The following is a 123212-nucleotide window of genomic DNA, read 5'->3' as shown; positions in this document are numbered from 1 at the left end:
CTTTCTTTCTTTCTTTCTTTCTTTCTTTCTTTCTTTCTTTCTTTCTTCTTTCTTTCTTTCTTTCTTTCTTTCATTCAACAAATCTTTATGAGTACCTGCAGTCATAGACCATTCACTAGTCAGGGAGACAAACAAGTGAGCCAGTATTCACAGCCCATCAGGTAACTGCTACAGTAGAGGGGTACACAGGGTTTTGAAGAAGAGCAAAATATATCACCCAAAAATATGCCCCTTTGACATAAGGATTAATTTAGGCTGATTATTTTTTTAAGATTTTTATTTATTATTTGAAGAGAGACAGAGATAGTGAGAAAGGGGAGGAGAGGGAGAAGCAGGCTCCCCGAGGAGCAGGGAACCTGATGACAAGGGGCTCAATCGCAGGACCCTGGGATCATGACCCGAGCCGAAGACAGACACTTAACCGACTGAGCCACCCAGGCACCCCTAGGCTGATTATTTTTAAGAAACAACAGACACACTGAAAACCAAGTAGAAGATACCATTTTGTAAGAGGCATTTACATACTATTTTTTTTAAATATTTTTTCTTTCTTTCTTTCTTTCTTTCTTTCTTTCTTTCTTCTTTCTTTCTTTCTCTCTTTCTTCCTTATTTTAAAGAGAGAGAGAGCACACAGAGAAGAGAACAGAGAAGGAGGGAGAAAGTCTTAAGCAGACTCTGTGCTCAGTGGTGGAGCCCGATACAGGGCTCCATCTCAGGAGCCTGAGATCAGGGCCCTGAGATTAGGACCTAAGCCGAAACCAAGAGTCGGATACTTAATCTCCATTTTTGAGGGTGTTTCCTCTGTACCTGGAAGAGGAGGATGGCCAAATCTGTAGAGACCCTTATATCTGGATAAGTCAACTGACTTAGACCTGCAAAACAACCATACCTTTGTTGACTGTGCTTTGCCTGGTAATCTCCCATAACTGCCCCCCCTCCCCCATGCGGCCCTAACATCTCTTGTCTTCAGCTGGAGATGGAATTTAAGGTAGTGGCTTGGGCTATGTGGGGGAGTTACTCAGTTTTCCTGAGTATTTCCCATGTATACAGGAGGTATACATATGATTAATCTTTTATTACAGGGAGTGTCTCAGCCAAGAACCTTAGAAGGGTAGAGGGAAAATTATTTTTCCTCCCCTGCAGTCTTATGTGAATACAGAGGAGGAACACACTCAGCCTGGAGAGATCAGGATAAAGACTGCCAGAGGAGGTGATCCTTAAGTTGAGTCTTTAAGGACCTAAACAAGCAGGGATTGGAAAGGCAGGGCAGTCCAGATGGAGGAAACATATTTAAAGATATAATTGTGGGAGAAATAACAAACACTGGACACTGCAATGGGCACAGGCCTGAGGAGATAGAGAAGAGTTAGATTAGGAAGGATCTTATAACCATGCTAAGATGTTTGACTTTTACCTTGAAGACGATGAAGAGTCACTGAAGTGCGTTAAGCGGGGTCCTGGCAAATGAACAGAATCAGGTTTGTGATTTGTACAAAGGTTGAGGGGACTGACGGGAAGTGTTTAAAGTTGTTTTACAAAAACTTTTTTTTTCCGTCGGACAATGTGGCCTGATTGATTGTAGGAGGGCTACTTACATATGGGTGGATGGAACTGTGCATGAGAGAATGCACATTCCTTCCCCTTGTCCCCGGCACCAGGGCTGTTCCGGGGAATGATGGGCGTGGCCTGACAGTGGGCTGGCAGGACCCTTCCCACCTGAGGAAGGAGCTCATATACAGTGGCAGCCCCCAAGTCTTGTGATTGGACTGGGACCATGCTGTATCCCTGTGAACCACAGGTAGGAATTGAACAGTACAAGTGAGGCTTTTAGCCTTGGCTGTGATTGGGACAGGCTTGATGGCTCCCACGGGAAAGACAGAAAAGGGACCTAACGTGGAGAAAGAAAGGGAGCCAAGATGGGAGGAAACTAAGGAGAATGCCTGCAAATATTTGTTCCTAGAAGAATGGCAACTGCAAAAGAGCCACTTAACAAATGAATGGAATTATGTATGTTCTTACATTTTCCATAACAATTTCATTTTCCTTCTCCTTTAGATTCTAGTAAAGCTCATGGTGAAAATTCTAGACTGGCTTGGCCCCGGTAAAGGAAGTCCAGGAAGCTTTTTTTTTTTTTTTCCTTTTTCTGTCTTTCTCTCCCCATCCCCCACTTTTTTGTATAATCTACGTTAAAAGGGAAATGAATTACCCTGGGGAACCAAGAGAAACCAGAGTGAAAATCTGAGGTGACCTTCAAGGGGACAAAGTTTGAGTTGGGTTTACTTGGCCACCTGCCTCTGTCAACATGGAAGTTCTTCTTCCAGGGGTATGATCTGCTCCTGACTATTAAAGCTCCATATTTTAATAGGAGGCTGTTTCATGCCAAAACATGGACAGCAGCTGTACTTTTAAAAGAAATCCTAAATCCTCTAAAAGACATCCCATCCCTGGGATCCAGATTTTGTACATAGACACTATATTTAATGATATTTAAGCCTCTAATCCCCCTTCCACACTCACACAAACTGGTAATCAGGGCAGAAGTCACACTATTTCTTTGTTAAAGGTGTCTACACAACACGATTAAGTTCTGTTTGCTATCTTTCAGAACCGCACTTTAACCAGATTAAAACATTGTTAACTTCACCAACATGATTGTCAATTAAAATTATTAGAGTACTGACAAAGGAGCATTAATACCATCTATCAAATTATCAGTAATCAAATTTAGGTTCAATTATTCCACTTCTGATCACTGCTATATTGTTTCATCTCAGGGAAAAATATTAAGCCTTTGACAGGTTTTACTGATCCATCATTACCCTCTGATTCCATGGATCCATTTATGGGCCAACTTGTAAAATCTCAACATGAATTCTTAGCTGTGAATGCTTTTTCAAATTCTGTTCCTTGGTATATTGCCAGAATAGGAGATTAAAAAACAGCTATTTCAAATACTAATTTTAAGTAGGGTGAAATGGCTTTATTTTCGACCTTTTTAATACATCTCTGTCCTATGACTCAGTTATAAGGTGAATTTCATGAAAACCCTTTGGCCATTACAAAAAGGAATGCACACTATCTTTCCTATGTGAAGCCATTCATTCATTCATTCATAAATACTTGTTGCATATCTACTATGTGACAGACTTGATAAGTAATAGACACTAGAGATGTACCATTCAACCAGACAAGATTCTGTTCTTTTTTCCTTTTTTTTTCTTTTTAAAGATTTTAGTTATTTATTTGACAGAGAGAGAGAGGGAACCCCAGCAGGGGGAGTGGGAGAGGGAGAAGCAGGCTTCCCGCTGAGCAGGGAGCCCAGTGTGGGGCTCCATCCCAGGACCCCCGGATCATGACCCGAGCCGAAGGCAGACCCCCAGCGACTGAGCCACCCAGGCACCCCAAGATTCTGTTCTTATGGAGTTCACATTCTAGTGGGAATAGAGACAGATATATATGTCAGGTGGTGCTATGTGCTGAGAAATGAGTAGCTAGAGAGTGGGGGGGAGGCATGGTTTGCAGGTTGACATAGGATAGTCAGGAAAGGTGACATGAAGGAAAAGGGAGGCAGCATGTGGTTAGCTGAAAGCCCTCCAGACAGAGGGACAAGCAAAGGCTTCACTGGTAAGTGCTTGGTATGTTGGCAGGAGTCCAGTGTGGGGAACAGCCTGAGAAGAAGCGAGGTGGGTGCTGAGGCCAGCAGCAGGGTGCCAGATCATGAGGAATGTTTTCTTTAATTTGTGTTTATTGGGGTGGTAGAGCAAATAAGCTGAAAATACAGATGCGTAAATCAAAGAGAACAGATTTTGAGACAGACAAACAATATATTTCACATGAAAAAAAAGGAAAGGGTTTATAGGAATTCCTGTCTTAAATTAGGATTCATTTTTTTTACTGCAACTGTAATCTGATTTGATTGCAATGTTTTTCTAATCTTTCTCACCATAAACCCAAAAGAGAAAGGCTGAATTAAAATTCCAAAACAACAAATGAGAGGGGGGACAAAATAACTATGAGAAGAATGTCATTTGCTGGTACTGTGCACAAATGTTAACACTGAAAAAAATCAAGTAAGGGCTGAAAAATAGTACCAAATCCCAAAAATTCAGGCCAAGGGCTTACGCAACTGTCTTCTGTACTTAAAAACAATGCCACCGAAGTAATTTTTGTTTGTGCGTGTAGGTGTGGTTGCAAAGGGGATGGGGTTGGGTGGGGTGGAAGTCACAACCACATGGCTCTGATAAAAAAATATATCCTGTGCTTTGTGATTGCTAGATTCTGTGATGTATCTTTCCTGATTTTAATAGTTGTAAGTAGGCCCATCCGCTTCCCTTTGAGCTAGCAGTCCATGTCAATGCTTCATTGTTGTATATTATGTTGCTTTTTCTTAACCACTTCCTCAAGTGGGAGGGTACAAAATAGATCCCTAAAGAGATCTCCCAGCCATCGCAGGCAGCTACGGTAATTGGCCTAAATTGTTCTGTTAATGATTTGATCCATCAGTTTTCTGGACCACTTGCTAGCACTGGGTTTTTATGGTGGAGACATACTGAAGATCTCCTAAGCAAATGTCATCTTGTGGGGGAGAATGACCACATTTCATCCTCAAGGACATCACACGGCTAGCTCAAAGTAGCAAACATGGAATCTGCAAATAATGAACATATGAGTTACTTTGAGAACCAAAAGCAGGTGAACATTTTCTTTACGTATCACTGAGACAAACTAAGGAAACTCCTTCCCTCCTTTTTCCACCATGAGCTCCATGGGGGGAAGCTGGGCAGAGACCTTAGCTGTTTCGCCCAAGACTGATTATGAGCTAACATATGTAAAGCCCTTAAAATCTGTGTTTGGCATATAGGCTCTGAATAAATTAGTTCTCGTTATTCTCAGCACCTAGCATACAGTTGTTGCTTAATGTACGTTGGCTATAGGAATGAATAAAGAACCTACTTCTGTTACGTTCCTATTATCCCGCCATTGGAAAACAAGGATTATGGTCACACAGCTGAGGATCACAATTGCTGTGGCACAAACCCACTACCTGGTACACATTAATGATCAGACTGTCGAAGGGGAAGGGTTGTAGGGGATGGAGAAGAGAGGCAACTCTTGCTGAGTTCCCTCAAAGCCCTAGGACACTACAGTCCAGTTCTCTAAGGAATCAAATCCACAGGCCCGCTCTTCCTGCCCTGAAGAGGGGCCTCTTCCTAAACTTCCAGCCCCAGGAATTCCCCTCATCCCAGCTTCAGGGGGCGGGAACAACCGGAATTTTTGTCAGGTCCGCCGCGCCCCGCCCCTGCCCCACAGCCCCGCCCAGCCTGGCGTCCACCACCCCCTCTCCCAAGGAGCTCCCCTCCCCCAGGAGCTCCCCCAGCTGCAGCCCGCGCCTCGCCGTTCCCTCCCCTCCCCTCCCCTCCCTCTCCTTCCATCTCCGCCGACCTACTCCCTCCCGGGCCCAGGCCGTCCGCGCGCGCCGCGCTGTGGGGGGGAGAGAAAGCGGCAACCCGGCGGCTGCTGCGCGGCGGCGGCGGTCTCCCGGGGCACGCGGCCCCGCGCGGAGGGGGCGGGGCCTGGCGGGAGGGGGCGGGGCGGGCAGCCGCTCGGGCCGCACCGGGACTGACGGGCAAGCCGGCCCGGCCCCCGCCAGCTCGCCCGCCCCCTCCAGGGCTGCCCGACGAGTTCGTACCCCCTCGGCCTGGTGCATCCTGACGGAGGGGGAGTGGCCGGCTCCGGGCCGGCCGGCGTCCAGGGTGAGGCTGCCGGGGAGGGGTTGGGGGCGCCCGTGGGGCCGAGCATCCCTATCCCCGGCCCGCTGGCCCCTGCCCCCCGCCTGCCCCCCGCCTCACGCCTGGCCGCCCCGCCCCGCCTTGACCCCCGGCGGCCTCCGGAGCCCGACGCGGTAAGTGCGCCTTCCTGCTCCGCGTCGGGGAGGGGGCCGCGGCGGGCCGGCCGCGCGACGAGGCCCGCTCCCCGCCCCCACGCGACCCTCCCGCGGGGCCTCGGCGGCCGGGGTCCCGCGGGGCCCTCCGGGGCACCTCCGAGCCGAGGGGTGGGTCGGGCGGGGACCTGCCCCAGCCGCGGCCGGGGCTCGAACCCCGGTCCGGCCTCCGGGCCGCGCGCTCCGACTTGGGCAAAGTTGGGCACGCGGTGTGCGGCCGGCCGGCTGAGGCGTGGACTGCGTGGCTTCCTCCCCGCACTCTTTCACTGATAAAACCAACTGGAAACTATTTCGGATTTTTTTTTCCATTGTTGTCCTCAGGCTATCGCAATCTCAGTTTTTCTGTTAAGTAATTGCCTCATCCCGAAGAGTGGAGAATCAGAAAGGGACTTTATACCACTAAAAACTGGCGTGCCTGCCTGTAACTCCTGTGGGCATTTCAGTGCATACTCAGGGATCCAAAGCTGATGAAAAAAGTTTGTGATAGCAGAGTAAAGCATTACTGCCATCTTTACTATCCCATTTGATTTTTACAAATATTTTGGAATAGTTGATACTTTCACAAAATTCAAAAGGTACAAAAGGGATATACAAAGTTTCTCCCCGCCCAGCCGACCAATATTACCAGTTTCTTTTTTTTTTTTTTCAATATTACCAGGTTCTAATTGATCCTTTCAGAGAGAGTGCATATGCAAATGCCCTCGCTTCATTCTTTAAAAAGTGAAACTGGTGTATATTAAGTGCCTGGCAGTTACTGGTACCCAATAAATGGTAATTCTTCTATTGAGAACACAGTTTAATAAGTCGTTTTGGTTATCAGACCGCTAAAAGAACAATAATGACTTTTTTTCTGGTTTTAAGCATTTGCGGATTTGACTGTATTGTGAATGTGTATGTTCTGTTGGTGTCATAACTATGAATACTTTTACACTAAGGTGAATACAGGGATATTTTTGGGTAATGGGGCAGGTAGGGAAAAATCAGTATGAAACTAGTAAGAAGATGGGACTTAATGTATATAACATAGAGTTCCAAGAATGATTTGAAGCCAGTTTGTGTCCATATAGTACAAAGGATAAAACAAAACTAAATGAGAAAATTGAGGCAGAGCCGGAAAAAAGGAAACAAAGTCAAGGGAAAAGATAACAAGTGCATACATAGTATAAGATCCTGTACTAAAAGTGAGTCACAGTTTTGGCTCTGGGCTTCACAGCAGCCAGAAAAAAAGGAGGGGGGGCGATAAAGTAAGTTTCAGTGTGTTTCTACTTATAAGATAAAAACCAGTTCTGCCTAAGGAGGGTATTTTCTGGTGATGAAGCCTGAGAAGAGCAGTCTCTCATGGGCACTAATAAAAGGGGAGATTAGATTGAATGATGAAGTTGGCAACATCTTTAAAAAAATCCCTACAGGGGCGCCTGGATGGCTCAGTCAGTTAAGTGTCTGCCTTCACCTCAGGTCATGATCCCAGGGTCCCTGCTCAGCGGGAAGCCTGCTTCTCTCTCTCCTACTCCCCCTGCTTGTGCTCCCTCTCTTGAGCTCTCTCTGTATCAAATAAATAAATAAAATCTTTAAAAAAAATCCCTACAGAAAATAATGAATTTTAGACAGTGTTCTTCAACATAGGGCAGTAATAAAACTCTAAAGATGTTTTCTGAAGGCTTAACTTGATCTATTCATAACATTTAGAATTACCTAGAAGAGTATTTCCCAAACTGTGTTCTAAGAAATGAGTAATCAATAGTTTATTTCTTGAAATAAGAGTCTGAACTCATATAATTTTGAAATAGCTGGGTTAGACAAATTTCAATAGTTTTTTACTCAATTTCTTGGCTGATGTGAAAGATGACTCTTTTAAAGGAGGTTATTTGGTGACCTTTTACAAATTTATTTGACCATTGAGAACCACTGAACCTATAGAAATGGATGGACAGGCAGTCCTTCATGAAGTTTGATAAAAAATTGGGAGAGCAAAGAGTTTGAGGTTAGCCAATTTGGTAAGAACCAAAGTGAAGAGAATCTAAAAGTCAGAATTTTAAATAGACTGTATGTCAAAGGAAAAGGCTACCTTTCCCCTAAATTCTTAATTCCTCATTGTTCTGCAAGTTGCCTGTTTGACCAAGAGATCTCTAGGATTTCTTCCTGTTCTGTGCTTCAGGGCACTCAGGGTCCTGAATTAGACCACGTTCAGGCAAGTAGAATTGCTTCAATAATGACTTTAATTATTCCTGAATGTAAATATGTGATTAACATAGGTTTTTTTAAATCACAACATTATTGATACTATTAATTTAGTATCAAATCCTGGAATTCTGTAGCTGTAAGAGACCTTAGAAAGCATGGTACATCTGGGATTGTGCTACTAACATGTAAGGTTGTTCCCAGCAAATTTATGAACCTCCCTGAATCTTTTTCCTTGTTTGTAAAATTAGAATGATAACAGCACACAGTTCATTCAATGGATGTTGAGGGGCTAAGAGGTATTGTAGTAGCAAAACAGCTTTATGGGAACAAATAAAATAATGGATCAAGAATCCTTTACTGTCTAAATTTTTTTTCACTCCTGAGTTCAGATGGCAAGAGTTTGAAAGGCAAGGAATAGCACCTCATCCAAATGTATTTGACCCCTGAGTTTCAGATAGCAGGTAGTGGGGAGTTGAGAGAATGAGGGATTGGTCCAAAAATGGATCTGACTCCATTTAGTTCCTGTGTTTGGATTTTGAGAGTCTGGATGATGAGGTACACTTCTATAAGAAAGTATTCTTATATAAATAATGCAGTGCTATACAAAAAGTTACTATTCTGAAGACAAATTGAAGGCCAGAGCTGTTCGTTGTTTTTACTCCATATATGAGAGAAGTGCTTGTTGAATATGTCAGGTAGGGTAAATTATGCTGTTGTAACAAAAGACCCTCACATCTCAGTGGTTTAGAAAAAGGGTTGTATCTTAGTCACAGGACCATGTCCAAGTAGGGTCAACAGGAGAATTCTGTTCCAGGTAGTCGTTTGGAACACCAGTTTATCGGAGGCTCCATCTCAACACATGCTTCCACAATTGTTAGGGTGGCGGGGGGGAGGAGGTGATGAATTGCACCTTGGCTCTTAAAGGCTTCTACTTGGAAGTGACACGTGTAACTTCCGCTAACATTTTAATGGCCAAAGAAATCATATGGCTACACCCAACTTCAAGGAAGTTGAGAGATGCAATTCTGTCATGTGCCCAAAAGGAGAAGAACTGGAATAGTCTGCACTAAGCAGGCTTTATAGTCTCATGAATTAACAAAATATCTGAATAAATGAAATCCAAATTATGCTTTTAGTATTTAGAGCACAGAATGCAGCATTTTTTGGTGTATGTATGTCTGTTTAATCATAGAATTATGCTAATGAGAATTGCAAAGAGTATTTTTTATTAATTGGAAATGAAATGCTTTTGAAGACTCCATAATTAGACATACTATTTTGACCAAGTGGATTTCATTCTTTTCTAATTATATGTTCATTCAATAAACATTTATTCTTTTCATTCTATAAACATTTAAATGTGTTAAATGTGGTGTGTATAAGGCACTATGTTAGATCCTGTGAGAATAAAAAGATGAATGGGAAGTTTACAACCCCAAATAAAATAGTTGAGTTCTCCTCTTTAAAACAACATTAACAGAATCTTTCACTATGATAGAATCTGATCATGTATACACTTTGCTCCAACCACTGTTTTTGGGTTAGGGATTTTTTTGGTGACAAATTAAACTAGCTTAAGCAAAAAGAGTGTGTTGTTAGAAGAAGGATATAGCTTTATGTCACAGAGTCCAAGAGCAGGGAATACAGCTCAGTCTCAGAGGCAACTGACATCCATAACAGAAAATTAGGAGCCAGAGAGGTACCTGGGTGGCTCAGTCGGTTAAGCGTCTGCCTTCAGCTCAGGTCATGATCCCAGGGTCCTGGGTCTCCCTTTCCCCTCTGCCTCCCCCTGTGCTGTCTCTCACTTTTTCTCTCTCTCAAATAAATAAATAAAATCTTAAAAAAAAAAAAAAAGGAGCTGGAACTGCTTTCCTTCACATCTCTATGATATCTTGCTAGTGCCTCTCTGGGAGACACTCCATTCCTCTTTTTCTCTGTTGACAGATTCTCTATATTTTGCTTTTAAATGGGCGTTTTAACCTAAGAATTCACACACTTAAAGGAAACCTACTAGAGCCTTTAGCAAGTCCAGTGCCACATCTTGGTTAGTTCTTCAGTTAACCACACTCAGAGTTTGGAAATAATGGAGTTGCCCCTAAAGTATAACAAGGTAGGGTATTCGGCAACTTTGTAATAGAGAAGGAGGCAGTTCTAATAGTTTGGGATTAAAAAAAGCTGTGATGCCATTGAAAGTTCTACGACACAGTTAACATCAGCTTGCACATTCTATTGGGGCACGCTGGTTAGGGTAATGGGGTGAGAAGGTAGAGTTGGAGCACTTGTAGCAACACTGTCCCTTACCTGAACCACTGGTAAATGCCATCCCCTTTGTAATCCTTTCCTCCATCCCTCCTCCCTCCCCCAAGGTACAGATTACTGAATTGTCTAACTTTTACAAGTCACCTGCTTTTAATGCTGATGCGCAGGGCTCCCTGGCTTCCCCCCACGGCTGATGCGGAAAAGGGGGAGCATTCGATATACTGCCTTGCTCTGCTCTTTTCTACAATTGGTCTAGACACTCTGTCTAAACATTTTACACTTTAACGTGCTATTGCCACATCTCTCCTCCAACTTCAACCTATTTTTTTATTCTCAGTAAATTTCCATTCTTTTTCGGCAAGTGTGTACACTTAGCTTCTCTTAGGAAATTTCCTTGCATCCTTTACCTAGCCAATATCTCCTTTCTCTCTGGTTGCAAATACCCATAGCTTCATCTCAGCAGATGGCTGAAGGGATGGACTAAAGGGAGGTAGTATATGTTACCTGGAAGACGGGCTCCCCAGAAAAGGAGTAACAATAGAGAGAGGTGAGTAAAAGCTGTGTATGTGATTTGTCAAGGATATATATTAATCTAAAAGAGCAGACAGGGAGGAGTTTGGGTACAAATTATAGAACACCTGGAACGTCATTCTAAGGCGTTCTTTTACTCTTCTTGCTATGCAAATGGACGGGTCTTTCTAGGTTCAACTAAACCGAAAACTACGATAGGCTTGTTTACTTAGAAGGCTATCAGGCAGGAACCACAGCTTGCCAACAAGGCAGCATCAAATGTTCCTCATCAGTGGTTGTGATCCTCACAGCAGTCCATGTAAGCAGTTCCTGTAGCCATCTGGGAGTCCTTGCTCCAAGTGAAAGCTCCGCTGAAGGAGAGAAAGCTCACACAAGATGGATGCAGGAGCTGTCTTGGTTTAAAAAATCTCGTGTCTCACAAGAGACAATATGCCATACAACTCCATAGACTTAGCATCCAGGGACCCCATAAGGGATATGACAATTACGAGAGCCATCACACTCAGGGAAGTCAAAGCTATGGCTTCCTATGAGATATTTAGAGTTTATTTGTAGTTCCTCTGAGTCCAGCTGCGAATTTACTAATCATTTTTACTATAAGCAATGTTGCCTAGTAACATAGTTGGCATACCTACTTTTATCAGATCGCCAGGGAACAGGGCTAAGAGAGTTAACTGAAGGTTAAATGCAGAAGGGAAAGAGATTTAACTCCACTCACACTTGTATTATCTGTAGTGTCTTCCATAGCCCTTTTCATTTGGGAAGTATTCAATAATATTCATTTTGCTTCCTTTGATGTAGTGTGTTTTAACTCTTTATGAGAGGAAAATGTGACATAGGAAGAGAGGTTGAGAGCAAAGTAAGGCTGGAAAGATAGCAAGAACGCCTAGATTATTAGAAACACTGGTTTCCATACTAAAGATCTTGGCTTTTATTGAGCTTGTAGGTGATTGAAAACAAAAAGTTTTAAGTAAAAGTAATATGGTCATGAATTGGACTTTGGGAGGTTACTTTGTCTATAATGTGGAGAGTGGATGAGAGGAGATTTAGACTGAGGCTGGTTGGTTCACTTTTACTTAATATTTGCCTCTGTTTGGGGAGATATTTCTCTGATAAGCAGAAAGAAGGAATACCCAATTCTCCTGCTCCACAGGAGTTTAGAATTGCTGGACAGATTTGGCATGGTGCTTTGGAGGGGCCTGACCAATTTGTCCTAAATTTGTCACGTTGCCCCTTCCACCCTGGGGATGGGGAATTGGGGAGGACTTCTCTGACCTGCCTCCTAACAACATTGAATTAACACTAAGAAATAATTCTAGCCTCCACTGGTCTCCACTGATTGCTATTTGACTCACTGACATAACTCATTTTACTTTTTGCTGGAGTCGAATTATAGGATGAATTGGTGGCTTTTTTTTTTTTTTAAGGTCTAGGTAGGGAATTTCTTTATAATGGTTAACTTGTATTGATTAACTGTTTCTAATTGCAAGCAGCTGAGAAACAGTGGTTCACATTTTTCTCTGTTGTTTACATTGCCCTTTACTACCCTTAACTTACCCTGCTTTCGCTGTTCCAGCTAATACACAATTTATACAATCTGACTGGTTCTGCAGCAGAATCAACTTGATCTGTGATTGGCTGATTATGTGTATCGAGAACCCAGCTAATTTTGCTTGATTATATTCGTATCCAGAGAGTACTGACTGATTCCTTTATTCCCCTCCATCACCATAAAGCTACATAGAAGATAGAAATACTGGATTTGGTTCAGGTCAGTAAAAGACAAACTGATGGTTATCCAGATTATTACTTTTTATGGCACATAAGACGGTTGGGTGTCACAGCACATGCCAACCATAAAGGATCAAGCAGGACTTTGTGGTTTGCCATTATCTTTATGGTATTAACAGTCTTGATCCTTGCGCCACAGCAAATACATACCAAAAGTCACAAAATCTAAGAATGGGTGGCAAGGAAATCTATCTATCTATCTATCTATCTTTCTTCCTTCCTTCCTTCCTTCCTTTTTTTTTTTTTTTTTTACTTGTCATCAAGTTAAAGGGCTTTTTAAAAAAAATGTTTTATTTATTTATTTGAGAGAGAGAGGTAGCAAGAGAAAGCACAAGCAGGGAGGAGAGGGAGAAGCAGGCTCCCTGCGACCAGGGAGCCCAATGCGGGGCTCAATCCCAGACCCTGGGATCATGACCCGAGCCAAAGGCAGACGCTTAATAGACTGAGCCACACAGGCACACCAAGTTAAAGGGCTTTTTTAGAAAGTAAATCTTTTGTTATAATTATGCTGTGGTCTTCATAGTATCAACTGTGATAACTTTTATAGATGAGTTCAGGGATAAAAAGTCCATATATTAATTTAACTGATTTTTAAAATGTTGCTTGCTTTACTTCCAGATATTAGTACCACTAAGCAGTTGAGGGATGAAAACGTACTTTTGATATATATTAATGTGGCTCAGCACTTTGCCCTATAAGAATTAGTGACAGAAATTGGGAAGGAGTCAAGTGGGGAGAAATCTGGGAGGCTCTTGTACTTCAGGAGTAAAGGCCACTTTGGCATTTAATTGCAATTATGATGAACTTAGTATTTTGTTATTTTAGGAGTGATGTGTTCTTTAAGGACTGTCTTTTGTTTTTTGTTTTTCTCTTTTAGTGCCTTATTTGCTTTTATTTTGGTCAGATCTTATTGGTAAAGAATTTAAGTCTGCTTTGCTACTCCTTGATATCTAATCTTGTACAAATCAACTGTACTCTGAATCTGCTTCCCAATTCGGACAATGGGGGTAAATGCATACTGTACCTTCTCACAAGGTAGTTACGAGTTCCAAATGAGAATATTTTACAAGCAAGAAGCGATGTGTTACAGTTGAACATACATGGTCTTTAGAGTCAGTCCTGGCTTCACATTGAACCCTGCTACTCAGCAGGTACCTGTAACCTCACTTGACTTCAGTGTCCTCATATGTAAGGGGAGAGAGGAATGACCCCTGCTTGCCAGAGTGTGTGAGACAACTAAAGACCCATTCAATGTAGAGACTTCATGTATTATCATGCACATTTATGCACTTAGGAAATAGTAGCTGCTATTAGTATTCAAATCCTTATAATTTGCAGGTGCTATTTACTTAATCCCATTTAACTGAAAAGAAAACTGAAGACCTAAGAGGTGATTTGCCCAAATCATACAGCTAGCTGGTGAGTGGCTTAGTTATTGACTCAAGCCTTCTGCTATATCACTTAGGCTACCACTGATAAGTAATAATGTGGGAAAATAATAGCAGAAGCACCCTCAAATGGCTTCCTCTAAATTGATTCATAGTTTTAACCTAATGCATTCTTTTCTCTCTGTAAATTGTACTTACTGATCCCCAGGGCCAACTAAATACTCATGGCTAAATAGGATGCCCTATGGTGGGGCACAACTCTGTGCTTACCTAATGAGCTGGGTACTCACCAAAAGTTGTTTGTGTTTATTTACAAACCCGTTTTTAACAGGTATGCTTCTTCTAATAATTATGAAACATTTTAGGCATGTTAATGAGTATAAAGAAAAGAAAAGTCATTCTTTGAAAATTAAGTTGATTGCTCTGGGACATCTCAATATAGAAGAGTTCTTAACAAATTTGCTCAAATTTGATGAAGGCTGGATAACTGTAAAAGACTGGGTGGGGGTGGGTTTAGGGTGTGTGTGTGTGTGTGTGTGTGTGTGTGTGTGTGTGTGTTGGAGATCATCAAAGTCTAAAGCAGTGCCTGTTCATGGGCCAGCTAACTGGTTTTACACTATTAGTAGTTCTCAAGGAAGTGGGGCTGGATCCAGGACTATTAGTAGTTCTCAAGGAAGTGGGGCTGGATCCAGGACCCCGGGATCATGACCTGAGCCGAAGGCAGATGCTTAACCAACTGAGCCACCCAGGCACCCACCTTGAAGAGTTTTCTAACTGGCTTCCCTACTGATGGTCTCTTCCCTCACAAATCTATTATTCACTGTTGCCAATTTTTTAAAATATGTAGATATATAGTTTATTTGTCAAGAGTAAATGCCAAATTTTTTTGAAGCATACATCTAAATTGACTCAAGAACCTCATCCTCTCCCAGATAAAGGACACACTTCCTCCTTGATAATTCAGTAATAGTTTCATCCAAAACCTCTTCTGTTAGATTTTAAGATCTTTCAAATCAAGGTCTGTGTCATTCATTTATTCTTTGATTTAAATGTAATAAATATTTGAATGCCATGCACTATATGAGTTGTTCGGGATATAATGGTCCCTGCCCTGATCGATTTTATTGTCTGTTTTCTCACCTTTAAGTTCTTTTTGCATACAGCACAACAATGTGTTGAATTTACATAAACAGGATTTTTCTTCACATTTATAACATTTGCTTTTTATGTAGTTGGAGAGAGGTACAGAATATCTGATGTATTCCTGAAATTAAAGTTTAATTTTCACATCTTTTCTAACCTGTGTAAATAATTAACTGTTTTCTGCCATCATTTTTAAATGTTAGTGGAATTTAAGTGTTAGTGGAATTATATTAGTTTTCTAATGTTTAAGCCAAATTCTGATAAAAGACCCATTTTTACTAAGTTTTAAAAGTACCCCGGAACATCAAACTTTAAAGGATTCTTTGAAATCACGTGTTGTATCTCCTTCTTATAGTTGAAGGAAAACTTAATTCCTGAAGTGTTTTATGCGATCTATAGTACACATTTAAAACTACAAGAGTAGATTCATTATAATTGATTACTCCATAAAACAAATAATGTTGTCTTAAAAATGCTATGTGAAGAGAGGTTTGTAAAATAACGATTACCCATATAACCCGGTTCCTCAGTAGCTTTGATTTTTATTGTTGCGTGAAGCTGTTCTTTTAAAAGTCGCACTTTTTAAAGTTGAAGTGAGCTTGTCTGCAGTCTGTCTTCATAACATTTCACTGTTGCTGTTACAGTACTGAACAGAGTCATCTTATAAATTTACAAACTAACATTTGAGCAGATTTGCAGCAGAAATTGCATGTGGACTCCTTAATTACATTTTGAAAAATGTATTCAGAATTGGAATTTTCCTATTTTAAATAGTTTGAGCTGTATCTCAAGTTTAAGTAAAGCCAACTTATTAAAATAAAAGAGGTACAAAATATAATTTCATAATAGGTTTGAAGAAAATGTCAGTCTGAAAAGACATCGGCTATTTAGCCATTAGATTTCAAAGTGACAAAAATTTTATGCCTAAAGAATGAAATAGAAAAAGGAAATTCGTAGAGTAACATACTGTGATTGTCCTCTTAAGTTGAAAAAATACTGAAAATGGTTTGTCCCCAGAAGTAAATGTTTTCTAATATTTTTTAAAGTAGAATATTTATTTTACAATTTCAAAAATGTCTATTTTTTATTATTGCTCTTATAATTGTTAGATATATTCATTCATTAGAGAAATATTTATTGAGCACCTGTTGTCTGCCAGGTACCATGCTAAGTACTAAGGTTACAGTGATTAACGAAAGTCTACTGAAGCTTACTTTGTACTAAGGATAAAGACAATAAATAAGGGAATAAACACCTAGTATGCCAGGCAATGATAAGTGCTATGAAAAGAACTTAAAGAGTTGGGGGATAGAGAACAGGGGGGATCTAATTTATATGGAGTAGTCCATGCAGACCTTTTTAATAATTTAACAATATAATGACTTTTAATATATATTGATCTTGTAAAAATAATTACCGTAAGGAGTACCTCTCATCAGAGCTGGATAAATTTTTGAGCAAAACAATTTTATATTTGCCAGAGAGAGACACAACAATAAAAAATAAATTATTTTATATTTATATTAAAGTTGATGAGACAGAAGAAAAACTGTTATTTAAATATATGCTGAGGGGCGCCTGAGTAGCTCAGTCAGTTAAGCAACCGACTCTTGATTTCTGTTCAGGTCATGATCTCAGGGTCCTGGAATCCGCGATGGGCTCTGTGCTCAGTGTGGGTCTGCTTGTCCCTCTCCCTCTGCTCCTCCCCACGCTCTCTCTCTCATAAATAAAATCTTTTAAAAAAATAAATGCTGAATTCCATGCCATGAAAGTATTAATTCTTAAGCCTACTACATATTTTTCATAAAGTATGGCCCAAGAATTGAGTTAAAGCTGGGGAATAATTTCTGTAAAGCTCTTTCTAACATGGGGTCTATAACAAGCTACTGTATCAATAGATAATTTTTGAACTTTTCTTGTCAGAATGAAGATTTTTCTCTAAAGTACCCGTGCTTAGACAAGCTTAACCTTAGGCAAAACTATTAAATAGAGATCTAGCTGTAAGTGATTTTGAGAAAATTCTATCTTTGAAGACTAATTTCTAACTTCACTTGCCTAAATTCTCTCCATTTGTCAGCATTTCCCTTATTCAATTTGACACTTAAAATCTTTGTAGCTATATTAGTCTTTTATTTTTTAACTCTTATTTAAATATTCTATTTTATTATAACTTATTTTATCCTCTAAGTTCTAATTTGTTTTTTCTTTGATTATATTTGCTAGAAGGTAAGAGAATACACTGGCAAATTTTCTAAGAGCTGGATCTTTATTAATTCTGTCATTTTATTTCTTAATTCTTTAGTTTCTCCTCTGATCTTTATTATTTCATGACTCTTTTTAGAGGGCTGATTTGATTTTCATCTTGAGTAGACTCCTTAATGTATGCCTTTCCTTTTAAAAAATCAATGCAGTTAGAAAGTTATAAATCTTACAACAGAAGAAGCCTCCCTCCTATGACTGTCTGAGCCATCCACGGCACTCAGGTGCCATTCCTTCCCTTTTATCAAAGTCTTCACTGTTTTTTGCTTCAGTGCTTCTCCCTATAGTCATCAATCTCCTCTTCTGCAGGATCGTTCTCATCATTCTAATATGTTCCATGTTTTAAAAAATCAACAAATAAGCAAGTAAGCAAATCTGTTGCCTTGATCCCTCACCTCTTCCAGCTATAATCCCATTCTGCAGCCTCACTGTTCAGATTTCCTGACCAAGTTGTCTATACATGTCCTCTCCTATTCCTCTCATACTCCATTAACTCTTAAACCCACCACAGTCTGGCTTTGTCACCTTCCCTTTACTGAAACAGCTCCTATCTGATTTGGCAGAATCTTTTTGTTGACAATTCCAGGGGACATTTTTCTTTGCATGGGGTACCCAACCTCCTATTTGACGTGTGGCCATGACTTTGGCCATGAAACACCTTTATCCTCTGACTTGCCTGACACCAGACCCTGAGGATTTTCCTCTACTTCATTGGTTATTCCTTACCAGTCTCCTCTGGTGGCTTTTCCACCATTAGACTTCTTTTAGAGTTTTTTGGAGCTTGGATCTGAGTTCTAGGAACATTTATTCAACTTTCTGACACCTCCACTTAGATGTCTCAAAGATACCTGTAACTTAACATAATGAGAAATGAACACCAATTCAAAAAAATGTAACTAATGAGGAAGTGTGATAAAATGACTGGGTACAAGATAAATGTATTCAATACTGTCATTATAATAGAAATAACCATGTGAGGGGCACCTGGGTGGCTCACTCGTTAAGTGTCTGCCTTCGGCTCAGGTCATGATCCCAGGGCCCTGGGATGGAGCCCCGCATCGGGCTCCCTGCTCAGTGGGAAGCCCGCTTCTCCCTCTTCCACTCCCCCTGCTTGTGTTCCCTCCTGCTGTGTCTCTCTCTGGCAAATAAATAAAATCTTAAAAAAAAAGAACCATGAGGAAATGAAACTAGAGAAGAATTACTGCATTTACTACAGTGACAAAAAAAGAAAGTAAAAGAACATGATAAAAAAAATTTACTAAGAAAAACATAGAACCTATAGTCAAAAGATTTTAAAATCTTATTCCTGAGCATGAGATCTGAACAAACTAAATAACATATATGCTTAGATGTGAAGCCTTAATATCATAAAATGCCAATAAACTCAATTAATATGCAGATTTAATGCAATTCCAATTAGAATCTCAGTGGGGTCAGGGCTTTTTGTTGAGAGGATTGGGTAATATTACTTTAAAGTATATACAAGGGTAAATATCTAAAATTAGCTTTAAAAATGATTTTATTTTATTTTTTTAAGGTTTATTTATTTATTTTAGGTGGGGAGGGGCAGAGGGAGAGAAAAAATTCCCAAGCCGACTCCCTGCTGAGCGCAGAGCAGACTCAGGACTCATCAATCCCACGACCCTGAGATCATGACCTGAGCCAAAATCAAGAATCAGATGCTTAACTGACTGAGTCACCCAGATTCCCTAGCTTTAAAAATTCTTTTAAAAGGACATATATGGAGGGATGCCTGGGTGGCTCAGTCAGTTTAGCATCTGCTTTCAGCTCAGGTCACGATCCCAAGGTCCTGGGATTGAGTCCCTCATTGAGCGCCTTGCTCAGTGGGGAGCCTGCTTCTCCCTCTACCCCTCCCCCCTGCTTGTTTTCTCTCTCTCTCTCCCAAATGAATAAAATCTTTTTTTAAAAAAGGGTATATGTGGAAGTAGGAACCTTAGCAAACATTATATCTAATAGACTAAATAAAACACTGTACTATTGGCATAAAAATAGACAAATAGAACAGAAGTAGCACCCCGAAATTTCTCTATATATGAGATGCTAATTACTACCAAAAGTAATACCTCAATTCAGTGGAAAAAGGGTGGTTTACATTAAAACTATATTGATAATAGAGGGCTCATATTAGAAATAAGAAGGGCTCCAACAAATCAAAAAGATAGAGATAATAGGAAAAAAAAAAAGAGAACTAAGCAAAGACCCTTTCACAAAGAGGATATCCAAATGCCCAGTAAACATGAAAAGTTACCCAATGACGTTAATAACCAGAGAAATGTAAAGTAAAATCAAATGGGTTCCACTCTGCATCTATCAGCATGACTAAAATGAAAGACTGACAATACCAGTGTTGGCTGCGTGTGGATTAACTGGAGTTCTCATATGGTTGTAGGAGTATAAATCAGTAATAACAGTCAAAATTGAACATATGCATACCTTATAATCTAGCAGTTTTGCTTCTGTCTATATATATATGCAATAGGAATGCATATACATGTGCATCCTATAACACAGACAAGAATATTCATAGCAGCATTACTTGGCAAATGTCTAAAACTAGAAACAACTAAAATGTCTGAGCAATAGAATGTATTTTGATGGTTGTATATTTATACAATGGAATACTATATAGCCATAAAAACCAGCTATCAGCTGCTACAGACAACAACACAGATGAGTTTCAAAACACTGGTGAGATAAGAATCCTTTATGTCAAATTGAATGAAGACGATGACGAGATCCTTATGAGTTACCACAGGGGCATCTCCCCATGGCATGGGTCCGTACCATGCACTGCAAGATGTTTGTCATTTCTGGCCTCTGTCCACTCAGTGCCTGTGGCACTCTCTAGTCATCCAACAACTACAAATTCACCCCCCACCCCCTGTGACTTCCAGAAGCCTTTTTGGGGTGCAGGAGTGGAGGCTCTACCCACGTTGAGAATCACAAGGCTAGAGGAATTGGAGGAGCCTCTCTCTCGGCAGTAATGCCTATGCTAACCTCGAAGGATGAGTAAGATCTTAAAACCAGAGACTTTGGGACACAAGCAACATATAAAAGAGGGAGCAACATAATGTAGACTCTATCTCACCTGATGAAGCAGTGTGTCCTTGTTGGATAATAGAAATAAAGTTGGATAGATAGAAATAAAGTTGGATAGATAGAGCGGAGTTAGAATTGTTGATATGAAGGAGTGTGACAGAGGTGAGCAGACAGGGAAAGTGTCATTTTACTCTTGAATGCATCCTGCATACTACTGCCAAATTAATTTTCTAAAACATTGCCCAGTTCAACGGTCCACTTAATATTGCCTGTGAGTCTTGACACCTTTGCTTTATGCTTAATGCATTTTATCTCATCATATTCATTCCAGTTTATGTCTTATTACTCCTTAAAATTAATTAGGTATGTCTGGCTGGCTGATCAAACTGCTATTTTTACCCCCTCTTTCTTTGTCAATATGCTCACTTCATGCTTTTATTAATGTCTTTCTTCCTTTATAAAATATCCTCATTCTTTCTATACAACTTACTATTCCCAGAGATCTTCTCCCTAATGAAATTGGCACATACCACTCCACACCATCCCGATATCTATTTCCTCTTTCTTAGAGTATTTATGGTTTGTTCTGCCATATTGACCACAACATTGTAGATGGCTTTTCATGCCTCTCGTTCTTATTTCTCTGAATAATTTTTATTCTGAAGAGCTGTGTAAAGTTAAGATCTATGCCTCCCAATATTTTTATAAGCCTCCAATGGAGCCTTGTTTTGGTCAGTTGATAATAGGCAGTCTTTCAAGTGAAATAGCATTAGATATTGAGCACCCTGAAAACTTAAATTCTGCATGTGTAGATCACAGTATATTAATATTGCAGCATTATATTGTGTCTTATATTTAAATTGCCAAGTACTTTTTGTTTCAGTAACTCGATTTAATTCTTTTTGAAGGTAGGAACCAAGATGTTATGTAACTGTGTCCCCCACAATGCCTAGCAGGGTGTCTTGCTCACAGTAAATACTCAGTATTTTAAATTTTGATTGATTTTTTAAATTTGCTTTATCAATTTGCCTTAACTGTAACCATGCTCAGACCATTGTTTTGTTTTGCTAACAACAGAGGGCACCATTAGGATACTTGTACACCCAAGAAATAATCCTGTCCCACTCCTTGGTAGCTTTCTTGAGCCACACTTTCCTCCTCCTAAACGATGTCATACAAATTCGGAAATTATACTAAATCAAAGCAGCCCAATCCTAACTATAGAGCTATATTGGCTTCCAGTTATTTCTTTGAAAAAAGAGTAAGTACTGTCATATTTTGATCCTTTGTAGTTTTCAGACTTTTTCTTTCTCTGTCTTCCTAATCTTTGCCCAAATGAAATCTTACCCCAGATCTTACTGTATTAATTAAATACATTCCTTTCCCCGAAGGAAGAAGATAGACATGGAAAGCAACAAACTGGAGCCCCACCTTTGTCTCCCTTCCCCTCCTCCTGCCCTCTAAAGAGCACAGCTTGAAAGTCACTATAACTCATCTAATTAAAACACGCTTTTTAAAAAACGATTATTTTGTGATATCTCATTTGGGAATTTAGTATAAAACTAGAAACATTTTCGTTTTACAGTGATTTTTATGTACAAAGGAAAATGTTCTGGAATAAATTCCTTGTTTCAGCAATGAAAGAGTTAATACACTAAGCAGCAGAGACTGAGATATTGCAAGGGATAGTGCTTTCTGTTTCTGTCATTTGTGGTTTAAGAAAAGAGGGTGGTGTTCTGCATTTGAAAGGACTTTAATGAATGCTGTCAGTGTTTGTGAGAGCTAATGGTCAGTATGGGAAAAGAGAGGGGGGAAGTGGTCTAGCTGCTTCAGGATAGGTGGATGAGAGTTTGCTCTGATTGAACGGAATGTTCCACCGTGTTTCATCGCTATTCATTCTCCTTTGTTCTTTATAATCTGCTATATTGGTATAAAAGTTAATGTAGGTATATATGTGAACGTGATTTATTTCCTTTCAATCTGTTTATTGTGTACAGCAGGGCATAGACTTCTCTTGTCTTGGTTGGATGCACAAATCTGTGTGCAGTGCTTTTTGCCCGTTGCCTAGACGATCACTTGGTTTCTCTGAGGATGTCTGGTTCTCGTAAAGAGTTTGATGTGAAGCAGATTTTGAAAATCAGATGGAGGTGGTTTAGCCATCAAGCATCATCTAACTCTACAGTTGACAGCCAGCAGGGAGAATTTTGGAATCGAGGACAGACTGGAGCAAACGGTGGGAGAAAGTTTTTAAATCCATGTAGCCTACAATTGCCTTTGGCTTCAATTGGTTACCGAAGGTCCAGCCAACTGGATTTTCAGAATTCACCTTCTTGGCCAATGGCATCCACCTCTGAAGTCCCTGCATTTGAGTTTACAGCAGAAGATTGTGGCGGTGCACATTGGCTGGATAGACCAGAAGTGGATGATGGCACTAGTGAAGAAGAAAATGAATCTGATTCCAGTTCATGCAGGTTGATTATTTTCTTACTGTTAGAAACGGGGTGTGGGGGTATATTCTCTATAGTGTTAATGATTTAGTAGTATTATTTATCTATGATATATACCTCTACATACATACACATACATAACATCTGGGTATGCATATATGGTACTTTTGCTAGGGTTTGCTGAAATGTTCTCAATTTTGATTCTGTAAAATTATGAAGACTACAAGTTGCATTCATTTTGAAATACCTTATGTTCCATATATAGATATGGCTCTGCCTTGAAAATAATATATAGTAGCAATTTTATGCATCATGGCCTTGCAGTTTGCTTCATTCATTTACCTTCTATAGTCATAGCAAAACTATAGAAGACCTGACATTTTACTTTGCAACAGATTATGGAGTCATTTTCAAATCTTAATGAAAATGAAGAGTTTTACAAGGAGATGTACATTGTAGTTGTCAGTAATTTTTTTTACACCATTGTAGTTACAATAATATTTTTCTTATGGTTATTTCTCTTTGTCCTGTCTATGTTGCTGCCCTCCAGACTAATACAGGAAATACAGTAGCATGTCTCTTTCTGAGATGACAGCTACTAATTCCTGTTACCTTCACTTCACTGAAAATTGGGCTATTTAGGGAAGTGAAGGACATTCCTTCAGGAGAGTATCAGGGAACACAGAGGGGCTAGATGTGGTCAGCTGCTAAAAGCAGGGAGAGAAGAAGGGAGAGTGAGTTTGAGGAGAGAACATAAAAAAAAAAATTGGTTGATGTCTCAATGACTTTATCCATCTTCCCCCTTGGAACCTGGCTTTATCTTTGAAATGAATTTTATCAATCAGTTTAAACTACTATAGCATATTATGTAACAAGTCACAGCATAAAACTCATCTTTCTGGTTCATCTTCATGCAGAAATATTTCTCAGTATTTAAAGGCTGTTGTTTGTCTAATTTGACTACTGGATTCTTTTTTAAAAATTTCTCTGCAGGTTTTGATAAGACTTGTAATTTGTTTGTTGGTTCTTAATTATAGGCATCATAAGAGATGGAGACAAAATGAATTCATAGATTCAAGTATTTCTTACTTGGGGATATTTATTGCTTTCTCCTTTTCTAACCTTCAGAACATGGAATTCTGAATTGTGGTGTTGGAATAATAAATATAGACCAGTCATCTATAATCATTTGTATAATGAAGAGAGGGGCGTATCTTTACATAGGTAACTAGTGTATTTAATTTAAAAATTTTTAAATTAGTCTGTGACTTGGCATTAAGTGAATAAGAACTCCAAATAATTTTAATATGGAGATCAGTTGAGTTAGTATGGTTTCATTGCTTTGCATTTTCTTTGGAAACTTGTTGCCATAAAGAGAATAATAATGTATACAGTAAAAGGCTCAGGGTTTATCATTTTTATGGAAACCCAAAAAGTAATCATCTTCCCATTTGAAAATCAATGCAATGTATCAAGACTATTATAACAAAACCAGAAAAACAAAACATTCATTCATTTATCACCATAAGTTATAAATATCTTAACATGTATCTACTACCTGGAGAGATTATACATATATGAGTATAAAATTTATATGCAATGTCTAAAGTTGTAAAGGTTATAGACACATTGGTTGCTATAATTTACTTCCTTACAACAAAGGTAATATGCATAACTAATGATTATTGAAATCAAGTTAATGTATTCTTTAGTATCCATATTGAAATATCATCTTAGTGGGATATTCATTATGAAAGAAAAAGACTGCCTTTTTTTTTTTAAGTGAGAGATGGCTGTATGCGTACTTCAAGAATATAAAATTGACACTTATAGGAGACATAAAAGTAAGAATGGTATTTTTTTTTAAAATCTGATTGTAGTTGTTTTTAAAATGCTAATCAAGAAGCTTGAGAAATTAAATAATAAGATGGGAGTAAATAGTTTACATCTGCAGTGATCAAACTATTCCTAAAATATTATTTCAAAAATAAAATGTGCTTTTAAAAAGTCCCTGATTTTTAGATATAAAAACACGTCAAAGCAACTTAATATTCTCAAAGGTTTGACATTTCTATCCTAATATCTTACTGCAAAAAACAACCATTCTAGATTTAGAAATGTCATTTTTGTGTATAGTACTACTCCTCTGTTTTTTCCCAGATTAAATATATCTGATTCTCACATCTTCCTTCAGTCCTTCAGCTCTGAGTCTTTGATCTTTGTCATAAGGATACATTTATTTGCCTCTAGCTTTTTGATTAAGTGAGCAGTCTCTTTAGGTGGTGGCCCTTCTACAAATCAAAAGCTGTCACTGTTAATGTCAAAAGAAGCTACACTGACATTCATCAAATTTTTGTATATAACTTGGGCACAAGTGTTTTTCTTTTTCTTACATAATATTTACAAAAAATAAAACATAGTGAACATTTGAGTATGTTATGAATTGATATCTTAAAATATTAAAGACATAACGGTAATATACATGATATATGGAGAATTTCTTATTTAAGCATTCATAGTAATTACGTAGGTAGATCTCAGAACTTAGACTGAAATTTTGAATTATTAGAAAAAAGGGAAAACAGCTGAGTGGTTTTACCTACACAAAATCCTAGCACCCACAGTGGGTCTGCACAATTTCAGACAGAAGTTAAAGACATCATATGTTGCTTGTATGTTTGATTAGTTGCATTCCAACTAGGAGACATGTCAGCTTCAGCCCTTAGACTTCCGCTAATTTCCCCTGCCACACGTCTAAGTGATTTAAAAGATTTCATCTTTTGGGGGCACTTGGGTGGCTCAGTCGGTTGAGCATCCAACTCTTGATTTCGGCTCAGGTCATGATCTCAGGGTTGTGAGATTGAACCCCACATCAAGTTCTATGCTGAGCATGAAGTCTGCTTGGGATTCTCTCCTCCCTCTGCCCCTCTCAGCTCATTTCTCTCTAAATAAATAAAATCTTTAGAAGTTTTCATATTTTAATTTTGATCTTAGGTCTGTAGCCTAGCCAACGTTTTCTCCATGGCAGTTGTCTAAGTCATTACTTCAGTATTGAAGTGCAACCCTTATTCTTTACACTGTGAGGAATTTTAGACCCTAAGTGAGGGTTGCCAGTGTGCAGTAGGTTCCTAAGACCTTAATTCAGGATGAATTCTTAGGAAGGCTAGGAGAGTTTCCATTGTGACCCACCATGTGACCATAGTACAAACTCAGTTTACACTTCACTTGATTTGCCAGCCTTGAAATTATGTAATTTTTAACATATTGAGGGAAATTTCATTATTTCAAGCTTTGTTTGTAAAGTTTAATATTTTAGATGTCAGATTTGTGTGTCACATTTTTAGTCAATATGTGTAAAATATTGCTGTACTTTACAAATATTCAGAAATAATAATAGCTAATACCAGCTGGGTGCTTAGTACCGGTGGAGCACTGTTTTAAGCATTTTAGTATGAATTCCTTTAGTCTTCACAACAAATTTCTGAGATAGCCACTGTTCTCATTCTAATTTTATAGATGAGTCAATGAGGAACAGAAAGGCTAAGTAACTTGCTCAAGGTTAGTAAGTGAAATAAAACTGCATTTTAAAAAATAAACTTTATATTTTTACAACTGTTTTAAGTTTATAGGAAAATTGAAGAATAGTATAGTGAATTCCTTTATACCCCACACCCAGTTTCTCTTATTTTTAATATATTAGAATGGTACATGTGTTACTATTAATAAACCAATATTGGTACATTATTATTAACTGAGGTCCATACTTTATTCAGATTTTCTGAATTTCTGCCTAATGACCTTTTTCTGTTGTAGGATCCCATCCAGAGCACCATGTTACATTTAGTTATCATGTCTCCTTAGGCTCCTCTGGGCTGGGACAGTTTCTCAGACTTCCCTTGTTTCTGATGACCTTGGCAGTTCAGGGAGTGGGGTCAGATGTTTTGCAGAATGTCTTACTCAGCTGAGATTTATCTGATGTTTTTCTCATGATTAGACTGGGGTTATGAGTTTTGGGGAGGAACACCACAAAGGTAAAGTGCATTTTCATCACATCATATCAAGGATCCGTTCTATCAGCCTGAATTATCGCTGTTGATATTGACTTGATCACTTGGAAGTAGCCGCATTTTGACCCCAAACAATTAAGATGTAGATTTCATGCTCACACGCCAGTCTGTGTGTGACTATTTCAGCTCTCTCTGACTTTCATCACCAAGTTCAACTTGGATTAACATAATAGTTAATGATTCGTTCTCACCACTTTCACCTTCTCTCCTCAGCTAATTTTCTTAGCCTGGTTCTTGAAAATGCCAAGCCTGGCTGGCTTACAGGTATAGTCTCTTAATAGGGCCACAACTCTTTACCCACAGTCCTCTATCTGACTCGTGATGGTTGGTTGCATGTCCCCTGTTTCAACTGCAGATATACGCACTATTCTTTGACTCCTCTTGGAGGCACGGAGGTCTTCCTCCTCTCCCAACAAGGCGTTATCTTCACCTTTTCTCAAGCGCTACCTCCTTTTTCTTGCCCCTCATTATGTTGTCTCTGCATCTCCTTGTTCGAACCAGTGTATTAATTCTGGTACAGTTTGAAATTAAATCCTCAGCATTTCCACGAATTCTGCTTCCAGAGATGGCAAAGAAGTTCAACTCTACCATACTTATATCTGGGAAGGATATATTGCATGTCCTCCTTTACACATATATGCCCAAGTCACGGCATAAATTCCTTTGACAAAAGCTATGGAACCTCTTCCCACAAGACACTCTGTGCGTGCACATGCAGGTGTGCACGTGTGAGTGTTAAGTATTTTATATACCTTTCTAAGGCATCTGTGTCTGCTGTATCATTCTGCCTTCTTAGCTTTAAGCAACTGAAATTGACGGGCTGATTTAAACAGAATAGGAGTTTATTGGAATCCTATTAGTTCTCAGAACTGCTGGGAAAGCTGAAGAATCAGCCTAGGACAAAGGATAGGCACTTCAGTTGCACAACTGGCCTTTATAACTCCAGATTTTAAAGGCAGAAGAACGTGCCTTTATGCCACTTACTGCTTGTATTTCATTTTTTCCATTTAGAACTAGATAGTGAGGTTTTATATTTTTAATATTAGGTATATTAGGCATGAAAACAATCACACACACCCCACATACACACCCATGTGCACACAGCCATATAATTTGGTCATTTACCTTTAGGGAGCCTATTAGTAGGGAACAGGCTAAGATGATATAATAAGAAATTCAGAAAGACAGTGGCTCAAATAAAATAGAAGTTTATTTCTCTATCTCCCAACCGATGGGCAGGTAGCTCAGGGCAGATAGGTGGCTCTGCTTCACGGGTTCCCTCAATGACCCAGATTTCTTCCATACTGTTTCTCCATCCTGTAGGGTATTATCCTTTTTTTATGTTCAAAGCTAGCTTACTCAACTCCCCCTCTGCATTCTAGCCCATGGGAGGGACCAGCAAAAGGGAGGACATTAAGCCAATAACACAAGTTGCATGTATCAGTTCTGCTTACGTTCTGTTGTTGAAAACCGAGTCATATGGCCACAACTAGTTGCAAGGGAGACTCAGAACTGTCCTCTTTATCTGGGTAGCCATGTGTCTAGCAAAACTCATTACTGTGGTGGAAGGAAAGAATGATTTAGGAGTCATAATCAACAGGTGCAAGAGGTGAAGACAGCTGAACAGAATTCTTCAGATCGAATTTTTTAATTAGTTTTTTTCCATATTATGTAATATTTTTACCATAGAGACATTGGAAAATAGAGATAAATAAAAACAGAAAAATAAAGAATCACTAATTACCCTGCCACCCCAAAATAACAACCATTAACAATTTGGGGGAGTGTCCTTCCAGTATATTTTCTATACATGTATAATAAAAATATGTATTTTTAGAGTGAAAATCTGGACCTTTCTGTAAATACTATTTTGTAAACCACTTTTTTGCCCTAATATAAATATTAAAATTAGGACTCGTCGCAAAAGACAGAAGCCCAACTCAAAATGACTTAAGCAAAAACTAGAAATTTTTTGGTTCGTGTAAGTAAATAAAACATCCAAGGATAGAACTTAGCTTTATTCGTGGCTGAATCCAGATACTCCAATAACACCAGAAATCGATTATTCTCCCTGTCTAGATTCTGTTTTCCTCTGTGATGGCATTTCCCGGGCAGGCTCTCAGTGTGGTAGCAAAAGCCACTAGCAGCTATAGATTAACTTTTTATCAGCTTAGCAACCTCAATGGAAAGAGAGTGACTCTTTCAAGAGTGCCAACCAACATCTTGGAACTGGCTCTGATTGGCCTTGTTTGAATCATGGGTTCACTCAAACCAATCATAATTGCCAGGAGGTATGATAACTTTTACTAGCCAGGTCCCAGGCCCTTGTTCATTTTTGTCCAGGGGAAGATTCATCTCTGCCCACGCCATGTGGACTGAGGTGGGGAATGTGTGGTTTCCCAAAGGGTAGAAATGGATCTGTTCCCATAAGAAAGAGTACCAGATAAGAAAGAGTACCAGAGAGGCAAAACCAATGTTCCACTAAAACAGTTTTCCATGTCATTAACTGTTCTCCTGTCTTTTTAGCTGGCTGCATCATCCTCCCATGTGCAGATACACCTTGTGTTAAACCAATGTTCTTTTTCTTTTTGGAATTCAGATTGTTTCCAGTATTTTCCTGTTAGAAACAACCTGCAATAAACCCTCCATGTAGTGCGGTCTATATACCACAGATGATTGTTTCCTTTGGATAAAATCCCAAGGATGTGCGCATTTTTAGGGTGCTTGATTTGTATTCTCAAAGTCATTTCAGGAACATTACTATTATTTTAATTCTCAGCAGCATTGTATGAAAGTGTCTGCTGGCCCTTCCCCTCCATACTGGTTATTATGTAAGAAAATTTGATTCTTACATTTAATTCTCTTCGCTGTAGATATTCTGGCCATGGTACCAGGAAAAACGCCTTTCTTTTTTTTTTTTTTTTTTAAGATTTTATTTATTTATTTGACAGAGACACAGCTAGAGAGGGAACCCCAGCAGGGGGAGTGGGAGAGGGAGAAGCAGGCTTCCCGCTGAGCAGGGAGCCTGATGCGGGGCTCCATCCCAGGGCCCTGGGATCATGACCTGAGCCGAAGGCAGACACTTAACGACTAAGGCACCCAGGTTCCCCGGAAAAATGCCTTTAAATTCCCAAATCAAAAATCTTGGTCTCGAGAAGGGAAGAGGTGAAGGTATTCTTTTTCCTTTCTTGTCATTTCTCCTCATATACCTGACTTGTCCTCCCCTTAGAGGAGACACCCCGAATCCTCTTCTCCCTCACCCACTGAATTCCAAGATGCATTTCAGATCTCACCTGCTACTTGTTGCCTTTCCAAACACCAGCTCATATTGCTCTTCCCCTTCTCTGTATTCCAATAGCAATTACTCTCCAATTGGGAATGTACAAAATGATCAGCTGGAGAGATGGTAAAAATAGAGCTTCTATTTCCATTTTGTCTTATGCTTTTTTATTGAAATGTAGTTGGCATGCAATATTAGTTTCAGGTATACAACTGTGATCATTTATATACATTATGAAGTGATCACCACGATAAATCTAGCTACCATCTATCACCGTGCAAAGTTGTTACAAGGGGCGCCTGGGTGACTTAGCCGTTAAGCGTCTGCCTTCAGTTCAGGTCATGATCCCAGGGTCCTGGGATCGAGCCCCACATCGGGCTCCCTGCTCGGCGGGAAGCCTGCTTCTCCCTCTCCCACTCCCCCTGCTTGTATTTCTTCTCTCGCTGTGTCTCTCTCTGTCAAAAAAAAAAAAAAGTTGTTATGACATTATTGACTATATTCCTTTATCTTATCCTTTAAAGCTCTATTTTTTCTGTGTTTTAGAATATAAATAATAATTGTACAATGGTATCTGTATATCTTTTATAAATTAGTAAATATCCATGTATTTGGGCACATGCTTAAAAGGGTACTGGAAAGGATATGCATAAAAAAGATTTAGAGACTGCTAGCCCATACCAAGCAATTTACATTCTTATTTTACATTTGTGGTTTTGAATATTTGTAGAGGATGCCAAAAGATTCATGATACAGTAATTTTCACTTTTGCAAAAGCATGAATTCTGAATGCCAGAAGCTATGAGGCAGATAGCTGGGAGTAAATCACTTATCGAGGGAGCCAGCCAAACAGACCAATTAGAGTTTCAATGCAGCTTTGTTTTCTCCTCAAATCTACATACAGTGTAATTCTTATGAAGTGATTTTTAAAACTTATTTTGAAAAATCACTCCATGAAGAAAGACCAATGTAAATTCTGATGACGAAAGTGAAGAAATCTAAGTAGTTTTTACTAAAAGGTATGGTCCTGGAACGTATTTTGTACTTGCATATGCGTGTGTGCACATGTGTGAAATCTGAGGAATTGCAAGGGCTAGGCAGTGTTGCTATTTAATTTTTTTTTTCCAGTTCATGAAACTTGACTCTTCAAATTCCTTCACTAAAGAATCCTCTCTTTCTTTGCATCCCCCCAGTTTCTAAAACTGGTGCAATACTGCATATTAGGAGTTACTCTGTAAATATTTGATGACTTGATTCTGTTTGATACTTGCCTCTTTTCTATGATTAGGTGTTTTTCTGACTTACAAGTTCATTGCCTACTGCCAAGCAAGGTACTAGGCTAAAAATTAAATGTTTCTTCATAGCCCGGAAATATTCAGCAATGCATAGTTCTCTATAGTGAACATCTATTATGAATGGTTTTAATGATTTACCATCCTAGTAACATATAAATAAAATGAAGCAGAGATGTTAGATATATTTCCTCTGTTATCATGTATAAGAGCGAGTAGAATCTCAGAGAAATATATATTAAATGCTCCGTAAATGGCCTATTCCCAAATATCCGTATTATGAGTTTTGATGTCTACCAGGTTTACTAAAGAGCATTTTAATTAGGAAATATGAGATTTGGTTATAAAATTGATAATGCTGGGGATCGTTTTTTTAAAAGACAACCAACCAAACAACATTATATAAAGACAAGAGACAGGCCTTTCCATTTGCCATTTAAAACATAGATTCCAGTAACAGTAGCTTACCTTATTGTGTACTTATTCTGTGCTAGGGCTATGCATTCATCATTTCACTTAATGAACCCCCCATGAGGGATCCTTTAAAGAAAGTACTATGTATTACTTATTCCTGTTTTGCTATTGAAAAAGTTAGTAGAACTTTCTGCATTGACAGAAATGTCCTATATCTGCACTATTCATTTTGGCAGTCATTATCCCCCTGAAGTTATCAACTACTTGAAATATGACTATTCTAACTAAAGAACTAAATTTTTAATTTAATTGTAATTAAATTAAAATAGCACCATGAGGCTAGTGGCTATTGTATTGGACAGCACAGCTCTAGAATTTTCCTAAAATGGTCTTGATCACTACACCATACCTCTCCAGTTCAACTCTCCAAACCAAAGTACATAATAAGAAACGAAGTAATTAGGAAATATTAGCATTGTAAATTGCACGGAGTCATAGTATTAAAAGCAGTCTGATTAGCCAGGGATAGAGATGTGATCTCTGTCCCATGGAAACCTAAAAGATTCTTGCTCTCTTATACCCAGCAAAGAGGCAGCCACACAGCAGTAGACATTTGTCTAAAATTCTTAATTCTGTTATCTTTTCTTTCTGTGAAATTACCCTCATTCATATTGTAGCATCATTCTCCTTTTATACCCTTAGTCCTTGAGCTCACTGATGCCCTAAGAGTAAAGGTAGGCAAGAATTCCCAGTTCTCTGTGAGTGGTTTGCCAGCACTCTGAATGCTTCCTGATCTGGCTTTGTAACTGGCTGCCTATGTGTCTTTGGTTGATTACTTTGTCCATTTTGGGCCTCAGATTTTCTCATCTCAAAATAAGGGAATTGAATTAAACGTGTAGGTTCCTCCTAGATGTAAAGATTCCGTATATAATTTTTCTAATGGCCAAGATCCTATAACTGTATGGAGATGCAGTAGTTTTCTTAGTAAATTTCTGTATTATTAAAATTATATATGCAAACCTCCAAATTTCTTAAAAACAAAACAAGATATGTTAGAAAGCTGTGCAGCTCTTCAAGTCTTTCGAATAGCTCTGTTTCTCCCTCTTTCATGCTCCTTTTGTGAATGGGTGGCTTCACTTTTCCATAGGATACAAATCAGAAGCCTGCATTCCTTATGATCCTTCATTTGTAGCAGTGGATGAAAGTGATTTCTATACCCAGAAATCTCAGTAAATTAATTGTCACATTGAAATAATATGTTTATTTAACATGTGATGGCAGTGGAAGCCTTGAAAGCAAATTACAAAGTTTGAAATGTATTTTAGAAACATAAGTTATTGTTTGTTAATATGCATACGTATAAATGATTTTGATGTTTTACCTTTATGCTCATTTTAAAAATAACAAATATTCCATTAAGTTCAACTAGTTCATTTAAAGGCAAAGAAATTCAGTTGACACGTTTGAAGTAAAGTATCTATTGTGTAAAGCAATGTTTTGAACCTGTAAGTTTATCACATGATCTGTATAATTTATCTGTCTCTCCCTGAAGTGCACACCACTGCTTTTCAACCTGTAACACGTGTTCGAATCACCTGTAGGGCTTTCAAAGAGTTTCAAAGTATTTGAATTAAATATTAGACCTAGTGAATCAGTCTTAGGGAATGAGGCTCTGAACGCAGATGCTGAAAGGCTCCCTGGGTTATTCTTATTCATTCCAGAAGTTAAAGAACCAAACACCCTGAAAGTTCTTGACAAGAAAAGAGATGGCCTATTTATTAATTGGGCTTATATACCAACATCAAAACTAGCCTTATAATCATATTATAAATTTCTGTTGTTCTTTCAGAAGTTAACATTGATTAGCATTTATGTTTGGATGATGGCAATTCATCACTGAAAAACATTCAACTAACTCACTGTCTTGCCATTACTAAGAATTTAATGTAAAAAATGTGATACAGGGGTGTCTGGGTGGCTTAGTCAGTTAAAGGTCAGCCGTCCGTTGAGGTCATGATCCCAGGGTCCTGGGATCAAGCCCTGCATAGGGCTCCCTGCTCAGCAGGGAGCCTGCTTCTTTCTCTCCCCCCCCCACTCATGCTGTCTCTCTCAAATAAATAAAATCTTTTTAAAAATGTGATACAATATATAGGAACCCTAAGAAAGAAGTACTTGATTTCTTTACTTAATCTTGTTCTTAAAAGAATTTGTGGTTTATGAAAATTAAATGTTCTAATTTTCTTTCATTCTTAGATCAGTAAAACTCTTATAATCATTTGTTAGTATTTTAACAATATAAAACTTCATTTTATTGAAAAATGTTTTAGGGCGCCTGGGTGGCTCAGTCGTTAAGCGTCTGCCTTCGGCTCAGGTCATGATCCCAGGGTCCTGGGATCGAGTCCCACATCGGGCTCCCTGCTCGGCAGGAAGCCTGCTTCTCGCTCTCCCACTCCCCCTGCTTGTGTTCCTGCTCTCGCTATCTCTCTCTCTGTCAAATAAATAAATAAATAAATAAATAAATCTTTAAAAAAAAAAAAATGTTTTAAATCTTCAAATTGTTATTCACCAAAGTTACCATCATCTGTTATTGCTCATGTTATGTTTTCTCCTAGATTTTAAAATAATTTTTAATTTCGTTCATTTATATAAGCAACATATAATTACACATTACTCAATATATTTTTATAATTATCTTAAATGTAAATTTGAGTATATTTTCCTGGATTTTCCAAGTCATTACACCAATAATATTCATAGTGTATGACACATGCATTCTAGATAATATATATTTTGCTTCTATTATTATTATTATTGACAGTTATCCTCCAGGAACATTTTTTAAGACCCATATTTGTATGCGTTAAAAATGCATTGGGCTGGGAGAATTTAGGTAGAGACACTGCTGAGAAAGAAAGCGTGGGGCTCCTGGGTGGCTCAGTCGGTTAAGCGTCTGCCTTCGGCTCAAGTCATAATCCTGGGGTTCTGGGATCGAGCCCCACATAGGGCTCCCTGCTCCGTGGGAAGCCTGCTTCTCCTTCTCCCACTCCCCCGCTTGTGTTCCCTCTCTTCGCTGTGTCTCTCTCTGTCAAATAAATAAATAAAATCCTAAAAAAAAAAAAAGCTTGTAATTAAAAAAAAAAAAAGCATGAGAAAGGAACACCTGCTCTTAGCCACGTTAGCCTGGAGGTGACGTAGTTCATTTCCATTATAAGACCTCACCTGTCTTTGAGAGAGTCTGGGAAATGCTGCCTAGGTATATTCTCCAAAGAAAAAGAGAAAGGGTTTTAAAGGTGAGCACATAGTGATCTCTGTGACAGGCCTGTCTCTGTCATGAACAAACTGTAGGACTCTTGGCAAGGCACCTAATCTCCTAGGCTTTAGTTCTCTTGACTCTAAAGATCCAGTGACTTTTTCTTTTTTGGGAAGGTTATTAGATGTTTATATTAAGAATATTGTCTTAAGATACAGTGAGGATTGAATCAATAAAGTATTTGTCAGAATCATAATCCCTAAAAGTAAATGTGACAAGAATGGAGAACTAAGTTATGGCATTGTTGGTAGTTAATTGCACAGCCAATGGATGTTGATTACAAGTGATCCTGGGGGGTGCAGGGAGGGGTGGACTTAGGACTTAGTTCCGAGTAGTAACCTTTTCATTTTTTCACCATTTCCATCAGTAAATCATAAGAAAACAAAGAACTCATACTTTTCAAATTCTAATTTGGAAATTGCAAATAATTTCTGGATACCTAGGTTAGGTCATCACATTTCTTTTATCTGTAATATAAGTTATAGGTCATCTGGGCTTTTGAAGACTGACTAGAGAATCAAATGAATAATTTATAACATTGTTTTTATGACCGTGTACAGTTGACCCTTGAACAATGCGGGAATTAGGGATACCAGACCCCACGCTCAAAAATCCACATATAACTTTTGACTCCCCCAAACTTAACTAGTAATAGCCTGCTCTTGACTGCAAACCTTACAAATAACATAAACAGTCAATTAACACATTTTGTATGTTATATGTATTATATACTATATTCTTACAAAAAAGTAAGGTAGAATAAAGAAAATGTTATAAAGACTAATATGAGGAAGAAAAAATACATTTTTAATACTGCATTATGTTTATTGTAAAACATCTGCATATTAAGGGGACCCCCAAATTCAAGCGCATGTTGGTCAAAGGTCAACTGTGTTTAATATTCCAAATAGTTATCCTGTAAATGAACTGTGGACTGTAACCCATTTTTAAGTAAAGGATGGCTTGGATTTTTGTCTCTAAAATAGTTTAATTGCCTTCCTGCTTTCAAAGAATGATCTCATATACCCTTAAATATAATGTTAAGAGATATACTATCATTATGAATATAGCTTGGCTCTTTTTCAAGAGAGAAATTATGTTGACTGGCAAAAAGATCTCAAAAACAGACACTGCAAACAATATATATAGTTATTAACTACCAGATGTCACATTCACTCACAGTATTTACAAGACGTATGATTTGAGCCATCATTGAATTTAAAAGACAAAAATGATGAATGACTACACGTTACTATTGACTGGTAGCAGTGATGACTTCTATTACATTTAAAGGTTTTTAAAGGACTTCATAGAAAAGATCTTTTCAATGTGATAGTAATATTTCAAAAGGCGTGTTCTCTTTCTTGTCAGGACTTCCAACAGTAGTGAGACGTTATCATCCTGCCATACTATGGAGCCATGTTCATCAGATGAATTTTTCCAAGCCCTTAATCATGCTGAGCAAACATTTAAAAAGATGGAAAACTATTTAAGACACAAACAGTTATGTGATGTAATTCTAGTTGCTGGTGATCGCAGAATTCCGGCTCATAGGTAATTGTTTTCTAAATCTCTGTATGTGAGAAGTATTTCCTTACTAATCTGTTATGTATGTTGAGATAATTTGTTCCAACTAACTATTCCATATGCTTTTGGGAGGGGCTATCTTTCATGGGATTTCTGCAAAGAAAACAGTGCATGTGAAATTATTATACATTAAATGACCCCAAAAGGGTCACTTTCCCTCGGCAGAAACACAAAAACAAAACACATTAGCCTCAGATCAGTCAGTATTGTTTGGCAAAGATTTCAGCTACTACGAGCAGCTTTTCTCCTAAATTCTACCTATTAAATAAGTAAACTCGACAGTAATTAGAGCTGTGAGTATTTAGAAGCAAAAAAGCTAGTGGAATGAAATGGCAAAAACTGAAGAGTCTTAAAATAGTGACATCTATCCCAACTTCTATTTGCTGACCTCCAAAAAATAGGAAAAGCAGTGATGTTAGGGAACAAAAACTTTTAACACAAATGAAGTACTATTTTTTGAAATGAGAAAAGAGAGATGTTTAATAAAGAACAATTCATTATGTTTCCTTTGATAATTCTGTGTTCAGTTGTTCTGTGTTAATCACTATTATGACCCCAAAAGGTTTTTTTTTTGTTTTGTTTTGTTTTTTTAATGCTTTTAAAAACTAATTAACACTCCGTCCCAAAGGTTTTCTTAAACGTTCCAAAGTGGAAGTGAAATCATTGGGAAAAATGGGCTTGGTCTTAGTTTCCAATGATTCAATGGGCATACATTTATTGAGATGCTACTAGATACTGTGACAAAAAGTCCGTGTTATGAGCATGGGTTTACTGGAAAAGATACCTCAACCTGCATGTCACAGAGACATCTGAAATTCTGTTTTTCCAACACAGAGCTTATTACCTTCTCTTCCATTTATGTGTAAACTCACCGTCTCCCTCAGTGCCAGAAACTGCCAACTGGTCTCCCTGCTTTCACTCTTTCCCCCTACATTCTATTTGCTGCACAGCTACCCGAGTGATCCTTTAAAATAGAACTAAGATCCAGTCACTCCTGTGATCTAACTTTTCAGTGACTCCTGTCACAAGTTATGAAAGCCCACTGGGCCGTGTGATGGCCATTGCCATCTGATGTTCTGTCCTTGATCCCTCTGCTTGAGCCACTCAGCCCACGTGGTCCTTGTATGTGCCAGACATGCTGCTCCTGCCTTTGGGTTTTTGCATTGGCTAAAACCTGCTAAACCTGCTAAAACCATTCCTTCTGCCCAAATGCTGTTCCCAGATACCTGTATGACTAATTCCTGCACCTCCTTCAAGTCTGTGCCCAATCGCCACTTTCCAGTCAGACCACTTATTTAAACCCCCTGTCTATTCCTCATTTGCCCTTATCCTACTTTTTCCCCTTAGCACTTCCCTTTCTTAATGTACTCTAGAATTTATTTGTGCTGTTAATTATTCATCTCCCTCCCCTCTAGAATGTAAGACTCCCTTAGAGAAGGGATCTTTTGTCTCTTATTTATACTGATGATAGCTCAAGTACCTAGAACAGTGCCCTGTCCTTACTAGGGTGAATGTCTTTAATGAGTAAATGAATAAATGGGCAATTCTCAGAAGAAACCTGAATGGCCAATAACCATTTAAAAAGATCTTCAGTCTCGCTAGCAATCAGGGAAATGAAAATTAAAACAACAATGAGATGCCATTTAACACCTTGCAGATGGCGAAAAATTTTAACATCTGACAATGTTGTGGGAAAATGTTCTCTCTCACACAGTGCTGGTGGGGGGTCTAAATTGGCACAGCACTTCGGAGAGCAGCCTGGCAAACCTAGGACACGGCAGTGTGCTCCCGAGGAGGGCGGAGAATGGAAGTAGAGAGGAACACAGAGAGAGCTTCAACGATTATCGGTTTCTATTTCTTAAAATAAATAAATAAATAAAGTGAATCTATATAAATGTGCTGACATGGAAAGATCTCCAAGACGTCAAATAAAAAAAAAAATGCACATTTCAAAATATATATTTATAACCTATTTTTTTTCATATCTGGCCATCAAAAATCTGGTCAGAGATGTACCTAATATATAATACTGTACTATTGTAAAAATAGTTTTGTGGTGTTATAACAAAAATATTATCATTTGGTAATAAAATGTGAACATTATAATAATAAATCACAAAAGTTAAGAACAACCTGCTAAAACCATTCTCAAATTTCTCCCATATATCTACTACTACTACAATTAAATTAAAAGAAAAAAACACTTAGGTTATTTCCAAAAGTGATAAACAGAAAGTAACCTTTATATTTTTTTTTCCTTTTTTTATATAGTCAGTTTAATGCTGTGGGCTTTAGCTTTTTGTCTGGATGTTATAAAGTGATATTTGAATAATGAATGGGTAAATCATTTACCTCAGCAGAAAATTTTCAGTAATGGTAATTTATTATTCCAAGGAAAGAACTAGAGCATAAAGCAATTTGTCAAACTTAAAATGCATTTCCCGGTACCACGCACTTTTTGTGGGTAACAAATTAAAAAAAAAAAGGGAGAGAGAGAGAGGAGAGAGAGAAGCAGCGTTTGTTAATGAACATCAACCTTAAGGCGGTCACTGATTTTTTTTTTTTTTTCCTCTGATATGTTCTCAGGTTGGTGCTCTCCTCGGTCTCAGACTATTTTGCTGCCATGTTTACTAATGATGTCAGGGAAGCAAGACAAGAAGAAATAAAAATGGAAGGTGTTGAACCGAATTCACTATGGTCCTTGATTCAGTACGCATATACAGGTAATAAATCTGAAAATGTAAATCTAAAACCTCTTAAAATTATGGTGCATTATGAGATTTCAGATTTCTGCTTTTAGGAAAGCCTGCCACAGCTAACCGTGAATTCTGCTATTGGAATCACCACCGCTGGTGATACCTTTATAAAAGGTTGAAATCTTTATATTAGAATCTTTAAAATGGTGGTCATAATTAAGCCTATGATTGGTATTTTTAAATGTTAATATAATAATTAGATGAATTATATAATGTTTTTAAGTTATTGCATTTAAAATTTGAGCGTTGTATTTAATAGATATGCTACTTAATTAAAGCATCATTTAAAAATTCTGAAAAGAAGCCATTCGTTTTTTATTTTAATAAAAGTCACAAAGAGCTAATAAGGTTTTTTCATAGTTAGTACTTTTTTTCTCTTTGGACTGTCTAAAACCATCCAGAATTCATATACAGAGCTCTTGTTTAGAATTATTACTGTTAACACTGTTTTATAAGTTAAAGTTAATATAGTTCTATGGTTAATGGAATTTCTTTTTATCATTAAGGCCGCCTTGAATTAAAAGAAGATAATATTGAGTGCCTGCTGTCTACAGCTTGCCTCCTTCAGCTTTCACAGGTTGTGGAAGCTTGCTGTAAGTTTTTAATGAAACAGCTTCACCCATCCAACTGCCTTGGAATCCGTTCTTTTGCTGATGCCCAGGGTTGTACAGATTTGCATAAAGTGGCTCACAATTATACCATGGTATGTATTTTCTGAGAAGCAGAAAGGCATATGCTCTTTACCTCATTCCTTCTTGTTGCAGGTTTATCTCCATGGTGCTGTTTTCCCCTGGCTCTGCCACACGTCCTGAGGTTCAGGTTCACCGTCTACTGCATGATATTTTCATTGAGTTATAAGGGGAAAACACCAAGTAATATTTCTCCTGGATCTATGAGTCAAGCCTGAAGTTATTACAGTCACTAAGAAGCAGAGCAGTGGCCTAGGACTGTTCTAGTCAAGATTTTCAGATCTGCTGCTTTTTAAAGCAGGATTTCCCCGGTGTTTTTCTTTGTAGCACTTGGATGAATTTTCACGGATGGAAATTGGTGACCGTGAGTGGGGGATATTGGTGCAGTACAGATGATAGGATGAAAGGGAGGCTTTTTATTAAAGGTAAATCTGATTATATGTAAGAAGCGTTTTTAGCTGTGTAGAAAGATCTTATGAATTGTAGCAAATTATGTGCTCAAAATAAATCGCAGAGGAGGTTCTCATTCAGACATCAGAGGATAATGGATACAGACTGATCTAGGACAGCAAGAAAAGAAGGGCATGTTGAAGGCATTTTGTTAGGACCTGGCCCCCCCACCCCCCAGTCTTCATAGTACAGGCATTTGGGGAAGGGAGGATATTTGGATTTTTAAGGAATGACCATCTTGTCACACTGTGGCAGTTAGGTCTTCACAGCTGGGCAGAGATTGAAGACTGTTACTTTGTATCCTGCAGTTACGGCACTACAGCTCCTAAGAGAAGAAAGAATGTGAACATTCACACACGCTTATGCTAGTTATCCGTATTACTGAGTTTATCAACATGAAGAAGATGTTTTTGTCTACCTTCTCCTCCATCCTTCCACTGAGTTGGTTTGTCTGTGAAGGGATTGACAAATACTTTAGAAATCTTTCACTACAGAAATAGAGATTTTAGAACAATGATAAGAACAGGGGTTTACAGCTATTGGGAGGAATAATTCTACCTACTTCATAAGCTCGGTATGAGGATTAAATGAGTTAATAGGAGTGTAGCACTGAAAATAGTGATTGACACATAGTATACCCAGTCAATAAATGATATCCTCATCATCGTCACCATCATTGTACCATCATTGCTCTATTCAACACATTAGGGATTGATGTGAGTGAACAAAAGCACTCAGACAAAAGTGCAGCCCTTATGATTTGTATTCGCCCCTGTGGTATCATCACTTCTCAGGAATGTTTCTTGTTTATCAGTTAATTAGTCACAGAGATTGTGTGACAAGGCAGTACTATACAGAACTGGCATCTTCTAAATTAAGTCCCATGGAAGATTTTTCCCCACCTCCATCTTTATCTTTCCCTTGCAGATTTCTCATTTTAACCTTAAACCTCAGGTTCAAATAATTTTGGGAGTAAGATGACTATAAATAAAATAAAACAGGTTTCTTTTCTTCATAATCAGTTCATCATTTAAGTAATATCTCTTTCCTAGGAAGGAGTTTGATTCACATGAAAACACTTGTATGCATTTAAGTCACTCCTGTTGTTTATAGTAGAGGCACAGTGGCTGCTAAGACATAATGGCTTAGACATAAATTAAACTTAAATTGGCTCTTTTTTTTAATTAAAGTTGGCGTGCAGTGTTATTTTAGTTTCAGGTGTACAACATAGTGACTCAACAATTCTATACATTATGCAGTGCTTACCATGAGAATTGTAGTTACTTTGTGTCACCATACAGAGTTACTACAATATTATTGATTCAGCTCAATGTTTTTAAAGCTATTTTCACAGCCAATTAGTTGGGTCATTTTTTGGGTTTTTTTTTTTCTCAAGGCTATTATTTGACATTATTCAGTTTCAACAGCGAGGTGAAATTTAATTCTAATAACAATAAGTCATTTAGAGGCAGATTGTCTGATTTCAGTTGTTGCTATGGGAACTCAATGAAAATGTATAGCAAAATTCAGTCTTCAATTTAAATAAATCCCTCAGTAATTTCATTTGCTTGGAAACTAATTCCAAATGGGGAAAGGGCATAATGCTAGCAAGTATTTGGTAGCATGATAGCTTTTTATATCACAAAATAGATTTTTTTTTAAGTTTTTATTTTAATGCCAGTTAGTTAACATACAGTGTTATATTAGTTTCAGGTGTACAATATAGTGATTCAACAATTCCATATGTTACCCGGTGCTCATCACAACAACACAAAATAGATTTAAAATCCGAAGTAAGCATAATGCCACATAGTCAATTCAGTTGTCACAATCAGTAAATGGTGCACGTACTTGGAATGTTCACTCATCCTCTATGAATACAGGTAGGAAAGGATGAGGAGTTCCTTCTTGTAATCTGGAAACTTGTTCTCACTCTGACACTCACTGTGACCTGGCATGAGTCCTTTAACCTCTACCAAAAAGTCTGACTAACGCTGGGTGTATCATTACAAATATTTAATGGCATTATGGATTTGTGAAATAAATATAAGCATTTAATTTTAAATTTTTGAATTTTGTTTCTCGACCTAGAAAAAACACTGAATTCTGCTAAAATACCCACTGTAAAACCAAATACTTTTGAAAAGCACTTTGTGTTTAACCTTGTGTTCAGTAGTCTTTCCATAAGTTGTTGAGAGACTCAATTTTCACTTAAAATGAATTGTACTAGAATGGAATGGGCATGGTTCTGAAATAGAAAATCAATCAATCAATAATAATAATACATATAATCGTCCTTTTCTACTTGATGAGTTAATACCATTGCATTGATAATGCCATTAATACCATTTGAAAGTAAAGCAGTAGTTATTATGTCAGTATGGTGTAAATGTTGATTGTCCTATACACTACCTTTGAGCAATTAGAAATGGGTATTATTTTGATTTCTTAGAATCTTACCTAACATTATGTAATAAATGTATTTCCATGTATCAATGTGATCTTTGTTTTTGAAATTTTTAATGCCTGCTTAATAGCCCATTGAGTTACAACCCCCTATAGCTGGACCTTTAGGCTAATTCCCATTTTGTACTATTATAAATAATAATATAGAGAAGCATCGTTAGAGAAGCATCAGCTTTTTTTTTTTCCTCTTGTGAATTATTTATTAAGGATTAAACTGCTAGTAGGATAACTGGGTTGAGAGCTTCAACATTTTTATAGCTCTTGCAATGTGTTACCAGATCGTTTTATAGTGTCGGTATACAATTGAGTAGAACAGTTTGCTTGAAGCCAACATCGAGGTTTTATTAAAATATATTTCTGAAAATGATAATCAGTCATTTAAAATAGATACATTTGGGCATCTTTAGCACATCATGATGAATTGAAGCAATTGAATTTAGTTAATTATTCATGTATGGTTTCCTGTTAAGAATTTCTAAGGAAGGAATGTCAACCCAAGATATATTTTAGATCAGTACCTAATTTGGGTTACTGCAAGCTATAGGGAACATATAATTCTCATTTTAATGTAGAAGATAGTTGCTGGTAATCCTTATCTCTAGCTCTAATTTAAATGGCCCTACCTATTTCACTTAAACCGTGTATGCTGAGACAGCCACAACACAGTAGGAAGTATAAGAAAAACATTAAGGGACAATATGCACAGCATTTGCATTTATATTATAGCTGAGTAAACAGTGAATGCATTAAGACTTGTAACCTTGCAAACCAGATAGTAAATTTCCCATCTCTCTGGACTGTTTAGCATAATACCCTACTAAAGATCATTATCTCACAGCTGAAGTCATTTCTGTCTCCCATTTCAAATAAGGAGCCTGATTCTAGTATGTGGCTGCAACTGAATTATCTTCAGTCCAAGGTCCTGGAGTCCCAGTGCACTCATTCTATGTCAGTGCTTTTGCTTTGGCTCTTTTTCTTTGAGACCAAAAGAACTTCATACATGTATCAGATTCGAAGTTGTTTTTTTTTTTCTTTTTTTTAATTACGTTATGTTAATCACCATACATTACATCGTTAGTTTTTGATGTAGTGTTCCATGAGTCATTGTTTGCGTATAACACCCAGTGCTCCATGCAGTACGTGCCCTCTTTAATACCCATCACCAGGCTAACCCATTCAAAGTTTTAAAACAGACCTAAAATCCTGGGTGGTCTTATGAATTACATTAAAACACTCTTGAAGGCCAATCAGAGCCAGGATAGCCATAAGGATGTAGTCTTCCCAGAAGTCTGAGAAGACTTCCGTGGTACAGAACGGTCTTGGGAAATCCAGCCAGCCTGACTGACAGCCATTTCTGGGTAAGAGAAATAATTTCACGGCTCACCCGGGTATCTGGCTGCACTGTTAAGCCAAAGTCTTCAGCAACCACAAATGTAACCTAACTTGGATGTTAGACTATCCTGCATCTCAGAGTCTAATTCATTTTTTCTACCCTCTAACTCTCGAAAGACTTGCCAGAACTATTCCCTAACTTGAGTAAAGCAAAACCTAAAAATCCCAGGTCCATTTTTAAAGTGTACCAAATGGTGGAGGCACCTGAGTAGCTCAGTTAAGCAGCCAGTTCTCAATTTCAGCTCAGGTTATGATCTCAGGGTCCTGGTATCGAGCCCCACATCAGGCTCTGTGCTCATCGGGGAGTCCGCTTGAGGATTTCTCTCTCTCTCTCCCTCTGCCCCTCGCCCCACCCCCACTCACATGTTCTCTCTCTCTCAAATAAACAAATCTCTTAAAAAAAATAAAATAAAATGTACAAAATGGTAAAATTTAATTCTGATATGGAGACTTACAGCGGCACAACATAATGGCAATTTAAATGTTATTTTATACTGTGTTTCTTTCCTAATAAACAGTAATGCTATGGTAAGGAAGGTCTCAAGTATAAACTGTGTTTTGGCATCTAATTCAAATGTGTTTATTTTCTCTTAAACTGATGCACAGAAGGAACAATATTGTTGATGTGCTGCTTTTTCCCCTCTAGGAACATTTCATGGAAGTAATTCGAAACCAGGAATTTGTATTATTACCAGCCAGTGAAATCGCAAAGCTTTTGGCAAGTGATGACATGAACATTCCTAACGAGGAGACAATACTGAATGCACTTCTTACTTGGGTCCGTCATGATCTAGAACAGAGACGGAAAGATCTCAGTAAACTTTTGGCTTATATTAGGCTACCTCTTCTTGCACCACAGGTAAACTGTTTTTGATTATTTAAAATCCGTATCCTAATTTCTTTTTTTTTTTTAAGATTTTATTTATTTATTTGAGAGAGAGAGAGTGAGAGAGAGCATGAGAGGGGAGAGGGTCAGAGGGAGAAGCAGACTCCCTGCCGAGCAGGGAGCCCGATGCAGGACTTGATCCAGGGACTCCAGGATCATGACCTGAGCCGAAGGCAGTCGCTTAACCAACTGAGCCACCCAGGCGCCCCCGTATCCTAATTTCAACAACATTTGGGTATTGATTTTTATGCTAATCATGTTAAAATTACGTGAATATAGATTTTTTTCCTTTGGCTCTTCTATCCGACAAGGTTATTTTACATATTTGATGAAATGTGTAGGTGAAAAGATACTTAGCTAAAAAAAATTTCTGCTTGTGTTTTCAACCCAGAAGTTCTCACTACCTAAATTGCATTAATTAAATAACATTGTTGCTTCGGGGTTAATAATTTTATTTGACTCAGTTTACAAACCTATTCTAGCTATTGAAGAATTAGTAAAGCTGCGGATGAAAGTAGCAGTGAATACCAGGAGCCAGAAATTTAGATTAATTCATTTGCTTTGTGTTTATTAAGTATCCACTAAATGCTGGATTCTGGTGATACATAAACTGAGGCATGGTAAGAGTTCCTGCTCTGACATCTTAAAACTCTGTGTCTTGGCATATACACACACCCCAGTCTTTTAATCTGTCAGGTGGAGATGACATCCTCTTTGACTATCTCACAGGATTATTATAAAGATGAGAAAAGTGCTCTGTAACATCAAATGTGCTACAAATAATCATGGTAGAATTATCAGCATTCTTTTAGAATTGAGAGCTGTCTAGTTAGTGTATTCAAGGCAATCAGTCGGAACACATTGGCACGCGTAGTTTCCCCCTTGTACAGTTCTAACTGGGAGGTACAGCAGTCCCTCCTTATCTGCCGTTTTGCCTTCCCCGGTGTCAGTTACCCGCGGTCAGCTGTGGTCAGGAAGCACATGGTCCTCCTGATCTCTTGTCGGAAGGGCAGCAATATCCTTCCACACCTCACAGGGCCTGCGTCACTCACCTCACTTCATCTCATCATGTAGGCGTCTTATTATCTCATCATCACAAGAGGAAGGAAAGCGCGAGAAAGACCACATTCACATAACTTTTATTACAGTTTAATTGTCCTATGTTATTAGTTGCTGTTCTCTTACTGTGCCTAACTTTTAAATATAAACTTGATCATAGGTGTGTATGTATAGAAAAAAAACATAATATATGTAGGGTTCGGTACTATTTGCGGTTTCAGGCATCCACTGAGGGTCTTGGAACATAAAGGAGACTTAATGTACAATAATTTCCTCTGCTGCTTAGCTGGAAGGCTTGAATAGAGAAAGAGGCCTTGAAAGTGAAGAAAGAATGAGCTGTGACTGCTCGAGGGCAGATGTTTGTTGTTCAAGTGCCATAAATTTTATCTTATTTGTATTTATCTTGAGCATTTTGTATTATTTCCAGTGGTTGTTAGCAGAAGCTATTGTTCGCTCTCAACCTTATAGAGACAAGAAGTAGTGCTGATGCTTTATAAGAAAGACGTCCTCTTCAGAGGTAGCATGTTATGTGAATTCATAGACATGAAACTGCACGAATTGATGCCAATTCAGGAAAAATAACGTTGTAAAACGTTTCCCTTGAAATCAGATTTAAAGAAGAAAGTTACATTTTACTGGTACTTAGCAGAAGTTATTTTTCTTATCCTTTTCTAGGTTAAAGAAAATAAAATGTGAAAAATCCTAGTAGACTTTGAAAAGAATCTGTGCGATTAAGTAACCTGACGATTGACTTCAGTCCTGCAGTTTCAAATATTTATGATACTATGTTTGCATGATTCCGAGAGACGTTTAACACTTCTGTTATCCAGGGTACTGCTGATAATCATAACCATAAGATCTTAGAGTTGAAAGGCAATCATTTAGCCTGACACCTATTGTACAAATGAAGTAACAGACCAAAAAAGGAAAACCATATGCTCAAGATTATAAAACGATTGCATAAATTTCTGTCCTTCTGCAGTGTAGTTTTATTTGCCTTTGCTACTTGGCTAACATCATAGAGCTAATAAGAGACAGAGGGAGAACTTGAACCCAAGTTAAGTTCTGTGCCTTTTTCACTGAACCAGTCAGCCCCCTGAACATACTATGTGTAAAACTGCTGGGTCAGGGGAGATATATCACGTGGAGGAAGAAATAGATTAAAAAATAAATATGTAAAAAAATAAATAAATAAAATAAATTTGTGACTACAATATAATGAGAGGAAGGCAATGACAGGTATATGAACATGGCATTATGAAAGTAACTGGAGTAGCCTGCCCGGGCTGATGGTGGGGAATCTGGGAGAACTTTCTCAAGTGTCACTCGGTCTACATCCTGAGTAGTTACCCCGCAGAGGGGGCATGATAGCCCAGGAGAGATAGGGGATTATACCTAGTTATGGTGTCATGAGCAAATGTGTCATGCTCTGGAATTTGAAGAGAGCTCACATGGCTCGAGTGCAGACATAAAAGGGCAGTATGGAGAGACAAAGAATCTCTAGTGATGCCAGGGAGTTTGCATTTTATCCCCAAAGCAGTGAGGAAGCACTAAAGAATTTTAAGCAGGGAATGGCATAATTATCATTTTATTTAGGAAGATCCTCTAACTGCATTGTGGAGATTGGATTGGAGCGATCAAAGTAGAAATCCATTAGGAAGACTATGGGACTCAGACAAGTGAATTAGGTGCTCTCGGGCAGAGCAGGTAGAGAAATTACCAGGCTCAAGAGCTATTTAGGAAGTAGAACTGATACAACTTAATGACCGATTGAAAGGTGCGGGGTACCAAAGAAAGAGGGATCCAGGGCGCCTGGGTGGCTCAGTTGTTAAGCGTCTGACTTCAGCTCAGGTCATGATCCCAGGGTCCTGGGATCGAGTCCCACATCGGGCTCCCTGCTCGGCAGGAAGCCTGCTTCTCCCTCTCCCACTCCCCCTGCTTGTGTTCCTGCTCTCGCTGTCTCTCTCTCTGTCAAATAAATAAAATCTTTAAAAAAAAAAAAAAAAGAAAGAGGGATCCAGAATGATTCTGATTTGTGCAATGAGATTAAGAAAGGCGCTGTCCATTAAGGCAAAGAATACAGGAGGAAGAGCTGATTTCAAGGTGGGAAGAAAATGGAAGAATCACGTTCCCAGAGCTTCTTGGTATCTTTAGTCCTCTTGGAGCCTAGGAAGAAGTTTTGAAAATTTCTTATTTAGGTTGTCGTAGCCAAAAGGAAGAGAATGACTTGGCCAAGGAGAACACAAGGGCACTAGGGGTGGAACCCTCAGAAATAGTAGTATATGGTGGTAGTTCCTAAACCTGCCTAAATAACTCAAGTGCTATTAAAAAGAGATTCCATGTTAAGGAGGAGGAAATTTTAACAGCATCGGCTATTACAGAGGAGACAGTTAAGGACAGAAGATCCACTGGATTAGCCCATTGATTCTCAAAGTGTGGCCCCCAGCTCTAGGATCAGCACCGCCTGGGAAGTTGTTTAAAATGCAAATTATTGGCCCCATTCTACAGCTCCAGCGTCTGAGACTCTGGTGGTGGGGCCCAGCAGATTGTGCTTTCATTTGCCTGCAAGTGGGTTTGAGGCACACTCAAGTTTGGGAACCAGATCTTAGCAGATGAGTAGTGGTGACTGATGGAAACCGCATTGCCCTGTATGATTCAAACGAGTTACTTCATCTCTCTGAGCCATGTTTGTTTTCCTGCAAGGATAATACCATGTTGCACTATTGTGATGCTTAGAGATACCAGTAGGGGTGTTTTTTTTGCTTTCCTTGTTAAAAGTGAAAGGCAAGTTTGCAAAATGATAGTTATCAAGTGATGAAGTTTGGAAGTAGACTCTAAAATCATCAAGAAAACGTTGGGTTGTATTCTGTACGTTTTACTGTAAAAGGTAGGACAGTATGACAATTATTTAAATTGTCCAAAGAGTATCAGATAATAACAAATGACTAATATTAAATGGCCATCAGGTCCAGTTACCTAAAGAATGTACTTTTGTAAAGAGGTGAAGGGGATTAAGAATACACTTATTATGATGAGCACTGAGTAATCTATAGAGTTGTCAGATCACTATATTGTACACCTGAAACTAACATAACACTGTATGTTAACAATACTGGAATTAAAATAAATAAAATTTTTAAAAACAATAAATAAAATTTTTAAAAAGCATCCACTTTTGTGAAATAGTTCCTTCCTCAGGAACTTTTACCCTACTCTGTTAATATGAAACAGTATTCGGTCTAGCTAGAAGGGATGAAATTTACATATGCAGTAATTTTATTATAGTGTATATTGTAGTGTAGATCCTTAAAATGACCTAAGAAATAATATATGTAATTATAATCCTCTACCAACTGATCATTTAGTGTGGTTGGTTGTGGTGACTTTTTTTTAACTCTGAATAATCCAGAGGATACATGTTTGCGGTTTTTTGTTTTACCTTTGAATGCATTATAAGCTTTTCTGTATGATCAAATTTTAAACAATGTGAATAGGAATACTAGGACAGATGTACATTATTTAAAATATTTTGACACCTAAATTCTTAAAGGTCCCAATGGTTAGTTGTGTTATAAGTATCTTGGTCTTCACTCTTCTGTTCTCAATTTTCATTACTGTTTTCTACTGAAAGTCAAAAATATAAAATGAGCCAGTATTTACCTTTACCATTCTTTGAGTTTACGTGTTTTTGATACCAAAACATTTTTAAAGCCTATAGAATTCAGAAATCATTCACATTCTACTTTTTACTTTAGTATTGGAGGGGGCAGTTTTAGAGAAATAGTCATATGGAGATCAAGTATGTGAGTGAAGATAAAAATGTACACATTGAAAATGTTTCGTCTTTTTTCTAAATGCCTTCATTTAAGTAATTTGTCATTATCTAATGGCAGAGAAGGCACATAGTGTTCATCTAAAATGCAGAGTATTCAAGAGTCTGTAATTTTTAGTTCTCTTTCATTGCCTTCTGAATGATTTTTCAAGTGATTTCTGCTACTTCCCATTTGATTAATCTGATACACGGATTAATGGCTTTATATTCCCTTCTATTACTCTCATCTCTCAACTTAAATATGATTAATCTCATTTATTCATAACATATAGAGACTCTTAGCATGTTTAAGAATATTTTTTACTTCAGGACACCTGGGTGGCTCAGTCAGTTAAGCGTCTGCCTTTGGCTCAGGTCATGATCCCAGGGTCCTGGGATTGAGTCCCATATGGGGCTCCCTGCTCAACTTGGTGGGGGGGAGTCTGCTTCTCCCTCTGCTCCTCCTCCCACTTGTTCTCTCAATCTCTCTCTCTCTCTCAAATAAATAAATAAAATCTTTAAAAAAAGAATATATTTTACTTCAAATTGCAGTAACTATTAAGTCTCCCAAGACTTTACTTCCTACAATTTTTCACATTTATTTCTATTTACAAAGGACTAAAGTAATTATATATAACAGAAGTAATATAAACATTAAGATCAATCTGAATGAGCCAGCTCGGTGCATATTCGGTAATAGTATCTGTAGCAAGTATAACTATATCTTGTGTGCTAGAAAAAATACAGAATAATTAATACCATAATTTATACTCTGGCATAGGCCCTAAGACTTATGTCTTAATTTGGCTTTTTTGCTGTTAGCATGCTGTTCTCAGTTTCCAAATGCCACAGACTTTTTTTTATAGTGACTTTTGTTAGAAACTCTTCCATTATCAAAATATGAACATATTCTCAACATTATTCCTCATTTGCATTTCCAAAGTAAAACTGCATTCCCCACCCATTCAAATGGCTAAAATAAAAGGAGGTAGTAACGGGGCACCTGGGTAGCTCATTTGTTAAGCATCTGCCTTTCGGCTCAGGTCATGATCCCAGGGTCCTGGGATCGAGCCCCACATCGGGCTCCCTGCTCAGCGGGAAGCCTGCTTCTCCCTCTCCCACTCTCCCTGCTTGTGTTCCCTCTCTCTCTGTGTCTCTCTCTGTCAAATAAATAAATAAATAAAATCTTTAAAAAAAAAAAAAAAGGAGGTAGTAACAATTGTTAGGGAGAATGTGGAGGAACAGGAACCTCATATATTGCTGGTGGTAACACAAAATGATGCAGCTACTTGGAAAACAGTTTGGCAGTTTCTTAAAAAGTTAACATGTATTTACCATATGACCCAGCAATTCTATTTCTAGGTATCTACCCAAGAGAAATGAAAACATTTATTGGCATAAAGACCTGCATGCAAATGTTCTTAGCAGCTTTATTTGTAACAGCCAAAAACTGGAAATAATCTGTATCCATCAACTGTGAACAGATAGACAAAATGTGGTACATCCATAAATGGAATATTATTTAGCAATAAAAAGAAATGAAGTAGTAAGGAACCCTCATGCACTGTTTGTGGGAATATAAATTGGCATAGCCACTGTGGAAAACAGTATGGAGGTTCTTCAAAACATTAAAAATAGAAATACCATATGATCTAATAATTCCACTGCTGGATATTTACCCAAAGAAAACAACACTTATTCAAAAAGATACATACACCCCTGTGTTTATTGCAGCATTACTTACAATAGCTAAGATAAGGACGCAACCCGTGTGTCCATCAATAGATGAGTGGATAAAGAATATGTGGTATACACACACACACACACACAGAAATATTATTCAGCCATAAAAATGGATGAGATCTAGAGGGGAGGGGGGTGGGGGTTGGGTTAGCCCAGCGATGGGTATTAAAGAGGGCACATTCTCCATGGAGCACTGGGTGTTGTACGAAAACAATGAATCATGGAACACTACATCAAAAACTAATGTTGTAATGTATGGTGATTAACATAACATAATAATAATTAAAAAAATAATGGATGAGATCTTGTCATCTGTGCCAACATGGATAGGCCTAGAAGGTATTATGTGCTAAGTGAAAGAAGTCAGACAGAGAAAGACAAATACCATTGATTTAACTCTTATGTGGAATCTAAAAACAAACCAAGCAAGAAACAGAGCCATAAATACAGAGAACAAACTGATGGTTGCTAGAGCAGTGGGGGTGGGGAATTGGCAAAATGGATGAAGAGGAGGGAGAGAGACAGGCTTCCAGTATGGAATAAATAAGTCATGGGTATAAAAGCTATAACAGGGAATATAGTGAATGGTATTGTAATAGTGTTGTACAGTGATAGATGGTGTGCATACACTTGAGGTGAGCCTAGCATAATATACAGTTGTTGAATCACTATGTTGTGCACCTGAAACTAATGTAACCTTGTGTGCCAACTACAATAAAAAACTGCTTTGGGCGCCTGGGTGGCTCAGTCGGTTAAGCGTCTGCCTTCAACTCGGGTCGTGATCCCAGGGTCCTGGGATCGAGTCCCGCGTCGGGCTCGCTGCTGAGTGGGGAGTCTGCTTCTCCCTCTGCCTGCTGCTCGCTCTCTCTGACAAGTAAATAAATGAAATCTTTGAAAAAAAAAATAGAATACCTGCATTTAAAAAAAAAAAAACATTAAAAAATGTTTTAATAAAAGAAATGATGTACTGATACATGCATAGATGAACCTCAAAAACACACTAAAGGAAAAGAGCAAGACACAAGAGACCACATATTATATGACTTTATATCAAACATCAAAAAAAAAAAAACGCAAATCTATAGAGACAGATAAGCACATGGGACAGGAGATGGGAACACAGATTAAACAGCAAACTGCACGTGAGATCTAGGTGGGGTGATGAAAATGTTCCAAAGCTGTTTATGGTAATGGTTGCACAACTTGGCAAATTTGCTAAAAACCACTGAATTGTATACTTCAAATGGTGAATTATATGATATGTAAAATATACCTTATATTATCAAATATGATCCTGCAGTATATCAAAAGAATGATACACTATGACTGGGAATATTTTTTCCAGGAATGTAAGAATGATTATCAGGAAATCTGTCAAGATAATTATTATATCAGTAACTTAAAAGAGAAAAAGCCATATGATCATATCACTAGATGTATAAAAGGCGTTTGGAAAAAATGTAGGAACCATTCTTAGTTTTAAAACTCTGAAGTAAAATAGGGAGAAAAGAAAAGAGCCCAAATACAATAAAGATGGATTACTAATTGCTATAGCAACTTTCATCCTAGTCAAACACTAAAACCATATCAATTCAAACCAGAAATGGGTACTCTGTATCACCCTGATTATTTAACCATTGCTTTGAATGTTTTAGCAGTTCTAATAATAAAATAAAAAATAAAATAAAAATGAAGTAATTGGCATACACATTAGAAAGAGATGTCAACTATATCCCTCTTTTGTGGTGATTATGATTGTATGCCTAATAACTATAGTTTTATAAAGGAATGTGGTAAAATAGTAGATTATAGGTATACAATAATCAAAAGATTTTTCTCTCCAAAATATGGGCAAAATGAAAATTTAAAAATCCATTCCCAATAGCAATAAAAATAATAAAATGTGTAATATGTATATTAAATATGTTTATTTAATAAAAGAAAGGCATATAACCTATATGAAGAAAGGTATATAAATGGAAAGGCTTCCTGAAAAGAAAGACGTAATATCATAAAAATATAAATTCCGAAATTAATAAATAATTTAATGCAGTTCATATTAGCATTCCAACAGGATCAAGTTGGTGAAAGGGAATTAGATAAATTTATCTTTAGCTTATATGGAAAGCAAAGCCTCAAAAATAGCCAAGAAGACTATGAAAATGAACAGTCAGGATAGATTTCTATAAAAAAATCAGAATATGCTGGGATGCCTGGCTGGCTCAGATGGTTAAGCATCTGCCTTCAGCTCAGGTCATGATCCCAGGATCCTGGGATCCAGTCCCACATCGGGCTCCCTGTCAGAGGGGAGCCTGCTTCTCCCTCTGCCGGCTGCACCCCCTGCTTGTACACGTGCACTCGCTCACTCTCTGACAAATAAATAAAATCTTTTTAAAAATCAGAATATGCTATCAAGACACTAAAAAATGTGGTATTAGAATAGGAATAGACAAAAAGGTCAATGGAAAAGAATAGTCAGAAAACAGGTCTTCTGTATCCTGAGATGTATTTATAAGAATACGATATATAACCAAAGTTCAATTCACTTGGAAATGGAGGAGATTGTTTAATAAATGGTGCTGGTACAGAATTGGCCATCTACCTTGAAGGAAATTAAAATATTCCTCAGCTCATACTCTATTTATAAATTAATTTCACATGGATCAATAACCTGAATAAAAGAAATACAGCAAAAAGAGGTAGGGAGGTGGATGGAGAAACAAGCACAAAAGGAAAAGAAATTCTTTTTTTTTTTTGTATTTTTTATTTAACATAATATATTATTAGTTTCGGAGTTCAGTGATTCATCAGTCTTATATAATACCCAGTGCTCATTACATCATGTGCCCTCCTTAATGTCCATCACCCAGTTACCCCATCCCCCCACTCCACTCCCCTCCAGCAACCTTCAGTTTGTTTCCTATGATTAAGAGTCTCTTATGGTTTGTCCCCCTCTCTGATTTTGTCTTGTTTTATTTTTCCCTCCCTTCCCCTATGATTCTCTGTCTTGTTTCTTATATTCTACATATGAGCGAGATCATATGATAATTGTCTTTCTCTGATGACTTATTTCACTTAGCATAATACCCTCTAGTTCCATCCACATCGTGGCAAATGGCAAGATTTCTTTTTTTTTTTGATGACTGAGTAATATTCCATTGTATGTATATGCCATATCTTCTTTATCCATTCATCTGTTGATGGACATCTGGGCTCTTTCCATAGTTTGGCTATTGTGGACATTGCTGCTATAAACATTGGGGTGCAGGTGCTCCTTTGGGTCACTACATTTGTATCTTTGGGGTAAATACCTAGTAGTGCAATAGCTGGGTCATAGGGTAGCTCTATTTTCAACTTTTTGAGGAACCTCCATACAGTTTTCCAGACTGGCTGCACCAGCTTGCATTCCCACCAACAGTGTAGGAGGGTTCCCCTTTCTCTGCATCTTCGCCAACATCTGTTATTTCCTGACTTGTTAATTTTAGCCATTCTGACCAGTGTGAGGTGGTATCTTATTGTGGTTTTGATTTGTACTTCCCTCTGATACCAAGTGGTGTTGAGCATTTTTTCATGTGTTTGTTGGCCATTTGTATGTCTTCTGTGGAGAAATGTCTGTTCATGTCTTCTGCCCATTTCTTGATTGGATTATTTGTTCTTTGGGTGTTGAGTTTGATAAGTTCTTTATAGATTTTGGATACTAGCCCTTTATCTGGTAAGACAAGAAAATAACTTTTTAAAAGGCAGGATGAAACCATATCTATACTTTTGCATAAAATTATATAAATTTTAAAAATCGGATTCAGTGAAGCACAAGGGATTTAAATTCTTTCAGGATAATCATCATTTAGAGTTCTTTGCCCCTTAAGAAACTGGTAAGTTTTTGCTGTTGTTGTTTTTTTATTTTTTAGAGGTGGGGAGGGGCAGGCGGAAAGGGGGAGAGAGAATCTCAAGCAGACTCCCCGCCCAGCACAGAGCCCATCTCAAAGCTTGATCTCATGACTCTGTTGTGATCATGACCTGAGCCAAAATCAAGAGTCAGATGCTTAACCACTGAGTCACCCAGGCACCCCTGCTGTTGTTCTTTGAGCTCTGTTTAGATAGGTCAGGTAAATGCAGTCTAATTAGTCAACTTTTATTTATAATTACTCTTTTTCAATTAAAATCATTTCTAATTTAAAAAGTAAAAATGACTTATTGTAGAAAATCTAGACGATATAGAAAAGCAGTAAAAAAGATCATTCAAGAAGCACCATTTCTCTACTCCCCAGAGATAAGCACTATTTCAGGTTTCAGAGTATACCACTGATCCTCTTCAGTTTATATTTTTCAATGAAATTTAAAATGTAAATCTTGTAAATATTGCATATTTTAGTTAAAAATAGGTGTCCAGACTTGGATTTTTTTTTTTAAATGAGACGCTTTCCATTTGTAAACTATGTCTTCTTTTAATTACTATTTTCTTGCTCATTCAGCATACATACTCACTATTCTTTTCTAGTTCCTGGCAGACATGGAAAATAATGCACTTTTTCGGGATGATATAGAATGTCAGAAACTTATTATGGAAGCAATGAAGTACCATTTATTACCAGAGAGACGACCCATGTTACAAAGCCCTCGGACAAAACCTAGAAAGTCAACGGTTGGAACATTATTTGCAGTTGGAGGAATGGATTCAACAAAAGGTATTAAATAATCTTTTGGCGGGGGGGGGGGAAACAGGGCAGAGGGAGGGAAGGAATTTTAATTAGTAACACACATGGCCAAAAAGCTCTTTAGAGAAATGGCTGGTTCCAGGACTGGAAAAATACCAGGTAGTCGCAGAACATCTTATAGTGCCAGAAAGTAAGGAAGTGCTCAAAGAATAATGGAGACAGTTCAAGGGACAGAAGAGGCCGTTTGTAGGCACCACCACTGTCCAAATCTGGGATAATTTCAACACCAAAATAAATAATGATAAAAGATTATCATTTATTAAATCAATAAGTATTCATGAGTCCACACTGATACAAATAAAGACAGGGCAGTGCATCAGCTTGAATTTCTTCTGCTGTAAGGGACATAATAGGAACAAACAATAAGATCCAAAATAAAGTCTGTAGATTAGATAACAGCACTGTATAAATGTTAACTTCCAGATTTTGAAGATTGTTTTGTGGTTTCGTAACAGGGTTTCTTGTTTTGAGAAAGATACACTGAAGTATTTAGGATACAAGGGCATCATTTCTACAACTTAATCTTAAACAGTTCGGAGGGGAGAAAAGTATACATACCACATACATCGAAAGCAAATGTAAAACATCCACATTTGGAAAATCTGGGCCAAGGGTCTCTGGGAATTCTTTGTATTGTTCTTGCAACAGTTGTTACTACTAACAACAATAATAGTAATAAAACACCATCTATAGTTCCTCCTCAGTGCCAGGTAGTGTGCTAGAAGCTTTCTGTGTTATCTCTCAGTATACATTGATCTCCCTTCTCTCTGAATTACTAGTACTAATAGCCTTCCATCCCTGACAGCACCTCTCTGACTTGGGACTACATCTCTGAGCTCAACTCATTCTACTTCTCCCCTCACTCTTTCTGTTACAGCCCCAGTGGCCTCCTTGTTCATGTAACAAGCCAAACATTATCCCACATCGGGGATATTACATTAGCTGTCCCCTCTCACTGGAATGTTCTGTGCCCTGATGTTGGAATGGCTAGCAGAAATTATTCACTCAGATCCCCAAACATCAGTTTAACCAAAAAAGATTCCCATTGGCCAGTTATCACCTGTCTATCGCTTTCTAATCTTGTGCGTACCTCTTTGTATCTCATTCCTCTGCTTATGTTTCTTCATAGCACCTGATCTATCTACTTCTTTCCTCCCCCCAGGTAGGCTCTGGAAAGCAAGAAACTTGCTTTTTTCAACAATAAATCCCACAGAGCCTAGAAGAGTGCCTTGCACGTAGACAGCATCAATAAATATTTGCCATATGAATGAAGGTTGTCCTTTGCCATCTCTTGAATTATTTGTAGGACTGAAGCCCTCAATGCATTATTCACATCTAAAGATTTCTTTTCCATGTGATGTCCTTAATGGATATAAAAATAGGAGCGCTAATCAAGAGAGTTTTATTGTAATTTAACTCTTAGCTTCATGGTGACAAAGATGTAGATATTATCCCATATAACATAATATGGTGCTAAGTATGTATTTATAGATACTTAAGTTCCAAATATAGGCTTGATCACTGAATGGTACAGAAATATGTAAAGTTAAATAGCTGATGAGAGTCATAGTATAAATATTTGAAATTTCTGGAGAGCCACAGTCCAGGTAATCATTCTGCAAATACTTACTAAGTATTTACTATATGCCTGGAACTGGTGCTCAGCTTTGTAGTCCTTACTAGCACTTCTCCCTCTCCTTCTTTCCTTCTCTTTTTTAAGGCTTTGTTATTTCTGTGTTGCTTGTACTCTTGTGTTGCTTTCATTCTCGTATTTTCAACTTGTGTGAAAGATCTATTTGTCGTTCAGCTTTCATCTCAAACTATGTGTGTTCAGGTCTTCTCTGACCATGTCTCTCAGACTTGAGGACTTGGAACTGAAATTCAGCATTTTTCAGTAGCATGAATGGACACCAGCCCTGGCCCATTTAAGCAGATAAGGAAGGCCGTGGAGAAATAGGCAGGAACTATAACCACTGCACCTTCTTTCTAATGCCTGCCTTGGATTTTATTTTTTTTTTTAAGGTTTTATTTATTTATTCATGAGAGACAGAGAGAGAGGGGGGCAGAGGGAGAAGCAGGCTCCCCAAGGAGCAGGGAGCCCGATGCGGGGCTCGATCCCAGGACCCCAGGATCATGACCTGAGCCGAAGGCAGACACTTAACCATCTGAGCCACCCAGGCACCCCCTGCCTTGGACTTTAAATCCTAGGTTCAAGTATCTATTTTACTAGCTTTAGGGCAATCCTGGGCCCTAAACTTCCAAGGACAGTGAGGATGAATATGTCTTCGGCTTTATGGGAGATGGGGCTCCTGCCTCTCATCAAAGCTCTTTCGTACAGTGGAAAATTCTCCATGCATAAGAAGGGGTACCCAAAGTAAATAATACATTTCTCTCTCTTTCCTTCTTTGTTTCTTTGTTTCTTTCTTTCTTTCTTTCAAATCTTACAGTTTGACAATCACCAAGTCTTCTTTCAAATGAGTCTTATTCTTCTAAATTTCCATTGCTACTTTCCAGTTCCTGGTAGCCTCCTATGAGCCTACATCTTTTGATCATGTTCATTTAGTGCGAAGAGCATTCCTTGTGTTGTTACTATGGGCCAGGCATTACGTTAAGTGCTTCACCTATCATTTTTAATCCCATGTTCATAATAACTCTAAGAGCTGAATGTTGTTATTGCCCTAGGATGCCTGTACTTAGAAGAGTTACCTGTCTTTCCCAGGAATACCCAGCTAATTAGTGATGGAATCAGGATTCAAAGCAGGCACTGACTCTGGAGACTACACCCTCTGCCTTATTACCTCTTCTGTTAACATGCACTACTCTGCTCAAAAACTACAACAGTCTTCATTTCTTACCACATAAGATGTCAATTCCTCTTTCTAGTTTCCAAGACTTTCTGTAATCTGACCATTATTACTTGACCAACTTTATTTCTGAGTCTTTCCTAGATGCCAATTGTTCTCACCTTCTGTCTGATTCAAGCTATCTTCCCTGGCCTTAACTTACTTTGTACCCAAAGTCTTTATAATGAGGAGCAATTTGCATTAATTGGATGGCAGTCTGATCATTGGGTTCTTGGTCCCTTCATATATCTTAGTATAGGGCCCAACAAATAAGCTGGAAATGTTTCTAAATAGCCACTAAGAAAAAGTTAGGATATATTTCTGCTTACTTTTTTAAAGGTTAATTTTTTAGTATAAGTCAGGGAACTTCTAAGCTTTTATATAGAATTTTGTAATTATTAGGAATTTGTTATTTGAGGATATTTGGGTTTTTTTTTTAAGAATTATGTTTGGTGGGATGCCTGGGTAGCTCAGGTAGTTAAGCGTCTGTCTTCGGCTCAGGTCATGATGCCAGGGTCCTGGGATCAAGTCCCTCATTGGGCTCCTTGCTCAACGGAGACCCTGCTTCTCCCTCTGCCTGCCGCTCCCCTGCTTGTGCATACTTTTCCATAACATGTTTCCATCTTAACTAATTACATCTACAAAAACCTCATTTTCAAAATAGTTTATATTCTGAGGTTCTGGGTAAACATGGATTTGGCGGGGGCATTGTTGCCTTGATAACAATATTACCTCCTTTGAAGTTAAATATTATAGGGGCGCCTGGGTGGCTCAGTCAGTTAAGTGTCTGACTCTTGATTTCGGCTCAGGTCATGATCTCAGGGTTGTGGGATCGAGCTCCGACTGGGGCTCAACTGGGAGTCTACTTGGGATTCTCTCTCTCCCTCTGCCCCTCCCAAATAAATAAATAAATAAATAAATCTTTTTAAAAATTAAAATTATTATATAAAGTACCCCATAAAAATATCCATTTTTTTTGCAAAAATGTCATAAAAGATTATGCTTTGACTTATTAAGCAATATCATTGTGTTGCAGTTATTTATACTGTGTCTGTTGTTTATTTAAATTATCTTTCTAGTAATAATGTATTTGCGTTGTCATACACATATTCAATGGTTATGAATAAAATCTGAAAAGTGAGTGTTAAAAAGAAAAAGAATTGGGGCACCTGGGTGGCTCAGTTGGTTAAGCGACTGCCTTTGGCTCAGGTCATGATCCTGGAGTCCCGGGATCGAGTCCCGCATTGGGCTCCCTGCTCGGCAGGGAGTCTGCTTCTCCCTCTGACCCTGCCCCTCTCATGCTCTCTCTCTATCTCATTCTCTCTCTCAAATAAATAAAAAAATCTTTAAAAAAAAAAAAAAGAATTATGTTTGGTGTTTGCAAAGGAAATTTTAGTCACCAATTCCTGGAACTATGATACTGCTTAGTGAACTGGAAGTAAAATAACATTGAATGAAAAAAAAGTTCCTTAAACTCATTAGTGAGGAAAAATGATTAGCATTGCCTTTTTATTTGACAGAATGAAGACATTTTTAAAGATTAAATTTAGAGTGATGAATAAAGTATACTATTACATGAAATAGTATGAATAAAATCTCATTATACCTAAAAATTATAAAGATTATTCAAGCTCAAAAAATATTTTTGAACAGCTACTACATACAAGGGACTCTATTTGTTGATGTGAAGAACACAGAGATGGTGGGGCACCTGGCTGGCTTGGTGGGTGGAAAGTGTGACTCTTGATCTCGGAGTTGTGAGTTCAAGCCCCATGTTGGGTGTAGAGATTACTTAAAAATAAAATCTTAAAAAAACAAGAATACAGAGATGGAAAAAGACTCGGACTTTATCCCAAATAACTTAAGAATTTTGTAGGGTAAATTAAAAAAATAAAAACTGGTAACATATGAGATAATGTATTTTATATATATATATATAACAAAACTTTCTGAATTTTAGATTATCAATAGTATTAGTGCTCTGATGAACTAATTATAACAAATACTTTAGAATAAATATTTGTCCTGATTTTAATTCTATAAAGATAGCTCTGATTGCATGTTGTGTTAGAAGCTTAGAAAGAGAGAAATAAAATAGATTCTAATTGAAATCTTCATAAATGGAGGTTGGGTTATTTTAGAGGGGTGGGGCTTTTAAATTTTTTTCTCACTTCATAAAACAAAAGAATTCCTGGAATCTTTTAATTCTTTTTTTTTTTTTTAAGATTTTCTTTATTTATTTGAGAGAGAGAGTGGAAGGGAGAGGGAGAGTGAATCTGAAGTAGACTCCGTGATGAGTGCAGAGCCCAGTGCGGGGCTAGACCCCATGACTGTGAGATCATGACCTGACCTGAAACCAACAGTCAGGCGCTTAACTGACTGAGCCACCCAGGTGCCCCTGGAATCTTCTAATTCTTAAAAAAATATAGACAGGACCAGACAGTTACTCCCAGACTCCCCACACTCATAGTTTCCCAACTTCATGATCTGCCCTCACGCTCTTGTCCTTCTAGGTTGCAATAGAATGTGTATCCCCTCCCTGCTCCTAGGAAGGCCAGCCCCACACCTGTGTTCTGACACTGCCCTTTCCTGCCTCCTCAGGAACCTCGCTGTTCAGTAGGACCCCTTCAGCTTCTTTCCTCACAACTCGATCCTTCCCATTAGCATGTGAGCAAACTCGAGTTTATCCAGTTGAAAAGCAAAACAAAACAAAACCTCTCTCAACCCACCTAGTAACTCCTATCTCTCTCCTCCCTTTTATAGCTGAACTTCTCATATAGTCATCTGTGCTCATTATCTCTTATCCCCTCACCTCCCCATCATGTCATAACCACTCAGACAAGGGACTCTCTATAAAGTTACTAATGACCTCCATGAAGATAAATCCAGTAATACTTTGTGGTCTTCATCTTACTTGGTCCTCTTGGTAGCATTTGATACTGTTAGTAGTTTTACCTGCTACAAAATTTTCTTTAAGTTTTTATTTAAAAAAAAATTTTTTTCTCTATACAGTTAATTTTTTTTAAGATTTTATTTACTTATTTGAGAGACAGAGAGATAGCAAGAGAGTGCACAAGTGGGGTGTAGGGGAACGGAGAGGGAGAAGCAGGCTCCCCGCTGAGCAGGGACCTCTGATGCGGGCTAATCCCAGGACCCCGGGATCATGACCTAAGTTTTTATTTTAATCACCCTGTGCTCATCATGACAAGTGACTCCTTAATCCCCATCACCTATTTCACCCATCCCCCACCCACCTTCCCTCTGGTTACCATCAGTTTGTTCTCTATTGTTACGAATCTGTTTCTTGGTTTTCCTCTCTTTTCTTTTCCCTCATTATGTTCATTTGTTTTGTTTTTATTAAATTCCACATATGAGTGAAATCATATGGTATTTGTCTTTCTCTGACTGACTTATTTCACTTAGCATAATACTCTTTAGCTCCATCCATGTCATTGCAATGGCAAGATTTCATTCTTTTTTATGGCTGAGTAATATTTCATTATATATATATACCACAACTTCTTTATCCATTCATCAATCCATGGACATTCAGGTTGCTTCCATATCTTGGCTAAAATAAATAATGCTGCTATAAACATAGGTGTGCATGTATCCCTTTGACTTAGTGCTTTTTTTTTTTAAAGTAGGCTTCACGCCCAGCATGGAGCCCAACAGGGGGCTTGAACTCATGACCTTGAGATCAAGACCTGAGCTGAGATCAAGAATCGGTCACTTAACTAACTGAGCCACCCAGGCACCCCTGAATTAGTGCTTTTGGATTCTTTGGGTAAATACTCATTACTGCAATTGTTGGATCATAAGGTAGTTGTTTTTAACCTTTTGCAGAACCTTCATGCTGTTTTCCAGAGTGGCCGCACAAGTTTGTATTCCCACCAAGAGTGCAAGAGGGTTCTCCTTTCTCCACATCCTCGCCAACACCTGTTGTTTCTTCTGTTGTTGTTTTTAGCCATTCTGACAGGTGTGAGGAGATACCTCATTGTAGTTTTGATTTGCATTTCCCTGATATGTGATGATGAGCATCTTGTCATGTGTCAATTGGCCATCTGTAAGTCTTCTTTGGAGAAATGTCTGTTAATGTTTTCTGTCTGTTTTTTAATTGGATTATTTGGGTTTTGGGTGTTGAGTTATATAAGTTCTTTGTATATTTTGGATACTCACCCTTTATCAGCTATGTCATTTACAAATATCTTCTCCCACTCTGCAGGTTGCCTTTTAGTTTTGTTAATTGTTTCCTTTGCTGTGCAGAAGATTTCTATTTTGATGTAGTCCCAATAGTTTATTTTTGTTTTTGTTTCCCTTGCCTCAGGGAAACTATCTAGAAAAAAGTTGCTATGGCCAATGTCAGAGAAATTACCACCTGTGCTCTCTTCTAGGATTTTTATGGTTTCAGGTCTCACATTTTGGTCTTTCATCCATTTTGAATTTATTTTTGTATATGATAAAAGAAAGTAGTCCAGTTTCATTCTCTTGCATTTTGCTGTCCAGTTTTCCCCACACCATTTGTTAAAGAGACTGCCTATTTCCCATTGGATAGTCTTACCTGCTTTGTCAAAGATTAATTGACCGTGTAATTGTGGGGTTATTTCTGGATTTTCTAGTATGTTCTACTGATATATGTGTCTCTTTTTGTGCCAATACCATACTGTTTTGATCACTACAGCTTTATAATATAACTTGAAGTCTGGAATTGTGATGGCTCCAGCTTTGCTTTTCTTTTTCAAGGTTGCTTTGGCTATTTGGAGTCTTTTGTGGTTCCATACAAATTTTAGGATTGTTTGTTCTAGTTCTGTGAAAAATGCTGTTGGTATTTTGAGAGGAATTGCATTAAATATATAGATTGCTGGGGTGCCTGGCTGGCTCAGTCAGTAGAGCATGTGACTCTTGATCATGGGGTTGTGAGTTCAAGCCCTACATTGGGCATAGAGCTTACTTAAAAATAGCTAGCTAGATAGGAGCACCTTAATGGCTCAGTCAGTTAAGTGTCCGACTCTTGCTCTGAGCTCAGGTCTTGATCTCAGGGTCATGAGTTCAAGCCCCATGTTGGGCTCCATGCTGGATATGAAGCCTACTTAAAAAAACAAATAGATAGATAGACAGATAGATTGACAGATAGATATGTAGCTTGCTTTGGGTAGTGTGGACATTTTACAATATTTGGTCTTCCAATCCATAAGCATGGAATGTCTTTCCATTTCTTTGTGTCATCTTCAATTTCTTTCAGCAGTGTTTTATAGTTTTCAGAGTACAGGTCTTTCACCTCTTAGGTTAGGATTATTCCTAGGTATTCTTAATATTTTTGGTGTAATTATAAATAGGATTGTTTTCTTAATTTCTCTTTCTCTGCTTCATTATTGGTGTCTAGAAATGCAATAGATTTCTATAGATTGATTTTATATCATGTTACTGCATATGTTTATCACTTCTAACAATTTTATAGTGCAGTCTTTTGGGTTTTCTATATATAGTATCATGTCATCTGCAAATAGTGGAACTTTTGCTTCTTCTTTACCAATTTGGATGCCTTTTATTTCTTTCTGTTGTCTGATTGTTGTGGCTAGGACTTCCAGTTTTATGTTGAATAAAAGTGGTGAGAGTGGACATCCTTGTTTTGTTCCTGACCTTAGGGCAAAGGCTTTCAGTTTTTCCCCATTGAGGATGATGTTAGCTATGGCCTTTATTGTGTTGAGGTATGTTCCCTCTAAACCTACTTTGTTGAGGGTTTTTAACATGAATGAATATTGTACTCTGTCATATGCTTTTTCTACGTCTATTGAAATGATCATGGGGCACCTGGGTGGCTCAGTCAGTTAAGTGTCTGACTCTTGATTTTGGCTCAGGTCATGGTCTCAGGGTCGTGAGATTGACCCTACATCAGGCTCCACCCTGGGCATGGAGCCTGCTTGAGATTCTCTCTCTCCCTCTCTCTCCTCCACCCCCTGCTCACTCACGCTCACTCTCTCTCTCTCTCTAAAAAAAAAAGAAAGAAAGAAAAGAAATGATCATGTGGTTCTTATCCTTTGTCTTATTGATGCAATGTATCATGTTGGTTGATTTGTGAATATTGAACCACCCTTAGAACCCAGGAATAGATCCCACTTGATCATGGCGAATGATTTTTTTTTTTTTTTAATGTATTGTTGTATTCAATTTGCTAGTATTTTGTTGAGAATTTTTGCATCTTTGTTCATCAGGGATATTGACCTGTAGTTCTTTTTTTTTTTTTTTTTTTTTGTGGTGCTGGCTTTGTCTGGTTTTGGTATCAGAAGAATGCTGGCCTCATAGAATAAATTTGGAAGTTTTTCTTTTTCTATTTTTTTGAATAGTTTGAGAAAAATAGGTATTAACTCTTCTTTTTTTTTTTTTTAAGATTTTATTTATTTGACAGAGACACAGTGAGAAAGGGAACCCAAGCAGGGGGAGTGGGAGAGAGAAGCAGGCCTCCCGCTGAGCAGGGAGCCCGATGCAGGGCTCCATCCCAGAACTCTGGGATCACGACCTGAGCTGAAGGCAGATGGTTAACGACTGGGCCACCCAGACGCCCCGGTATTAACTCTCCTTTAAATGTTTGGTAGAATTCTCCTTTGAAGCCATCTGGTCCAGGACTTTTGTTTGTTAGGAGTTTTTTGATTGCTGATTCAGTTTCTTTGCTAGTTATCAGTCTGTTCAAATTTTGTATTTCTTCCTGTTTCAGTTTTGGTAGTTTATATGTTTCTAGGAATTTATCCATTTCTTCTAGGTTGTCCAATTTGTTGGTATATAGTTTTTCATAATATTCTCTTATAATTGCTTATATTTCTGTGGTGTTGGTTGCTACTTCTACATTCTCATTTGTGATTTTACTTATTTGTGTCCTCTCTCTTTTCTTTTGGATAAGTCTAGCTAGAGACTTACCAATTTTATTGTTTGTTTTTTTGTTTTTTCAAAGAATGATCTCCTGGTTTTATTGATCTGTTCTATTGTTTTTGGGGTTTTTGTTTTGTTTTGTTTTTAGTTTCTATATCATTTATTTCTGCTCTAGTCTTTATTATTTCCTTCCTTCTGCTGATTTTAGGTTTTCTTTGTTGTTCTTTTTCTAGCTTCTTTAGGTGTAAGCTTAGGTGTTTTGAGATTTTTCTTGTAGGCTTATATTGCTATAAACTACCCTCTTAGAATCACTTTTGTTGTGTCCCAAAGGTTTTAAAACATTGTGTTTTCATTTTCTTTTGTTTCCATGTATTTTTAAATTTCTTCTTTTATTTCCTCGTTGACCCATTCATTGTTTAGTTAGCATGTTATTTAACCTCCATGTATTTGTGGTATTTCCAGATTTTTTTTTTGTGGTTGACTTCTAGTTTCAAAGTATTGTGGTCAGAAAAGATTCATGGTATGACTTCAGTCTTTTTAAATTTTTTGAGACTTGTTTTGTGGCCTAACATGTGATCTATTCTGGAGAATGTTCCATGTGCACTTGAAAAAAATGTATATTCTATTGTTTTAGGATGAAATGTTCTGAATATAACTGTTAAATCCATCTAGTCCAGTATGTCATCCAAAGCCATTGTTTCCTTGTTCATTTTCTGTTTAGGTGATCTGTCCATTGATATAAGTGGGGTATTAAAGTCCCCTACTATTATTGTGTTATCACTTAGGTCCTTTATGTTTGTTATTGTTTTATGTATTTGGGTGCTCCCATGTTGCGTGCATAAATGTTTACAATTGTTATTTTTTTTGTTGGATTGTCCCCTTTATTATTATATAATGTCCTTCTTTGTCTCTTCTTACAATCTTTGTTTTAAAGTCTGTTTTTTCTGATATAAGTATTGCTACTCCAGCTTTATTTGGCATGCATTTGCATGATAAATGTTTTTCCATCCCTCACTTTCAATCTGCAGGTGTCTTTAGGTCAAAAATGAGTTTCTTGTAAGTAGCATACAGCTGGGTCTTGTTTTTTTATCCATTCTGTCACACTATGTCTTTTGATTGTCTTTTGATTTAGTCCATTTACATTCAAAGTAATTACTGACAGATATGTATTTATTGACATTTTATTACTCGTTTTGTGGTTGTTTCTGGAGATTTTCTCTGATCCCTTCTTGTCTTTCTCTCTTTCATGGTTTACTGGTTTTCTTTAGTGATATTTGGATTGTTTTCTCTTTATTTCTTGCATATTTATTAGTGTTTTTTGATTTGTGGTTACCATGAGGTTTGTATATAACCTCTTCTGGATATAGCAGTCTATATTAAGTTGATGGTTATTTAAGTTTGGACCCATTCATTTCTTTTCTCCTCCACACATTTTAGGTATATGGTGTCATATTTTACATCCTTTTATTTTGTGAGTTCCTTGACTGACTTTTTACAGAAATATTCTTTTTACTGCTTTTGTGTTTCCTACCTTCATACTGTCTTTTTGATCATTCCTTTCTACCAAATAGTCCCCTTTAATATTTCTCACAGGGCTGGGTTTAGTGGTCATGAACTCCTTTAGTTTTTGTTTGTCTAGGAAACTCTTTATCTCTCCTTCTATTCTGTATGATAGCCTTGCTGGATAGATATTGTTGGTTGCAGATTTTTCCCATTCGGCACTTTGAATATGTCATGCCACTCCTTTCTGGCATGGTAAGTTTCGGCTGAAAAATCTGCTGCTGCTAGCCTTATGGGGTTTCCTTGTATGTAACCGCCTTCTTTTGTCTTGCTGCTTTTAATATTTTTTTCTTTATCACTATATGTTGCCATTTTATTTTTTTTTAAGATTTTATTTATTTATTTGACAGAGAGAGAGAGTGCGCACAAACAGGGAGAGCAGCAGGAAGAGGGAGAGGGAAAAGCAGGCTCCCCTTAGAGCAGGGAGCCCAATGCAGGGCTAGGTCCCACGACCCTGGGATCATGACCTGAGCTGAAAGCAGATGCCCAACCGACTAAGCCACCCAGGCGCCCCTATTTTGCCATTTTAATTACAATATGTTTTGGGGTGGATCTGCTTTTGTTGATTTTGTTGCGGGGGTTCTCTGTGTTTCTGGATCTGGATATCTGTTTCCTTCCCTAGATTAGGGAGGTTTTCAGCTATTATTTCTTCAAATAAATTCTCTGTCACCTTTCTGTCTCTTCTTCTGGGACTCCTATAATACAAATGTTAATTATGTTTGATGGAGTCACTGAGTTCCCTAAGTTTATTCTCAGTCTCACTGATGTCCTCCACTCCTTTCTCAAGTCCAGTGAGTATCCTTCTGATCACTGCTTTAAATTCTCCATCAGGCATGTCACTTATATCTGTTTTGCTTAGATCTCCAGCTGTGGCCTCGTCCTGTTCTTTCTTTTGGGTCAAATTCCTCTGTCTTCTCATTTTGTCTAAGTCTCTATGTTTTGTCTAAGTCACCCTGTTTTTCTGTGTTTAGAAAGTCAGCTATATCTCCGTTCTTGAGGGTAATGGCTCTATGAAGAAGAGGTCTTATAGTGCCCTGCAGTGTAGTGTCCCCTGTTCCCTCGGGCCTGGTGCTTTAAGGAGTATCTCCAGCGTGTGCTGTGTGTGCTCTGCTATTGTGGCCTGGCCACTTTATGCTTCAGACCAGTTGTCTGCAGAGGCTCTCTTTGCTTGTTGTGGGCAGTGTTTGGTCCCTGGCCTGAACGTGGTGCATTTTAACTAGGTGTGCTGTGGTCCGCTTGTGAAATGAGACCTGTCACCACTGCCACTGGAACTGAGTCCTCACAAAACTCCTCAGTTGGCAGACATGGTGTTGGCAGGGTTTTGGGCTGGTCTTCTGGGGAAGGGGCCTGCTGTGCTGGGACTAAGACAAGTGTGACTGTGAAGGGCAGTTCCACTGGAGTTTGGGGGAACAGGGCTTGGTGTAAGCAAGGTAGGTGGTGAGTGTTAGCACTGCACTGGTTCCTGCAGTTAGCCCTGTGCTTATGCTGAGAAGCAGGAGGAGGGAAATGGCACCTGTCAGTTCTTTTGTTCCCAGAGGGGTCTCCATGAATGCTGCCTCCCTGAGACATGCTCTGTTGGCAACTAACCTCCCCACTGCCTGCCCCAGGTGCTCTTCAGATCAATGTTTCCATGCTGTATGTCCACAGTCTTCTTCAGGAGCAGCCCCAATGTCCTCCAAGCTCTCCAAAGCCAAGCATGCTGACTTTTAAATCTCCAAACTTTAAGCCCCACTGGTTGTAAGAACTCATAAAATGCAGGCCCTCTCACTTGCCAAGCCAATTGCTAAGGGGATTCATTTTCCTCATGCACTCCCCTGTGTGCTAGTTTGTCTCCTACCCTTCTCTGAGACCATGGCTCCCTCCTCACCACATTGGCCATGATCTGTTTCTCTCCCAAGCCATGTCTCCATACTTCCGATCATCTTCTGTGTGGCCTCTTCCCTACCTTTAGTTGTGGAGTTTGTTCTGCCAGTCTTCAGATTCATTCCTGGGGTATTTAGGATTTGATAGTTATCTAGTTGTGTTCATGGGACTCTGCCACCATTTGCCTTCAAAACTACCTGCTAATTTTTTTTTACTTTGGCTTCATGACACTAATCTACCCTGCTTTTCCTCCCACTACAGGCTGTTACAAATAAACCTTTCTCACTTGACCTTTTAATATAGAGCCTTGTGTATGCCCTAGAGAATAGTAGGAGATGATGTCAGAGATAGAAGCAGGGGCCTGATCATGCAGGAGCTCACAGAAATATAATAAAAGGGTTATTGTCAATACTAATAAAATTATACTTTTATATGTATAAATTCATAAAATACTCAAACATGGTAAAGTTTTTATTTACATAACTTCTGTATATTACTATTAAGGAGCAACAAGCATTGAAAAGTATGATCTTCGTACAAATATGTGGACTCCTGTAGCAAATATGAATGGGAGGAGGCTACAGTTTGGTGTTGCAGTGTTAGATGACAAACTGTATGTGGTTGGAGGAAGAGATGGACTGAAGACTTTGAACACTGTAGAATGCTACAATCCCAAAACAAAAACCTGGAGTGTGATGCCTCCTATGTCCACCCACAGGCATGGCCTTGGTGAGTATAACTATGCAGGTTCATTCATGATATCATACATTAGGCTTCCACAGCATTTTTACAATCTACCAGGCAGAAGAAGACCACTGTGGCAGCGGCTGAGTCAGCAACAATCAGTCACCAAGCATTCCTTCACATGCTCCTTAACTGAGAAGCAGAATCAGGGCAAACAAGCATATACATAAGTGTAACAGCAACCAGCACAAGTAAAAACAAGTAATTTAAAGATTTTATTGTAGCATGATGGAGTGATAAGCCACCTTTTTAAATATGTATTCTGTGTTGACAATCACAGAATACAGTTTAACCTGATTGAAATGCTTATTTAAAAAATCTTCATCTATAACCCCTGGTTTTTAAGCAGAAGTGAATAAAAACCCAGAGAAATCTTGGGGTGGCACAGAGAATATAATGATAGCGACTTTTCATTCTTTCACTCAATAATTCACTGAACTGACGTTGATTAGCATGTACTATGTGCTGTGTTCTTTGCTCAGTAGGTATACAAAGATGAAGAAGACACTGTCTTTACTCTGAAGGAACTGATGGCTTACTCTGAGTATGGTAGAGGATAATTTAGGGTCTTGTGTCACATGACCTATTTTTTTTGATAGGAGAAAGAATAGGTGAAATAGAATTATTTGATGAGAGTAAAGCAGATGGAAATAAAATTAGATGGGGTTATCACCCAGCTTTTGCTGCATAACAAATACTCCAAAAGTCAGAGGTTTAAAACAACCGTATATTTAGCTCATGGATCTGTGGGTCCGCTGAGCCATTCTTCTGGTCCAGGCTGCCTTGGATGATTTCTGCTGGGTTTTCTCATGGATCTCCGGTGGGATGGCAGGTCAGCTAGGTGATCTCAGATAGCCTCAATCACATGTGTAGTAGTAGGCAGGTTGTTGGCCTGGGCAACAGAGACAAGTGGGCCACGTGCCTCTAATCATTCACCAGGCTAGCCAGGCTTTGTCACGTGGTGGCAGTCAGAGTTTCAAAAGCAGCAAGAGAAGGCAAGCCACAGTGCACAAAGACTTTTCAAGCTTCTGCCTGCCTCATGTTTGCTAATGTTGCACTGGCCAAAACAAGTCACGTGGGCAAGCCCAGATTCAAAAAGTAGAGAAAAAGACTATTCTTATTTATGTATATATGTATGTATGTATGTATTTATATTTATATTTATTTGAGTCTAGTTGATACACAATGTTACATTGGTTTCATGTGTACAACTGAGTGATTTGACAAGTTTATACATTACGCTGTGTTCACCACAAGTATAGCTGCCATCTGTCCCATTATACATCCCTACGTCATTATCACTGACTATATTTCTTAAGCCTCTTCTTCCCATGACCTACCCATTCCGTAACTGGAAGCCTGTTATCTCCCTGCCCATCCATTTTGCCCAGCTCTCCATCACCCTCCCCTCTGGCAACCATCAGTTTATTCTCTGTATCTTTAGTTCTGATTCTGTTCTTTATTTGTTTATTCATTTTTTATTTTATTTTTCAAAAGATTTTATTTCTATTTATTTGAGGTAGAGAGAAAATGAGAGAGCACAAGTGGGGGGCAGAAGGAGAAGCAGGCTCCCCACCGAGCAGGGAGCCCAACTCAGGACTCGATCCCAGGACCCTGGGATCATGACCTGAGCCGAAGGCAGACGCTTGCCCACCTGAGCCACCCAGGTGCCCCTGATTAATCATTTTTTAGATGCCATCTATGAATGAAATCATATGGCATTTGTCTTTCTTAGTCTGCCTTATTTTATTTAGCATAATACCCTCTAGGTCCACTCATATGTCTCAAATGGTATGATCTCAACATTTTTATAACATAGTATTCCAGTGTGTGTGTGTGTGTGTGTGTGTGTGTGTGTGAAAGATACTGCATCTTTCTTATCCGTTCATCTGTTGATGGACACTACTCTTGGCGGAAGGAGCTGCAGAGTCACATTGAAAATAGGCATGCATTCAGCGATAAGAAGAATTTGTGGCCATATTGTCAATGTATCACAGTTTGGAAAAGGTTTAAATTAGTTGCAATAAAGAATTTGATAGATTGGGGTGCCTGGGTGGCTCAGTCATTGAGCATCTGCCATCGGCTCAGGTCATGATCTCAGGGTCCTGGGATCAAGCCCCTCATTGAGCTCCCTGCTCTTTGGGAAGCCTGCTTCTCCCTATGCCACTCCCCCTGCTTGTGTTCCCTCTCTCGCCATCTCTCTCTCTCTCTGTCAAAAAATAAATAAAATCTTTAAAAAAAAAAGAATTTGATAGATCGTCGTGAAAGATGAATTGAAAGATGGATGAGTAGCAATGAAGTCATAGTTCAGTTTAGATAGCATAACTTTGTACTACATTGGATTTATTAATGCTGAGCACCAGAGTAGAGGCCACCAAAAAAAAGCCAATAGCCAGTAATGAAAATTATCTAGGCATGAAGATTGGTCTGATAGTGGGTACAGCAAAAAAGATCACAGAAAAAAGTGATTCTACTATTTGCAATTAGATTTCAGTTCAAGGTGATCTTAAGTTTCAAGTTTGGTAAGGAAGTAAAACCAGAGGGCTAGGGGTAAGGTACTGAGAGGGGAGCTTAAAATTAACTATATGAGATTTAACAAAACTATAAAATATTAATCTTGAGTCCATAAGATCAACTTATTACGTAAGCACAGAATGGGAACGTATCTTAAAAGCAGCATGAATGAGGGGCATCTGGGTGGCTCAGTTGGTTAAGCAACTGCCTTCGGCTCAGGTCATAATCCTGGAGTCCCAGGATCAAGTCCCACATCAGGCTCCCTGCTCAGCAGGGAGCCTGCTTCTCCCTCTGACCCTCCCCCCTCTCATGTTCTCTCTCATTCTCTCTCTCATAAATAAAATCTTTTTAAAAAAAAAAAAAAAAGCAGCATGAATGAGACTTAAAAACTTGGGTTGACCATAAAATCCAGGGTCAATAGTATGATTCACCTGCATACTTTCCCCCACCGTGGAGAAAAGAAATTTAATTTTAACTTAAGGTAAATTCTTATGGTATAGAGAATAAGAATGCCCATGATCTTGCTGTGTTTTGTGCAGATTAGATTGTGCATAGAATACTGACATTAATTCTAGGTACCATACAAAATGCTTTATTGAAGCAAGTTCAAAGGAGAATGATCATATAATTCAAATGTCTTTTTTTTTAAGACTTTTTATTTATTTATTTGAGAAAGAGAATGAGAGAGAGAGAGAGAGCACGAGAGGGTGGAGGGTCAGAGGGAGAAGCAGACTCCCCTCCAAGCAGGGAGCCTGATGGGGGACTCAATCCTGGGACTCCAGGATCATGACCTGAGCCGAAGGCAGTCGCTTAACCAACTGAGCCACCCAGGTGCCCAGTTCAAATGTCTTCTTCAAGTTGTTTTTCTTTTTCCAAATCTTTCTGTCATTCTTGTTCTTACTTATTTACCGTATAATAAATCAATGTTATAAATTTGAACTTACAAAAGAAACTCTTTACATAGGAAACACTCCTTTTATCTCTTACATGTGAGAATTAAATAAAGATTTCATTTTGAAGAAGTGGTTCTGCTGCTAAAATTCATTTTCAAAGATATTGTTTAAGGAGTTGAACTAGATGGACCCATTAATTTTTCTTCCAGCTCTTTAATTAATTACATGCACATACATACACACATATAATTGGATATATTTTTATATATTTGGAACTATACATATGTGTGTATGTGTGTGTATCTTCTCTCAGATATCTCCATGTCTGGCTTCTTAACTTCATCCACATTTTTGTTCAAATGTCACTTTGTCCAAGAGGTCTTCCCTGACCCTCCCTATCCTTCTACTCAGTTCCATTTTTCTTATTAGCACTCATCAATACCTGAAATATATTTTGCCTGTTTCCTGACTAAAATACTAGGTCCATGATGGCAGGGCCCTTATCTGTTATCTTCTATTAAACGTTTGGCACTTAATAAAAACTAAATGTTTGTTGAATAAGGGAACTTGGTTCCGTGGTAATGAATCACACCAATAGATTGTGGTATCAAGTCTTAACTAGAATAAAATCTCATGAATTTGAACTAATAGGGGGAAAGGAATAAATACGATTTTACAAATATATCTTAAATCTGAATTATTGAAAAATCTTTTAAATACGGCAATGTATACATATTGTATAGTTTTAAATAACTTTCCACTGTTGGATCTCAAGATACTGCCTCTAAAGCTTAGTAGACCAGAGCCATAGAGCTACTTTCCCCCTCACCCACCCACCGACCAACCAAGAAGAGCTAGAAAGAAACCAGGTATCTTTACCATAGATGTTTCCTTAATTAAATTTGCATGTTTAAGGTTCATCGTACTTCCCAAAGCAATCTACCGATTCAGTGCAATGCCTATCAAAATTTCAGTGACATTTTTCAAAGAAAAAGAACAAATAATCCTAAAATTTGTATGAGGCCACAAAAAAACCAAAATCAAATCAAAACAAAAAAGAATAGCAAAGCAAACTGGAAAAAGAAGGACAAAGCTGGAGGCATCACACTCCCTGATTTCAAACTATGCTACAAAGTGATAATAACTAACACATTATGGTATTTGGCTTAAAAACAGACACATTGATTGGTGGAACAAAATAGAGAGTCTAGAAATAAACCCATGCATATGTGGTCAACTAAGTTACAACAAAGGAGCCAAGGATATACAATGGGGAAAGGACAGTCTTCAATAAATGGTACTGGGAAAACTGCATAGTCACAGGCAAAAGAATGAAAGTGGACCATTATCTTACAGCAAACACAAAAATAAACTCAAAATGGGTTAAAGACTTGAACATAAGACCTGGAACCATCAAACTCAGGTGAAAACATAGGTAGTGAATTGTATATTTAGATTTCAGTTGAAATGTGATCTTTAAGACCTAGCAGCAAATCTGGAGTCATTGCTTCTTTCCTGTCTCCTTGCAGGTGTGGCTGTATTGGAAGGTCCCATGTATGCAGTAGGAGGACATGATGGCTGGAGCTATCTGAATACAGTGGAGAGATGGGACCCTCAGGCTCGCCAGTGGAATTTTGTTGCCACTATGTCCACCCCCAGGAGCACAGTAGGTGTGGCAGTACTAAGTGGAAAGTAAGGAAATATTTAAAATTCTGTTCCAAACACAATAAGCCAAATTTACTGAGCTGTATCGTCTAACTTAAAAATATACATTAAAAAATACACAAAGTCACAGAAGAGAAAAACTTTAAGAGTGATGCAAACTTTTAAAATAGTCTCTTTTTATTGTAGTTCTAAATATAAATAACTCACCGTGTTGGGTTTTCATTCTATTGTGCAGATATTATAAATTTCAAGTTATTTTGAATGAAGAAGTTTTATATAAATACAGTAAAAATCTGGTGGTTTATATAGCTTTCAAAGTATATAGTATTTTAAATGTACTATAGGCCCTCTCTGTGTTTTCCTAAATAATTCCTTCCATCTCTTCTATTGACTTATCTTTACTTTTACTTCTTTCTTATCTTGGTCAACTGCTGAAAACTGAAATGGATTTAGAAAGGTGCTCTCTTGGCTCTTGTCTACTCTAACTGGAGTTAACAGATTTGGACAGAACCATCACCAATAGCTCTTGGTAACTCAGAGACTAAATACATATCACAGGCCTTTCTTCCATAAAATGAAGCCCTATATGTTATTAAATAAAAGTTGTGTGTTGCATACCTTTACTCACTTAAAATGCTTTATCATCAGGGCACCTGGCTGGTTCAGATGGTTGGGTGTCTGCCTTCGGCTCAGATCATGATCCCAGGGTCCCAGGATCCAGCCCTGCGTCGGGCTCCTGGCTCAGCGGGGAGTCTGCTTCTCCCTCTGCCCCTCACCCTGCTTGTGCTCTCTCTCTCTCTTAAATGAATAAATAAAATCTTAAAAAAAAAAATGCTTTATCATCATTTCCAGAAAGGGGAAGGAATCAAAGTTAAAAGAGACTTAAAATTATTTGTAGAATTGTATTGATTGGTAAAAGAAAGTGAGAAAATATTAGTCAGATTTTTATACTTCATGACGTAAGGTCTTGGTTCCTCGGGACCTATTAGTTATGTCCTACATTTTGTTGGTTTTTAGCACTATTACAAGTGGTAAGATAGAGAAATAGAAACCCACTTTTTAAAGTGTATCTGGGGGCGCCTGGGTGGCTCAGTCGTTAAGCGTCTGCCTTCGGCTCAGGTCATGGTCCCGGGGTCCTGGGATCGAGCCCCGCGTCGGGCTCCCTGCTCTGCGGGGAGCCTGCTTCTCCCTCTCCTGCTCCCCCTGCTTGTGCTCCTGCTCTCGCTATGTCTCTCTCTGTCAAATAAATAAATAAAATCTTTAAAAATAAAATAAAAAAAGTGCATCTGATTTCCAAACCCTTCCCTTCATTTGTTTTAGCTAAAGAAAGAACTTCAAAATTTATCACTACGTATCTTCCCTCATTCTTTGGTAGCAGTCAGCCACCAAAGAATCTAGTAAATGAGAAAAAAGAGAGAAAACTAACAGTATCTTTTCAGTTTTAACCCTTCAGTTAAAATTTCTGGGATTAGTTCATTGATCTAATTCTTGTTCACTGACGTATTTCCTAGCCTAGAAATAAATATTTCTAACAGCACAAAAGCATAGCTGCCTTCTCTAAAGTCTAATTTCTAGACCTACAATAGCTTTAACTTCTAAGCATGGAAATATCTTACTTTCTCACCTTCTCTTGCTCTCTTACGAGAAATAAATATTTCAGTCTTTAGCCCATCTGAGGTACAATTTATTGAATACTGACACTGAGGCAATCAAAGAATCATATCAGAAGCTGAAGATCACTCATCTATTAATGATTAAGACATTTGATTTTGAAAGTACAGTATATCTACTTTGTGATTTTAACTGTTCTGTTGGAATATCTCCCAAGCTGGTTGTTTTGCCCCTAATCTTAACTCTCTTTCGTCCTTCATTTTAGAGACTTACCTAATGTCCTACCTAAAATACAAATAGGACCATGTCACTTTTCTGCTTAAAAGTTTTCAGTAGCTTACGTGACTAAGCCTCTTTTATGGTCTTGAATCCATGTGTGTCTGTGCGCACACACGTATGCACGCACATGTGTACATGTTTTTTAAATTATGGATGTTTTCTTTTTTTTTTAAAGATTTTATTTATTTATTTGAGTCAGAGAGAATGAGAGACAGAGAGCATGAGAGGGGAGAGGGTCAGAGGGAGAAGCAGACCCCCTGCCGAGCAGGGAGCCGGATGCGGGACTCGATCCCGGGACCCCAGGATCATGACCTGAGCCGAAGGCAGTCGCTTAACCGACAGAGCCACCCAGGCGCCCCCCAGTGTACTCTTTAAAAAAAAAAAAAAATTATTTATTTGAGAGGGAGAGAAAGAGCATGAGCAGGGGGAGAGGTAGACGGAGAGGGAAAGGCAGACTTCCCCGCCGAGCAGGGAGCCCGATATGGGACTCGATCCAGGGACTCCAGGATCATGACCTGAGCCGAAGGCAGTCGCTTAACCAACTGAGCCACCCAGGCGCCCAAATTATGGATGTTTTCTAATTGTTGATGTCTTCTGATATTCTGTGATCCATATTCAAACAATTATTCTACCAAGTATTAGTTAAAAATGAGAACAGTTAATATTAAGAACAATAAGACAAGAAAGTAGTTTTTGACAGATAAAAACTTTTAACAAAGTTTCAAATAAATTTCAAATTCAATTAATTCTATTAATATAAAGTTTAGAACAAGATATTGCACCACCCATATGTTGCTAAGATATGGTCATCTTCTCACTAAAGGACCAGTTTGAGTGGTATAGTGTACTTCACATTATGAATTAAAATGAACGAATGTCTTTAAAATATATGTATTTACCCAAATATAAATACTTAGAGTTTTAATTGGCAGATATTTGGTATAGTTCAAATATTCTTTCCTGAGGTAAGAAAAATAGTTAAATGTTAACTAAGGTATCTGTAAATTCAAAATGTGGGGACTTTTATATAAGCAATGACCTGAATTTATTACTCTTGAAAAAACTATTAGAAAAATATAATATTTTATATATATTTTAAGGTCAGAGTAAAAGACTTTTAAAATTAATGCCATATATTGATTGGTAATGAATTAAAATTTATCTACTAGGCAACATTTAGGACATTAACATACCATATTCATTTTAGATAACTTACAGCATCCTTCTCTGCAGTAATTTAAATTAATGAAGGATCACTGTTCGTATGTAATAAATATTAATTTACATACCATTGTTTCAAGCAATCCTTTTATTCTCCTGTTTCACTACTACAAGAACATCCCAGGTGACTGCTCACAGTACAGCTGCTCATTACTCTAACTGCGTCCTGGTTCTGCTTTTGACCCTGTATAAGCCTCTTAATCTCCATGAGCCTATTTCTTCACCCATGAAACAGGAATATAAATGGTTTCTCATAGCATCATTGAGATGATTAAATTAATACAGGTAAAATGTCTAGCCTGTGGTAGGTGCAGAAAAGGTTAGTTTCTTTCCTTTATAACCTAGTCCTATCTTAGCTATTTAAGAAAGAAGTCATGGTATATTTATATACCACATTTTTTCTATTCTAAGACACATTTTATGCCTCTAAGATTGTGATGCGTCTTATAATCAGTGGTGACTTGTCAGAAATAGTTATCATTGCTTCCATGTAAGTTTGTTCTTTTTTATGTATATACAGAGTGATATCTGGTATATATATATATATTATACGTATATGTACATATACATATGTCATATAATTGGTAGCATATCTTCTTTCTTGATGGCACATAAATTGACAGTGTGTCTTATAATCTATGGCACCTTAAATTCAATGAAATACCATAAGAATAATCTCTTTGTCTTAATCATAATGATGGCGCTCTTTTTTATTTATTATTCTATTTGTTCTTATAGGCTTTATGCAGTTGGTGGTCGTGATGGAAGTTCTTGCCTCAAATCAGTAGAATGTTTTGATCCTCATACTAATAAATGGACACTCTGTGCACAAATGTCAAAAAGGAGAGGGGGAGTAGGAGTAACTACCTGGAATGGATTGCTGTACGCAATTGGAGGACATGATGCTCCTGCGTCCAACTTGACTTCCAGACTCTCAGACTGCGTGGAGAGGTAATTTCCTGTGAAGGAAAACTTGTCTGACCCTTCCAGACAAATTAATGACTCCTTTTTGAACATCTACCACATGCAAGGCGGTTCCTTCACAGCTTTGTAAACATTGGGTTGTCTGCTCCGGCCATCTCCTGGTCTTTCTCCTAACAGCTTACTCAGATTCTTCTCTCATCATATTACTGCCTACTTAAAATTTACCTTAGAATTAATTATATAATTTATTAATTGAGTTATATGACAAACATTTATTGTGTACATATTTTATACTGGATACTGTACCTGACAAGAAAAGGAAAGGAGCTTGACAAATTTCAGAGAGAAGGAATGGGGCTGGAGGCTAAGTAAGAGGTGAAAAGGAGAGGAACATTTCTAACACATTTTGATATAATGAGATACTATGAAATAATAAAATAAAATAAAAAACTAGTATGGCTTAAAAGGTTATACAAGTCATCCAAACTGGCCTCATGAAACTCAAGTATGGGGCCAGGTAAAGAGCCTAACATCAGTGGACGATTTGGACAATAGTTCAGGCTCCCATCTGTTATCTTTAGTCTGGTTCAAGGAATGGAGAGAATTGAATGTATTTAGGAGGTAGAGTCAATGGGAGCATGTACGAACACTCCAAAGCAGAAAGAGATATGGTTCATTCAGAAAACTGAAAGGTGGCCACTGTGTCTGGGGAACAGAGAATGAGGGAGACAGTGACAGGAAAGGAGGCGGACTAGGGTGGAGATGGGGGCAGAACACGTGGAGTCTTAAGGATTCTGGATTTTAAAGAGCAATGGGAAGTTGATAAGTGTGTGGGTGTGTGTGTGTGTGTGCATGCTCATGTTTTATTTAATGATACATGATTGGAAGAAAGATAAAAAGTGAAATGCAGGTTTGATGACAATGAGTGCTTTCTATTTAATAATAAGGAGGGTCGGCTTGTTGTCTTTTGAGAAAGCAGGAAAGATATACTTACATTTCACCTGTCTTAGGGAGACTGCGCTTGCTGCATGTTATACTCCAGGAAAGGAATATGGAACTCTTTGTACACTTTACCCCATAAGTTACAGGCTCACCGCAGTACTGCACCCAATGAAAAATTGTTCATTTTTGTGCAAGACATATTAGAAGCAATAGATGTATTAGAGCATGATGTATCTGCTCTTAGATAGACAACTTTGGGCTGTTCTAGTTAATATATTTCATGAAAGGAACAAGAAGGTTCAAAAGTGGATAGCTTTAATGATTACATCTGTAAGCCATCTTACATAGAGTTTCGTGTATTGATTTCCTCAGATTTTCAGTAGGCAATCGAAAATCTTAAAGCAGTTTTCAGTATTTACTTTAGCTCTTTTTTAAGTGTTATGGATTTACTAAATGAATCCATAATATTGTAAGTAAAAGCTTTTCAGGAAAATACTGATATTTTTTCTAAAATATGTTCAGATGGACTTTAGATAGAAGTAATAAGATAAAGGGTAGGCTTAAAGAACTAAACTATTTTTATTTTCTTGAAAGAAAAAAATGTTAATGTTTTACATGGAAAGAAAAAGTAAATCGAATTAAAAAAAAAAAAACATGTTCTGAAATAGGCATCTCAAGCCCTGAGAATAAAAAGTGAAGTATTTAAAAGATCAAATACAGGGCGCCTGGGTGGCTCAGTCGTTAAGCATCTGCCTTCGGCTCAGGTCATGATCCCAGGGTCCTGGGATCGAGTCCCACATCGGGCTCCCTGCTTGGCAAGAAGCCTGCTTCTCCCTCTCCCATTCCCCCTGCTTGTGTTCCTGCTCTCGCTGTCTCTCTCTCTGTCAAATAAATAAATAAAATCTTTAAAAAAAAATAAAAATAAAAATAAAAGATCAAATACAAACCAAACTGTTAATAGTGGTTACCACTTGACTCTGGAATTAAAGTTGGAAGGAAATGAGGCTAGTTATTGCATTTTTTATATATTTTTGTAATCTTTGAATTTTTGTTACAAGAATATATTCTTTGCTAATAGGAAAAAATTGTAATAAATGAACCAACTCATCTTTAAGATGACATTTATCAAATGCTTACTGTGCATTTTCATTTAATCCTCAATGCTGCGTGGTGAGCAGTATTTTCACCAATAAAGAAACTAAGATGTAAAGATTTTAAGTAACTTTACAATACCACAGAGCCAGTGATTGGAAGGATAAGGACTCAAGATTCTTCAGCCCAAATCCAAAGTCCATTCTCTAACCACTTTGCTATACTGCCTCTCCCAGGTGTTTCTGGATATGTAGGTATTCTTTTATTGAGGTATAATTGGCATATAACATTACATTAGTCTCAGGTGTATAACATAATGATTTGACATTTGTATATATTGAGAAATGATCACAATAATTCTAGTTAACATCCATCACCATATATAGTTACAATTTTTTTCTTGTGATGAGAACTTTTAAGATCTACTCTTTTAGCAACTTTCAAATATACAGTACAGTATTATTAACTGTATCACCATGTTATACATTACATCCCCATAACTCATGTATTTTATAACTAGAAATTTGTCTCTTTTGACCCCCTTCCCCCATTTCACCCACCCCCTCCATGTCCCACCTCTGGCAACCACCAATCTATGAGCTTAGTTTTTTGTTTTTGTTTTAGAATCCACATATAGTGAGATCATAGGTATTCGTTTTCTCTGGCTTATTTCACTTAGCATAATGCCCTCAAGGTCCATCCATGTTGTTGAAATGGCAAGGTTTCATTCTTTTTCATGGCCGAATAATATTCCAGTGTGTGCATGCATGCATGCGTATGTGTATGTATTCTATATGTACCACACTTTCTTTATCCATTCAGCCATTGATGAACACTTAGGTTGTTTAGATGTCTTGGCTACTATTGTTTTTTGTTTTTTTTTTTTAAGATTTTATTTATTTATTTGACAGAGACACAGCGAGAGAGGGAACACAAGCAGGGGGAGTGGGAGAGGGAGAAGCAGGCCTCCCACCGAGCAGGGAGCCCGATGCGGGGCTCGATCCCAGGACCCTGGGATCATGACCTGAGCCAAAGGCAGTCGCTTAACCAACTGAGCCACCCAGGCGCCCCTTGGCTACTGTTAATAATGCTGCAGTGAACATGGGAGGGTACATATATCTTTTCAAATTAGTGTTTTCATTTTCTTTGGGTAAATACCCAGAAGTAGAATTACTGGATCATATGGTAGTTCTATTTTTAATTTTTTCAGGAATCTCCATACTGTTTTCTATAGCAGTTGCACTAATTCACATTCCCACCAACAGTGCACAAGGGTTCCCTTTTCTCCACATCCTCCCCAACACTTGTTATTATCTTTTTGGTAACAGGCATTGTAGTTTTGATTTACATTTCCCTGATGATTTGTGATGTTAAGCACCTTTTCATGTACCTACTGGCCATCTATATGTCTTCTTTAGAAAAATGTCTATTGAGACCTTCTGCCCATTTTTAAGTGGTTTATTTGGGGTTTTTTTGTTTTTTGGGGTTTTTTTTGGTTATTGAGTTGTACAATTCTTTATATCTTCTAGATATAAAGATACATTATCAGATACATGATTTGGAAACATTTTTTCCCATTCCATAGGTTGCCTTTTCATTTTGTTGATGGTTTCCTTCACTATGCAGAAGGTTTTTAGTTTGATGTGGTCCTATTTGTTTACTTTTACTTTTGTTGCCTTTGCTTTTTGGTGTCAGATCCAAAAAATAATTGCCAAGACCAGCGTCAAGGAGCTTACCCCCTATGTTTTCTTCTAGGAGTTTTATGGTATCAGGTCTGACATGCGAGTCTTTCATCCATAAACTATTTTTACTTAAAAATATTGTGAAAACAATGTCAGCTCCAGTTCTAAAATTTTCTTTCAGATATGATCCCAAAACAGACACGTGGACTGCAGTGGCATCTATGAGCATTAGCAGAGATGCAGTGGGGGTCTGTTTACTTGGTGATAAATTATATGCTGTTGGAGGGTATGATGGACAGACTTATCTTAATACAGTGGAGGCTTATGATCCGCAGACAAATGAGTGGACCCAGGTATGGCATTTCATTTTTCATTATTACACTTCTCTCTTTTTATTAAAACAATTCATTTGGTAAAAATGATCTTCTCACTTTTGTCCAATATCAAAATATATAGCATAAGCATGATAAAGTCATCTCTTGATTAAATATATGAAAACAAGAAGGAATGTTTAATTTTATGACCTAACTAAAATCCAAAATTATCTTTAAAGTGTAAGTTAATACTCAGAGAAATTATTAATAGTTTTGATCTGCCACCATTTGATTACTGGGAATTGATGAGATCCTAGTATTGATAAAGCAGATAGGACCACAAGAGAGCTATGGCAAAGGGAGGGGAGATTGTGGAAAATAAGAAACAAAGATAGAAATCAGAAAAATGTGAACCACTTAGGCAGATGTGAGCAATAATTTTTAAATACTCAAGCCACTGATATTTGGGAGCAGATGAAATGTCTGGGATTCACCTAATAAAGATGGCAACCTTAAATTACATTAACAAGTAAGAAACTTGACCCGGCAAGCTTATTAACAGAAGGAATTCCAGCCATGTCTATTTCTGGAGGGCCTAGCACTTCTAAGAATGATCTTTTGAGGTCTTTGTTTCCATCATTACCGAGAACAGAATTAGGAATTTTGTGCCCCAATTCAGTATCTGGTACCTGAAAGACACTCAGATGTTTAATTGAGCCAAGGTTTTCCTACATACAAGGAGCAGTGGTAAGTACTGTCAAGAAAACAAACTTAAAAGAATCTGCACTGCCATACAACTTAACTACTTAAGTACGTATGATCTGCGTGTGTAAGGGGAGAACCCACGATGTAGAACAGTTAGTAGCAAGTGTCGCATGGTGTAGGCATTGAGTGGTGTAGGAAATCAAAGAGAAAAAATAAAATGGTTGTTGAGAGTGCTTTAGTGAGAAGTTGGACTTAAGCTTTGAATTGATCCAATTCAAAAGGTAGAAAGAAATGGGAAATTGTGTGAGAAAACACGAAAGAAATGTCAGTGAAGAAGAAATACGCCAGATATATTGAGAAAGTGTGGCTGGTTATAAGGATCCAAGCTTAGTAGGAGTAGGACTTCTTTTTTTTTCTGCCCTTTTAAATTTAAATTAAATTCATTAACATACAATGTATTATTTGTTTCAGGGGTACAGGTCTGTGATTCACCAGTCTTATATAATACCCAGTGCTCATTACAACACATACCATCCCCAGTGTCCATCACCCAGTTACCCCATCCCTCCACCCCCCTCCACTCCAGCAATCCTCAGTTTGTTTCCTATGATTAGGAGTCTCTTATGGTTTGTCTCCCTCTCTGGTTTTGTCTTATTTCATTTTTTCCTCTCTTCCCCTATGATCCTCTGCCTTGTTTCTTAAATTCCACATATCAGTGAGATCATATAATAATTGTCTTTCTCTGATTGACTTATTTCACTTAGCATAATACCCTCTAGTTCCATCCATGTCAATGCAAATGGCAAGATTTCATTTTTTGATGTCTGCATAATATTCCGTTGTGTGTGTGTGTGTGTATATATATATATATACCACATCTTCTTTATCCATTCATCTGTCGATGGACATCTGGGCTCTTTCCATAGTTTGACTATTGTGGACATTCTTATTAGAGAGCAAGGTTGGGGTCAGGATGGAAGTCAGTGAAGGCCATGGTTCAAGAGTTTGGTAGTGGGAAGCCAGTGGAGACTTTTAACCAGGAGAGTGATACAGTAATAGAAAGTTCATGTGGCAGTTGGGGACAGGATAAGTTGGGTTAAGGGCAGGAGAAGCAAAGGCTGGATAAAAATAAAACATTTAGAAGATTGCTTCACTTGTAAGGCTTGAGGTGTCAACTCTAGAGAAGGATTCAAGAGATATTACCAAGTCCTGTCTATTCTTTCTTTCTACTGGGTTGGATTAAAAGTTCAACTTCTGAAGAAAACAGCAAATTAATGACTGGAGAGTGTCTTAGATAAGATAACGGAATAGAGCAGTTAGAGAGAGGAAGCAGGGTTTCAACAGGATAAGGAAGAATGAAGGTAATTTGTCATTTGTGAAGTTATAAGAACCTATGAGAATGTGATAGAAGCAGAAACCACCACACAGTGTAAAAAGTAAAGAGAAAAATAAGTAAATGCAGGACCTAGAGGGGCATACAACTTTCAAATAATGATGATGATAGGAAGTTAACATTTATCAAACACATTTTATGTACTAGACTCTATTGGAGGAGGAATCTGAGACACAGAGAGGTTAAATACTTGACCCAAGTCACACAGTAAATCAATGGTAGAGTTAGAATTTGAGCCAAAGGTCTTTTTCACAGCAGAGGTGAAAACTAGAGAGTAGAGATTCCAGATACTAGAAAGAGCAGCATTAAAGGACGCTTCTGAAAGAAGGGCAGGAAACAGAATTGAGAGCAAAGACTGGTCCTCCTCAGACTGGAGGAAAGACCTCTTCCAAGACTGGAGAAGAAGATGAAAATATGACTGTAGAAAGGGACAGGAGTTTTTAAATGAAGAGGCTAGAAAAAGGGACTTAGTGTGTGACCTTGATCTTGTTTCTTAAGTTTAAATGGGGTCACTGGGTGAAGGAAAGAAGAGACCATTTGAGAGCGCAGATCAGCGCTACAGAATTTTATCAGAAATTATGTGATTGGGGTGCCTGGGTAGCTCAGTGGGTTAAGCATCCAACTCTTGATTTGAGCTCAGGTCATAATCTCAGGGTCGGGAGATGAGCCCCATGTCACACTCCGTGCTCAGGAGGAAGTCTGCTTGAGATTTTCTCTCTTCCTGTCCCTCTGCCTCCCCTTCTCTAAAATAAATAAATAAATACATAAAAATTTTAAAAAAGAAATTATGTGATTATCCACCATCAGCCTCCTGCCATGGCAATGTGAATGATAACCAAGGAGCCCAAGAAGAGATGTAAAAATCTCTTTTTCTAAGATGTGTTGATTTACGCTCTTAGGCTAGTTATAAGGAAATCTTTTGGCCGGTATTTGAGACTTGTTATTACAGGTAATTAATGCTTTATGCTGAATTACTCTCTTATCAAAATTAATAATCAGTGACCACATAGCTATTGTTTGCACATCACCTCTATTACTATTTTTAAGCACCTAAATTTGGACTTATAACTGTAGAATCTGAAAAATAAATTTTCCATTCAGTGTTCCAACAAATGGACAAGAGGACATTTGTCTAGGGAACGAAATGAGATTATAAAATACAAAACAAATTTTCTCAGTGCTTTGTATTAGTCACCCCTTCCCTGAATACTGTTGTTTTAATTCTTAGGTCTTACTGTGGACAAAGTAATCTTTCTTTAAAAACTATCCTTGTCCACACTTAGTTTCACTATGAATGGCCTGGTGTCTAGGGAGGGAGGGAGGGAGGGAAGAAGGAAGGAAGGGAGGGAGGGAGGGAGGAAGGAAGGAGGGAAGGAAGGAAGGGAGGGAGGGAGGGAGGGAGGGTAAGTGAAAGATTTAGGAATTACTCCTTATCCATAAACTAAGATTATACTTCTTTCCCAGCACCCTGCCCTTGTATCTCATTGTCATAGAGTTTATTCACCAGGTTTGTTTCTACTCCTAGGGAGTTGGAGGAGGCGTATTTATTATTTATTTACTGTGCTAAAAAGTAGCAGAGTGGGCTTAGATGGCCCAGCCCTGCACAGAGAGGGCAGTCAGTAAATGTGCAATGACTCGTGCCCCCGGGGAAAAAGCAGCCAGGCATGCAGTGAATCTGGTGTGCTCGGAGACAGGGTATCTGTCACAGGCCCTCTCTAGAAAATACTTGATATTTTCGCCACATGGGTCACAAAGTGTTGCACAGTCCCTCATTATCCATATCCCACATCCTATCGGCCAAATAAAGTGTTTCAGGTAGAATACGTCCTGAGCAATTTTTTTTTTTTTAGAATTACCTTTAAAGAGAAGGGAATACTGCATAATACTGTGATACACCCTAAACAATGGACTCTGCGAAACTTTGACAGCAGCAGGGGGCTTGGAGGAAGCGGGGCAGGAAGGCTGGGGCAGCAGAGTTTGGCAGTAGCTCTTTGACAAGTACAGACCATATCAGTATTTTACTAGTATGGCTTTATCAACAGTTGAACCCACATACCCAACAAATATGTCTTTTTGCTTTTTTATTTTAGGTTGCTCCACTATGCCTAGGAAGAGCTGGGGCTTGCGTTGTAACTGTCAAATTATAACATAGTGCTTTGTTTTCTAAATGAAGATTTCATCTGCCTCATGAATTTAGTAAAATTATTCTCCTACCAATGGATACATTTTTAGCCAATTTGCAATGCCGCATTCCTGGGCACAGAGTGCCCAATCTCAAAGCGAAGAGGAGGAACAAGAGGATGACCCAGGATTAAATCCTACATTTCTCAGTAAGTCATTTCTCAGCAAATCCAGACTACAGCTGGTGGACTGTGAGCATATGTTCCCGACATAACATATGAGGACAAATGCACTGCTCCTCAACACGACCCAGTGTTAGCTGGGAATGTCATTTATTAATAATCAATCACATTTTACTCACTTTATCCAGATTTCTTTTACTACAGTGCATATATGCCAGATAACACTTTGAACGTTTGCTTTGTAACTTTATCGTACATTAGTTGCCGTAATTTTTATCCATTTGTTCATTTAACCACAACCGCTGCTTTAATGACATACTAAACACTATGCTGATATTCAGTTTTCAGAAATAGCTGCATTATATATGCTTTGATTGTGGATTTTATTTCTCAGTCGGCTTAGTCTCATGAATAAAGAAAAATGAGAGTTAAAACAATAATGACCAAATGAAAATGAAATGATCTTTGGGTTCTTTTAAAATATTCATCCTATTATATTTAGATTCACTAAGAGCTATGCATTATGATATTCTCAAATTGGAACTGAAACATAGTGTTTTGCATTAAATTTAAGATATGCAAAATTATGGGGGTGCCTGGGTGGCCCAGATGGTTGAGAGTCTGCCTTCGGCTCAGGTCATGATCCCAGGGTCCTGGGATCGAGCCCCACATCGGGCTCCTGGCTCAGCAGGGAGTCTGCTTCTCCCTCTCCCTCTGCCTCTGCCTCTCCCCCTGTTCATGCTCTCTCTCTCTCTCTCTCTCTCTGTATCTCTGTGTCTCAAATGAATGAATAAAATCTTAAAAAAAATAAAAGATATGCAAATTTATGTAGAGGAAATGAATGTCATATGCCCTAAAATGTTCTTTCACCCAAGTAGCACTTAATTATATGGATTTGTTTTCTTTTATATTATATAAGATGTTTTGATTTTGATATTGACAAAATTGTTTGGATATTTTTATGTTCTTAAGTCTGGATTTGCCTCCCTTGCTTTGTTTCTCACATTTTGCTGCAGTTAGTAACCCTTTGTGCTTCTTTGTAATCAAATAGTTTGAGGGGAATGGGATTATTGAATGTTTGAAAAATAAGTTTGAAGTGTTTATTACCCAAAGTTTTGTACATTTGTAAACTCCAATTACACATGTGAATGTTAATATTCTCAGTGAATTGTTTCTTGTCGGCAAAAATGCACTGGGCAGTAACATTTTATGATAAATCCTTTAAGATATAAAAATCATTAATTTATGTCTTAATATAAAAATGAGTATAAACTAAATACCCATCTTTTAAAATACAGAACTGTGGTTAATGTGCTTTTACATTTTATATCAAGGTAGACTTCATTTTAGTTGCTTTCTTTAAAAAATTAAACCAACTCTTTTTTTGGTGGGGGGTGGGGCGGGTGGGGTGGGAGGCAGCCAATTTTGAATGCTCTTGAAATGTTTCTACCCTGGAAACCAAGAAACTGAATACTTCCATTCCCAAAGCAAATCTTGTGGTCATCTTATTGGTGTGGCCACAAAGAAAATAATAGTGAAAAATACATTAATGTTTTCTATATTCATTATATTATGGATATAAATTCAATTATTTTCATGACAAGGAGGGATCAGCCTTAGAGTATATTTATGTATTTAGGGGAAGAGAGAGGAAAAGAAGAGGAAAAGTTACAGGAAACAAAACAAAAAAATCAAAAGCAGAAATGTGTTAGCACATCATCACCTTCTTGGGGAGGCTCAGGCCTGTGATTTGAAAGGAATTTATACTTGTACAATACAAGGATTTATACTTGTGATTATTCCTTTGAACACTCACCATCCACTCTCTGAGGACCTTCCTTTCCTTATGGGATTCATGAACAGTGCCTTTGATTTTTCTACCTTGATAGAGGACCTTTTTAATGCAGTTTTGTACAGTTGACGCTTGAACAACACAGGGGTTAGGGGCCCAACTCCCTGCACAGCAAAAAATCTGCATACAATTTTTGACTCCTTTGAAACTTAACCAGTGACAGCCTACTGTTGACCAAGCCTTACCAATAATGTAAACAGTTGATTAACACATATTTTGTATATTGTATGTATTCCTACAATAAAGTAAGCTACAGAAAAGAAAATGTTATTTAAAAAATCATAAGGAAGAGAAAATATATGTACAGTACTGTACTGTATTTATCAAAAAAAATCCTCATCTAAGTGGACCCATACTGTTCAAACCTGTATTGTTCAAAGGTCAACTGTGGTCAAGAGGACCTGCTTTCCTGAATACTAATAAAGAGAACCAATTCTTTCTGGTGACAGAACGCTCGCCAAAACATTCATTCTTCTCGTCTGGGGTCTTATAACTCTGGAGGAAAATACGACTCTTCTTTGTATCCATCATCCAACATTGCTGCCTTGACTTATACTTGCTTGTTCATTGATGATGATACCTAGATGCTCTTTATTTTAACCTCAATTAGTGATACCTTATAAAAATAATATTTGTTAGTAATTATTGAATGCTTATTATGAATTAAGAACCAAGTTTTTTGCACACATTAATGCACTTAATCCTCACAACAACCTTATGAGGTAGGTTCCATTATTATTCTCATTTTTACAGATGAGGAGACTGGGGCACAGAGAAGTTAACCCCAAGATCATAATATAGCAAGTAAGTGGTAGGACAGGAATTTGAATGCAGGCACTCTGCACTTGAGAGTCCATACTCTTATTTCTTTCTCTAGGTAGAAAAAGAGAGGTTTCATTTTAATAAATGAGGAATCATTTATTTTAATAAAAAGAAAATGAAGAAGGTTTATGCTTTTGGAAGTAAAATTTATACCAGTTATACCCCTCTCAGAAAATTTTGGTTCTTTAGTCTCATTGGGGAAATTTTGTTTAAATCTCTTATAGAATTTTACGTACAAATTTGCTTTAGAAAAGTAAATGCAAGAAAACACGATATATACTTCACATTTTATAAATATTAGATGGATTGCATGGTATTTTGGATGACTGAACCATAAACAGATTTATTTATCAAAAAGGCTTTATTGCCAAAAAAATTAGATGACGTAGATGAAATGGACAAATTCCTAGAAACACACAAATTACCAAAACTGACTCAAGAAGGAATAAAAAATCTGAACAGACCTATAACAAGTAAAGAGATTGAATCAATAATCAAGAATTCCCAACAAAGAAAATACAGCAGTAGATGGGTTCACTGGTGAATTCTGCCAACCATTTAAAGAGAAATTAACACCAATTCTTCTTAAACTGTTCCAAAAAAAAAAATAGGAGAAACACATTCTAATTTATTCAATAAGGCCAGCATTATCTTGATACCAAAGCCAGACACAGACAGATTGTACACTATGACAAAGTAATAGTTATTGCAAGAATATGGGGATGTTTCAACATATGAAAATCAGTCAATATAACATATCACATTAATAGCATGAAGGGAGCAACATTGTCCTAGTTGGACAATGACATGAAAATAAAGCTATTTGTTATAAAAAAAAAAATTGAATGAAGGGGGAATGAACAACATGATCATCTCAATTGATAAGAAAAACATTTGATAAAATCCAACACCCTTTCATGGTAAAAAAAAAAAAAATTCCACAAACTAGGGAGAAATGGAATTTCCTCAAACTGTTAAAAGGCATTCTTGAAAAACCCATGTTAACAACATATTAAATGGTAAAAGATTGAAAACTATCTTCTTCAGATCAAGAAAATGCCCACTTTCACCACTGCTAGTCAACATTGCACCAGAAGTTCTAGGAAGAACAATTAGGCAAGAAAAAGATATAAAAGGAATCCCGATTATAAAGGAAGAAGTAAGACTACTCTATTTGCAGCTGACATGATTCTATATATTAAAAATTCTAAAGAATACACACACACATACACACAAAAAACAAAACTTGAGTGCAAATAAATTCAGAAATGTTGCAGGATACAAGATCAACACAGAAATGTCAAGTGATTTCTATACATTGGCAAAAAAAATCCAAGAAGGAAATTTTAAAAACAGTTCTATTTATAGTAGCATTACAAAGAATAAAATACTTAGTAATAAACTTAACCAAGGAAGTGCATGGCTTGCACATTGAAAAATACAAAACACTTATGAAATAAAGATCTAAATAAATGGAAAGACATCCCACATTCATGGATCAGAAGAATTATTGTTAAGATGGCAGTAGTCTCCAAATTAGTCTATAGATTCAATGCAATCCCTATCAAAATCCCACTGGCCCTGTTTTGCAGAAATGGAAAAGCTCATCCTAAAATTTATATGGGATTGGAAGTCACCCAAAAGAGCCAAAACAATCTTTAAAAAGAACAAAGTTAAAGTTAAAATCAAATGCCATTTCCTGATTTCAAAATATATTACTAAGCTGCAGTAATCAAAATAGTGTAGTACTGGTATAAGGATAAGTATATAGACCAGTAGCATGAAATACAAAGTCCAGAAATAAACTATGGTCAACTGATTTTTAACAGGGGAGCCAGGACCATTCAATAGAGAAAGAATAGTCTCTTCACCAAATGGTGCTACAACAGCAATATTCATGTGGAAAAGAATGAAATGGGACATTTAATTCACAAATGTGTAAATATTAACTCAAAATAAATCAAAGATCTGAATATAAGAACCAAAACCATAAACCTCTAAGAAGAAAACATAGGTACAAATCTTCATCACCTTGGATTTGGCAATGGTTTCATTTATATGACATCAAAACACAAGGCAACAAAAGATAGATAAACTGGACTTCATCAAAATTAAAAGCTTCTATGCATCACAGGACACGATCAAGAAAGTGAAAAGACAGCCCACAGAATGTGAAAAAATATTTGCAAATCATATAAAAAGTCTATCCAGAATATATAAGGAACTCCTACATTCAACAACAAAAAGATAAACAACCTATTTAAAAATGGGCAAAGGACTTGAATAGACACTTCTCCAACAAAGGTATAAAATGGTCAACAATCACATGAATAGATGCTCAACATCATTAGTCATTAGGGAAGTGTAATCAAAACCATTTCAAATCCACCAGGATGACTATAATTTTAAAAAGAGAAGATAAGTGTTGGAGAGGATGTGGGGAAATCGGAACCTTCATACACTGCTGGTAGGATGGTTAAATAGTATGGGTATAGTGGAAAACAGTTTGGTAGTTTCTCAATAAATTAAACATAGAATTACCATGTGACCAAGCAATTCCACCCCTGGGTGTATATCCCCCCTACCAAAATAAGAAACCCTGAGAACAGGTGTTCAAACAAAAATTTGCATATAAATATTCGGAGCAACATTATTCATAGTAGCCAAAAGGTAGAAACAACCCAAATGTCCATCACCTGATGAATAGATAAACAAATTGTGGTACATAATATAATAGAATATTTTTCAGTCATAAAAAGAAATGAAGTACAGATACATACTGCAACATGGATGAACCTTGAACACATTATGCCAAGTAAAATAAGCCAGACACAAAAGACCACATATTGTATGATTCCATTTATATGAAATATACAAGATAGGCAAATTCGTGGGGGCAGCCAGAGTCTGAGAGGAAGAGGGAGTGGAGAATGACTGCTTAATGAGTAAGGAGTTTCCTTTCGGGGTGATAAAAATGTTCTGGAACTAATTAGTGGTGATTACACAACAGGGTGAAGGTACTAAATGTCACTTATGACAAATTTTATGTATATTTTACAATAAAAAGCTTAGTAGGTACATTACAAATTGTTATTTAAATGTTGTAACAATAGGCATTCTCTATATTGCTAGGATTAAAACTCTGCATTTACATTCATCCCAAAGAGATTTTTTCTCAATGTAATGTGCAAGTAAATGGATTTTTAAGTCTGACAGAAAATCTCTTTAGATTTTAGATTTAGAAACAGTGACAAAGAGGAAATTTTGATTGGAAGCTCTTTTCCAATGCCTAGTACACAAAGGCATCCCATAAATGTTAAAAGTCAAAGTAAGTATCTTTTCATTAATTGTATAATGCTTAAAATGTTTGTAATTTCTTAACTGTTATCGAACAAATATTCAGTAAAATGACATTTTACTGTGACTGGATTATAAATTCCCATGTAATATTTTCATTCTATTTCATTTTTTAATTGGAGTAAAAAATCAAATGCCATGAAAAATTAAAACCTACTTTTGGCATTTTCATCCTTCTCAATCTCAGATACCTTCCATGATTTATAAAAATGGACCAACTCCCCCACCAGAGACTCTGTCCTGACTCCTAAGACCTAAGAAAATACCATGTTTATTTTGTATCTTCTCCTGGGCCTGAGCAACTCTGGCATCTTGTGAATCTCTTAAAGAAATACAGTACTGATTGATGTAGGTATTAGCATCACAACTAGTGTTTACTGCCACCCCATTTTCCCCCCAGCCCTGGGTAATTATTTCCTTTAGCTAATGAGATGCATCTAAAGAAGGCAAGGAAGCTTGGAAACCATGTTCAGTGTCCTCCATCTTTGCTCAAGCTGAAGTTGGTTCCATTTGGTGACATTTCTTTGTGGATAATAAACACATATTTAATCAAGATATCGGTAATTGGTTTTATATTGTTGAATGAATACTACTTGTATAATATGTGCCTAAAGAATAACTAATAGAAGTTGGGAAGGCAAACAATGACTCAGTGACCCTTTGGTTACACCGGGAGTGGTGGCATACTCAATGTATTAACATTATCATGACTACACTAGTTTCAAAACTAGTCAGATTGCTTATTTATATTTTTCTGAGTGAATTCTACCCAGAAAGTCTATTGTCACTTTTTAAGAGAGTACAAACACGCCACTTGAAATTGAGAAGTAGAATCCACTACATTTTTAAAATCGCTTTCTTTGAAGTTATGCGTCTTTACAAATCTAAAGTACATGATAAGCTGAGCAGTTCAAAAGAGACCTAGATGGAGTAAATTTTGTGGACGGAAAGAGGTCCTTGCGTAGTGGTGGAGCAATGAGGTTAGAGAGAAGCTGTCATTCAAAGAGCTGCCTGTGTCTGACAAGAATAGCTGGGCTGTATGAGGACTTCAAAGAAAGAAAATCCCAGGTAGTAAGTTTGGCAAAAGCTGACCTACTTACCTGGCTGATTCTGTATCACAAACTCAGTAGCAAAGCTGCAGAGGACTGAGAGTGGGGGTGGGGGCAGCTATTCCAATTGAGAATTCATTTATCTCAGAAACTTTCTGATAAAAAAATGTGCATTGAACAAAGCAGTAGGGAGACTAAAATCTTATATAATTGTTGATCATGACACAAAGGAGGGGAAAGAATGTTAGTTCATTAAGGGCATATACTGGGGTATCTTTTTGTACCCACTGTAGCACTTAGCATTTTACCCACTGTTACACCTTCACATAATAGGCTCTCGCTAATTACTGGTTGATGTAAATATGGAGTAGACTTGGTCTTTGAGGTCAGGCACCGCAAATGTATTGAAATGTGGGTTTATAGTAACACAAATTCTGAAAGATAGAACAAAAAGAATTTATGAGATTTCCTTGTTCACATTTTGAAAGAGGGTTATGACATAAGGAGAGGGGTAGAAAGCATGTGCATGGGAGTGAGAAAACTAGAATATGGTCGGGAAGGAAGAAGCAGCCCAGGCTGACTGCTGAGGCATCAGATACATGCAGGGCGATGGAGGGAAATGTTGGCTCATTTATTGTTTTTTTCAAATTAAGAATGACAGTCATCGTTTCTATCTGCACATGACTCCAAAATAATATGAAGAAGCTCCAGATGGTTATAAATAACGCCGGGGATGCAGTCTACAGGTAGGCCCCCTGTCTACCTGCTCTTCCCATCTGACCTTATTTAAGGAGTCATATGGACCACGTACAGCTAAAATATATCAGCTAAGTGGCCTGCTTTCTCTTCTCCCAGCAATGTTACAACAATTTCAATTTTCAGATGTCATGAACATTCAACTCAATATTTGGTATTTGGATGGTAGAGAACTTTTGTATTTTCCCTGTTATATAAATCTTTCATAATAGTCTTTGCAAAGGTTGTACTAGAGGATTGCTCAGGTCTCTTCCAGCTCCAGTACTCAATAATGTAGGTTGAATATCATCTGACTATCTGTCAGCATTCATATCCACCAGATAGGACAGTTTGGGATACCATCCCAGCCAGAACCCAGAATGGTATGGCATTATCACCCCATTGCTGGCACAGTCTAGTCCAGTGATTCTCAGCCATGGCATCCCATCAGGATTACTTGACAAACTTTAAAAAAAACCCTGGCGTCTGGACTCTACCCCATATGTGCCATCTCAGGCTGTCAGTCCCAGCCAGAACCCAGGTGAATCTAATGTGCAGTCACAGTAGAGAACCATTCCCTAGGCCAATGTCCCACAGAGTGGCTTCCACTCCCCTCAGACTATGTCATCCCTTGCCAACTTCTTCAAATCAAGGCCCTCTGTGCTTGCTGTAGTCTGAGTGTTTGTGTCCCTGCAAAGTCACGCGTTCAGAGCCTCTTCCCCACAAGTTATGGTATTAGTAGGCGGAGCCTTTGGAAAGTGCTTATAAGTCATGAGGGAAGAAACCCTCCTGGATGGGATTAGTATCTTAAAAAAAGAGCCTCCACAGAGATCCCTAGATCCTTCTGCCTTGAGAGGATATCCCAGGAAGTCTGCAACCAGAAGAGGGCCCTCCCACAACCACATGGCACACTGATCTTGGACTTTTAGCCTCCAGAACTATAAGCAGTAAATTTCTACTGTTTATAAGCCATCCAGTCGGTGATATTTTTTTATAGCAACTGGCACAGACTACCACAGTGTTACACCAAGAGCGAACTTTCCAAGCACCCTCAAGCCCTTTTAGGAGAACCATTTTTTATTTAGTCACATAATTATGAGCTTGCAAATCATTCTTATCTGTTCAAGTTCCCCCAAGGACCACTACGAGATGATATTTTGCTAGCTTTATTTAGCATGTGCAAAGTATACAATTTATTTTAACATACCACTTAGAGGTTTTCGCAATTTAGATGAGCTTTTCCCAATTATGTTACACCAAATCAGTGAGCCTGTATAGTATTTTTGTAGAAGAAATGGGATATTTTTAACAAAGTTATTTGAGAAGATATTGTGATGGTCTAAAATGAAAAGCAGCTTTGAAAAACATGAACAACTCAGAGCAGACTTCCTCCGTTTCTGGGAATATGGTTATGTAGACTATTTAGATGAATCATCCTGCTTAAAACAACCAAAAATTCTGAATAAAATGCATTTTCTTTAAAGCATTGAAGAACAAACAAAGATTATGAAGACAAAAAGCTAAGTGAAAGGGAAGATCCAGAAAGATGAGCTGAGCACTGAACCTTTTTTACCCTGAGGGCATTCCCCAAACTGAGGAAGTTTTCCTTTGGTTTTGTTGGCCTCCTAGGGTGTGGGTTAGAAAAGTCAAAACCCAAGACATGCCCAAGATGGAAAGACTCTACCTCTATAAAGCTGACATCTCAAAGTGCTACAGCTAGAGGGAAATGGCAAACCAAAATAATACCTACCTCATTCTCCATTATCAGGAGACTGAAAAAGAAAGAAAAGAAAAAAAGAGAGAGAAGGAAGGAAGGAAGGAAAAAAGGAAAAAGAAAAGAAATGAAAAGAAAATGCCTTGGGATCTCTGATAACAGGTTACAGAAGAAGTCTTCTTTGGGCCTGAAGGCCCCCCACCCCTCCCATGCCTCCCCACACACCTGCCATAAAAGTTGCAGCCCAGATTTACATTACAGGAGACATAGGGAATCCGAATAGTCCTATAATCATTTAAAGAAAATCTTCTCACAAAGAAAACTCCAGGCCCAGATATTTTCACTGGCAATTTCTACCAGTCAAGGAAGACTATCTTTCTAAAATGTATTTAAACAGAATAATAGGTGCTCAGGAAATTAATTTCAGAAAAATGACATTAAAGAAATGCCCTATCTATACAATTTCAACAAAATATTTCTCTCATTCATATGACCTTCAACAATACTAAATTTGTTCATTACATTAAACTAATTATGTAATTATTCAAAGTATGGTGAAAGATGTTACTTCTCTAATTCTATCTAGTCTCCTATATTGTCCACTACAGTGATTGCCATGAGTATAATCATGTTATATAATGTTTGAGCATTCAGAAAGAATTGCAAAACCTACAAAATATCAACTGACAGTTTAGTTAAGAGAACCAAAATCCCAATATAGCCATGACTGCATAATGATGACAAGTTCTTTGACCATGATAAAACAATGACTTAATTAATATTAAACATTTTAATAGTCATTATTTTGAAATTATTCTCTCTTGATAATAAAAATTATTCAGTTCAATTTCTTACTTAGGCAGTAGAAATTTTAGACTATGGACTTCCTAATATTACATCAAAGTATAAAAATTATGCTGACTCATTAATCTGAGTTGTTCATTGATACTGTATAGTTAATGCTATTCAGCACATTGCCATTTTTTTCAGTAATTACATAGTGCTTTAAGATTCAAGCTAAAGGTATTTTTGTATCTAATCATCTACATACATATAGTGAATAGCCTGTGATGATAGAATCTCAGGGAGCCAGATAGAACCATTCAATGAAGGGCCATGATACATGATAAAATATAGTAAGTACTACTGGAATGGGGAATATGTTCAAAATGAAGATTTTACCTGTGGTGAGACAAAGTTCTACAAATGAGTTCCTCTTTTGAAGACCAAATACAGAGAAAAATGGCCAACTCAAAATTATACTTTAGCTCTCTAGGTCCAAAGACTAAATAAAGGCAGAGAAACTACAGATCAAAGGTCAACAAACTATAGCCCACAGGGCGAATCTGTCTGCCATTTGTTTGTGTAAGTAAAGTTTTATTGGAATACAGATGTGCCTGTTTTTTACATATTGCCTTTGGCTACTTTTGTGCATGACAGCAAAGTTGAGTTGTGACAGAAACCCTATCTTTTTCTTGACGTTTACAGAAGAAGTTTGCCAACCTGTACATGGAGGATCATTTTTCCATCACCTAGGAGATGAGGCCTCTGAGGGGGTGGAAATAAGGAAAATACAGAGCAAAGAAAATGGTAAACCAAGAGGGAGCTTTCAATATCAAGAAAGTGATTGGAAGAAGATAGAGAGAGGAGGCAAGTCTGAGGAATGAGGCCTTGAACTCAGTATGTTTGGCCTCCCCATTGAGTCTTGGAGAAGTCTTCTCTGGGCCCGAAGACAATTAGAGACTAGCTTAGCTGTTGAGGCAACCAAGTGAAAGTGGGTTAAAAGCTCATGTTTTTATTAAATTGCCTCAGATTTGGTCATTTGTTTACTGAAATATAGAGAGTTTGATTCAACTTGATTATGTGGCAGATACTGTGCTAAGCACCTCGTATGGATGTTAATTTTTAAGATCTTTACAATAGCCCTATGGAGTCGATATGATTATTCCCACTTAATGGTGTAGAAACCAGCTAGTAAATGGCAGAGGCAAATCTATTTTTTTTTAAAGATTTTTAATTTATTTATTTGACAGAGAGAGACATAGTGAGAGCAGGAACACAAGCAGGGGGAGTAGGAGAGGAAGAAGCAGGCTTCCCGCTGAGCAGGGAGCCCAATGCAGGGCTCGATCCCAGGACGCTGGGATCATGACCTGAGCCGAAGGCAGACGCTTAACCATCTGAGCCACCCAGGCGCCCTTAAATTCTCACTTTTAATGAGTAGGAACAGGCTACGTAATTCTGCCTATTATGTGCATGAGTGCATACGCGTGCGCGCACACACACACGCCCTTAGTAAGTGCCGCGCCATTGTGAGAGGACAGAAGAAGGGCATGTTAGTGAGGGGGGCATATTTAATGTCCTAGGTACAGAGAACTGTTGCTGTCAATAGAGCAAAGAGCAGGGATGCTGGGTGGGGGAGCAGTCATGAATGGAAATGAGAGGATGACCCGTTGCTAGCAAGTCATAAATCCATTGTTCGCCGTTTAATATAATTTAAGAGACACAAATGCTTCAGGATTCTAAGGATGTGAGGAAGATGATTCTGCAGCTGTACTGGATCAGTCAGGGTCCAATCAGGAGACAGAACGCACACCGTAAATGGAACAGAGAAGGTTTGGTATAAGAAGTTAGGTACTATTACAGAGGGTGAGATTCACCCAGGACTGGCTGGTTATCATGGTGTGGGGTTTGACTGCCCTACTTGCAGGCTAGTAGATTAGCCTGTAATTGTTTCATGGATGCTGGCAGAGGGCACTAAACTGGGGCAGAGACAAAGAACTTTATTACCCAAAGTACAAAAACAAGTGTGGCTATCACAGTTTGGGTTAATTCCCCTGGCCCCCAAGTCCCACAGGAGCAGGTGGGGAATCCACCGAGCTTAGGGAAATTCATGATTTTATAGTAAATGGTAGACAAGCCTGCTTTTTGTCCTCGAGGTTTCTCACTACACACACAAGCCTGAGAAATGGCCCGGGTTACTAGTAGTGAAGAGGGACACTCAGGGACTGCAGGACATTGCCTTCCCCTTCCTCTTGCAACGTCTCCAGCATTTAGCATTGTGCCAGATGGAAAAGGAGGAAAAGGCCCATCTCTATTTTCACAGAGCAGGTAATGAAGATTGGAGATGAGAAGCTGTAAATTAAAAGCTGGCATATATGACTATTAATAGTACAAGGCACAGTGAATCAAGATGTAGTCTGAAAATATAGAATAGAAGGAAGAGGCTGAGTCAGTCTATTTTAACAAGTGTGTATGTGTGTGTGTATGTGTGTGTGATCTCCGCTGTGTACTGAGAGCTGAAGAAACCAAAAGACATAGTCCCTAACCCTTCCGCGATCTTAAGGAGCTCACAAGCTTGGGGGCACAGACAGCTAACCATAACAATGTCCCTTTTCCTACAAAAGGAAAAAAGGAGGGGAAACTTTCTAGTAGAAAAGAAGCATATTGACAGATAATCCCACTACAAGAAGATAAGTAACAACTGGGACAGATTATGAACTTTAGAAAAATTCAGAGGAAGAAGTGTGATTCGTAAAATAAGAAAAATGAGAGTACCTTCAACAGTCAGTGAACCCCAAATAATATATTAAGATTTAAAGACCACACATCAAACGGATTATAGACAAGCAAACATTTTCAGAAATTAGGTAAACATTTGTTAAAGGGCACCTGGGTGGCTCAGTCAGTTAAGTGTCTGCCTCGGCCCAGGTCATGATCCCAGGGTTCTGGGATGGAGTCCTGCATCGGGTTCCCTGCTCAGCGAGGAACCTGCTTCTCCCTCTCCCTCTGCCTCTCACCCCTGCCCGTGGGCGCTCTCTTTCTTTCTCTGACAAATAAATAAATAAAATCTTTAAAAAAAAAAAAACCATTTGTTAAATGTCTCTAAGGTACAAGTTAAAGAATGAAATGATTTTATGAACTGCCTGCCATAGCTCTATAATACTTTTCTCCTACAGTTTTTGGTTGCCTACTTACTGATCACCTCATCATATGGTGACAGTTTTCTAGTATTTTCTGTAGAGAGTATAGAAAGGTAGCAAGGTAATTCACGTTCCTCTAGCCTGGTTAATCATAATTTGTTTTTTATTGTTCATAGTTTACAAACGCCCCTCCCAGCTTCCCAACTCATTATTGCTCATGTCATGTAAATCTTTTAGGTTTGGGGAAGATTCGCATCAAGTTGCTTCAATATATGAGCTATTTCTCCTCTACTTTCCCATACTTCTGTGCTTTCCCTACTTTGGGGGCATATTGCTATCATGATACAGCCCCTTACCCTGCACCTTCATGACCCGACCTAAGCCAGGACAGCTGCAAAACTTAAAAATATACCTGGAAGTAGGGAACTTAAAATTGACTGCTGCTTTTGGCAATGAGCAGTTTGCATGAACTAGAAGCAGCTGTGTCTTTGGTAAATGTTTAACAACGAATCTGTGGGGAAAGAAAAAAACATTCTCTGATTTGTGCATTTGCCAGTTTTAGTGATGTCCCTAAATACTCCCACCAGGTAACAATTTCAGGCTACCAACCTGACGTCCCTATATGCAAAGTTGGGAAGAGACGGGCATAAGCAGGTTTGGGTGCTGGAGCTGTGGAGGGTCCAAGAGCCACACCGAGCCAGGTTGTGTAGATAATGGAGAAGCGTGTGACTCGTCCCACAGAGAAAAATTAGGACACCTAAGTGAGGGACTGTAATTTCACTGATTCACGTCCCAAAAAGAATAATTTTATCTTATTTTTAGAAAGCTCTGGGAAAAAAATTTAATTTTTTTCCTGTTAAATTGAGTCATGGGTGTTGTCAACAAAGCAAAAAAAAAAAAAATTAGTCTGCTGAAAATTGTTTCTTTTATCCTTCAAGACATACAGCAGTGTTCTGATAGCTTCAGAACTTATATAGAACATGCTGAGTTTGATCATTTCCCTCATACTTCTAGAGAGTGCTAGAAGTTTCTGTCCCACCTCTCAGACTAGCCAAACTGAGTTCATGACTGCCTGCATCAGAAAGTGCTTGATCTGATGCTATTGAGTCCTGCTTCTGGGCACAAGAGAGCACCTCTGCAGGATTTAAAGTTGTGCAGCCAACCCAATTAAAGCGTGAGTAAAAGACTTGAAGGCAATTCGCAAAAAAAATACCGAAGTATCCAATAAATATATGCAAAGGTGCTCAACATCATTAGTCATTAGATAAATGCAAGTTAAAGATGGCATAGCATTCACTGTACACCATATTAGAATAAATACAATTTTAAAAGATGGGCAATACTGCGTGTTGGTAAGGACAGAGCAATTAAAACTCTTACACATTATTGGTGGGAATCTAAATTAATATAGCCACTTTGTAAAAGATGTTTCTCATACATACTAATCCTAAGTACAAATATACCCTACGTTCCTGCAATTCCACTCCAGAGTATATACTAAACAGAAAGGAGTGCTTATCTCTATCAAAATACATGAACAAGAATGTTCATAGCAGCTTAATGTAGATAGCCCCAAACTAGAAATGACCCCAATGTCCTGAAACAGAAAATGGATAAAGTGGTTTATTGACACAATGAGCTATTACTCACCAATAAAAAAGAACCAACTACTAATTCACACAACATGGGTGAATCTCATAGATGTAGCGTTCAGTGAAAGAAATAGAGCACAAAAAACTGCATGCCATATGCTTCTGAATCTTTCTACTTAAATTCAAAAAGACGTAACACTAAGCCATGGTGATAGAGCTCAGAGTGATTAACTTTGAAGGAGTAATGACTATAAGTAGGCAAGAGGTAACTTTTGAGGCAATGGGATGTTTGACATCTTGATCTGGTAATGGTTCATAGGTGTATAAATATATAAAAATGTATATTTAAAAGTGGTGCACTGAATTAAGCTATATCTCAGTTTAAAAAATAAATGTGTAGCATCTACTTCTCTTCTTCCATAATCTGATTCCCTTGCCCATCCCCAGTTAAACTTCAGATTTAGAAATTCAGCATGGACATGGAGGTCAATCTCATGTTCCAACCAGAGGTCAACTGGAAAGGGGAAAGGGATGTTCTCTTCCTTTTCTGCATGAACTTAACAACAAAACCTATTCTGGCAATCTCTACCAACCTATGGACCCTTCTTTGGAGAAATGTGGGGAAAAAAATGAGCTCACTAAATAATGGGAGAGAAGAGAAAGAAATTAAAGAAGATGGCAAAGAAAAAAAAGTTTACAGGGGACATCATGGAGTTGAACAGAAAAGGGGGAAATACAGAGTAGGGAACAAAATATCGAGCTTTATATAGCTTCTAAGTAAAAACAATAGGCCTTGAAAAATATACATTGCTTACCAGTAATGCCAGCCTAAAGTACCATCTGATTTTCTTGCTGAGCCAATTTAAAACCAAGTAAGGCGGGCGCCTGGGTGGCTCAGATGGTTAAGCGTCTGCCTTCCGCTCAGGTCATGATCCCAGCGTCCTGGGATCGAGTCCTGCGTCGGGCTCCCTGCTCCTTGGGAGCCTGCTTCTCCCTCTGCTTCTCTCTCTCTGTCTCTCATGAATAAATAAATAAAATCTTTAAAAAATAAAAAATAAAACCAAGAAAGGGAAACAGAATGACTGGAGAATGAATCTATTCAAATAAAAACATAGTATTTAAGTAATTTAAACTTTATTTTTAAGAAAGCATTTTCCTTCCCTAATAATGCAATCTAAAGCCATTAGGTGGAACATGGCAAGGACAGCATGGCCAGTGGTGTTGAGGGAAGACATGGTGGCCCAGTGTGGGGCGCTGGAGTCCAGGCAAGGTGAGGAGGGTAACCACACCGTCAGGCAGCTGCCCCTGGCAAGTCAGAGGCTGAGCAGAGTGAAAAAGGTGTCCAAGGGGGACAGCCTGGAAAGGGGAGTCAGAGCCCAGCAGCGAGCTGCAGGTATCTGGACACCAAGAGAGTAGGGACAGGATTGGGAAGTGTGTGCATCTGTGTGTGCGTACAAGGGTGTAATTTATAGGAAACATACATTTTATGTCTTCCTTCCAGTTTCTGGAACAGAGCTCCTAAAACACATAATTTCCCAAGTGACCAGAGCAATGAGGGTGTCTTTTGTTATGTTAATGAGGCGACTTTCGGAAAGCCCCTAAGGCTGGGGGCTGGTTGCTAGGGGAAACAACCAGGTGAATAGTTGGTTGGAACTTTCAGTCCCACCCCATGACCTAGATTGAATTTAATCACCAGTGGCCAATGATTTAATCAATCATGCCTAAGAAATGAAGCCTCCCTAAAAAAAAAACAAAAAGTGTTGGCGTTTGGAGTGAGTTGGTGAGTCTGAGGAGAATTGAGGAAACCGGCAGCTTGGAGGGTGCAGAGAAGCTCCGAACCTTTAAGGTAAGTTCCCCTACCCTATGCATCTTCTCCACCTGGCTCTTCCTGAGTTATATCCTTTTTTTTTTTTTTTAATTTTTTATTCTTATGTTAATCCCCATACATTACATCATTAGTTTTAGATGAAGTGTTCCATGATTCATTGTTTGTGCATAACACCCAGTGCTCCATGCAGAATGTGCCCTCCTCAATACCCACCACCAGGCTAACCCATCCTCCCACCCCCCTCCCCCAAGTAAAATGTTTCTGTGAGCCATTCTAGCAAATTAATCGAACCCAAGGAGGGGGTTGTTGGAAACTCCATCTACAGCCAGTTGATCCGAAGCACAGGTGGCAACCTGGACTTGTGATTAGTGCCTGAACTGAGGGAATGGGGGCAGCAGTCTTGTGGGACTGAGCCCTTAACCTGTGGGATCTGACACTACTTGGGTAGTGTCAGAATTGAGTTGAGGGACGCCTGGGTGGCTGGGTCGGTTAAGCGTCTGCCTTTGGCTCGGGTCATGATGCCAGGGTCTTGGGATGGAGCCCAGCATCCGGCTTTGCTCAGCGGGGAGCCTGCTTCTCCCTCTGCCTGCCGCTCCCACTGCTTGTGCTCGCTCTCTTGCTCTCTCTCTCTCTGACAAATAAATAAATAAAATCTTAAAAAAAAAAAAAGAATTGAGTTGAATTGTATTATACCCAACTGATGTCTGAGAATTACTTGATGGTGTGGAAAAAACCCACAGACATTGGGATTGGTCTCAAAATGGTTAAAGGGGATTAATTGAATTAGTAATTATTAAGGATAATGAAACACAAGATTCTTACCGTTGGAAAAGGGAGTTACAAGTACAGAATAGTAAAAACTAGAATGAATGCTGGTATTGAATTGGGATTGGATGCATCTGTGTGACCTTGATGGAGGAAAGACGTTAGGATTCAAAGCCGACGGCCAAGAAAGAATTCTTGAGATGTCTTTGGTGCAAAAAGGTGATTTTTTTAAGGCACGGGGACAGGACCCATGGGCAGAAAGAGCTGCAATGAGGTCATGAGGAGTAGCCCATTATAGACTTTCAAGTTGGGAAGGGGTTAGGGATAGCATCCGTCTCTAAGGAATTTTGGAAGCAAGGTTTCCAGGACCTTGAGGGGGCTAGCTATTGTTGAGAAAAGGTCATTTATTACTGTCTAATAAAACCTGAGTCATGAGACCTTTCAGATGTATATCGGTGGGCCATATGCTTGGGGGATGTTTGCCAACACGTATCTTGTGGGGTTTAGAGATAAAGAAAGTTTCCAAAGGAATTTTTGTATGTTAAAGTAGACTTACAGGATCCTGGGGAGGCAGAGTTCGGGCTAGGATTGCCTTTTGCTCTTAGCAAAGTATTAACATCGAGGCAGTTGAGTCCCTAGAGGAATGTCACTCTGCCTGTTTCAAGGACTTGTTAATGGGCTGTTGGTAGTAAGGAAATTTAATAATTTTTCTTCTGCCTTTGTTTCCCGCATCAAACTCACAGTTCAAGATAGTTAAGATAGATAGATAGACAAACGGACAAGTATTTCCCTAGCACTCTCTCCACGGAGAGAATCTGGGAATAGCAGTGATCACACCTTGTGCCCAGATCTTGACTTCTAAATACCATTTCCTAACAGGAATAAAAGATTCTTGTAGAAATGCCTAGTTCCAGAGTTGGGGCAGGAAAAATACAAGATGAGCCTAAAACATCTTATTGTGCCAGTAAACAATATCGGCCTCAAAAAATGTGGGGGACATGGGAAAAGGACCTGGAAACCAGCTTGGAGGGGCTTCCACTAAACAAACTGGATCCTATTTAAGCTTAAAAATAAAGGACAGCAATGAACTATAACCCTTTGAATAAAATATGAACCCACACAGATATTAAAACACATACACTGAGAGTTTGATGAGGAACAAGACATTTACATAGTTTTAAAGAACCTCCCTCCAAAATATTCATTTATTACAAAGGGCAAAGAGTAACTTTAAATTGAGAAGCCTGGCAGACACCACTTTAATCAAGTAATCAAAGTGATCATCATCAGTAATGGGGCAAATCAAAATCTTAGGCCACATGAGAGGTTGGGATGAGAAGAACACAGCATCACTTCTGTGATATTCCTGCTGAAGATGCATAATCTGAATCTAATCATGAGAAAGTATCAGACAAACTAAAATGGAGGGTCATTCTACAATATAACTAGTCTGGAATTTTCAAAAGTGTTGAGGCTTGGAAGTTAAGGAAAGATTGAGCAGCTGTACCAGATTGAAGACTAAAATAGGACAATCAAATGCAAGGCATGATCCTGGATTGAATTCTTTCACTATCAAAGACTTTATAGGGGGATGCCTGGGTGGCTCAGTCGGTTAAGCGTCTGCCTTCGGCTCAGGTCATGATCCCAGGGTTCTGGGATGATGTCCCGCATCAGGTCATGATCCCAGGGTCCTGGGATGATGTCCCGCATCGGGCTTTTGCTCACTGGGGAGCCTGCTTCTCCCTCTGCCTGCCACTCCCCCTGCTTGTGCTTGCTCTCTGTCTCTCTCTCCCTCTCTCTCTGACAAATAAATAAAATCTTTTAAAAAAAAGACATTATAGAGACAATTAGGTGTATGTATCTTGTGAACTTGCTGATTTTTTTATGGTTGTATTGTGGTTTTGTACAGAGGTGTGTTTGTAGGAAATACAGAGTATTCTGGGGTGATGGACCATTACGCCAAAAACGTTCTCTCAAACACTTCAGAAAAAAATTATGTTTCTGTAACTCTCCGATTGTTTCAAAATTTGGTAAAATATATTTTTAAAAAGGCTCAGTTTTCAGCTTGACACATGTTCTCTGTGTTCTAGGCCTCCTGCTTCCAGGTTTCCACAAAGTAAATTTCTTGCCTTCCCCAGATGCATAGGAAATATTAGTGGAGTTGCAAATCATCTGCAAATAATTGATTTTTGAAGACTGCACATCCGATCTCAGAAATGCCAATGACAGCTTCTCCCATATGAGATAGAGTTTATGAAAATGACCATATTTATGATAGAGCAAATGAAGCACATAAAATTCAGTTTTCTATTCCTTTCAAGAAATGTTTAGGAGAAATTTGATCCCCTTTCCTGTGGGAGAGATAAGAGAAAGTGAATGAAGGCATGGAAAGAAATGCTGAAACCTCTGGAATTAACATTTTTATGAGTTTAAGGTGATATTTATGTTACACTATCTTGCTAGTGATGAGCCAAGGGAAAAGCTTATTTAGAGGGAAAAGCTTATTTTTCAGATAGTTATGATTTCCAGGGCAGAGAAAAAGTAAAAAGGAGACAGGAACACAGAAGGTGAAAAGATGCACAGACAATTTTTTACATTTAAATTTAAAGAAAAATCACAAGATGCAGGAACAGGTTAATTGATGCTGAATACCCTATTTCTCTAGCCTGCCATCTCCCTTGTCCCATTCTAAATATGCCAATATCCCTGGTCTAATATACCAACTACCAAAGACTCCATCTCCTTCATTCTCTCCTTCATTATTTAAGAAGGCTAGCAGCTGCCATAGTTCAATTATATGAAGTTTTATAATAATGAACCATGAGAAATTCCTACTTTATTTACAAGTCAGTGGGCCAATAGAAACTACTATTGTCTTCTTTCATAAATCTTTCTTTGAAAATATTGTTTTCGTGATTCTTTTTAACCGAAGTACCAAAAATTATTTTTATCCCTGAGCCCCTGACAACCGTCTCTGCTGTGGGGTTATATTCATTTTCTGTGAGACCACAACTCACGGAGGTACAACGGCTGTGAGCAACCTCTGAATCATTACAGAGGAAGTAGAAAAAGAAAATGTCTGAGTCACAAAACTTAAAATACAATTAATCCAAGCACTGTATCTATTTTTTTAAAGATTATTTATTTGAGAGAGAGTGAGAGTAGGGGGAGGGGCAGAGGGAGAGAATCTTCAGACTCCCCGCTGAGCACGGAGCCCGGTGTAGGGCTCGAGCTGATGACCCATGAGATTGTAGCCTGAGCCTAAACCAAGAGTCAGACCCTTAACCGACTGAGCCACCCAGGCACCCCTATATGTTAAGAAAGAATTTCCTTTCTCTTCTCCCTTAAAAATTTCACTTATTTAGGGAGATATGAGAGACTTCATTTGCGAAATTCATTCTTTCTGAAAGTGAACATTTTCCCCTCTTACAAGCCTATGCATATAATGGAAAATATTTGGCAGTCCCTTTCAAAACTAAAAATAGGCTCACCATACTATGCAGCAGTAGCATCCTTGGGTATTTGTCCCACAGAAATGGAGAGTGAATTTCAGACAGCAACTTGTATATGAATGTTCATAGAAGCTTTCTTCTTAATAGCCCCAAACTGCACTTGGTGAATGGCTAAACAAATGTGGTACATCCATACACGGAATACCACTCCGCAAAAAAAAGGAACATTGATACATGCCACAACATGGATGAACCTCCTAAAGGAAATGATGCTGAGCGAAGAAAGCTAGTGCCAAAAGGTTACCTACTACATCGTTCCGTTTACTTAAAATTCAAGAAATAACATAATTATAGAGATGAAGAACAGATTAGTGGTTGCGAGAGGTTAGAGATGGTGGAGGAGGGGATGAATGTGGCTACAAGGGAATATTACAAGAGTCTTGGGATGGTACGGTTGAGTATTTTGATTGCGGTAGTGGTTACGCAAGGCCAAGTCAGTGATAAAATTGCTTACAGCTCTACACACACACACACACACACACACAAGTGCCTATGTAACTAGTGAAATCTGAATAAACTATGGATTGTACTAATACTGATTTCTTGGCATTGGTATTGCACAATAGTTGTGGAGGATGGTAACATTTTGGGAGGCCAGCGGAAGACTACATGGGAATTCCCTGCACATTCCTCTGCACTCTCCTATAAATCGGCAATTATTTCAAAGTAAAAAGTAAAAGAAGCTTATGTACAAAAATTAAATCTTTACATTTAACCTGGTTTTCTTGAAAATACAAAGACGAGCAGGGGAGGGAAGTGCTAGTTATTAGGTATGCATGGCAATTCACTTTTTATGAGTCATGGCGGCAGCATTTCCTACAAATAGCACATTTTTTACACATTAACCGGGAAGGTCAAAATGTGTTCTATCTTCAGGGCTAGACTTAGGGTTTAAAAGGCCTGATGCAACCAGAGTGTGTTGGGGCCTCAGCTCCATGTTATTCCTACCGTCCTCCTGAGGATATGGGCTTCAGCCAGAAAGAATCTAAGGGCAGGTGTCAGGCCTCTGACCCCTTCTGTCCTATGTGTGTGATCCTGTGTGTCACAGAATCTTGCGGTAGAATGGTTGCATTACTTACCCACAATTTTCACTCTTTCAGAAGATTGTTTCTCAAACAGCAACTTTTTCCTAGGTTCCAAATATATCCCATTGCCTGGCATTTTTAAATACCATAGAGCATCTTTATATCTTTTTTTTTTTTTTTTTAAGAAAAATTCACATTTCTGGTGTGTTTTCAAAAAAAAAAAAAAAAACACCTCTAAGTCTGCAGTTACTTAAGACAATATTCACATCTCTCATCCCTTCTGCTCTGATTTTTCCTATTCTCTCTTTATTTTCCTTCATTTCCTGTTCTCTCTTTGGTAAGCTTCTTCTCTACCCTTTAGAGAAAACAGTATCTTTAATCCTTTACCCTTTGAGGACAGGGCCAGAAGTTTTGAAATCACTAACACTAATTACTGGGACAAGGAAGACCCTTTGGTCCCTGCATGCTCCTCACTGAAGGCCTAAACACCCAGTTGTAAAGAAGTTCAAATCTCTGGATACAGATACAGTATATTCTTAGGTATATTCAGAATATATTCTGAATAATAGGAAAGTCACAGCTTCTACCTGAGGCTATCTATGAGACAGAATACCTGGATCACATGATTAACTAGGCTCATTAGTTGTTTTTAATGACAAGCTTTAATTTTCAGAAAAGCTGGTTTTAGCAGGAAAATCACTTTTTTTTTTTTTTTTTTTACTGGCTGCTTGGAGTTTATTTTCCACTTGGTGCAAGGCACACCATTGCAGGGTCTCTCGACTTACTTTTTGGTGTTTTGCTGTTTTGATATAAAAGAACCCAACTGCTTCTGCTTGCTGCAGCCTACAGGGGAGGAGGGGAGGAGGGGAGGAGGGGAGGAGGGGAGGAGGGGCGGGCGGGCCCCAGCGCCTCCTGAAGCCTGGTGAAGCCACTGCGGATTGGGGCCCGGTGTTGGCTTTGCCAGGCTGGCCACCGGGCTGCTTCCTCATGGCTTCCAGAGCCAAGTCACAGGTGATCGCGCCGCTGGAGGCCTGGGAAGATTTCGAGCGTTCTGGGGACTCCAAGACTGTAGACACGTACGGGAGAGTGGGTTTTTGGAAAAAGAAGCTTGCCCACCAGGGTTCAGGTCGGCCTTGCGGAGACCGGGGTGGTGAGGGATGGCTTCCCCAGGATGCTGCGCCCCTCTGCAGGAGCTGTTAGTGGAAGTGGAGCCCAGGCGGGGCTGTGTGGCCACGAGCAAGCCGCTGGAGGGGATGGCTGCCATGCTGTCGCTTGTGGGCTGGTGGAAACCAAGGGGGTGACCCCTCGCGGGCCTCGGAGTGCAATCACGGGTGGCGGGGACAGGGACTCTAGGCCACCAAAGGCCACTCCACAACTGAGGTGTGCGCAGGGGTGAAAATCACATTAAATGTAAAGATCTGATGTTTGTGCTTAGCTTTTTTTTTTTTTTAATTAAGGCCAAATTCATATAATATGACATTATTTTAAAGTGAACTAAATTAATAATACTAAATAAAATTTAGAATAAATACTAAAAGTAATTTAGTAGCAGTTAGTCCCTTCATAATGTGCAGCCACTACTTCTATCTGGTTCCAAAACATTCTTGGAAGCGCAAAAGAAAACTCCATAGCTTCTCAAGTAGTTCTCCCCATTCCCTCTTCTCCCAGCTCCTGGCAACCCCCAATTTGCAATCTGTATGGATTTCCCTATTCTGGATACTTCATATAGAATCATATGACGTGTGACCCTTTATGTCAGGCTTCTCTCACTTAACATAGTTTTAAGATTTATCCATGTTGCAGCGTGAAATGTATCAAAACTTCATTCCTTTAATGGCTGAATAATAATAATATTGGTGTATTACAATTTGTTTATCCATTTGGGACATTTGGGTTGTTTCCACCTTTTGGCTAATGTGATAGTGCTGAACATATGTGTACAAGTATTTGTTTGAGTCCCTGTTTTCAATTCTTTGGAGTATATACCTAGGAGTGAAATTGCTGGGTCTTACGGTAATTCTATGTTTAACTTTTTGAGGAACCATCAAACTGGTTTCCAAAGGGCCAGAGTCCCTTTACGTTTCTGAGCATAAGTTTGTGAAGAGAAGAGGCTATTTGCCTTCAAAAACAAAACAGGATTTCCATCTGCTTTCTTGGATTTAGCATACTGTAGAATAAATCAGTTGTTCTCAATTCTGGCTGTATACCACAGATTAAAAAACAAAACAAAACAAAACAAAAAAGGAAATCAAGCAAAAAAGTTCCATCCAGGCTCCATCTCTAGAAATTCTGTTTTAATAAATCTGGATTGAGCCTGAGCCACCCCAAGTGACCCCCAAGTAATTCTAATGGCGGCCAACACTGAGAGCTCCTACTCTATGTGAATTCTGGGGAAGTAATGCAAAAATTTTCCCCCAGAGAATAGGAATCATTAAATTGTCATGGGCCCAGAACTAACTTTAATTTCTTAATTTCCTTGGCTATTTGATTCGTAGCCATGTATCTGTACCTAGAATCATGCATCAGACAGAATTGGACAAAAATAACTGGCTTAATGTGGAACATCCTATTTTATTTTAAGCTTAAAATTAATCATATATTATAGCAGTTAGTAATTTTAAATGACATTAATATTTTTAGCTACTGATATGAGTTAGGAAACCAAAGGGAAATGTTCAATTTAGGATCCCTACCAGATGTTTTTTGGTTTTTTGTTTGTTTGTTTGTTTGTTTGTTTAAGATTTTATTTATTTATTTGACAGAGAGATAGCGAGAGCAGGAACACAAGCAGGGGGAGTGGGAGAGGGAGAAGCAGGCTTCCCGCTGAGCAGGGAGCCCGATTTGGGACTCGATCCCAGGACCCCGGGATCATGACCTGAGCCGAAGGCTGCCTAACGGCTGAGCCACCCAGGCGCCCCCAGATGTTATTTTTGAATACACTATCTTTCCCTAGTTAGTATGATTATTAGACTTCCTTTCTATGTAATATTGGTTAAAAAAAATTATTTCTGGGGCGCCTGGGTGGCTCAGTCGTTAAGCGTCTGCCTTCGGCTCAGGTCATGATCTCAGGTTCCTGGGATCGATCCCCACATCGGGCTCCCTGCTCAGCGGGAAGCCTGCTTCTCCCTCTCCCACTCCCCCTGCTTGTGTTCCTTCTGTCGCTATGTCTCTCTCTGTCAAATAAATAAATAAAATCTTAAAAAAAAAAAATATTTCTTCAAATGGCCACTTTAAGATTTTTTTTTTAATTTTTTTATTTATTTGAGACAGAGAGAATGAGAGAGAGAGAGCACATGAGAGGGGGGAGGGTCAGAGGCAGAAGCAGGCTCCCTGCCGAGCAGGGAGCCCGATGCGGGACTCGATCCAGGGACTCGATCCAGGGACTCGATCCAGGGACTCCAGGATCATGACCTGAGCCGAAGGCAGTCGCTTAACCAACTGAGCCACCCAGGCGCCCTCAAATGGCCATTTTAAAGACCAGAAGTCTAAAAGATAAATTGGAGGCAAAAACATAAGATGATCAACAATACTGGCATTTGCTGGAAATGTAATGTGCAATAAAGAACTCTATATGTTTATTTAAAAAAAAAACACCCTGAATTCTACCTAAATTTCCTATTCCTTTATCTGTATTTAGTATAAATGTCATTATTTTCCATCCCCAAGCCCATGCTATCTCTCTTTCTCTTCATCTTGGAAACTCTCCCTTCTCTTGGTCTCTCTCACTTTCTCTCTTTGGAAAAACATTTTTCTGATATTATAGCAAATTATGTTCATTTTTTTTCAGGATCCTTTTGACAAGCTTCCTGCAATCTTTACCAGTTTTTATAGCAGGTTCTGAAAATACAACTTTTTCATAATGCCATGCTTTTCCAAATAAATTAGAGGTTTCTGCAGATTGCTATAATAACAGCTATTTATTTATACTTAAATAAGCAATCGATTTTAAATTGTATAGCTTAAACAAAAATAGCTCTGTGCATTCTAGAATTACCCCTCCGACAGGTTGTGTAATGGCTTAACAAACTCTTCAATGAACCTCTCCCAAATAAGTGGACACCAGATCCTTTCCCACATGAACAGGCTTAATCATGTTCTTGGCTCTTTTTTTTTTTTTTTTTTTTTTAAGATTTTACTTATTTATTTGACGGAGAGAGACACAGCAGAGAGGGAACACAAGCAGGGGGAGTGGGAGAGAGAGAAGCAGGCCTCCTGCAGAGCAGGGAGCCCAATGCGGGGCTCCATCCCAGGACCCCGAGACCACGACCCGAGCCGAAGGCAGAGGCCCAACGACTGAGCCACCCAGGCGCCCCATGTTCTTGGCTCTTAAATTTTAGAATGGGGAGCTGGATTTCCCTTCTTTCCCAAATATCATATTACAAAAGATTTTGCATTCAGGAAAGGATTCAAGCATTTGCAAAGGATACAAATATTTCCAGAAGAATACAACAAATATTTTTATTAATTTTCAAACTCCATTGTAGTAAGAAAAGTGAAGCTGATAATTATTACTGCAATGACAATCATACTACATATATAAATATATCAAATTAACATGTATACCTTAAATTTACACAATGTTGTATGTCAAACATATTTCAATTAAAAAAAGTGAGGCTGAGGAAGTACATTATCTAAGTTACTAAGTGGTTGTTACTGAGTTCAAATCGCCTTGCCTGCATCTTCCACTGTACCTCATTATCTCTCAATATCCTTTCTTATCCCCCTACTGAAATCCTACCTATTCTGTCAGCCTAATGAGAAAAACAAGAATAACAAAAATATAGACAACCAGGCATTAATTAGGATCCCTGGTTTGTTTTTTTTTTAATGTTTTATTTATTTATTCATGAGAGTCAGAGAGAGAGAGAGAGAGAGAGAGGCAGAGGCAGAGGGAGAAGCAGGCTCCCCACCTAGCAGGGAGCCCGATGCGGGACTCGATCCAGGACCCCGGGATCATGACCTGAGCCGAAGGCAGACACTTAACCATCTGAGCCACCCAGGCGCCCCAGGATCCCTGGTTTATAGAAAATAATACCAAGTGCTTCTTGCAACTTAAAAATAATAAATTGAGGGATGCTAGAGTGGCTCAGTCGGGTAAGTATCTGCCTTCAGCTCAAATCATGATCCCAGGGTCCTGGGATCGAGTCCTGCATTGGGCTTCCTGGTCAGTGGGGAGTCTGCTTCTCCCTCTCCCTCTACCCCTCCCCCCTGCTCGTGCTCGCTCTTTCAAATAAATAAATAATATCTTAAAAAAACAATAAATTGAAATTTTTCAGAAGGCATATACTAGGAAAAGTATTGTTGCTTTGTAAACTTAATCAACGTCAAAAAGAATACAGGCTGTTTTAGTGTAACATATGACAAAAAGTGAAGGAGACATAAGAAACTACCTGAAGTGGCCTCGAAGAGCAATCCACAGATAGGCATAATCAGCATCACCTGGAAACATGTGAGAAATGCAAATTCTCCAGAGCTGCCCAGGCGGCTCAGTCAGTTGAGCGTCTGACTCCTGATTTCGGCTCAGGTCATGATCTCAGGGTCGTAGGATCCAGCCCCCATCGGGCTGGGCACTCAGTGGAGAGTCTGCTTGTCCTTCTCTCTCTGCTCCTCCCCACCCCCCTTCAGGGTCTCTTTCTCTCACACAAATAAAATCTTTAAAAAAAAAATGGCGGGTGCCTGGGTGGCTCAGTTGGTTGAGTGTCTGCCTTTGGCTCAGGTCATGATCCTAGGGCCCTGGGGTGTGGAGCCCCATGTCAGGCTCCCTGCTCAGTGGGAGTCTGCTTCTCCCTCTCCCTCTGCCCCTCCCCCTAATCATTCTCTCTCTCTCTCTCTCAAATAAATAAATAAATCTTAAAAAAAAAGTTACTATAAAAAAAAAGGAAAAGCAAATTCTCCAAATGTACCGCAGACCTACTAAATCAGAAACTCTGGGGGTGGAGACAAGCAATTTGTTTCAACAGCACCTTTCACAACATGAAAAGCTAAGATAACAATACAATTTTATAATACAGTGAAAAAAAAGATAAAATGGTTACAATATATGGTGAAGTTCTAGCATTCCTAAATGACTTGACTAAGAATTGTTGAATGGGCAATTATTAATCATAAGGAAATGATTTAGAGTAGGGAAAGCTATAAGGTTAGGTAATGAAAACAGAGTAAGTAAAATCAGTGAAAGTAGGGGGAATTATGCAAGTTACCAAGATATTATAGGGGGAAGAAAAAGCCCCCCCCAAAAAAGACAAACTAAGGAGACTAATGCAGAATATCTGCTTTCTTGCCAACACCAGAATGGTGAGCCAACAGTGTATAGCAGCAGTTTGATCAAAATGGAATGATTTTTTTTCCGAAACTAAATTAAGTAACTGTAAGGTGTTCTGGCCTGCAGACTCCTTTCTTGGGTATAATAAAAATACATGTCGGGGCGCCTGGGTGCCTCAGTCATTAAGCGTCTGCCTTTGGCTCAGGTCATGATCCCAGGATCCTGGGATCAAGCCCCGCATCGGGCTCTCTGCTCAGCGGGAAGCCTGCTTCTCCCTCTCCCACTCCCCCTGCTTGGGTTCCCTCTCTGCTGTCTCTTTCTCTGTCAAATAAATAAATAAAATCCTTTAAAAAAATAAAAATACATGTGGTATGGCAAGCTCTACCCTCAGTGAATGTCTGGAGAAGAGTTTGGGCCACATTTAATATAAAAGAAGACCCCCATTTGATCCATTTACAAAAATAAATACTATATATTAAAGATTTCAGTGTAAAAAAATTAGAATTTAAAAAATCATCAAGAAGTCAATAAACAGGGGGCAATTTCAAAACCAAGACTAGAACCAAGTAGCTGTTTTTAAAATACTTATTTAACCACACAAGATTATGCAAAAGATCTCTTACAAATTGACCAAAAAAAGACAACTGCATAAAATTAGTGAATACTGTTAAATAATGTGCAGAAGAGCCAAATGACCAACAGAAAAGTGTTTGAATTCATTAGCACCCAGAGAAATACAAGTTAAACTGACAATGAATATCATGTAAAGTCATACCTCATTGTAGTTTTCATTTACATTTCCCTGATGACTAATGATGTTGAGCAACTTTGCATGGGTTTATTAGCCATTCATATATCTTCTTTAGAGAAATGTCTGTTCAAATTATTTGCTCATTTTTAATGGAATTGTCTTTTTATTATTGAGTTGTAAGATTTCTTTACATATTTTAAATACAAGTCTCTTATCAAATATATGATCTGCAAATATTTTCTCCCAGTCTGTGGGTTGTCTTTTCACTTTCATGGTGGTGTCCTTTGAGGGACAAAAGTTTTGATTTCTATGAAGTCCACAATTTTTTTTCTTTTGTCATTTGTGGTTTTGGTGTCATATCCAAGAAACAATCACATAAACCAAAGTAATAAATTCCTATGTTTTCTTCTAAGAATATTATAGTTTCAACTATTACATTTATTTCTTTAATTCATTTGAGTTAATTTTTGTATATTCTGTGAGGTAGGGATCCAACTTTATTTTTTGCATGGATGTCCAGTTGTCCCAACACCATTTGTTGAATTTAATTCTTTTCCCCATTGAATTGTCTTGACAACCTTTTTGAAAATCAATTGCCCACAGATGTATAGTTTTATTTCTGGACTCTCAATTCTATTCCATTGATCTATATAGCTATCCTTATACTAATAATACACTGTTTTGTTTACTGTAACTTTGCAGTAAGTTTTAAAATAAAAAAATGTGAGCTTTCTAACTTTGTTCTTCTTTTTCAAGATTATTTTGCATCTTCTGAGTCCCTTGAAATTCCTTATGAATTTTAGGATCACCTTCTCAATCTCCTCAAAAAAGATAACTGGGATTTTAATAGAGATTTTTACTGAATCTATACATTAGGGGAGTACTGCCAACTTAAGAATATTAAGTCTCTGATCCATGAACGTGGTATGTATTAACATTTATTTTTTTCTTTAATTTCTTTAAACAAACAAATTTTATAGTTTTTAGTGTACAAATCTTGTACTTTTATTCAATTTATGTATTTTATTTTAATGCCATTATACATACATTTTTAAATTTTTTCACTTTTGGATTATTCATTTCTAGTATAGAAAAATGCAATTCACTTTTTGTGTATTGATTTTATATCCTACAAACTTGCTCAACTCATTTATTAGTTTATTATAATGGTTTTTAGTGGATTCCTTGGAATTTTCTGTGCACAAGTGGATGATATCTGCATCGTTTTACTTCTTCCTTTCCAATCTAGAGATTATTTCCTTTTCTTCAGTAATTCCCCTGGCTAGAACCTCCAACATAATGGTAAGTAGAAGCAGCAAGAGTGGATATCCCTTTTCCCCCCCTAAGCTTAGGGAGAAGGCATTCAGTCTTTACCAGTAACTATAATGTTAGTTATATGTTTTTTTGTAGATGACCTTTCTCAGTTTGAGGAAAATACATTTCATTCCTAGTTTATTGAGCATTTTTATCATGAATGAATTTTAAGTGTTGGAGATTTTGTCAAGTGTTTTTCTGTTGTCTATTAATGTGATCATACATTTTTTTGTCCTTTATTATATTAATATTGCATATTGTATTAATTGATTTGCAGATACTGACCTATGCTTGCATTTCTTGGATAAATTTCACTTGGCCATGGTGTACATTCTTTTTTTATATATATTGCTGGACTCAGTTTGCTGGCCACTTTCATTTTTGAAAGATCTTTTTCTGAGTATAGAATTCTATATAGACAGCTTTTTTCTTTCAGTACTTCAGTATGTTGCTCCACGGTCTTCTGGCTTGCATGGTTTCCAACAAGAAGTCTACTCATTTTCTTATCTTTGCTCCTCTATGCATTTATCTTCTTAATCTTCTTTTAAGATTTCTTTTTCTTTTTCTTTTTTTTTTAAAGATTTTATTTATTTATTTGACAGAGAGAGAGACAGCAAGAGAGGGAACACAAGCACAGGGAGAGGGAGAGGGAGAAGCAGAAGCAGGCTTCCCGCTGAGCAGGGAGCCCCGCACCCTGGGATCATGACCTGAGCCGAAGGCAGACGCTTAATGACTGAGCCACCCAGGCGCCCTATTTATTTTTGAGAGAGAGACAGACAGACAGAGAGAGCACAAGCTGGGGGACGGGCAGAGGGAGAAGCAGACTCCCCGCCAAGAAGGGAGCCCAACGCAGGGCTCCATCCCAGGACCCTGGGATCATGACCTGAGCCGAAGGCAGACACTTAACGACTGAGCCACCCAGGCACCCCTTAAGATTTTCTCTCATCATAGGTTTTAAATAACTTTTTAGTTTTTTTCATGTTTCTTTTGCTTAGTGTTCATTGAGTTTTTGGATCTCTGGAGTTAGCATTTTCATCAAATTTGGAAATTTTTTTAACCTTCACTTTTTCAAATATCCTATTCCTCCACCCCCAGCTCTTTCTGGGACTCCAATTACACATAAATTTGGCTCTTGAAGTTGTTTCACAACTCTGTGGTGCTCTATACATCTCTCAGTGGTTGGCAGTTGGTTTTTTGGGGGGTGTGGGTGTGGGTACAGCAGGGCACAAGGGGATGTTCATGTTGCCATATCTTGAAGTTCACTAATCTTTGTTTTCGCTGAGATGGTTGATTGGATTCATAAGGCACATGCCTAATCTCTTTAGTAAATAGTTTTCTGTCCATACCCTTGACCCTATTTCCAGAACATGCTATCTGGATAGGCTGAGAATTTTCCAAATAACCAAGTGCTGGTTCTTTTGTGCTTAGCAGTTCATTCTCAACTTATCTCTATCCTCTCACATTTTACTAAGCAGCAAGGAGAAACTAGGCTGTGCCTTACTGAATACCTTACTGAAATACCTTAACTGAAAATCTCCTTAGTTAAATATGTAAGTTTATCACTTATAAATTCTGCTTTCCACCCAACACAATACAATTCAGCCAAATTCTCTACCACTTTATAACAAGGATCAACTTTCCTCCAGCATCCAATAACATGTCCCTTATTTCCATCTGAGCCCTCATCAGAAGTACTGTGAAGATTCAAATTTTCAGCAACATTATGTTATGACAGTCTATGTATTCTCTAAAAAACCCAGAAACTTCCTCTATAGCTCTCCTGTCTGAGCTCTCATCAGAAACACCTTTAATGTCCATATTTCAACCAACAATGTCTTCAAAGCAATTTAAGCTTACTACCAAGTACCTCAAAATTCTACCAGCCTCTAGCCATAAGCCATTACTACATTTTAGGTATTTGTTATAGCAGCACACCAATTCCTGGTACCAAAATCTGTATTAGTTTCCTAGGGCTACTGTAACAACATACCTCAAACCATGTGACCTAAAACAACAGAAATTTATTATCTCACAGTTCTGAAAGCTAGAAGTCCAGCTTCAAGGTGTTTAGGAGGACCATGTACCCCCTGAATTATTACTTGCCTCTTCCTAGCTCTGATGTGGGCAATAATCCTTGGCATTCTTTGAGTGTAGCTACATCAATCTCTGCCTCTGTTGTCACATGGCATTCTCCCTGTGTGTCTGTGTTTGAGTCTCCCTATTTTTGTAAGTACATATAAGTTATATTAAATTAGGGTCATGCTAATGGCATCTAAATTATATCTGCAAATACCTTATGTCCAGATAAAGCTATATTCACAAGCACTAGGGATTAGGACTTCAACATATCTTTTTTTTTGGTGGGGGACACAATTAAGCTTATCACATCAACAAAACCAAAAACCTATTTTTTTTAAAAGGTCAACAAAATTGACGTAGTCAGCTAGACTAGACAGGAAAAATGAGAAAACATTCAAATTACTAAAATCAGGAATAAAAGAGGAAACATCACTATTGACCCTATAGAAATAAAAAAGTATAAAGGAATACTGTGAACAACAGTATGCCCACAAATTGGATAACCTAGATGAAAAGAACAAATTCCTAGAAAGACACAAACAATCAAAACTGACTCAAAAAGAAGTAGAAAATTTGATTAGACCTATGACAGGACATGGAATTTCTAACTAAAAAACAAGTTCCCACAAAAACAAGATAAAAGAAAAAGAAAAAAGCCCAGTAAGCCTAATTACCTACTATCCCTAAGTAAGTTGACCTCTTTCTTTCTTTCTTTCTTTTGTTTTTTGTTTTTGAAGATTTCATTTATTTATTTGTCAGGGAGACAGAAAGAGAGAGAGAGCACAGGCAGGGGAAGCAGCACGCAGAGGGAAAAGCAGGCTCCCTGAGATCATGACCTGACCCGAAGGCAGACGCTTAACCGACTGAGCCACACAGGCATCCCAAGTTGACCTCTTTCAATTCATTATTATCCTTATTCTATCATTTTTACCTTAACTTCCTCTTCTGAGACAAACCCAGTAGTCTATTAAATAGTATCTACTTTGGGGGCACCTGGGTGGCTCAGTCAGTTAAGCATGCTCAGGTCATGATCCTGGGGTTCTGGGATCGAGTCCCGCATCCGGCTCCCTGCTCCTCCCTGTGCCCCTCCCCCCTGCTTGTGCATACCTTCTCTCTCTCTCTCAAATAAATAAATATTTAAAAGAGTAAATAATATCTACTTTGAATCTCTTGAAATGCTTTGCCCTGGTTTGCAGGAATCTACACTCTCCTGATTTTCATTTTTCTGGCCTAATTTTATTTCTCTGTTATGCAGACTTCCCTTGAAGGGTGGCAGAATATGCCACTCCAAAATAAACCACTTTGACATAAGGATTATTTTGAGCTAAAGGTACCTAAAAAATAGCAGATGCAAATGAGTAATCTCTTCTTCCTGAAAACAGAGGATGAAAAACTCCCATGTGAAAGATACCCTCCCTGTACCAGAAGGAAAATAGCATTCTTATCATCAAGCAGAAGCTGAGCTTGAGTCTATACAAACAGACCTTATTAAAATAATTGTTTCTTTAGCCTCACCACATAGTTTAATTGTGTTCCCAGTTTCCTCTCTTGTTTCAACCTAAAATAAAAGCATGCATGTAGGTGTCATCATTTCTTTGGGTCTTTTCCTTAGGATGGCTCCCATTTCAGGTAACACATACATATTTGTAGGCTTTTCTTCTGTTAATCCGTCTTAGGTCGGCTTAATTCTAGGTCTAGCCAAAAAACCCTAAGAGGGCAGAGGCAAAATTTTGTCTTCCCTACATTCCCTAGACCTAAAAAGTACCATTCACTCTTTTAAATATTGCATGGCCAATTTCTGAATTTCTACTTCTCTAATCTTTTTCTTTCACTCAATCACCTATTAACATCTTCATTTTAACAGGCAGGTCTTGCACCTAAAACTAAAGGGAAACCTAAACTAATCAAAATCCCCAAGTAAGGGAACAGTACCCTCCTTAAGAATGGCAACACCCCTCATTAGTTCATTGAAATCATAAAAATATTTTATTATTAATCAGAAAGAGAGAGCGCACAAGCAGGGGGAGCAGCAGAAAAAGAGAAGCAGGCTCCCCGCTGAGCAGGGAGCCCAATGTGGGGTGTGCGACTCGATCCCAGGATCCTGGGATTTTGAGCTGAGCTGAAGGCAGATGCTTAACTGACTGAGCCACCCAGGTTGTCCCTGAAATCATTTTCTGTAAGTGTTATGATTCCTATCTAAAGTCGAAAAGAAAAGGGTGGATTGTTTAACATTTTCAGACAGGTGGGCAAAAAAAGTACTTTCATACTCTAAATAATAAAGCACAAATCTATGGCAGGACATAATA

At 38.2% G+C, this 123212-nt stretch overlaps 1 protein-coding gene, 1 long non-coding RNA gene and 1 pseudogene across 4 annotated transcripts; 2 read left to right on the top strand and 1 right to left on the bottom strand.

Moving 5' to 3' along the window:
- Positions 1 to 5843: 5843 nt before the first annotated feature.
- Positions 5844 to 88766, top strand: KLHL5 (kelch like family member 5). 3 transcript variants are annotated; one of them, XM_035005125.1, is made up of 12 exons: positions 22157 to 23024; positions 24129 to 24224; positions 36732 to 36914; positions 39534 to 39670; positions 40210 to 40406; positions 45347 to 45559; positions 56698 to 56884; positions 70549 to 70773; positions 75725 to 75887; positions 79710 to 79922; positions 83793 to 83964; positions 88114 to 88766. In XM_035005125.1, the coding sequence occupies exons 1-12, from the start codon at positions 22645 to 22647 to the stop codon at positions 88168 to 88170; spliced, it is 2223 nt and encodes a 740-aa protein (XP_034861016.1). In that variant the 5' UTR covers positions 22157 to 22644; the 3' UTR covers positions 88171 to 88766. The 3 variants fall into 3 exon arrangements, with proteins under 3 accessions (XP_034861018.1, XP_034861016.1, XP_034861017.1); XM_035005127.1 differs by lacking the exons at positions 22157 to 23024; positions 24129 to 24224 and adding an exon at positions 5844 to 5902; XM_035005126.1 differs by lacking the exon at positions 24129 to 24224 and having other exon boundaries at positions 22159 to 23024.
- Positions 88767 to 93221: 4455 nt separating this feature from the next.
- Positions 93222 to 94910, top strand: LOC118010609. The gene is made up of 2 exons (XR_004679261.1): positions 93222 to 94328; positions 94545 to 94910. It is a non-coding gene; the product is annotated as an uncharacterized LOC118010609 (long non-coding RNA).
- Positions 94911 to 110256: 15346 nt separating this feature from the next.
- LOC118010897 lies at positions 110257 to 111761 on the bottom strand (annotated as a pseudogene).
- Between the last annotated feature and the right edge of the window lie 11451 nt (positions 111762 to 123212).

Source organism: Mirounga leonina, unplaced genomic scaffold (assembly GCF_011800145.1).
Source record: "Mirounga leonina isolate KUSES-001 unplaced genomic scaffold, KU_Mleo_1.0 Mir_129, whole genome shotgun sequence".
NCBI classification, from domain to species: domain Eukaryota; kingdom Metazoa; phylum Chordata; class Mammalia; order Carnivora; family Phocidae; genus Mirounga; species Mirounga leonina.
Note: the sequence above shows the minus strand (reverse complement) of the source record. Positions and strands in the feature narration are given on the sequence as shown.

Coding starts and splice junctions, on each gene's coding strand:
- KLHL5 (XM_035005125.1), top strand. CDS start 22,645: ATGTCTGGTTCTCGTAAAGAGTTTGATGTGAAGCAGATTTTGAAAATC. Junction 36,915..39,533: donor CGCAGAATTCCGGCTCATAG/GTAATTGTTTTC, acceptor ATATGTTCTCAG/GTTGGTGCTCTCCTCGGTCT. Junction 39,671..40,209: donor GATTCAGTACGCATATACAG/GTAATAAATCTG, acceptor TTTATCATTAAG/GCCGCCTTGAATTAAAAGAA.